The 144,179-nt window shown below is 39.3% G+C and overlaps 5 protein-coding genes, 1 long non-coding RNA gene and 1 other non-coding gene across 10 annotated transcripts; 3 read left to right on the top strand and 4 right to left on the bottom strand.

The window, feature by feature from the left end:
- Window positions 1-5,478: 5,478 nt before the first annotated feature.
- On the top strand, window positions 5,479-5,977 carry LOC149932385 (uncharacterized). Its single transcript, XR_016472930.1, has 3 exons — window positions 5,479-5,550; window positions 5,621-5,734; window positions 5,801-5,977. It is a non-coding gene; the product is annotated as an uncharacterized LOC149932385 (long non-coding RNA).
- Window positions 5,978-63,462: 57,485 nt separating this feature from the next.
- On the top strand, window positions 63,463-67,025 carry mr (anaphase promoting complex subunit morula). Its single transcript, XM_090155182.1, has 10 exons — window positions 63,463-63,635; window positions 63,813-64,278; window positions 64,502-64,607; window positions 64,672-64,804; window positions 64,870-64,965; window positions 65,029-65,536; window positions 65,602-65,888; window positions 65,952-66,210; window positions 66,444-66,700; window positions 66,763-67,025. The coding sequence occupies exons 1-10, from the start codon at window positions 63,558-63,560 to the stop codon at window positions 66,964-66,966; spliced, it is 2,394 nt and encodes a 797-aa protein (XP_090011308.1). The 5' UTR covers window positions 63,463-63,557; the 3' UTR covers window positions 66,967-67,025.
- LOC149932382 (putative ATP-dependent RNA helicase DDX10) lies at window positions 66,999-70,798 on the bottom strand. Its single transcript, XM_090155183.1, has 14 exons — window positions 70,574-70,798; window positions 70,331-70,391; window positions 70,082-70,212; window positions 69,857-70,015; window positions 69,672-69,792; window positions 69,258-69,469; window positions 69,098-69,202; window positions 68,867-69,029; window positions 68,622-68,808; window positions 68,462-68,549; window positions 68,310-68,398; window positions 67,675-68,242; window positions 67,252-67,469; window positions 66,999-67,184 (listed from the first exon to the last, which is right to left on the bottom strand). The coding sequence occupies exons 1-14, from the start codon at window positions 70,766-70,768 to the stop codon at window positions 67,094-67,096; spliced, it is 2,388 nt and encodes a 795-aa protein (XP_090011309.1). The 5' UTR covers window positions 70,769-70,798; the 3' UTR covers window positions 66,999-67,093.
- LOC149932383 (small nucleolar RNA SNORA16B/SNORA16A family) lies at window positions 67,520-67,653 on the bottom strand. Its single transcript, XR_016473523.1, has one exon. It is a non-coding gene; the product is annotated as a small nucleolar RNA SNORA16B/SNORA16A family (small nucleolar RNA).
- An 11,212-nt stretch (window positions 70,799-82,010) lies between the features above and the next one.
- On the bottom strand, window positions 82,011-83,332 carry asf1 (histone chaperone asf1). Of its 2 annotated transcripts, none has more exons than XM_090155611.1 (4): window positions 83,166-83,332; window positions 82,930-83,097; window positions 82,579-82,871; window positions 82,011-82,519 (listed from the first exon to the last, which is right to left on the bottom strand). In XM_090155611.1, exons 2-4 carry the CDS (start codon window positions 83,036-83,038, stop codon window positions 82,280-82,282), a joined length of 642 nt encoding a protein of 213 aa, XP_090011737.1. In that variant the 5' UTR covers window positions 83,039-83,097; window positions 83,166-83,332; the 3' UTR covers window positions 82,011-82,279. The 2 variants fall into 2 exon arrangements, with proteins under 2 accessions (XP_090011737.1, XP_090011738.1); XM_090155612.1 differs by having other exon boundaries at window positions 83,162-83,319.
- A 1,243-nt stretch (window positions 83,333-84,575) lies between these two features.
- Window positions 84,576-89,269, bottom strand: LOC149932380 (putative flavin-containing monoamine oxidase A). The gene is made up of 12 exons (XM_090156728.1): window positions 89,157-89,269; window positions 88,967-89,093; window positions 88,820-88,907; window positions 88,585-88,759; window positions 88,253-88,528; window positions 88,099-88,188; window positions 87,942-88,032; window positions 87,786-87,886; window positions 87,536-87,707; window positions 87,386-87,468; window positions 87,229-87,326; window positions 84,576-84,974 (listed from the first exon to the last, which is right to left on the bottom strand). Exons 2-12 carry the CDS (start codon window positions 89,091-89,093, stop codon window positions 84,695-84,697), a joined length of 1,581 nt encoding a protein of 526 aa, XP_090012854.1. The 5' UTR covers window positions 89,157-89,269; the 3' UTR covers window positions 84,576-84,694.
- Window positions 89,270-89,646: 377 nt separating this feature from the next.
- Window positions 89,647-130,948, top strand: LOC149932379 (glutamate receptor ionotropic, kainate 2-like). Of its 3 annotated transcripts, none has more exons than XM_090155641.1 (15): window positions 89,647-90,266; window positions 99,160-99,321; window positions 100,188-100,439; window positions 102,865-103,040; window positions 104,354-104,407; window positions 108,653-108,817; window positions 112,922-113,074; window positions 120,691-120,792; window positions 121,275-121,376; window positions 122,660-122,866; window positions 125,047-125,389; window positions 125,453-125,670; window positions 126,942-127,164; window positions 127,751-128,016; window positions 130,284-130,948. In XM_090155641.1, the coding sequence occupies exons 1-15, from the start codon at window positions 90,137-90,139 to the stop codon at window positions 130,494-130,496; spliced, it is 2,766 nt and encodes a 921-aa protein (XP_090011767.1). In that variant the 5' UTR covers window positions 89,647-90,136; the 3' UTR covers window positions 130,497-130,948. The 3 variants fall into 3 exon arrangements, with proteins under 3 accessions (XP_090011767.1, XP_090011766.1, XP_090011765.1); XM_090155640.1 differs by having other exon boundaries at window positions 130,260-130,948; XM_090155639.1 differs by having other exon boundaries at window positions 127,751-128,022; window positions 130,260-130,948.
- Window positions 130,949-144,179: the final 13,231 nt, after the last annotated feature.

Raw genomic sequence — 144,179 nt, 5'->3', positions numbered from 1 at the left:
GGTTTTGGTAGAATGATAGGGAATTTGCTTAAATAATTCGTCCCAAAAATCGTTGAAGCGCCTGTTTATCTTTGGGAGGTGGCATATCTGTGATAGTCTTTACTTTGCAATTATCCACTCGAATGCCGTCGGCAATAACTGTGTGACCAAGATAAGTGATTTCAGGAACCGCGAGTTGTAGTTTCCGTGTGCTAAAACGAAGACCCTCTTCCCTGACTCGTAGAAGTACCTGTCGTAGAATCGAAGCGTGATGTGGGGCACCAGGGGTGGCGAGTAGCAGATCGTCCATAGACGAATGTGTACGCGGAATATTTTTGAAACTTTCACGCATCGCCAGCTGAAAAATTTCCGGTGCCGAAGCGATGCCATATGGTAATCGAAGAAAGCGGAATCTGCCGTAAGGAGTGGCGAAAGTACATAATTTGGAACTGTCTTCAGTCAACCGATATATGCCAGAAGGCGGAAGTAGCGTCGAGAACGGTAAAAACAGTGCTAAAGATTTCTTCGTTGGTGGTAATTTTATAGTGTTCGCGTTTTATAGATGGATTCAAGTAGCGTGGATCGAGACATACAAGGTAGTGCCATCAGGATTCGGAGCGATCACCACGGGGTGCACCCAATCTGTGGGCTCTGTCAATCATCCAACGCAATTCAGCCTGGAGAGGTTCCTGCAGGGCAAGGGGGACCTTTCTTGGAGAGGTAATGACTGGTTGAACATTATGCTTCAACGTAATTGAATGTTCACCTAGAAGGCAGCACACAGCGCCTAAGCAATCGCTAAACTCCTCCATCAGGAGACGAATAGCAGTAGTGGGCTAAATATATTCTGGTAATGAGACCCATATCCTCGGACGCTTGGGTGCCTAAAATCGGCATTGTATTCTGTTCGGTCACGTAGAAACATAATTTTTGTGTCGTGAAAGGAGAATGGCTCACCGCTTGTATAACACCCAACATGGGTATAGAGTGTCCTGAATATGACATGACACGTAACTGGCGTCGGTTGAATTGTAGGGTGACTTTGAAGACTTTCATATGTCTGTGTATTAAGCACATTCACTTGTGAGCCGGTATCAAGTTTGAAAGTAACCGGTTGGCCATCGACTTTGAGTGTTGCAACCCAGTCTCGGTGTGAAGACTCCAGCGTCTTCAACGAGAGCCAATTAATGGTAAAACTGTAAAAAGTTTCGTTAGAGCGTTTAATTCCTGGTGTTGGGCTGAAGAAGCATAGTGTGTCATCTGATGTGAGGAACCAGTGGTCTGTATGAACTGTGGCGTAGCCCTAGTGATATTGAGGTGCTGGCAATGAAAAAACTGGAAAATGTCCAGTCTGTGAGAATGTGTGATAACCAGTGTGTTGGTACTGGGCCTGTTGGGGCGAATAATTTGGAGGGTACACCTCTGTCATTACAAATGCATGGCGGCAAGCTTTAGACCAATGATTCTGTTTATGGCATTTGTGGCATTCAGCACCCCACGCCGGGCAAGGATGATTAGGGTGGTGTTCGGCGCAATAATCGCACAGCGCTGTGGATTGCGAAACGGAAGTGAAGCTCGTGGAAGAAGACTCTCATCGGCGCGGAAATGAGCAATGACGTCCTCTAAAGCTAGAGCTGGGATTTTAAAAAAGTATCTGCGGACAGTTTCATCTCGGATACCAAGCACAATAAGGGAGCGCAACAAAGAGTCGTGTAGAACCCCAAAATCACAGGAAATGGCTTTTATCCTCAAATCGGTGACAAAGTCATCAAATGATTGATGAGGAAGCTGGCGGGTCAGCAAAAAAACATGATGGGCTCCCGTTATGTTTTTGTAGGGCTTTTAACGCATCGAGAATATCATCAAGAGTAACGGGAGGGTTCGGTATCGCCGTAGTAAGCGCTAGTCCCGGTGTTACGTTGCTATCAAGTGAATGACATGAGGTAGTCGTACAGCACCGTGGTGCGTGGCACCCTCTTACAATATTCACATACAATACCCCCTTAAAAATTAAAATTACCCTGGTGGGTCATTCCATGACCGATGGGCACACCATATAGACCCTACCAGTGGTGGGCGCACTCTACTCATTTTAGTCAGTGTCAGAGCGTTTGGAGTCGGAATGAGTCACAGGGCGTGAGGGCGTGCCAACGTTTTTACGAGAGCGGGGGAAAAAACAAAATTATAAGCACATACCTTGTTAAATAGGCTGCGTCCGGAAAAAATGACGAGAGATAGAAAACTAACCAAAAGGGTGTCGTATGTTTAGTTGGCCTGTCAGGTTGGAAAATAAGAATCCTGAGTGAACTACACCTCTGCCCAAAGTCTGCCCCGGGAAAAAGTAGCGAGGGCAGCACCCATGGTTGGCATGCCCCTAAATTATATGAGTGCTAAATTTCAAATAATTGAGAGGAGATGAGCGGATCTGTCTCTACATTTAGTTCTTAATGAGCGAATCGATCAAGAGACTAAATTTTAGCTTGATTAAATGAGTGGAAGAGACGAGTGTCTGTTTCGGCTGGAAGGTGAGCGGGTTTTCGTGTTAAAAAGCCTTTTGTGTAGTTTAATTACAGTTTCTTCCATTATTTTTGAAGCTTCAGAAACCAGATTTATAGCTTCATTCGTTTTCGAGGCACCAGAAAGCAGATCATCCACATATAAGTCATTCATAGAAGCTTTGCTCGCTCTTGGATATTTCTTCACGTAGTATTTTATTGTATCCGATAGCGAGAATGTTCTTGTAGTTACCCCAAATGGGCTCTCGTTAAACAGTAGGCCTTTAACAGCTCCTTCAAAGAATCTTTTAGATCTTGTTCCCACAAAAGTCGGACAGCGCGTCTGTCATCTTCGTTTAGTAAAATTTTATGCAAAAGGCGTTCTACGTCGGTCCTAATAGCAATTCTGTCACATTTATGTGACCTCTAAATCGTAGTAGTACCTCAAACAGCTCTCGAATTAAACTAGGTCCAGTCTCAAGACAATCATTGAGCGACAGTTCTCCTTTCGCGTGTGACGAGGGGTCATAGACAATGCGTAGTTTCGCAGTGAGACTCGATTTCGCGAACTGCAGCTCGATTACATTTATTAGACTCACTTTCTCATTTTCATTAACTCCTTCCACTATACCCAATTCTATTTGCTCCAGTATAATGCCATGATATTTGGATAGCAGTTCTTCATTCGATTTCAGCTTCGGTATTAAATTGAGAGTTCGTCTCTTAGCCACTTCGTAGTTGTCCACCAGTTTATCTTTATTATTTTTCCACGGCAGCGAAACAACATACCAACCGTCTTCGTATCTGATTGTGTTTTCAAACTCTTGCACAATCTTATTTTACAAGGTCGTTTCCTTGGCCGATATTTGGTTAATACCGATGGAATGTAGTTCCCAGAAAGCACGCATCTTTTTCTTCGGCCGCTATTCTCAAACAGGCTACAGAGTTGATTCCCACAGTTGCAACGTTAACTGGCGTTGTTCGTTGTGAAGTCCATCCCAAGACGGTATCAAAAGCGTCGAGGGCATTGCCCAATCTTTCAACCTTGCTAAAAAAAATATCCTTGAATTTATTTTTCAAACCTAAAATTTCTTAATTTTTGTGGAAAATCCAAACAAATTTTCGGTAAATTTAAACAATCTGGTATTTATATGAGTAAATGTGGGTAAATATAAGTACTTTTCAGGAAATGCGATAAATTCCCATGTAGCGCAGCACTGTCGGTTTATAGTCGGTTAAAGTTCTAAAAGTCGGATAACAGACTGCAATCCGACGTATAAAATATATGAACATGATATTCCAATTGAGAACTTGCAAAATCTACACAGGAGTTGTTCCGAGTTTTCCACAAGCTGGAATCGAACCCGGCTCCTTTTGCTGCGAGGCGAAAGTGCTAACCACTCCGCCTTGTATGCGGCGACTGTTTTCCAGCGTTTTACATTTAGAATAACAACCTTGGTTACAGAAATATAATAATTTTTAGTCCAATTTTCGAATCTTTGCCGTCAAAACAGTCTAAATGCTAATGAATAAAATAAAAATACAATAAAATATTAAAATTGGCATTAGTTGTTTAGATTACATTGCAGAAATTGAATGAAATGGGTAAACTTGATAAATGATGCATATTCAAAGTTTAATTTTGATTAAATTAATAATTAAACGTGAATAAACCAAAATTATATAAGCATTGACCAAATTTTACCAAACTTTGATGGATCTTAAGTAACTTCCTTTAATTTTATCGAAAATGCTTGAAATATTCGCAATTTAAATGAATTTGTTTAATTATCCTTGTATAAACCGAATAAACCGAAATGTACCTAATTTAACTTTATTTTAACCCGAAATTGTTAACTTTTCCAAATTTCACCCAATGTCCCAACTTTTTCTGTTTTCCCTAATTTTATCCAATGTATTCAATATATTCAATATTCCACATTAAGCTGTATTTTTTTATCGAGCATTACAGAAATGTTCCTTAAATTACTTATATTTACCCAGTTTAACTCACATTTATCCAATTTTACTTAAATGTACCCAAATATTTATGAATTTGAAGATTAGTTTAAAAATAAATTAATTTTCAAATATTTTTATTAAAATCTGTGAAATTTCAATGCTATTTTAAATCGGAAAATTATCATTCTTAGTGTTGAAAAATATTTTCGGTTCCCATGGAAAATGAAAGCCCATTGTAACTTTCCCTTTAAGCGAGTTTCAAGTTACATGAAGGTCTACCAACCCACCGAATTTGAGCCAAATCGGAGATCAACACCTCGGGTAGTTTTTTGTTAGGACATTCAACTGTTCATTTTGTACATTCGTAGATGTGATATGACGAGTCTTAGAAGACGACGCACTGCTTAACTACGCTAGCGCCCAAAGAATCGGCCGTCAGTATAGTAGGTTTTTGGTTCTGCCAGCTGTACTCAATGCCATTTATTCCCAGTGGACCTCCGACCTTGACGGTTTTCCCCGAGGGGTCGGACATTCAAAGAAATCTCGTACATTTTGCAAGAAATCCGAAATTCAGCCTGGATTTCTTCAAAATCCGGAGATCCAGCAAGAAATCCAGAAAACTGACGAGACATCTAGAAATTGCAAAATTGCGAAATCCGACGTTAAATCTTGAAATCCGACAAAAAATTGAGAAATCCAGCGAGAAATCGAGAAATCCAAACAAAAATCGAGCAATCCCGAAATCCGGGACCAACAGTCGAATAAATGATTCATTCGGTCTACAAACTCAGCAGTGTGACATGCTTCTAACGGCAATTCCGCTGTACCAATTGCAGCTTCCATGCTATTCGCAACACTTTTACATGTACTAAATACTTGTGCAGCTAGAGATACTTTCATCTTTGAAAATGCTGATAAATCCAAATGTTTTTTCTTTAACTTGTAGGCAGCTCGAAATTTACCTAATTTAACATCAATGTCATAAAATTTTCGAAGGTAATACCATTCGACTGGAACACCATCAATTATGAAAATATATCGCTGCAAGTTATTTCGTACACTCTTGAGCAAATGGGGCACGTCAAAGAAAAAGAAAATATTTTCTCCTTCAATGGTAAGAAATGGTTGTTTGGAGCTAATTCCAAAATTTTTGAACAAGGCTTGATTGTTTGGTCCTTGATCAGAGACAATTGCTTTAACTATAAGGCCAGCATTTTTCGAGTGGGCTAGGCATTCTTCAAGTAAAAGCTTTAAATTTTCAGCCGGACAGGAATCTTTCGTCAAAACAAAACCTACAGGTTGTTTCCATTTGCTTTTCAAACCCTTCACCGTGAAAACTAACGCTTGGTTTGCATATTCATTAGTGCGACCTATTGGGCCAAAATCTACAAAACCATCTACTTGATCATCTTTGACGTTATACATTAGTCCTTCTGTGCAGTGGCGCCGATCGCTTTTTTTCCCAATGGGGGCTGAAGCTCACTAATAAACTTGGAATGAGGCTGCTGGCAACACTTTCTTGCTACGGATGCTTAAAAGTAAATGGCCTTTAACATCGGTGGTTTTACCAATGGGGGCAGAGCCCCCATTCATTTTTCTGTGAGACTCATTTCATCAAATGCTACTAAGCATAACCTTTCACTTGCAGGTTTGTTTTCAAATCTAGCTTTTATAGCATGAATCACGTTAACATCAAACCCTGGCTTAATCTCACTCTTAGATAACAATTTTTGTAAGGTTCTCTTCGTTGGTAGGCACAGAACATTTTGCCATTGATGATAAGCCTGAGGGCTATGATAGTACAAGGATAACGCCCAACTTTTTATTTTACTTGTGTATCGCCTGCATCTTGCTTTTCTAGATTTTAACTTAAGCTCAGAGTCAAAAATGTCTTTAGCAATGTCTGAAAGGAAATTTGTAGCTATGTTTTGACCCATGTGTACGTTACTTGCCAACTTTTCGTTTAGTTTTTTTAATTTTCAATTGCAACCTTTTTATTTTAGATTTCTGTTTGCTTATAGTTCTTAAATGTGATGTTTCCTTTTTTGTCTTATATCCAGCGGCTTGAACCTTTTTGTTTTCGTATGTTTTGCTATCTTCTGTTTGATTATTTTTGTTTGCATAGGTTTTCAAATCCGCAACTTGAACCATTTTGTTTGCGGTTGTTTTATTTGACTTTGTCTCGATATTAGGTTTAGCAGCCTGCTGAATTTCAATTGTAGGAATTTCCACTGATAAAGAAAATCATGTTAAAATATAATAGAGTTGTTTCGAATGAAACTGTTTACAATCCTGTTCTGTAGCTATAGTTCCGCTGGAACTTGCTGCAATTGAAACACAGGTCCTTTTTGTAGGTCTATTGTTGGGCTCTTCCACCATTTCTACAGACCGTTTACTAGATTCTATTTGAAAATTGAGTTTTAACTTATGACCCCATTACTAATGTATAAATTTCATCGTACCAGTTGTTTTATGACAGTCCTTGATATAATGTTCTACTAAGTTCTCCGGAACCTTTACGTTTGAGCAACTAGCTAAAGTATCATTCCCTTGGGAAATATGTTTCATTTAAATAACCTTTAAAAAAAACAATACTTAAAACTCAATTTTTACTTGTTGGCTTAAATTCATTTGAAAATATTGTTGGAATAGCGTTTGATGTCAGTCTGTTTTTTGTTTTACAATTCATAAAACAAGAATCCTCAAAATGTAGGGCGCATATTTTATTATGTATCGCATCTTTCAAATAAAGATCGCTTCTTCCCACATTTATCAGCCATTTCTCAGAGCTAAGTTTATTTAAAAACCACATATTAAAGATAGGCCTAACAAAAGCTATTAATTAAAGGGGCTCCAAAGTTCGGTGGAAAAATGTGCGTAGAGTCAGTAAAGTGCGAAATTTACGGTTGACTCTGCCCGCCTCTGCCAAGGCCGAGTGAGGGGTTGGGGGGAATGAAAAGCATGCTCAATTTTCTTTTTTTTGCCACCGAACTTTGGAGCCCCTTTAATTTTTCCCACCGTTCTTTCTCTTTTGGAAACTTAAACAAGGAGATCCTTTGCTTTTCTTTGTACAAATTTTACAGAACAGTAACTTCCAGGCATATTTCTTTATTGATACAAACCCTCAAGATGATAATATCTAAGAAATCCGCTGTTTGTGATTTCGAAAAATGCGCTTTCTCCCGGCCGTTAGGCGTCACTCCGCTCAGGATTTTTTTAAAATCTCGGGGGTCGCTTTTCAGGCGGAGTTTCATACCTCTATATTGTCAGTATCTCTGGTTATAGGGAGAAGCACGTAGCGCCACCACACCGTTCTGGAGGAACTAGAAATCGTCGCCTGAAAGCAAAATCCACGTAACTATATACGCAAGTCTTAAGAAGTTACGTGAATTTTGCTTTTAGGCAACGAAATAGGCGTGAGAAACTAACTACAGCTTTTGAAAGCCAAACTTTTTCGGCTCTAAGGAAGTTTCAGTTTGTAATAGGCTTTATTATCATAAATAAAGTAAATTTTTTTGAAGTTTGAAATATTACTTGTTTTTCATACAATTTTGAATGAATTATAATAATTTAATTAGAGTACTTATGTAATTTAAATAAATCAGAAAATAGTTGAAGCTTGTGAAGTTCCAAATTGTATTTTCCCTTGAGATTCAACAAAACTGGGAGAAAAGTATACAATTTAAAGGGATTAATAATATTATTGATATCGGTATATACAAAAACAACTTTATAGCAGACTTACAGCTAACAATGATTTGGTCAGTTCGGAGACACTCGAGATTAATAGGCAAAATTGAACTACGGCGGCCTCATGTAATTTTGCTTTTTTTTTTGGAGGTGAATGTAGCACTTGACGCGTAGATTACGAAACTATTTTTTTGGGCCCCCAAATGATTATTTTTTAATTAACTTAATTTTAAAAAAGTAGTAATTTTAGGGGATTACTGTTTTTTTGCGGATAATGTAGCGCTTGACGCGTAGATTACGTAGTTATTTTTTTGGGCCGCAAATGATAATTTTTTTCATTAACTTTTAAAAAATAGTCATTTTAGGGGATTAGTAACGTTTTTTAAAAAAATAGTTTCGTCGTGTATCCGTCGACACAACTTTTCAGACGCGCCCCAGCCCCATTCCGAGCATTAACGGTGGCCCTTCTGTAATCGTACCTAGTGGCATCGTAATTAGTGAAATCGTATCAACTTAAATAGTAACTCCCCGTATTGGCGCCTGACGCCCTTTGAGATACCGCGTATTGGCGCCTGACGGTGCCGCGCACTCACTTCGCTCAAGCGCTGGGGGCGCGCGGCGCCTCCCCAACCCCATACTAAAAAAGCGATGGGCCATCTATAACGCGACCTAGAGGACAGTACCAAGCCTTACGCATCAAGTATATACTTTTAATATCAACCTGAAATAATCATTTGTGGCCCAAAAATACAAAACACCTAGAAAATGAACAAAACCTGTAATTGATTTTATAAAGTACGGGAATATCACTTTGTGGCCCAAAAATACAAAACACCTAGAAAATGAACAAAAACTGTAATTGATTTTATAAAGTACGGGAATATCGGTAATATAACGTGGAAATTATTAGGACAGCGAAACTGTGGTGTCGGCGAACACACGACGGAAATAAGTACAACGAAACACGTGAAAATGCCCAAAAATGTGAAATTTTTAAAATTACATTAAAAAATTAAATAATCATTTACGGCCAAAATAAAAATACCCTCGGCATCTACGTGACAAGGTCTATCAGGCGCAACCAAAATTAATATAAAATTCAATTAAAATTAGAAATATTTAAAATTAAAAAATTAAATTTAAAAATTAAATAATCATTTGCGGCCAAAATAAAAAATACCCTCGGCATCTACGTGACAAGGTCTATCAGGCGCAACCAAACTTAATATGAAATTCAATGAGGCCGCTGTAGTTCACTTCACCCGATTAATAATATACATCTAGCACCTACTGTTGCACGGAAGCATTGAAACTCCCAAAACGTTTTTGGATGTCCAATATGAAACATTCTATGATCTCGACACTCCCGAGTTAGAAGTGTCATTCTCAGATAAAGAATATACAGAAGAAAATAGTTGCCCTAATAATTAATATTCCGCGATTTACCTTATTTAAAATTTGTAGTCAGTATGGATGGATTTTGAATCTACTGAAATCGACGAGATTGAAGATGATTCATCTTTAAAAAACTCTTCATGAAATGAGAAAACTAAAGCTTTTATTGAATTTAGACGAAAGATTTGTTCCAACTTCAATAGAACTGTTTAAATTTTTACACCAAACTGGATTGAAGAATAAAAACTCAGCAATACCCTCGGTTACTACGAAGCTTTGCCATGACAGTTCATTTTTATTCTCCGAAAGCATACGATTTCTTGAGAAAACACCTTTGTTTACCACATCCCAGCCCTCTACAAGAATGGAAAAACAAAATCGTTTTAACTACATTAAAAATGTGAGTGACAAATCAGATAATTAACTTTTAATAGCATTATCTATTGATGAAACGTCAATCAAGAAACATACTGAATGGACAGGAAATGAATTTTCCGGATTCGTAAACTCAAGACACATCAGCCCTTGTATTTATGGCTGTGGCTATCAACAGCCATTGGAAAGTCCCCATAGGATACTTGTAAATATAAGATTAAGAAAAATCAGCAGATACACAATAATTATAAATGTTTAATTTCTGATCCATGGTAAATTTTAAACTTATAAAATAAAAATATTAAAGGAACTGCTACTTCATGGTTAAAAATATGTATTTATTTTCTTGGAGCTTTCGGACCGAGGTCCTTCGTCAGCCGTTCAACTCGTTACTAATCATTACATTAGTAACGAGTTAACGGCTGACGAAGGACCTCGATCCGAAAGCTCCAAGAAAATAAATAAATATTTTTAACCATGAAGTAGCAGTTCCTTTAATATTTTTATTTTATAAGATACACAATAATATAGTCAAAAGAAGCAGTTCGAAGAAAACTTACCACTATAATCCTTTTCCAAGGAAAATTTTGTATGCAATGCCAGTCTATCAGAAATATATTATTATGATTGATAATTGTATTTAATCAAGGATACTGTATTTTAAAATACAGTATCCTGGTTTTTTCTCTCGAAGTATCGACGTTGTTTACATTCTGCAATGACGTCGTAGAGCCCAGCTGCAGGGTTGCCACAAAGGGAGTTTAGTTTCTTAGATGGCCGTTTGTGGCGCCACGTTTTTCTTCCCTATAACGCATAGCTCGTGAAGGGGGATAGCAACGCGGAACAAACCCTCAGATTTCATTGGGCCTCTACTTATTTTCTATCTCTATGACTTTGCTATTCTAGAAAATTCCATAACAAAAGAGAACACACGAGTAATCTAGCCAATAGGCCGAGGGGTCCGACACTCGTCTAAAATACGTACGAAATTTGAAAATCTTCAAATCTTTTCCTCCAGATTTGAAGATTTGACCGAAATTTCATAAATTTACAAAATTTGCCGAATTTCCAAATTTTATATGTGTTTTGCAAATTTCAATGAGATTTGATAGGGATTTGCTAATTTTAACGAGATTTGATAAGGATTTGGAAATTTTCATGAGATTTGATCGTGATCGTCATTTTAATATTTCATTAATTTGACTGTTTTTCGAAAATCTATAGCTCTTTCGAGCTCGGTTCACATTTCTTTGAGAACCGTTTTTGATCGTTTTGAGAAATCAAAATTAATTTTGAAAAGTATAATTTCATTTTTCAACGATCACTCTATCGAAGTGGCTAAAAAAAATCAAGTTCACCATTCCAAAACGGTCGAAAACGGTTCTCAAAGGCTAGTGTGAACCGCGTTAATTATCTTCACACCGTTTCAAAGGGCTTCGAAATCGTTTTCGTGACGTAACACCGTCCTTCCAAAGTGGTCCAAAACCGTTTCGAAATCGATTCCAACGTGTGACCAAAGCTTATGAGAAACGCAAATTAAGATTGTAATTAGGAAACTTACTGCAGTTAGATATTTAAGCTTTTGAATTTCCAAAGGTGTGATAATAATTGCGTTTTAATGTGAAGACGCCAATTTTATTGAATTTACTTAACTAATCAATCTAAAAGTGTGTATTACTCGGTTTATTATGACTAAAGGGTAGTACATCAACATTTCGATATTACCAACATGTCCGGATTGTAACGTAATATTCAGGTAGTATTTTTTCGATAGACAAGAGTGTAACAGTACTTTTTAATTTGTAAATTCGACGGAATATCGTTAATTCTGGACCGAGCGAGAAACAACAAGACGTACGACGGTCAGAATACACACAATCCTTCTAATGTGTTAAGTTTGTTTGAGCTATTCACAGCAATTACCTGCAACGCCGGTATCACAACCAATATATTTCCACGGTCACACATAATTGTATTTACACTTATTTGTTACTTCTAGTCATACTTTGAAAACATCGAAGATTCTTTCGATCAGTGTCACTCTTATGTTTTACTTCTGATCACACTTATTTGTTACTACTAGTCAGCCGTTGAGTGTCACACTTATTTCTTCTGGTTATACGACAAAGACTAGTTCGATCAGTTTCATACTTATTTGTTACTTCTGATCACACTTATTTGTTACGTTGAGTGTCACACTTAATACTTCTGGTCATACGCCGAAAACTAGGTCGATAAGTGTCATACTTAATTGTTACTTCTGGCCATACGTTGAAAGCGCGGCGCACTCTGAACGGCCTTGAAAAACGATAGAGGGAAACGGGCGCGTAGACAAACACGCGGATTTACAATGTTGGAAATTGTGGGGGTCCGTATACGCTGAACAAAAAAACTTTACTTCGAAATAAAATTAAGGAACGTATTTGCAACTCTAGGTTATATGTAAACTACAGCTATTTAAAAATATAACGGTAAAATGGAACAATAGCCCCGCCATCCCCTTTGCCCCCCTTTCTCGACCCCCCTTAAAGTACTTTTTAAGGAGATTCCATTGGTGCGAAAATTATTCCCCGCAAAGAATTATTTAAAAAGTTAATTAAAAAATGCCCAAAGACAATACCTTGGCGGCTGACGGCGCCGCGCACTCGTGTTGGATGAGGTAGGACTGATGACGTGGACGATTCTTTAAATTCCTAGATTTTTATACTTTTTGGATAACGTAGGACTGATGACGAAAAAGAAGAAGGCTGAAATGCCAAACAGTACTAACTTTTAAGGGTTCGGATTTTTCATCGTATTTCAACGCATTTAAGGCTTTTTTAATCATACTATGTCATATTATATGTCTTCTGTGTGATGTTGACTTATACAACGTCGAATGTATTCTAAGTAATGGCGCCTGACGGCGCCGCGCACTCACTTCGCTCGAGCGCTGGGGGCACGCGGCGCCTCCCCAACCCCATACTAAAAAAAGCTATGAGCCATCTATAACGCTAACCTAAAAATATAAATAACCTAACCTATTTTCCCCACCAAAAATCCCTAAAATTCGTTGAAATACCGCGAAAATACCGAAAATAGTAAGTTAGTAATGTTTTGCATGTCCACATTTTTCTTTTTCGTCATCAGCCCCACGTTATCCAAAACGCATTAAAATCTAGGAATTTAAAGAATCGTTGAATACAGTTTGGGAAATGTTTCTTTCCTACCTATATAGTAGCCCGCCGTCATTTTAATCCTTTAACAAAAGCTTTGTGCCGGGAGTAGTGGCTCACTCCTGTAATCCCAGGCGTCCGGGAGGCAGAGTTTATGGATGGCCGTGTGAGGACGACCACCATCCCCCAACGGGTGGTCGGAATACTTCCGCCACGGGTGTCCCCATCCCTGTCCCCACGTATCCCCCTGTTGGCGTGGCCGTTACACATATCCAGAGATGGGCGAAACTCTGAGGGAGAGTGTAAAGAGTAAACGAATGCGTCCCTCTTTCCCTCTCCCTCTCGCATATACCACTCTCTGCGAAGAGGGGATTTTTCCCCTCTTTCGACGCTCTCCCCACTCTCCCTCTTTCGAAAGAGTGGCATTCTCGGAACTCTGAGTATTCCACTCTTATTGTTCTTCTGGCGCGCTAAAAAAGGCGCGAAATTTGAATTTCAATATTTTTTCCAGGTCTTTAAAGGGCGGGAATTTTGAATTACAATATTTTTATATATCTTTAATGAGCCGGGAAATTCCAATCTTCGCTTTATTCTTATTTTTAGAGTGCTTGAAATATTTTAGTGATTTTAAATTCAATAATTAAATAGGTATAAAATGATAATGCCAAAGACAGTTAAATTTATACCTAGCGCACTCATTACACTGACCACAGAAAATTAAATACGCTAAGCAATTCTGGAAATACGTTTTATCATAAGTGAGCTAACAACAATAAGTATGACAATGTTTCACATTTTTCAGCAAATTTTCTTACCGAACCTTCCAATTCAAATGAATTGTAAATAATAGGCCATTTTATAAAACATCGTAAAGGAAACCACCAAGAAGTAATATTTCCGAAAGCCAGGAAACTGTTGTTGCATACCGTACAGGTTTTCATTATTGCAAGCTAAATGGTACGTTAACGTCGAAATTTCGAATTCGCAAGGGTATAAGGCTGGTATTCCTTGTCCTCGTACTTCTTCAATTAGTCAGCAGAATCCCTTTTGTGTCATGGAAGGATTGTAGAAGCTGGTGGGTACAAGAACGTCCCTGACGGAATCCTAATTGCGAGGCAGGTATAACGGAATTAACAACTAGGAACGTATTAAAAGCTTCTTGGAAACTATGGATTCCGGTAACTTGCCAATGATAGACGTCGAAAGATCAATACGCTTTCCAGACCCTTTAGAGACTGGAATGACATTAGTAAGCTTCCAACTCGAGAAAACGAAGACGAGGAGTTATACCATCTAGTCCGCAGGCTGAGCCGTTCTTTAATCGCTGTTAGGCCAAAGGTACATCTGTTGCGTCAACTGAGGAAAACGAGAAAACATTATCCGAAGGTGTAAGGAAAGGTAGAGTTAAGTCAGGCTCCAACTTGTAAAACTACGGTAAATGAAATCTCCAAAGGACATGACAATTGACAATTCTGTACTTCAAATGACGAAGCCGTTAGTATCTTGGATTTTGAGCGGATATGGTAATAATCCAGGGGGGACGCTTTGTCCAGCCAAAATTACCAAGTCTCATCAACATTACTTGAAGTAAAAACCATATCCCATGGAGCATAGGACACAGTCTCAACAACATCTCCCTCAGACAGATCCTTCTAGTTGAGTATAGTACCAAGGGTGCCAGAAATAATGAAATGATCACTAGGTAGGTTGGCTTTACTGTCAATCTCTTTGAGGAAACAATGGTAGTTGATAAAAACCAAGTCTAGTGTACTTCTTTCATGAGTTGGAAATGCCACAATCCGATCACAGTATCGAAAAAAATATACCATTGCAGGACTAGAAGACGGATTCGTTCAGTCAACATGCAGGTTGAAGTCTCCCATGCATCAGGAAGAAAACCTCATGAGGTGGAATAGTTTCATGTAAGTAGCCAAGAATGTCACAAAGTCTGTAAACGTATTCCATGGAAGAACTACGCGAGATGTAGACTCAACTATAGCCACAACTGTTCGGGTACCACATGTTAAAGTCAAGAAAATTGCGTCTACGACAATGCCGTTATCTGTTTCCTGTAATTCATCTGCCACTTCCACTGAAAGAAGATGAAGGGAGTCAAGAATAGCAATAAGGGCACCACCTCCATGCACGCGTAGGACAGTCGCAACGAAAATAACATAGTCTGGATGAAATATTTCCGAGCCCAGAACCGAGGGGTCCATCCACGTCATAGTGGGACCAATAACATCGTAATGTTCCAAATTTAAAAGAGTTAAGTAACTGATCTTTTTACGTACGCTACACACGTTAGAGAGAAGAAATGTGACATTTCTGGAACGTTTCGATGGCTTTGAAATTGACTGGCCAGTACCAAAACGTGTTGAAGAGTCACCAACAGCGAAAAACGAATCATTGAACGCGGTTAAGGTGAATGTCGGATAAATGTAACGTTCAATTGCGGAGCCAATACGGCGGTATTCTTCACGAGTCATATTGACGCATTTGGTATGAAACCACCTTTGACAAAGAGCTACAACACGGAAGAGATCAATTTGGTCCAGGGTTGCTTTCAACATATCCGCAACATGCAAGGTCAATAAACCGAACGGCTATCAAAGATTCAAAGGCGAAATTGTATAGTCAACGTTAACAATATAGTTGATGGGAGCGAACCGAAACGGCACTCGAGGTCAAATGATTTGTCATGGTGAACCGGAGAGTAATCCAACGAAGTAACACAGCAACAAGTAGCATCCACATCTAGCAAGCCGTAGCAGTTAACCCTGGTTTCGCCGAAACGTATAGAGTCATTTAGAGCAGTCATAATGGAGAACATCCAGGAAAATCGCACGGATGTTAACTCTCTTTACTTTATATCTTTAAAGGCCACTTTGTTGCTTATGCTTCAAGTTACTATGGTAACGCGCGCTTATGAGAAAAGTCTCTTAGATTCAGTTTTCAACATTACAACATATAAGATTGTTCTAGTATTTTATCGCCATTAAACTCTTTGATCTAAAGTTAATTGTTAAATTCGTTCATCGCCAAGTCCTTCTAACGAAGCTAACCAACGAAGAGGTCACTCTAAAATTTCAGAAGTGGAATATTTATCCAAAATAGCAATGGGTTTATGAGGAGAAAAGCAACCAGGCTTAATAGATGGCAAAAAAGACCTATTTGAGGCAACTATTCATTAACTCTTCACACGGATAAACAGCACGAATAAAAACGCGCAATTTAAAAAGTAAGTGACGAAAAATAAATACTTTAACTCTAAAAAAGAAAACACAGGCGACTAGACGAAAAGAATCGCCCTTCACTGCCGGATTCCAACTATACAAAACCCGAAAACCAAATTCTCAGCTTAAAAAACCATTCTACCGAAAACACACTATCAATGTAACTGCCTACGCACTCATTGTGCACCACGATATTTTTAATAATAATCCGCTACAACAACGAAGGTATTCTCGACGATAACGCAGATTATTTTCACGAAGCGGTTGACAGTCCAACGAATTTTAACGACAAAATGCTAAATTCAGACGACTGTCAGGCTGATGACAACGATTCCATCTCTAATCAGAGCTCAACCATCGAACGCAACCTGGAAGATCCACTATACAGGCCTAGTTGTTAAACGCAAAAACCACTTACACATATTCGAAGAGCGTCCTAATGAAAAAGAATGCGACTTCTTAATTTGGACATAACATCGTTACCAGAACCAAAAATAAATCTGTGGGCTAAAGAAGCTACGGTTATTCCACCGAATTATATTCGTAGAATTGATATCACGCGAGCCGGGATTTCATAACTATGAGCTGTACATTGAAACACACGTTAGAATGAAACTTGGAAGTGAATATTGCATACCAGTACGAATCTATCTGCTCGATTGGTAGCGAAAGAGAAACGTATCTGATCACGAAATAAAAGATTAAGGCTGATCAGAAGATAGCGCGCTGACAAATTTACGTCCAGGAATCTGAGATTAACATGGAGATTGTACACGAACTGATGTTTCCAACGACACAGGCGCATAGGAACGTTTTGGATTTAGGGTGGTACAGTTGGAATATGGAATTTGGCGTCCCTTTTAAACGTTATAAAAATACACTTTTAGCGCCCCTTTCCAATTTTAAATGGGGTACATCGTTCCCCTGTAACCCTATGTGCTACGCCACTGCAACGATAGTTATGACACCCGTACGCTCTTAAAAAGGTTGGGTCAAATGGTACCCAAAATGGGTAAAATTTTACCCAAAACTATTTGTCCACCATTGCACCTATCCAAGAAATTGAGCAAACCTTGAAATACCCAAATTGGGCAAAAAGTATTACCCAAATGTCGGTCAATCTAAAATTACCCAAAATTTTGGGTAATAAAATACTTAATAAAATATTAACCCAAAAAATGGGTTGTATTCAAAATAGCCCAAATTTAAAGGTTAAATTGTTAATTTAACCCAAATATCTTGGTAGTTTATTATAAGGGTTGATTGAAAAAGTGCCCAATTAAAAGAGCCAAATATATATTTGACCCAAAGAACTGGATTACTCCATCAGAAATTTGATATATAGTCACTCGTGAAGGTACTTATTCCACCATTCCCACTGTTACTAACCATTATACACCTAGGGTGCCCTATATGTGCATTTTGCAGCGAAGTTATTCACCTTCTATTGCATGACGGTCGCTATACAGCAGACAGCTTTTTGGCTCGAGGTTCTATTTGAAACTCCAAGGTTAAGAAATATGTCCAGAGTCAAAACTTCAGTCAGAGATTAAAACCGCAGACCGGTTCCCCATTTGAGGGCTAATCAGCACAGTGTAGAACTCCGTCTTTACTCGGAAGAAGCTGCCGATACCATTAAACTAATGTACATCCAGAGTTCCCTAAATGTGAGTAGTCCATTGAAATTTATAGTGAAGTTATTCACCTATTATTGCAAGGCGGTCGCTATACTGCAGACAACGTTTATGCTCGGGTTTCCGTTTGAAAATCTAACGTTAAGAACTATATCAAAAATCCAAATTTCAGCCAGAGATTCCAACACTAGACCGGTTCGCCCTTTTCTCTGAAAGAAATTTTGACATTTAATATAATTTTTAACGTTGGATTTTCAAACGGAAGCCCTAGTATAATTGTTGTCTGCTGTATAGCGACCGCCGTGCAATAATAGGTGAATAACCTCACTATAAATTGCAATGGACTGCTCAAATATAGGGCACCCTGGATGTATATTAGCTTCTTCCGAGTAAAGACGGAATTCCTACACAGTACTGATTAGACCCAAATGAGTGAAACCGGTCTTGTTTGAATCTTTGCTTGAAATTTTGACTTTTGATACCAATCATGCCTTCAAGAAAATACCAAATATGGTATTCCGCTCATTGACGCTCTAACGATCTCGCTCACCCCGCCGTGAACCTTCATGGGCTAGTGAATGTTTCAGCGTTCACTTAGGAATTACTCAGTGGGGCTTCCTCGCTGACAGTGAGTGAAACACGATGATTTTCAAACTGATATAAGTGCGCGCTCATTGTGGGAGTTTTTCAAAAAAGCAAGCGCTTTCCACTTTTGTTCGCCTCTGATGTACCATGCTAACTTAACAAACGTGTTTTATAAAAATCAACGTTACGTCAATTTAGATTAAGAAGAATAATAGTACTTATTGCTTTAACAAAGCAACCAGTTCAAAGACCCAAATCGTAGACTTTTTAAGAGCTATTGCTTATTAGAACAGTCTGGAAAGCTTATGGTGAAGAGGTGGAAACTTGTCAGTTGACAGCCTAGATCTATGCAAATTAAGCCTAATATTAAACAATTAATAAGTCGGATCTAATTCTAAACGCAATCTTAAGTACGATAAATTAATTTACCCTTAAGCAAAATCCTTCCAACGTCTGTCGCCAGTTTGTGAGGTGGGAAACGAATATTCGAAAAAGTGGCCAATCACTTTTATTTTATGAACCAGAAAGTTGAAAAGACGACCAAATTTCTTTTACTACTTTGTGGGCAGAAAATAACACAAGTTGGGCTGGTGCTATAATCCATAAATAACCCAAAAGCCTTGGGGAAACCCAGCTACCCAAAAAAGTTGTAATAACCCGAATTGGGCCAAAAGGGACTAAAAATGGGTCAAAAAATATTTTACCGAATAATTTTTACCCAACCATTTTTAGAGTGAGGGTCACCACCAGCCGGGGCTGCCCTCAAGGGGGGCTGTGGTGCCTGGTTGTGGACGATCTCTTGGTGAGGCTAAACAGGGATGGTTGTTGCGGCTTTGATTACGCTGACGATGTCGCAATGATTATTACTGCGAGGTTCCCAGAAACCATTTCGGCTATATGAAAAAAGCTCTCATCTCTGTGGAATGCTGGCGTAGGGATTTTGGCCTCACCGTCAATTCTGACAAGACGAGCAGTAGCGGCGCCAGGATTTTTGGGGAGGTAGGCCAAACATTTGGAGGCCACCCAAAATTATGGAGGCACCCCCCCACCACCACAATTTTTTCAAATCCGTCCGCGTGAACTATTTAATTTTTTTAAGCAGGTGGTGAAAATTTTGGGTAAAATGGGTACGCGACGAAACAATTAGAATTAATTATGAATTTAAACATTACTAAAAACAGAGTGTGTGTTGATCCTTTTTTGTGTACCGATAACACTTAACAAATGAGTGGTTATTTACTTATTTCTACCAATTTACATTAATTCCTTCGGTACTTCGCATGTACGTCCCATATATCAGAACTTACAACTTTACGAAAATGAATGTACGTAGGTACACTAACGTCGTAAGTAAAGTAAGTTTATGAACCATTTATTTGTAATGATAAAATTAAAGATACAATTTGGATAAAGTAGCGCTCGCGAAATATTAAAACTAAAAAATAAACTACTGCCAAAAAAAAGTGACTCGTACCTTTGAAAGGAATAAAAACAGCAGTGTCGTTAAGCGAATCACTCGCGTTGAATATTGAAAAATTAATAAATAATAAAATTATTTCGCAAATAAATTACAGAATTTTCTGATATTAAATAATTTGGAGGACCCATTTTGGAGGCCCCTTAAAACGACTTTTGGAGGCCCCTATCAAAATTTCAAGTAGGCCCAAGCCTACCCCGGGCTGTTGCTGGCGCCGCTACTGAAGACGAGCCTGGTTCCTTTCACTCGGAGGGTGGTACAGGCTCGTTTAACGATTTTTCTTTCTTTGGGAAAGACCCAAGCGTTTCTTTAGAGGTGCTCCTAAATATTCTAACGCTCCATCTTTATATAGAGGAGGTTGCAATTATATGAGTCCCTACCGCATAATGGTTGGTGGAGGTCTGCTTATTGGGAATGCAGCCACACCAAATTGTTTCGGCAATATTCTGGTCATTTACCGATCTTATTGATGGGTTCTGACAAGATAGCTGCAAAGTTACAATTTGAAAAGCAGTTTAGTGTTTACTTTCCAAGTCGCCTAGACTGGACTGGCGACACAGTTTTTGGAGCCAAAGGTGAAACTGTTTGGTTCACGGATGGCTCCAAGACTCACTCAGGGGTGGGAGATGGAGTTTACCGTCGGACTAGGAAGTTGGGCTTCTCTGAGAGCCTTGGCGTTTTTACTACGGTTTTCATGCTGAGATTTCTGCAATCTGCTTCTGTGTAGACTTCTGTTCTTACGAAGAAGTATCGGGGCAAGACTGTTCAGATTTTTTCGGACAGTCTGGCTGCCCTTAAGGCTCTTAATCAGTTTAGTATCACTTCCAAGCTCATTCTTAGCTGTCTGGATCTCTTTCTGAACTGGGCACCCATAATAAATTTCAAGCACTAAAAGTAACACTAAATTGAAGAATCGAATTTCCCGCCCCGTTAAAGGCAAACCAAAGTATTGAAATTACAAAATCCCTCCCGTTAAGTAGAATATCGCCCCCTTTTTTAGCGCGCTAGAAAAACCAAAAGAGTGCTTACGTTAAAATAGTTGAATAAGATTACGGTTTAAAAGGCGAATAAGATTGGGATTTAATAGGTAAATAAGTATATTTCGAAATTACATTTTATCAGAAGTATATAAAATACTCTTATTTTAGTGGTTTAAAGTCTATAAAATCAATTTCTAATTGATTAGTACTTTTTCGAAAATAATAACTCCATTACTGCTACAAACATAATTTGAATTAGATTTACCGTTTAGATTTTGAGCCTAAATGTTAAATGACCGGGTTTTTACTCTTTGGGTATTCTTTGAAAACAACCAAGATGGAAAACACCAGGTTTTTGTAACTATTATTAACGAAAAAATCTTAAAAAATCTCGATTGAAAATGTACCATTTAAATTTAGACCCCAGTGGATTCCCGGGCTTTACGACTACGACGGGGGATTTGCGCAGCAACCGCTTCCTTTGTGTCTGCGCTAGCGACGCCAACGACTGGGTACCCCGCTGTTTCTAGGAGAGACTGACGAGATACGCGCCGTGCAATACTCAGCGGCCGTGGTTTCGAAGGGCCTTTCCCCTTTTTTTAGGCCCCTCTAAGAGTGGGGAGAGCATTTCAAGGTCTTTCCAACCGAACGATCACGATGATATCATGGGCGTTTTTCGCAATAGGGGGCAATAGTGGTCGGGTGTTAGTGCTGTTGGACGGATTTTTCGCAGAGTGATGTCCTGGATTTATCATTTTTTGGCCCATGATGATATTAAAGAACTTTTGAGTTAAAAACAGATGATATTGATTCGATGGTTCCGTTTTCGCTCTTAATCCGGATAAAAATACATTTAATGCGAAAGGAAGGCGTTTAACATAAAGATTATCTTCGTACGAAATCATTACCTTTTATGGGACAAATTCTTAAGGACTCAAATTCAGGGGCGCCCGCAGAAAGTTTACAAAGGTGGGGAAATCTGCATACCTAATCAAAAGGGGGAAGGAACTTCATACCTTTATTTTTGCATTTATAGCTCATAAAAGGGGGGAAATTGCCCGTTACCCCACCCCGCGCGGGCGCCCACGCTCAAATTAAATAATCCTGATAAACTGAAGTATAATAGTTGATTTTATAAAATGTCTTTACGCTTGCCCAACTTGTTGAAATGTTGCCCTGGAATAGTTCAGCCAAAGCCTAAGAATGAGTTCATAAACTCTTTAGTGCGAGAGAAAACGGATCCACAGCTGAAGCGGGGAGGCAACATTTCAACAAGATGGCCAAGGTTATTTTATAAAAAGAACTATTCCATCTCAAAAGAAAGAAATGAAAAGTATTTTTGACGATAAGAGAGCCCATCCACCATCCTTCAAATATTGAAGTTCCGCTTGTGACGCTCACTTTTCTAAAACCGTGGCAAAATTCTCACTATGACTATTTTAATATTATATCGTAATCTTATTCACCTATTTTGAAGTAATCTTATCCACCTATTATATCGTAATCTTATTCACCTATTTGGACGTTATCTTATTCACCTAATATATCGTAATCTTATTCAACAATTTTGACGTAAATTTCAGACACGGTTTTAACCTTGTTTAATATTTTATGGTCAGCGTACTCAGTGAGCGAAGAATAAATTTAACAGCTATTTAAATATTGAATCACTGACTATTTCAAGCACTCTAAAAGTAAAACTAAATAGAAGATTGGAATTTCCCGCCCCGTTAAAGGCAAACCAAAGAATTGAAATTCCACAATCCCGCCCTTTAAGAAGAACATCGCGCCCTTACTTAGCGCGCTAGAAAAACCAAAAGAGCGAATTATCAGCGTCCCGAGAGTGGCACGCTTCCGAAAGGGGGAGAACTTCGAAAAAGGGGGAACCAGTTTTACCAAGAGTGAATTAATGTTAACTGAGAACATGCAGGCGCAACTGTAGTCCCCGCTTTGATGTTGTAACGGCGATATTCTTAGTGTCAAGTTTTCTTTTATTTTTCAAAATTAGCTGAGTGGTATGGTTTTTTTTTAAAATGTGGCAACGCATTAAATTCCAGTTCCAGGTTTAGTTATCCCATGTTAGAGTAACCTCTTCGTTGGTTCGCTTCGTTTGAAAGCCCAGGGCCGGCGTTAGCGGGGCAAAAGTACCCCGGGCCCGGGCCTCCGAAAGGGGCCCGTCGGCCCGGGTGCCTAACTAAAATTTTCGAACTATTTCCAAAAAACCCTCACATATCTGAACTTGTTGATTTCTTGAAGAGTGACCGACGGCTCAGACTGTTTTTGACTTGTACAATAATACAGGGTGTCCACTAAAAAATTAACCAGGGCGAATATTTCAAAATTTGTTTTAGGTACGAAATTGAAATTTGCATGTCGCATAGAGTGTGCAGGGGAACCCTACTGCGAAAATTTCTATGACCTTGAACCATGTCTTCAAGGTCATCCAAAAACTAACTCGAGACCCGTAAGTGTGACAAAGTTGGTTCCAATTAGAAACGTGTTCCACGTTACTTTTTATTTACAAATAGCTTTGAGTTGATCGGATTTGACCAATAGGAAGCCGATAAATGCTAGATGAAAAACAAGTAGGTCGTTAAGTTGATAACGTGTCGAAAGCGAGGTTCGGGAGCTGATAACTCTAAAGATACCCGTGTTAGAGTACTGAAATTTGCTACACATCCTCATCAGGATTGAGGGTCTTTAGCTTAAAAAATTAAATGACCTTGAACCATGTCTTCAAGGTCATCCAAAAAACAAACGCGAGAACCGTAAGTGTTAGAAAGTTGTGACGGTTACTCATCCCTGTTTAAATTGATTTTTTTCGGAAAAAAAAATTTAAACAAAGAAATTTACTAGTTAATATTTCGGAAAATGATTAAAAAACATGTATTATTCGTAAAATTTGAGCTTTTTGTCGAAAAAAACGTCGTTTTTCCGATTAGTCTTACAAATTTATCAAAAAATTAATCGGATAATACAGAAATATAAATTACTTGATCAAAACGTTTTACGAATAATTTCGAATAAAAGTTGACCATCCTCGACCTCTAGAAAGTTGGTTCCAATTAGAAAAGTGTTCCACGTCTTCAAGGTCATCCAATTTTACAAACTTGAAAATCTCCCACCATAATAAGTTTGTCTAGCAAATTTCGATGTAACACGAATTGGTTTCGAGTTATGGTCGTTTTCTTTCAAGTTTCTTTTTAACGACCTTTGTGATTTTGAAAAACAGTTCCTAGATTTCCTATTGGTTAAATTCGATCGAATTAAAGCTAATTAGACCTACAAAGTGACGTGAAACACTTTTCTAATTGGAACCAACATTGTAACACTTACGGTTCTCGAGTTTGTTTTTGGATGACCTTGAAGACATGGTTCAAGGTCATCGACATTTTCGCAGTAGGTTTCCCCCTACATCTTGTAAACGACTTGAGAATTTCAAAATCGTACCTAAAACAGATTTTGAGATATTCGCCCTGGTTCATTTTTTAGTGGACACCCTGTATAAGCGGTCACTCAAGCTGTCAATCAATTTATCATATTTGTCAGTTAAGCTGTCACAGTCACTCGTCAAAACATCGAGTACAGGATTAGAGGGGTAGCAATTCGCCCTGCTCTCGGTCTTTAACATAATTCATTCTCGGTTTTTCTAACCCACCAAAACATTTTAACGTAACCGCGAGGTCTTACTTTTAAGTTTTATAAGCGTACAAAGTTCAAATTTTTTTCCTTTCACGAGTGTTACAAACAACAACAAAAATTTGGGGAAAAAACATTAAAGCACTCAGCTCGGAATACGATTCGCGTATATCGCGAGTGTAAAAAGCTTGTCGCGTGGAACTAAATATCATGCCAGTATTCGCTTCAATTTATAAAAATTTCTAGTCCTCTTGAGACTCGAAATTGCATTTTCACACCATTTATCTTGTCGTATTCAAGCGTTGTAATATATAAAACCAGAAGTTAAAATGGTATCTATTACGTGATAAGTTACCATTTGCGACATTAATGGTAGACACTCACCTTCGCAGGGTCGAGGCAATATATATTGGGCGCGAACTTGCCGTCAAATCGCGGATGTGTACATAACATCACGTGATAGAATTTACCGCGAGCAATGCTGAGTTTATCGATGTAAAACGTGGAAATTACACGGCGTAGGGATATTTAGCGCTTTATACACCTTATTTTCCCGACGTAATAGCTATATAAAGTTTAAATACGATGCATTTGACCCGGCACTATTTTTTTTTTCCCGAATTTCGATATTGAATAATCATCCAGAGCCTGCGTATAAGATTAGCAATATAGGAAGATGGATACTTCTCTCGTAAAAGTATAATATATACTTCTGATAAAACGTATTTTCAGAAACGTTTAACCCTTTTAATTTTTTATGGTCAGTATAATGAGTGAACTAGAAAAACTACTACTTTTGCGTAGTTTGAAAGTTATCTCCCCCCCCCCCCCTTGTTAAAGGGGTTTTCCCTGGTGTTCTTCGGTTTCCCCTTTCAATAAAATTTTTATAGGTTTAATAATAGTCAGTGTAGGGAGCTGTTGGCTCGCGTGGAAGGAAGGGCTTACTACCACCCTCCTACGCATTGTAACCCGGCCACCTGATTAAAGGCATTATAAGTCGCTGATTTCTTGGGTATTAGAATAGCTGATTATTATTATTATCATAAATTTCTAAAAGGAAAACCTCGAGTAATATTTTTAACGAATCGGGTTTATCGAGTACTTGATTAAGCGGAAACTTTCTCTTGTTCGAGTCGAGTAACTAAAAGGAAAACCTCGAGTAATATTTTTAACGAATCGGGTTATCGAGTACTTGATTAAGCGGAAACTTTCTCTTGTTCGAGTCGAGTAACTAAAAGGAAAACCTCGAGTAATATTTTTAACGAATCGGGTTATCGCGTACTTGATTAAGTTGAAACTTTATCTTGTTCGGGTATAGAAAAAACAAATACTCAACAAGTTTCGAGAGCAGCTTATTCGAGTAATCGGGTACCCAAATATGCAATTTTTTGGTACTCCGTAATCGACGAGTATTCTCCAATTACTTATTCGAGGTCGAGTTCGAGTACTCGCACAGCCCTACTATTTTGTCGGTTTATTTCATTGACTATGCAATGAGTTTAAAACTTCAATAGGTTATGGGCCCAGTACGCTTCCACTGCGCCACTGATATCACCGTCCACACCACGAAACGACTGAGTGAGTATCCGGAAATAAATAAGTTCCTGATCTTTCCTGATCACGATGGATGGGCTTCCTCGACACGACATTGAGAAACTGACTGGACCAGAAAACGGGAGGAGCTTGAAACGGGAGGTCATTGTCATTCTCACGATCTGAGATATTTTCGACGTCGTCACTGGTGACCGAATGGAACCGTCATCAAAAAGAAGTTCCGAGTGGCCTTCAGTAGCGCTCGAACCCTTATCTGGTCATAACTGTCAAGGAAGGTTCAGAACATGATCACCGTAAGGAACCGAAGGAGATGTGGGACAAACTGCGAGAGATCACAGACCGAAGTGCTATAATTGCAACAAATACGGTCAAATCTCCAGAAACTGTCCTAACCCGAAGAGACCGTGGAAGGATGAAGGCGACGGGAGAGGTGGCCATACACGAGGTAGCAGTGGAAAGACACACGATTCAACACCCCAGCTAATGTCCAGGTCGGAAATAAAGCCCAGATGTCTGCAGACGGTGAAGGTGGCCTTGCAGTAGTAATCCGCATCGGAAAGGAGTTACATTGAGAGGTCATTCACAATGTCTAGCGTATCAAAGATTTCGCTTGTATGTTTTTTCGTTGAAAAGTGCAGTTACGAGAACAATGGCTTGGAATTTAGAGCTACGGCAAAGTCACGCGGCCTGTACGAAAATGGCGAGGGAACCCAAAAAATGCGTCTACCTGGGAAGGTCGATCACCTATTCCGTCTGGACATCACGCTAGAAAGGTCGAGAAAATCCGTACATCTGGCAGCTGATCCAAAGAATGAAAGAAAGGCAGATCTCCAAGTCTGGCACGAACGCTTTGGTCATTAAGATAAGCGTCACGTTGCAGCTACGCTAAAGAGACTCTGCTATGAAGTGGTTGAGTCGAAGATTGACAAGCGCTGAAAAGCCTGTATGTACAGCAAAAAGACCAGATACCGTTTAAGCACTCGTCTGGACAAGGCGGAAAGACCTGGAGATCGGATTCAATCTAATCTCTGGGGACTATCGCCAACACCATTTATGAAGGGCAAGATATACTACCTACTTCTTAAGTATGAATACTCTGGCTTGAGGGTCACGCATTTTCTGGCGAAGAAATCTGATGTGGTCGACCGTTTTAGAGACTTTATTGCTCTTTTTACAACCCACGGGTACACTGTTCTAGAGTTGGTAACCGACAACGGTACTGAGAACGTACACGACGACTTTCACCAGATGAAATCGCGAGTCAATACCATACACCCCAGATCGGAACGAGGTAGCCAAGCGAGATAACCAAACGATTATGGAGTCCGTCCGAGCGATGTTAGTGTACATGTTAATTCAGATCTCCCACCCAATCTGTGGGGCCTAGGCGGTTAATACCACGACGTATGTATTAAACTGAACGGCTCCGACTCGTATTGCCGGGAAGACACCGTATGAGCTATCGACTGGGAAGACTAATCCGTCCTATGATTTTTCGGAACAAAATGCTTGGTTCACAGTCCAAAGGTGACGAGAAAGAAACTGGGGAAGAAAGCCTATAAAGGTGTGATCGCCGGCTACGAAGAAAATTCCAACGAATAACGAGTCTACGTTCCTGAGCTCAAATGTCTTACGGTCTCGGGACGGTCGGTTCAGTCCCGAGAAATTCGTTGTGGATTTCTGGTTCGGAAGATGCCTTTAGCCAGAGTGAGCAGTCGACGAACTCTCATGATGCAACATCGGAATCAGATGAGAGTGGGGATGACGCGACTACCAGATCCGTCAAGTCAAGAGATGACTTGACTACCAGATACGTCGAGGAACGAGAAGATGCCTTACCCGTCGAACTACCCAAAATATGTCCAGCCGGAGCTGACGGCCCTGTCCTGAGGGATCGCTCGAAGCTGAGGAAGCCATCATGTAGTGTCTGCTCTCCTCCTGCGGATAAAGTGTTTCTTATACGCGACGCTTTGCCAAAAACAGTTGAAGAAGCTCATTCCAATCTTGATTCCACCGAGTGGAAAAGGGCGATAAACAAACACGGAGTCTACGACTTGATCACTCCTCCACGGTGAACGTTAAATAATTGGGAACAAATGGTTTTTCCGTGTGTAAACAGATGAAAGTGGAACAATCACGAAACACAAGGCTAGCGTTCGACAGTACAACGTAAGAGAGTGTGTTCAGCAAAGGATTCATTAATATAGCCTACGTTCCGAGTCAAGATATCTTCGCGAAACTATTACCTTCAGAGCCTTTCACTCGTTACGCCGGAGTTAAATCTACACGCGTATGACAAGGTCTTCATCGAGGGCCAGTGTTGAAGGAAAAAAACAATCGATATTGACTTTGTTCAAATTACGCGTTACCGTTTCTTCATGTATCTTCGGTGTTTGTAAACAAGATAACGTTTTACTGATAATAACCTAGTTTGTTTTCTAATATGTTGCATATATATCGAACCAGTAGAGTTTTAACCTAGTTCAGTACAGTATACAGTCTGGTTCTCTAGTACTTCTTTACTTTACAAATAATGTCGTCTTAAAAAATAATACTTCAGATTTACTTATTACTTGGTTTATTTCAATAACTGCCGGGACAAGTAGCATAGTCTTGTAATACAAAGCATTTTGGAGACCGAATGTGGACGGCCTTGTGAGAAAAAACAACAATCTACAAACGGGTGGTTGTTATACTTCCGTTACGGGTGTCCCATCCATATTCCCAAGTATCACCCCGTTGGCGTGGCCGTAACACAAATCGCACCCTTGATTAATTCTAATCACTAATAAAAAAATATTTACTATGCTATGCGTTTAAGACTTCATTACATTTAAATATTTAATTTAAAATCACTAAACTATTTCAAGCACTCTAAAAATAAGAATAAAGTGAAAATTGGAATTTCCCGGCTCATTAAAGATATATAAAAATATTGAAATTCAAAATTCCCGCCCTTTAAAGACCTGGAAAAAATATTGAAATTCAAATTTCGCGCCCTTTTTTAGCGCGCCAGAAGAACAATAAGAGTGGAATACTCAGAGTTCCGAGAATGCCACTCTTTCGAAAGAGGGAGAGTGGTAAGAGCGGGAAGAGTGTCGAAAGAGGGGGAAAATCCCCTCTTTCGACGATCACTCGCACTCTAGAGGGAGAGTGCTACGATTGAGAGTGTTTACAGTTTCGCCCATCTCTGCACATATCTCGCCCTGATTAATCAGTTATTGTGCGCTGGTGTCTAAGGCCTTGGGTCGACACCGATGTGTGGAGGTCAAAAATAAAAAAAAGCTTTGTTTCGGGCACCGTCATTTTAATCCTTAGACCCCACGTCTACTACAGCAGCATATTTCGCGTATATTGTGGTCCTACTGGCTCCATTACCACTCCCAATAAAGAAAGGCTGATTTTCAACCGGGAAAAAACGGCGCGACGGCCAGCTCTCTTCGCCGCGGAGTGAATTCTACGCCCCGAACCGTTCGGTTCGTACATCTTTAAATTAGAATATCTTTAAAATTAATTATTTGCGGCTTATAATTTTTGCACCATTAGATTCCCCTTAATAAGTACGTTGGTATGGTGTAACTAAAAAGTGGAAACTAGGTGGCGGGGCTATTGTTCAAAATAGCCAATATAACTTTCATGAAAATCGGACTTAAATTAATAGTTGAAAAGATATGCGCGACACGGCGGCATTGGCATCGGCTATACTGTACGTGAGAATAATACACACAAATCCTTAGGATTGTGTGTAAAAACGAGCGAACAACTGAGACAAAAACCAAAACGGGGCAAAATTCAAGGTCGATGTATAGGTGGGTGAAGTAGAACTACGATTTATACAAAAACAATGTTAGATTAAGTTGAGCGTTCGAAGTTGAGGGTAGAAATCCCATTTGATTTACAAATATATAGTATGTGAACGAACACTCAGCAAACCCTATGGTAGATCCGAGGGCTGGCCCCATCGACCCACCCTCGGACCCACCCTATAAAGCCGAGCTCGGATATTGCCTCGGATACCTTAGCGAGGGCGAAGAAAATTTCGCAGTGATTTTTGCAAATTTGTAAATTTTGAAGATTTCTTAAATTTCCCGTAGAAATTTATGAATTTTCTCAAGATTTTCTAAAATTTCAATTCAAATTTACAAATATTTGCAAGATTTCATAAAAATTTGCGGAAAACCATAAAATTTCATAAGATTGATTAAATTTGAGAAATTTGTCGGAATCGATTAAAATTTGAAAATTTGCCCAAACATTTGAAAAATTTTCTCAAATTTAATCAGAAATTTGAAATTTGGAAATTTTCAAATCACTGGCGTGTACGAAATTTTAAAGAGTGTCGGACCCCTCGCAATAGGCGCTAGAATACATAGCTTCTGTCCATTGAGTTGGGAATAAATAGAGGTACAACTAAATCTGGCTGGCGCGGGACCAATTTCGTTCAATAATGAGACTATCAACTTTATCGTTCTACCGTGGCGGCATCTGTCTCTAGTGGTGGTAACTATATTTCAATTGAATTTTTTCGCGAATCTGATGCGAAATTGAAATGTATGATTACTCGTAACAAACAAACCTTTGAATTTGTTTAAAAATAATTTTATTCTGTCAACACGATCCTTTTCAACTCAAGTTACGGTGAGTTAGCTAATAATTATTTATTTTTAGCCATATAACTTTACAAAATATAGATGGCGCTACCATCTATAATTATAAAGATGAATTTCGTACAGTCTTATCAGAACAGGTCCCGCGTAACCATGGCAACCGAAATCGTAATTGTAATTCTAGCAGTATTATTCCCAATTCAATGCTTCTGCCTTTCGCTAAGAAGTTTTAATACAAACGGTATGGATAACGGACGTGCAAGCTACTCTTTATATGGTCCTTGGCGCTGCGGCCTAAAGAGAGGTGCCAGAAATAAGGACTAGTTCGGAAATTTCACTACGCTCTCCTGGGATGGCCTTGATCTTCAACAAATTAAAAAAGACCCGCGGTTATTCGACCAGTTTGCAAACTATTTGAAAATACCAAATACCTTTTCCCTATCTTTTCGAATATTCGACTATTTGATAAAAAAATTCGATTATTCGCGAACTTTTCCAAGCGCTATTCGATTCGACGAATCGAATATTCGATTTGGTATTCGATCAAATTATTTGGTCTGACCAAATATTTTGCACACCCCTACCCAGCACGTTATAATCTTCGTCCAAGAGTCTTTCGACCGAGTTACAAGATCTCTTAAATTCGCCTTGTATTGTAAAAAGTTCACCTTGTATTGTAAAAAGTTCATCTTGTATTGTATATAAATTAACTACAATAAATTGTATTGTACAAATTAAATCCGGTCGTTTCAATATGCGAGTTGCACTTCGTATCGATTCACTTTGAGGAGCATTCTCTGTAATCAGGAAGATGTATCAGCGCTTGAGTGCTTGAAAATCACGATCTATGTTTTAATCCCATACCCACGCAGCACCTTTTCATGATAATTCAGTTGTGTATTTCGCTTGATATGTAACCATAACAAGGAATTGCAGGAGGGAGGTCTTCTTGGTTTTATTTTGGTTGCCAGTATATGGGGTACGCTCAACAACTTTCTGATTTATTGCCGATTATACCGTAAAAGTTGTTGAACTATTTTTGCTTCTTCCAGTTGTGACGTCACTATAGGTATCGGAATGTTACCAAATTAACCCCTTCCACAAGCAGTTTTTTCTTATATGTTTAATAAACATATGGTTGTGGAACGCGTACGTAGAATATTTTTCTTAGTCGCCATTTTGATTTTAAAATAACAATCACGATGCACTAAATATAGTCTATTTTTTGAAAGCGTGTGTTTTAGGGCCTAGCACTACCACATGTTATTGCAAATGACGTCCACTAGAGACAGTCTCCTATTGGCTGCCCAACTTCAATCGCCTACCGTTCCGATTCGAAGTCTGGAGCTTCGCTAACCAAAATCGTGTCAGCTAGGTGGCGCTTTCACATTACCTGACTTGTCCGCCCGACAAAAATCGCGCGGCTTGTCAGCTGACTAACGTTGGATTGTGTGAATGGGCCTATAAAAGGAGAATGAACTAAATGCAAAAATCGTCTGTTAACACGTGCTACGACTTTTTTTAACATAACTAGCAGCAAACACCTCAGGATTCTAGCTGTTATGCCTGCTGGCAGAAATTTTAAACTCGTTGATCTACCATAAGTATGATACTTCCTTTAAGTATAACAAATACAATTAAATTTATTTCCGACTTAATTTTCATTTACGTGTCAGCTAATTTTTCACTGCCCGGCTGCGCATAACTGAAACTGCGCTTAGCGGGTTGCGTAAGATACCATTTATTAATAAATAAATAATATTATAATTAGATATATATTATTAATTAATGTGGTAATAACATAAAGCACCAATAAATACTATCATAACATATAACACACTTTAAACAAATGATTGGTCATTAATAAGAATTGTTTTTTATGTAAGAATTAAATGCCTAGTGCATGATATTTAAATAGCATTACGATCGCGATCTGTTTTAAATTTCAGTTCGGTACTTCGCACTAGGCGATATTATGAAGTAACGAGGTTCTCAACAAAATCTCATCCCAAGGCTTTAACTTAACTTTTTCAAGCAAAGATACCATAAGTGTATAATATTGTTACATAAGTGTGACACTTCCTATTCTTTAGATGCAAAAGTTTTACTGAGAGCTATTCACAACACAGACTGCATTACGCGCTTCGTTGCCGTTTTGCGTCGGCTTGCTAACGCGTCACACATAGCCGTTGACAGCGCCACGCTAGGGCGAGATTTTCTTCTAGTGTTGACGTCACTCCTTTACTAGCTCCCAGAAAAATATTCCCCAATGTGACAAACGTATGGAACAATATTGTAGACTTATGAATAGTTATTTTTTATCAAGTATAACGTAAATTAATCCTTAGTGCTGGGTGATGTCATCGACTCATCGCAAGCTTAGTCAGTTTAAGAACACCCATCTGAGATACCATACTCTCTAGCTCTGAGCGTCGTTGATACCAATATGTGTTTGAACCTCGTATCTTCGATTCAAAATACATAAATCTTTTGATAAGGCTTGGATCAGTCTGCACCAGAGATTTTAAAGATTGTGCTGTCCAATTAAACTTACTTAAATTAGCATAAACAGAGCCTTGAGTAACGAAAACGTGGGTCTCAAGGGATTCTTCCATTTTTGTAACTCATTAAAAGGAATGTAACTTGACAGTTTATGCTCCTATCATTAAATCCGGGGAAGAGGGGAGGAAATGCTTCAACAAAATATCCCGCATCTCGTTCACTGCATTCTGGTTACATAGTCGGCAATTTATCTGTTTTCGAAGTAGATTTTGTTGATTCCTAGGTTCCGACCATTGAATTGGGAATAATACTGCTAGAATTACAATTACGATTTCGGTTGCCATGGTTACGCGGGACCTGTTCTGATACGACTGTACGAAATTCATCTTTATAATTAGGTGGTAGCGCCATCTAAATTTTGTAAAGTTATATGGCTAAAAATAAATAATTATTAGCTAACTCACCGTAACTTGAGTTAAAAAGGATCGTGTTGACAAAATAAAATTATTTTTAAACAACTTCAAAGGTTTGTTTGTTACGATAAATCATACATTTCAATTTCGCATCAGATTCGCGAAAAAATTCAATTTCAATATAGTTACCAGATGCCGCCACGGTAGAACGATAAAGTTGATATAGTCTCCTTATTGAACGAAATTGGTCCCGCGCCAGCCAAATTTAGTTGTACCTCTATTTATTCCCAACTCAATGGTTCCGACATTGGTAGACCATTTTGCGTGAGGTGGTCTTCATCTAGTGGATTTTTTGGAAATTTCTCCTTCTTCAAGATATTGCTATCAAGCGGCAGTGAGAAATTACATCGTTGGTAATTGACAGATCTCGGTAAAACGAATTTTATTGAAATAGCCAAGCAAGATCGTCATGCACTTTTCTTCGTCCTACACCTAAGTCTCGATAACCATTAACTCCAGCACTTCGAACCAAACACGATATTCAAATCTCTTGGTAGCCGCAGAAGTCGGGTAATTGTTGGCTAAATATTAAGGGCTTGCCACCACCCTCCTATGCAACTTAACCCGGCCACCTGTTTAAGGTATTAAAAGTCGCTAGATGACTTGGGCCTAAGGTGGTGCTTAGGGTATTAGCCTAGCTGATTATTATTATTATTATATCTCGTTCGACGTTGATGATATTACCCTTGTAGCGGTACTGACAATTTTCGCCACGCGCTAACTAATATAGGCTAAGAATTAGTTGCTATCAGCATTTGCTCAACTGGTGTCGATTCAGCGAACTCGGCGGAATATTTTTTTTCATACAAGTACCGCAGAAAGTGTCGCCTTCTAGTTTTAAACTGTATTTTTCTATATTTATCTATTTTTTTTAAAGATTCAATAAACTGTTTATGAAGGGAACAACCGAATGTAATTTGATTCCCGGGAAGCTGAGTTTTAGGGACGGAACCAAGTTGACGACAAAATCGACGCTTTCGCGTTGGTGGTTCAGGCCTATTAATCACGAACTGCGGATTAACAGATCTTTCTTCAAATATCGGGCAAATTCATAACCTTTAATGCGAATCAATCAATCTATCACCATTTTGAACATTTTGCCTCTATAGGGGCTTCCCGAGAGGATTGCTTATTTTCGTTGTAAGTATTGTTACAATATTATTGTCAATTGCTTTTATTATTTTTGTGTCAATAAAAAGATATTTATTTAAAAAAAAGGAACCCATAATTTAATATTCATTCTGGTTTGCTATTAAAAATCATTGGAATGGTTTTATCTATGTAATAAATATATGTTAAAAATGTTATTCGAGACTATCAAGAATCAGCCCTCGGAATTAAAAAATAGCACCGTCTAAACCTTAACCGTTTCTTTCTATAAAATTATTTCAACCTTTCGTAAAAAAATGGGTATTTATTATTGTTCCCATTAACTTTATATTGCATGATATTTTACCTTAAATAATAAGTTTAGGGTCTAAACTCAAAAATCGGGCTAAGTCACGTCACGTATCGGGTTCATTGAATTGGGAATAATACTGCACTCAATGATCGGGCTTGTATCTACCGAACAAAGAAGAGATTTCTGAAATCGGTTGAGTAGTCATCGAGAAATCGTTTCATATTTTAAAGGGACTTTCAAGAGACGCTTTAGTCAATTTAAAATACGTCATTCGGTCACCGTTCGTTACGAACGATTGACGTATTTCAAATCGACTAGGTCTTTCTTGAAAGTCCCTTTAAGTTCAGTGAAGCCAACAGCAAGAAAGCTTCGCTCGCTTCCCTTCAATGAAGTGTACCCGGACTAACGAGTAAAGATTTCCATTTCGCTAGATTTATACTCAAAATTCGATGAAATTGAACTGACGACGAGTATAATAAGAGCGTAAAGTTAACAATTTTTAAAGTAATGGGACTGTGATGTCCTAGTACGGCACTGACGCACAAAATATTATGATGACAACTATTTATTTTATAGATAAATATTAATTAATAGCAGCTGAGGTATCCAGTAATTCCCGGGGAATTTTAACTATTTGTATAACTAAAGACCCAATACTTATGGCGAATCTCCGACACATTCCACGTGGTACCCATTACAGTGGCGTCACCAGGATTTCCAAACTGGTGGCGCTTAAGCCATAAGCACTGGCCAGGGGCTCCTAGTGAGTAATATGGGGGAGGGGGGGGGGCTTCCCAAAAGGTTTTTAAAGCTGAAACATTGAGGCCGACTAGGAAAAATGAAATTTTTGATGCCCATTTTTAAGTTCGAAGAAACTTTTCGACAAGTGAATTGGAAAAATTTTGAATTTTAGGAGGCGCTTTTCGGAAATTTTAGGTGGCGCTTCAGAAATTTTATAGGTGGCTCAAGCGCCACCTAAAACACCCTAGCGACGCCACTGACCCATTATAACCAACTGGTTAATGACAATATTAACCAATTATACGTTGATTTCATGATAATTTTCCTAATATTATACGGCAGTGGCGTAACCAGGGGGGGGGGCACATGCCTCCCCCGAAACGTATGGTCGTACGTACAAATATTTTTATTTTTTTACTTTTTTTCAATGGCGTGCCCCCCCCCTGGCTACGCCACTTTTATACGGCCTAGTGTCTATAGCAGGAGGCTTTTAAAAAAATTGCAATAATTTCAGCCTTTTTCGTGTGTATGCCTAAAGAATTAAGAAACTCGGTCTTTTGGCTAAGATCAAAGTGTAGTATCTTGTATAAAGCGGATATACCTAATTATTAAATTAATTTAATTAATTAAAGTCGTTTTGCCGACCGTAATCGTCGAAAACAACAGTCAGAATACCAGTATACCAAATGTGGTCAACCTAAGTTAAAACCTATAGAATTCCTATAGCCGACAAACAAACAAACACTCATATTTATATATTAGATAATTTATACCCCATTTCCTATAGATAAAGAATATGCGACCAAAATGGTGGCCACAGTCAAATCTACGGAGTGCTACTACTATATTGTATACCAGGAAAATAGCAATGATGACGTAAAGGAAGCCTTTCAATGAAATGGTGACCATTCCCCTTAATGGATAGTTTATCTGTATGAGTTTACTTCCGGGTCTGTTGCGGGTGTCTAACAGGCGGAAAAGGTTTCCCGTGACATTTTATATTTAATCTATTTCAACTTATTAGTTCGAAGGTTTGTAACTATTGTGTTAGTAATGTACAATAACTCTTACTTAGGGCCGTGAAGAAGGGGCAGACGGCGAGTCTAGGGCTCTAGGCTAGGCTCGGGTTAAAGGGGAAAGTACGCGCCTGTAAGGTATCTGTTGGGGTCATGTTTGACATTGAGAATGGTTCGCGCCACTTATCAGACAAAATCTGCCTCCGAAGATCGGTCGCAGTCTAACTTCTTACCTCGCGGCGGCGGTACCTCGCCGACAAGAAGTCATGCGATTGTAAACAGGTTGTATTTCTTATGTTCAATTAAATTGCAGTTAAGGAATTTCAGTTATGTTATTTGTTAGAAAACAAACTTAACAGTATCTTCTCTACTTTCAAATTCCGGTTATAGAGAAAGGTCTAAATAAATTTCAGAGCCAAAAAACCTAGAACCCTCAAAATCCAATATTCCATTTGTAGATTTAGAACAGTGACGGAAATACGCCGATACCACGCCGAAATTAAAAAAAAATAGCGTTGAACCCGACGTGGTCTGCGACCTGAGCAGCCGAGAGTGGGCCCCGGCCCATAGAGAGCCATTACTATGGGAGATAGCTATCCTTTTTCGGAGTGAAACCAGTGAAAAGTATGCCTCATTTGTACCAGCTTCCTCCCTCTCGGGCCTGCCTGGGGCTGAAATGTTTTTACCGGCCAATTGAAATAAAATACCGTGCAAATCCGCGGTGTTTGCAACTCTGCATGGGTCTATACCCCGAAGTGAATATGGGTAATTAATAATATTATGATTGAGGTATTATTGAACGACTGTTAGCTCCGACTGTTAGGCTTGTCTATATTTTCTGAATTGGTACCTCGACAGGTGGCGCTACCTCGCTGTGGAAACAAAGCTGAAAAGAAGAAGAATAATTTTTCCTCTTCTTTGTTCTGGTGCTAAGTCCTTTTATGTAATTTTGGAGTGTGTGGTGCGAAGACCCCGCTGTCATAGGCACCAAATAAATATCTTTCTTATTTTGAAAAAAAAAATCAGGGTGTGTATGGTGCGAAGACCTAGTTGTCATGTGCACCAAAATAAAGTTTATTATTTTTGAAAAAAAAAAAGAAGAAGAATCGCTTGAAGCCAATTATCAATGAGGGTGAACCGAGAGGTCCTTCACTTCAAGGAATCATGTACAGGCCCTGATTCCCTTATTCCGAATCACAGGAATCTGGGCGGGAATCTTAACTTTTTCCGGAATTGAAGAATCATTTTCGGATCTGGAATCATAACCGAATCATGGAATCTTACAGGGTTTCAAATTCGAATCATTGAATCATCTCAGGAATCTGGAATCATACCAGAATTGTGGAATCACTTCGGGAATCAAACTCCAGGGATGGAATCTTTTTCGATTAATGAATCAGAATAGCGCCGCTCGATCGCGCCACTGAATCTTTGCTTCTTCGTCTATTTTTTCTTTTGTTTGCTACTTTAGTTTGGTTAAGCCTTCCAAGGCCGGTGGGGATGGTGGAGGGCGCGTATGTCTTCGGAGAGAGGTGAAGTTTGACCCCACGTTTTCTTTTAGGTAGTATATCATTTTAAAGTGATGTGCAACCTAATTTGCAGAAAAATGGTAAAAGATGAGTGAAGTGGGAATACGTAGCGAACGTTGATCATTATCAGACTGATAATTTCAAATGCTGTAACGTAGGTTGCGGACCCCTTGAAATGCAAAATATAACATTTCCTGTTCCCTTTTAATATAAACGAAGATATAACCTTAATCAGAGTATGAGGCATCAATTAGGATATACGGAATTTACGTAAAATTGTGATTATTTGGAATCTCAGCAGAATCTTGAAATCAAGCAGAATCAACGGTTTTTTGAAGGAATCCACGGAATAAATAAAATAAAAAAATTATTCATCGAGCGACTTTTAAAGCCTTAAATTCAGGTGGCCGGGCTGAAGGTGAAATCAGAAAAATCAATTTGAATTACGAAATAATCAGAATGAAATCATGTAATTAAGGCGGAATCCGTCGCATACTAGAGCGATACATTTAGCCCCTGTTTTGTGTATTTTGAATAGTCACTCTGTTACGAGATTTTTCAACATAGAGCTAGGGGTACTTGGACAAGGAAGTATCTTATGGATACTTTCCAATGGTCGTTGATAGCCACAGCCTAAATACAAGGGCTGATGTTACGATTTCGTCAGTGTCTTGAGTATCGGGGTCCAATCCCAAGTTTATGTATCCGGAAAATATCTGTCCTGTCCATTCAGTATGTTTCTTGATTGACATTTCATCGATCGATTTTGTTTGTCCATTCTCGTAGACTGTTGGGATGTGGTAAACAAAGGTGTTTTCTCAAGAAATCGTATAAAAATGAACAGCCATTGCAAAGCTTCGGAGTTACAACGCTAACCTCTTCATTCATTGAATCTTCAAGCACTTCTATTGTATATCATCTTCAATCTCGTCCATTTCAGTAGATTCAAATTCCATCCGTACTGACTACAAATTTCAAATATCATTAAAAACAGAATATTAATTATTATTTACTTCCGCTTATTCATTATCTGAGGATGACACTACAAACTCAAGAGTGTCGAGACCATAGAACGTTTCATCTTGGACATCCACAGACGTCGTTTGTAGTTTTCATGTTTCCACGCTTAAGGTGCTAGATGGTATATTATTAATATCGAGTGTCTCCGAACTGACCAAATCATCATGTTTGCTGTAGGTTTGCTATAAAACCGTATTCGTATAAACCGATATCACGAATATTTTTAAACGCCTATAATTGTTTACTTTGTCCGGGTTTTGTTAAATCTCAAGGGAAAATCCAATTTTTCTGTTTCTACTGTCAACGAAGGAATTGCATCTCCGTTTAGTACTTTACGCGTTAGATTTTTCCCAACACAATAGTCCAGTGGCGTCGCTAGGGTGTTTTAGGCGGCGCTGTAGCCACCTGAAAAATTTCTGAAGCGCCACCTAAAATTTCCGAAAAGCGCCTCCTAAAATTCTGAATTTTTCCAATTCATTTAGCGAAAAGTTTCTTCAAACTTAAAATGGGAATCAAAATTTTTCCTAGTTGGCCTCAATGTTTCAACTTAACAAACCGTTTTGGGAGACCCCCTACCCCATATCACTTAATGAGACGCCCTGACCAGTGCTTATGGCTTGCGCCCCCAGTTTTGAAATCCTGGTGACAACACTGCAATAGTCACTTCCGTTAAGGTGTTTTCCACTGACAAAATTGTTAGGTCCCGGTTTCAAATTTGACCGATTTATGGCTTTAAGCCATTTTGAACGCCAAATTAGGTTAACTTGAGGAAATCTTTAGCATAATCTAGGAATATGAAAACTCGGTACCCTGGAATAGAAAAGTGTATTCCCCCACTACGAGCTCCCCTCTCTCTCTACGGCAACACAGCGCGAGCCAGAATCGCGGACATACGAGTTTAGCGCCACGTTTTCGAATATTAAAATTCATTCTCTATTCCTACTAAAAACACGGGACTAGAAATACGCGAATAGAAAAACAAGCAGACGAAAAGCCGATTAAAAGTGTAAAGGTTCTACGATAGATGGCGATACTTGTTATGTCCGTGAATTTTTTACTGCCCCGCCTAAAACGGGAGACGACCACTCCAGGTTTACTTGAATCCTTTTAGGCATAATAATGAAAGAGTATAAAAATCATTTTAATGGTAATTATCGATTGAAATAATACTTGTGAAATTATATTTGGTCTTTTGGTGATTGGCCTTTGCAGTTTTTAACTTCATAAGTTTTAACCATTATCAGATTTATTTAAAATTACATAATTACTTAAGTTGGAATTATTATAATTCATTCAAAATTGTATGTAAAAAAACGTAATATTTCCAACTTCAAAATATTTCACTTTATTTATGATAATAAAGGGCGATAAAAGGCCTATTATAAGTTAACCTAGCCCCCCAATTAATATTTGATGTAATGCTATAGGGATAAGGTTGCGTAATGATTCGACTGTGGTGCATAATGGTGCGTAATGGGTGCGTTTGAATGGCACTATTTTCGATGCCAATGATGAATGGGGGGCTGGGGTTAACCAAGCCCCCCAATTAATATTTGATGTAATGCTATAGGGATAAGGGTGCGTAATGATTCGAATGTGGTGCATAATGGTGCGTAATGGGTGAGTTTGAAAGGCACCATTTTCGATGCCAATGGTGAATGGGGGGGGGGCTGGGGTTAACCTAGCCCCCACTTTTTTAATTCGAAAATTTGGAGTCCAAAATTGTCAAATTAAGTTATTTCCTTAACCAGTGTGGTGCGTTATCATTCGACTGTGGTGCCTAATGGTGTGTAATGGGTGCGTTTGAATGGCACAATTTTCGTTGCTAATGGTGAAAGGGGGGCTGGGGTTAACCTAGCCCCCCTCCAATTAATATTTGATGTAATGCTATAGGGATAAGGGTGCGTAATGATTTGACTGTGGTGCATAATGGTGTGTAATGGGTGAGTTTGAAAGGCACTATTTTCGAAGCCAATGGTGAATGGGGGGGGGGCTAGGGTTAACCAAGCCCCCCCCCCCAATTAATATTTGATGTAATGCTATAGGGATAAGAGTGCGTAATGATTCGACTGTGGTGCGTAATGGGTGCGTTTGAATCGCACCATTTTCGATGCCAATGGTGAATGGGGGGAGGGGGGCTGGGGTTAACCTAGCCTTCACTTTTTTAATTCAAAAATTTGAAAGTCTAAAATTGTAAAATTAAGTTATTTCCTTAACCAGTATGGTGCGTAATCATTCGAATGTGGTGACTAATGGTGCGTAATGGGTGCGTTTGAATGTCACCATTTTCGATGCTGGGGTTAACCTAGCCCCCCCCCAATTAATATTTTATGAAATGCTATAGGGATAAGGGTGCGTAATGATTTGACTGTGGTGCATAATGGTGTGTAATGGGTGCGTTTGAATGGCACAATTTTCGATGCCAATGGTGAATGGGGGGGGGGGCTGGGGCTAACCTTGCCCCCCCTTTTTTAATTCGAAAATTTAAAAGGTCCAAAAATGAAAATTAAAGTTATTTCCTTAACTAAGATGGTGCGTAATGATTCGACTGTGGTGCATAATGGTGCGTAATGGGTGCGTTTGAAAGGCACTATTTTTGAAGCCAATGGTGAATGGGGGGCTGGGGTTAAACTACCCCCCTCCCAATTAATATTTGATGTAATGCTATTATCGTGAACAGCGAAATAAAAGACGCGAACTTTTCCGACATAAAAACCGGTAAACCTTTTTCCTCTTATTTCAAAACAGAACTGGCCGTTAATTTATTTTTACACGCGCAAAATAACACCTTTTTTAACAGCAACCAAAAACTCACTTTCACGCGCGCGTGCGCTATATAAACATTTGAAAACGAATATAGGTACATGTACTATACAAAATTACGATGTGTACAACCGAACATTCCGCCCGCCTTGAAATAACGAATTTCAAATGAGATAGTAAAAGTCCGAAAAGTTACATTTGCATACATGAATAACCCTTAGTAAACAGTTTGAATACAATTAAAATCAGTCTAGTGGTAACTGGCATAATTTAACTACGGGTCTTTTCAGTGATTTGTCAGAGGTTCTGACAGTTACGACGCGAACTTGATTGTCTTGTCCTGGATGAAGTTCAGTGATTCTTGCCATTCTCCACTTGGTTGGAGGTAAATCTTCATCTTTGAGCAAGACCAAGTCGCCGACTCGTAGATTCGGTTTTGGTGTAGTCCACTTTGGACGTTGTTGAAGGCGAGAGAGGAATTCATTTCGCCAACGGTTCCAAAAGTGCTGCAGTACTTGTTGGCCCAATTGCCAACGTGACAGGCGGTTGACGTTTTCAGAAGTGAGATCGGGTTCGGGTATTGCGGTGAGCGCATCTCCGATTAGGAAATGTCCAGGTGTCAACGCATTGAAGTCGTTTGGATCCGAGCTTAACGCCGTTAAAGGACGTGAATTTAAGCAAGCTTCGATTTGGCAAAGAAGCGTTTGCATTTCTTCAAAGTTTAGAACCATGGTGCCAAGAACTCGTTTCAGATGATACTTGACGGACTTCACCCCGGCTTCCCAGAGGCCTCCAAAATGTGGCGCTGCAGGCGGGTTGAAGTGGCAATTAATTCCTTCGTCTGCGAGCCATCGTGACACTTGATCGTTGTTGTTTGTAGAGACTATGAATTTGATGAATGTTTTCATCTCTCGATCGGCTCCTGTAAAGTTGGTTCCACAGTCGCTGTAAATGTCGGCGCATTTTCCTCGTCGAGCAACAAAGCGTTTCAATGCTGCCAGAAATGCTTCGGTGGTCATGTCACTGACAAGTTCAAGATGAATTGATCTTGTGGTAAAGCAAGCGAAGACGGCAATGTATCCCTTAAACCTGAGGTGACTTCGTCCCTTCATTAGTTTAAGGGTAAATGGTCCTGCGTAGTCGACTCCACACTTCAAAAATGGCCGAGCAGGATTTACTCTCGCTGGTGGTAAATCGCCCATAAGTTGCTTTACAGTGACTGCCTGCTGTCGTACACATGAAACACATCTTCTGATATGGAAACGTATGGCATCACGAAGACCGACGATCCAATAACGTTTCTGTAAGACAGAAGTTAGTAGTTGAGCACCTCCGTGAAAATGTTTTTCGTGCTCGTGTTGTATTAGAAGTTCTGTTAATTTGCTCTGTCTCGGTAACAGTGCCGGATGCCTTTGTTCGTATGGTAAGTTGGAGTGGCAAAGTCTGCCACCAACTCTAAGAATCCCATCTTGATCGATGTACGGACGCATCGAAAGGATTTTACTTTTCCGTGGTAATTCCTTGTTTTGTTTAAGGCAAGCTATCTCTTCATTAAAACTGTTGTTTTGGACGACCCGAATCCAATGGGATAGCGCCTTTTCGTTCTCTTCCTTCGATAAAGGTCCAGTAATCCTCAATTCTGTCGCATTTCGCGAATTGAAGACAAAACGTAGAATGTAGGCGGTGATATGAATGAGTTTTTTAAGCGCTGAAAATTTGGAAAGGAGCGTGAAATCCATTTGATGATGTGTTACTAACGAAATAATTCGTCTTTCCTCGGATAAACATTCATTTGGCTCTGAGAGTTCATGTAGTTCTTGCGTTGTTGAGGCGAAAATAAGGCACTGCGGTCCATGCCACCAGAGACCATGATTTCCCAGTTCGCTAGCGGATATTCCTCGAGAAGCGCAATCTGCAGGGTTGCTATCTCCTGAAATGTGATGCCATTGCGCTCTCGGTAGTTTCTCGTGGATTTCTGACACTCGATTGGCTACGAACGTTTTCCAACGTTGCGGTGGAGCTTTCAACCAAGCTAGGACGATTGTTGAGTCCGACCAGCAATGAACATCAGCTATATCCAATCTCAATGACTCCCTGATCAGTTGAATCAGAGAAGCCAAAAGTAATGCACCAGATAATTCCAGTCTCGGAAGTGTGATTTGTTTGAGCGGAGCGACTCTTGTTTTCGCAGCGATCAGTTGTATTTTGATTTGTCCGTTGTTATTCACCGTCTTCAGGTATACGGCAGCTGCGTACGCTTTCTCCGATGCGTCACAAAATCCATGCAGGCTAATGTCTGTAGCATTAGCTTGCGAAATGTGCCGTTGAACCGTAATGTTTTCAATTTCTGGTAAATCGGTTCGAAACGACCTCCATTTAGCTTGAAGTGGTTGGGGAAGTTGCTCATCCCAAATCAATTTTAGCTGCCACATTTCCTGTAACATCAGTTTCGCTCGAACGGTTACTGGTGCCAACAGTCCCAGAGGATCGAATATCCTTGCTGTATCCGAAAGAATCGTACGTTTAGTGATTGAACTTCTTGACGCTGGAGAAGTAACCATAAACGAGAAATTATCAGCCGAAGGAGTCCAATATAGGCCGAGAGTCTTGACTGATTCGTCGTTCTCGATGCATAGTGGCTTTTGTAAATCCTTCATGTTGGCTGGTAGTGTATCCAATAATGCAGCTTCATTCGACGCCCATTTCCTTATTTCAAATCCTGCTTGAGATGTAGCTTGAATGATTTCTGACTGAAGTCTTAAAACGTTCTCAATCGTTTCGTCTCCTGTCATTAGATCGTCCATGTAGAAGTCATTTTGTAAAGCCGAAGATGCCAACGGAAGTGTCTCTTTCACGTCATGGCCGAGTTGCTTCAAGACTTTAGTTGCTTGGTATGGCGCTGATGCGGTTCCATATGTAACCGTTAGCAAACGGTATTCGAGCAAGGGTTCGTGTGAGTTGTTTCGCCAAACAATTCTTTGAAGATCGGAGTCGTCTGGATGTACTCTAATTTGACGAAACATTTTGGCAAGGTCTGCTTTCATTACAATGCGATGTTGACGAAAGCGAATAAGGAGGTTGACCAAATCATCTTGAAGTTTTGGCCCCACTAGCAGATGATCGTTTAGGGAAACTCCAGTTGTAGATTTGGCAGAGGCGTCGAACACCACACGAACTCTCGTGGTGGTACTGTCTTCTTTGAATACCGCATGATGAGGCACGTAGTAAGATGGATTGGTTTCGATTTTTATTTCATTCGAGGGAATGAGTTCCATATGTCCAAGGGCAATGTATTCCCCCATGAACTTGCGGTACTCCTCATAGAGATTCGGGTTAACACGTAGACGTCGTTCTAAGTGAGAGAATCGACGGATTGCCATTTGTTTAGAATCTCCAAGTTTTGGTGCATCGTTTATCTTTGGTAATCGTACAGTGAATCTTCCTGTAGAGTCACGTGTATGTGATTCTTCAAAGTTCTTTTCACATTGAATTTCTGTTGGAGATAGTATTCTTCGAAGCTGGATGTCTTCTAGCTCCCAAAGATGTTTCAAATCTGCTTCCAATGTACAATGGTGGACCTTTATTTTCGAACTTCTTCCGGCCATCAGCAATGGACCGGAAACTGCCCATCCGAAAAGAGTATTAAAGGCACCTGGAAGACCTTCTTTCCCCTTGCAAATGCCATCTTGTAAGAGCTCTAGATACACGTCAGCACCTAGTAAAATATCCACTTGTCCAGGGCTATGAAAAGTTGGATCAGCAAGTGTTAAGCCTTTCAAGTGTAGACAATTTCCAGGATCGAACGGACTGTTAGGTAAATAATCCGTGACCTTTTTCAGGACGATTGCCTCGACGATGACCTCCGACGTGTTAATGATATTTGACTGAATATTCACCATGACACTGCCTTGAGAGGTGTTCATTCCGGTTGCTCCAATTCCGTCAACTGAGACGTTGAAACGTGTTCGCTTCAATCTTAGTTTCCTCGTGAATTGTTCCGTGATGAAACTGGCTTGAGAACCCGAGTCCAGAAGCGCTCGGGCTGGATAAAGTTGCTCGTCAAGTCCCTTGACTTGGACCATTGCGGTTGCCAAGATAACTTGGGTTGATCCAATTATTTCACGAGATGGGCATGAAACTACACCGGAGGTTGCCTTCGTCTTCGTTAATTCCTTCTCTTGATGTAGAAGTGTGTTATGTCGTGCGTTGCATTTCCTACAATGACCAGATTTGCAGTCATTGCTTTGATGACCGGTTCGTAAGCAATTGAAACACATGGCACTCCTCTTGACCATGTTCCAACGCTCGTCCGAAGATGCATTCAGAAAATTGGTACATTTGTATACAGAGTGTGTTTCGTTGCAAAAGTGACACGTCTCGCTCAGAGCACCATGATGAGCCTTTGTACTCGGTCTCTGATGTAATGGAGGCTTCGACTTGATTGCAGTAGTTGTAGGCGGAGCTGCTGCTAAGGCTCTGGCCCGTTGTTCAAGAAATGTAACGAGATCCTCGAAAGTTGGTCTTTTGGTCCCCCTCAGGGAAAGTTCCCATTGTCGGCGAGATTCTGAATCCAGTTTTTCCTTTACAAGATGAAGTAGTATGGAGTCCCAATGTTGTACTGGTTCTTTGAGAACCTTGAGCGCCCTTATGCATTCGGCGGTGGTATCGATGAGCGTTCGTAAAGCGGATGAAGATTCTTGGATGACGTTAGTTTGACTGAAGAGACGTTTTACGTGTGCATCGATGATTTCCCGGGTATTGTTGAACCGATTGTTTAAGATATCCCAAGCTTCCAGATAATTAGCGTCAGTTACCGGAATAGATTGAACTAGGAGCGCTGCTTCGTTTCGTAACGATGACTTCAAATACTGAAACTTCTGAGCTCCGGTGAGCGATTCGTTGTTGTGTACGGTGGCCGTGAAGAAATCATGAAATGGAAGCCAATCGACGTAACCACCGCTGAATGATGGAAGTTCCAGCTTAGGTAAACGTACATCACTAGCTGGTCTGACTTGTCTCACTGGAATGTTTGCTGCTCTTTCATTTGATTCAGTGACGAGTAGGATTGTCAGATCTTCGAGTCGAGCGACTAGAGGGTTGTATTCATCTTCGTGATCCGCGAAGTCGTCGTCGTCGGGATCGATATTTGCAACTACGGCATCGTGAACCTCATCCAAGTCTTTCGATAGTTTTTCCACCTTGTCTACATACAGCTTCAAGGCGACGTCAGATAGATTCGTTGCTGTTTGACCCACCGCATTTTCAATCCTGGTGATCTGTCCCTTGATAGCTGCTCTTCTTCTCACCAGAACATCCATGATGACTTATGTTGATTCGTTTACGATCGGGATATGATCGATGGTTTAAACGGTTTCCAACGGAGAATCCACGCTAATTTTCACTGTCTCTCACGGAAAGATAGCCGATTCGATGATTAGTTGAGGAACATAATCAAGTTGACGAATGTATCCGGCTCGACGGACCAAAAAATGTCGTGAACAGCGAAATAAAAGACGCGAACTTTTCCGACATAAAAACCGGTAAACCTTTTTCCTCTTATTTCAAAACAGAACTGGCCGTTAATTTATTTTTACACGCGCAAAATAACACCTTTTTTAACAGCAACCAAAAACTCACTTTCACGCGCGCGTGCGCTATATAAACATTTGAAAACGAATATAGGTACATGTACTATACAAAATTACGATGTGTACAACCGAACAGCTATATAGGGATGCAACGGTTCCACTTTTTTGGACTATCTCGGTTCCAGTTCCGGTTCCGGTTCCGGTTCCTAAATTTTTGCTTTATCGGTTCCGGTTACGGTTCCGGTTCTTAAAATTTTAATTTATCGGTTCCGGTTTCGGTTCCGGTTCTCAAAATTTAGAACCGATCGGTTCCGGTTCCTAAACGGTTCCTATACGGTTCCAGTGTGTTTAGTATTAATTAAAGTTAAATACACAAGCAATTCAAATGAAGTTAAAGAGAAATAATATCCACCACATTTATTTATTTAGAATATAAAATTTGTTTTTGATAAATTATATTTTAAAAATAGTAGCTTTCTCAGTGACGTAGCTATGGGTTCGGGGTCTTCCCGCGAAACTGTTTTTGGGGTCCCTTATAATCATTAGGGCCGAGTCGCGATTATCGCCATCCAGAGTTAGGGCTAACATGTATCGCCTTCTACAATTAGATTTCACACGTACTTGCTTGTTAAATATATAAAACGCTTAAAAATGGCTTTAAGCCCTAAGTGAAACGATTAAGAAGAAGTCTGGAGTTCAGACCCCCAAGTTCAACCATAATCACGATCTAGATGACTTAATTTAAAATAATTAAAAAAATTATTGCTACTATTCTCTGGTAGGGAACTCATGTAAGCGTGTTATTTGTTTATTCAATAAAGTAGGGTAAAAATTAAATATTCTGTTTGAAAATTCCCACGGTTTCATCGTTTCAAGATGGAGGGGGGGGGGAATTATGTACTTTCAAGTTTTGGGGAGACATTGCCTTCCCTTCCGCTCCTCATTTCAGGGGCGTAGGAACTTTTTAGAAGTTGGAGGGAGCAAAGAAAAACGTAACGGGGGTCTAGGAGCTTAGCCCCCGATGTAGAGTGAGTAATCGGTCGCGAATGTCATTAAGGCATTAACAGTAACAACAGTTATCATACGAAGTGTATTTTAATCTTTAGAGTCGTTTATGAATTTAAGATACACAAATCCACAATAATAAAATGAGAATGGTTTTGAATTTTTATTGGAGTGTAACTTCACCAAATGCAAGTGTTACTGTTTGACTACTATGTAAATTGGCGGGAAAAGACACAGTTTAGCTTCTATAAGCTTTATATGCTTTTAAATTGAGAATTTGAGATTTTGAAGATTTCAACTGACCAAAAAGTAGAAGGGGTAATAATATTAGTTGCCCCTCCCAGCAAAACTCTAGGGAGGGGCATTGCCCACCTGGTCCCTACGCTCCTGCCTCATTTCATTGAAAAATATAAAGACAGGATTTCTAAGACTCGTTTTGATTTCAGTTGAGTATATCGTTCTAAATGGAGTCCATATTATTTCGTTCAATAAGCATTGTCATTTGTGAAATGTAAGCAAATGCATAAGTTGAAATTTTAGATTTTCTAGACAAAAACTACCCAGGCCACTGAGGCCAGCGATTATATTATGCAAATGAATTAGCCTTACCTTAAAAACTTTAAATTCAGAAACACAACTTAGTCATTAATTTACAAGGTTTAACGATCTGCTATAAAACACGTGTCTCGATACTTTTCAAACTTCGGTGTGCTACTTTCATTATGTGCGTTGTTTGGATATTTATGTGACGGTTATTGTAGTTGTATTTATAAAGTTTTGGGAGCGCCTGTTGAAACATAAAAAAATATTTGAAGCAAGAAAAACATTAACTTGAGCTGACAGGAGAAAGAACTAGACGAGTCCTCGCGCGGTTGGACTGTACACAGTCCCATAGGCAATTTGGGGGCTCCTCGATGGAAGCCCCCCCCCCCCCGCATTGCGGAGTCTTCCGGGGCGTTATTTACGCCACTGGCTTTTCTGCTGTTTCTCTTCTAAGTTGGTTGCGAAGGGATCAAAAATTACGCTTGCCCATTGCCCCACTAAAAAATTGCTCGGAAGGCACACTAGTAGCAGTAGACGATAAATATTTTATGTGGCCTTTGCTACATTTGGGAAATTGTGTCAAGTTTTCCGACTGAAGAATATAAAACTAAAACTATCGCGGATTTCCGGATTATGCCAGTTTTTAAAGCAAACATTTGGAGGACGAGCCCATATTAATTGAGAATACGTAAGTGTGTGTCAGTTGACAGTTACGTAGAAACCCACATAGAGTTATCTGAGATTGGATAAAGATGAGCTTATATTAAAAACTAATAGTAAATTAGGAAGTTTAATTACTAAATTTCAACATGCGCTAAATGTTGGTAAATAAAGTTGTAGAACCGTTTAAAAACCGTTTAAAACAATGAAAAACTCGGTTCCGGTCCCGGTTTCGGTTATCATTTTTTTTACAAATATCGGTTCCGGTTCCGGATACGGTTATCAAATTTTTATATTATCGGTTCCGGTTTCGGTTCCGGTTCCTAGAATATACTCGGTTCTTCCGGTTATCCGTTGCATCCCTAATGCTATAGCATATGTAACATAATTACTCATAAGTATGCCACTGTACCTTTATTCCATTCAAAAATCTTCACAACGGTCTGTTTCTCCACGACCCAGTAAAAAGGTGGACTACGTTAGATTTTAACTTTTTTATTCATCCTAGTAATTTTGGGAGTCACACTATTGGCTACTAACATATTTATTTAAGCCAATGGAAAACCTCTAAATTGAGAAGGAATTTTTTGCGTCGGAATTTTAGTCAGCCCAATGTAGCTTTATTGAAATTTATAAACTCGCTCGGTTTCTGCGGATGAAGTTAAATAATGAGTAGTTTAGAAAAAGAAAAGGTTGGGGAAAATGAACAATACGGTTCGGTTCAGAGATCACTTTCCGAAAATGGAACAAGTCGTCGAAGTGGGATATTCCACCAGCGTTTTTAAAACCCATACCAAGCCTAGAAGAGTTAGGCCTAGGCTCAAAAGAATATGCAAAGACTCCAAACGTGTAAAGTTGTAGATGCCCCAGAAAAGCTCAACTTGAATTTCAACTATTTTTTCAATAAACCTACTTCTTTTATTTGGCAATTCAAATTTATTTTAGTCCCTGAGTCTCCGAAAACTTTATTAATTGCATTATTAGCACTTGACAGTATATAGTAGTTCATTTTAGCTCCTAAGTCTTGGTTGTTCAAACCGGTTTGTTTACTAAAATAATGGCCGTCGGTTTATCAGAAGTAGAGCTAATTGAGCGACGGCATTATCGGCATTTGAGATTCGATGACGTCAAATATTACATCAAATATGACGTCAAATATTACGTAGGGTACGGATGACGCAATAACTGTGAAACAAACCGTTACCGCTGTAGCAAATTAGAGTCGGGCCGACGTCGGCAAAAGGTACTAAACATTAAGGTCGGCCGACCTTTGAATTGAGGGTCGAAATGTCCTAAGGGTAAAAGGGTCGGCCGACCGTCGGCCGACTTCAAAACGTCGACTCTTTACCGCCTTTTAATAGACCTAAGAACCGACTCCGAAACGACGTTATCCCGACTTAGCATGTACTGTATTATTACGTCGAAACGACTTACTTTTTGATATTTTAAGTGACTGAAAATAAACGTAAATATAGCTATATACATGTATGCAGTTGGTCAAGTCCCATGAACGGGAGTGAAACAATGAATTTATTTCCGCCAACGAAAAGCTCTTGATTCTAGAGTACAGAGTTCTAGAGTTTCTTGGGGCTTAGAAAAAGTAACGAATAAATCTTCATTAATAATATCTTAGCCTAACATATTTAGCTATACGAATGTAACCTACTTGAGCTGAGAGATTTATAATAAGGAAGCATTCTCAGATTGAATATATAATCTTTTTCGAAAAAATATAATACAGAAAGGAAGTTATTTGAAAAATATTTCAATTTGTTTTATTAAATCGCCAAAGTTTCACAGTTTTGAGCGATTAATTGGCAAAGCACGACCTTAAATCGACTCTTTGTGCTACAGGGGTAATAATTAAATGTAAGGTCTATTTTAAGTCGGATAATGGTCGGCATACCGACCATAAATAGTCCCAAAAAAGGATTTACGGTTTTAGTGTCGAAACACGTTCGGACGTTTTTAGGTCGGCATTTGGTCGTCGACTATAAAGCGACTTTTCGACCGTAGCCCGACCCTAAAAGGCTAAAACGACTTCATGTGCTACAGGGGTAGTGAAGAAATAGAGCTAGTGGCATACTTATGAGTAATTATGTTACATATGGCTATAGGGATAAGGGTGCGTAATGATTTGACTGTGGTGCGTAATGATTTGACTGTGGTGCATAATCAGAGATACTGACAATATAGAGATATGAAACTCCGCCTGAAAAGCGACCCCCGGAATTTTAAAAAAATCCTGAGCGGAGCGACGCCTAACGGCCGGGAGAAAGCGTATTTTTCGAAATCCCAAACAGCGGATTTCAGACGCAAAAATTTATATACTCGTTTTGTCTTAGAAATTATCATCTTGAGGGATTGTATCAATAAAGAAATATGCCTGGAAGTAATTGCTCTGTAAAATTTTGTAACAGTTCCAAAGAAAAGCAAAGGATCTCCTTGTTTAAGTTTCCAAAAGAGAAAGAACGGTGGGAAAAATTAATTAATAGCTTTTGTTAGGCCTGTCTTTAATATGTGGTTTTCAATAATCTTAGCTCTGAGAAATGGCTGATAATGTCGGAAGAAGCTATCTTTATTTGAAAGATGCGATACATTTACATCATAATAAAATATGCGCCCTACATTTTGAGGATTCTCGTTTTATGAATAGTAAAACCAAAAACAGACTGACATCAAACGCTATTCCAACAATATTTTCAAATGAATTTAAGCCAACAAGTAAAAATTGAGTTTTAAGTATTGTTTATTTATAAGTTCCGGAGAACTTAGTAGAAAATGATATCAAGGACTATCATAAAACAACTGGTACGATGAAATTTATACATTGGTAACGGGGTCATAAGTTAAAACTCAATTTTCAAATAGAATCTAGTAAACGGGGCAAGGGGGGCAATGCCCCTCCCTAGAATTTTACTGGGAGGGGCAACTAATGTTATTGCCCCCTCCAACATTTTTGTCAGTTGAAATCTTCGCAAGGCTCAAATTATCATTTAAAAGCATATAAAGCTTATAGAACCTCAACTGTGTTTAAATTTCAGTCTTTTCCCGCCAATGTATATAGTAGAAAAATGTACAAATGCATTTGGAAAAGCTACACTCCATTAAAAATTCAAAACCATTCTCCAGACTCCTTTTGGTTTCACTTTGCCCCCTCCAACTTCTAGAACGTTCCTACGCCCCTGAAGAGCGCAACAATAGACCTACAAAAAGGACCTGTTTCAGTTGCAGCAAGTTCCAGCGAAACTATATCTACAGAACAGGATTTTAAACAGTTTCATTCAAAACAATTCTATTAAATTTTAACATGATTTTCTTTATCAGTGGAAATTCCTACAATTGAAATTCAGCAGGCTACTAAACCTAATATCGAGACAAATTCCTTCTTAACATTGACTTATATAAGACCCATATAATAATTCCAGATGATTATGATGAAAGTCTTCCATCAGCAAATAATTATTATCCCAGGGCATGTTCGGAGGAAGACATTCAAATTTGTAAAAGTTCACTTGAAAGCCAAGGGCCTGGAAAACAAAACACACTATCTTACATTTCAGGATACGTCTTATCTCATTGTAATAAAAACCACAATTGTGAATCATGCAAAACCAAACTTGTAGATGAAAAACAAACATTCAACCAGTCAAATATATTAGCATCATTTAAGTCCCGTGATACATCAACATTCAGTGGCTTGACAATACCAACTGAAAGATTCCAGAGCTACGTATCTGAGATCAAGGACAAGTTTGATAAACTTTTCCCAATGGTTTATACAAATGAATAAAGTCAAAGAGAGGATTACCAGAATTATTTCAAGAACAATCGATCAATCTTGGTTTATTTCAAAAGATGAGATGCATCAGCATGTTCCATGTGTTGATTACTTGAAAGAAATAATCAATTTTTTTGTACAACTTTCCATTCGTAGTACATTGGAAAAACATAATTTAAACCACAAGTATGACAAAGCCCAGAAACATCTAGATCGCAAATTACTTAAGGTTCAACATTAACAAATACTTACCTAACATTTTAGTCGTTAACCATTTCGATAACATATACTTGGATTAATAATATTCCAATTATTTAACCCAGAAATACCCTTGGATTAATGATCATTAATTTAACCTCTGGCCCTGATTCAAGTAACAAAGGTCTAAAATAACAGAAAAAATAGTTAATCTATGAACTTTCTTAAAATAATTAAATATAATTAATAAAAACTTAGGGTCAGTCCCCCTATTATCGGTCGCTCCTATTATCGGACAGAATTCTTTTTAATATTATACAAAAAAATCCCGCTAAAGAAAACCCAAACAAAATACATTTTTCTATAGGTTGTATATCCATTTATATTTCAGAATAGTTAACAGGGGCGCCGGCCCCTGTAGCAAGAAGAAAGCTGCATCGAACCAGGTCACTAAGTTTTCTTTGTTTTAAATTAAGAAGGGGGAGAGGAAATTACTTTCCCTCCGGTTTTTGGATATTATTTTCAAGTTATTTAGTAGTTGTTAATTATACATTCTTGGTATCAATGAAAAGACTGAATATTTCACTATAAATTTTTATAGTAAAAATGGTTTTGCGTTTTCTTATTGCAAAGAAACAATTCGATTACGTATTGTAATTAAAACCTTATTATCGGACACGTCTTACACTAATTTTCGGATTGCCTGTCAGACATCTATCATGAATATTAGTTCAGGGAAATAAGGATTTAACGTAAAAAAAATTATAAACAAGGGAAAATAAACGGGAATCGATTCATTAAATAAAGTTAAATAAGGGGGGAGGACATTTTCCGACGTCAGAGGGGTGAAACCCCCCAGATAACGACCGCCCTCTAGAATATTTGGTCTTTGTTTAACTTTAGGACACTACCACGAGAGATATTGAAATTCACCAAAAACCTAAACTCTCGCTTAGGGGGTCACTGAACAACGAAAATACAATGACCTTGAACCAAGTCGTCACGGTCATTAAAAATTATTATTAGAACGATTAGATTAGTTACAACTGAGAAGTGTGAACCAGATCATTTTACATCGAAATACCTGTAATCCGAAGTGAATTATCGAGGCTCGATGATGTCTAGGGGCCAAAATATAGGACCAATGCCTTCTAGAGCCCGTAACGAGGTTAATTGATATCTGGGGTTGGTAATTAGCTTTTATGCTATCTGGGGCCCGTAATGAGGTTTGATGCTATCTGGGGCCCTTAACGATTTAATTGATATCTGGGGCACGATAACAAGGTTCGATAAAATCTGGGGCCTGTAACGATGCTCAAAGCTTTCTAGGGCCCGTAGCGAGGTTTGATGATATCAGGGGCCCATAAAAAGTTCCGCTGATACCGGGGCTCGTAACGAGTTCCCATGATATCGGTATGAAGAGCTATTATTAATAGGGCCCGCAGCGAAGCCCGATGTTGTACAGGGCCTTAAAGAAGCTCATTTATTAAGAGGGCCCGCAATGAAACCCGGTGATGTCTAGGACCAGTATCGAAGCTCTATTATTAACAGGGCCCGAAACACGCTAGATGTAGTCAGAACCAGTGGAAATGTAGATAATGTCCGGTCCTAAGGGCCCTTTGTCCGGTTGAAAGGCACCGGTGTCCGAAACTTAAGTTCATGTGTCCGGTTCTTAGCTCCTAGTGTCCGAACCAAACGTACATCGTCCGATAAAAGGACCAGTGGTGTCCGATTCATTATCCAAATGTCCGATAATAGGTACTCGTACTAGCCAATTAATTTTTCAATTTAGCACTAATTTACATATTTTTTTAAAAACAATTTCAAAAGCATCTAGTCAATAATGTTCCATATTCCATAGTTCTGAGGTTTAAAAAAGGCTCTCTGCTGTTTACCTTAGTTTAAAAATGAATTTTCTATAAGTTGTCCGATAATAGGGGGACTGACCCTACTTTTTATCTTATTTTAATAAATTATATTGAAAATCCTCTAAGCAAACGTATTTCTTTATTAAAACTGCACATATGATTCATTGAATTTCATTCAAAACGTAAACCTATGTTACCCCTTTGGCGCCATATGGCGAGATAAAAAATAACTATTTATCTAACCACATAAGTAAACAAGAAAAAGTAAGCCTATAATTAAAATTAAAAAATGAAACTAGTAAATCTAATAAATAAAACAAGTTGGCAAGCCAAAATATACCTCCCTAGTGGTATTAATTTCTCGAGATAACCCTTAAAGATATATCTCCGCAATTTAGAGTTATTTGTTAAAAATATTAACCCATTTCTATCCCGCCCGGTATAAAATTTTAATTATAATTAAAATAATTGAGACGAAACGACCAATTTTAATTTATTCAGAATATCATAAGTTAAGTAGTTACAACAGTAAGTTAGACGTACTATAACAATGCACAATTGAATTAAACCCTTTTACAGAACAAGTTTATCAGTTAAATATAATACGAAGCAAATTTTAATGAAAGAAATATCTACAGAGGCTTTTTGGAATTACTCGCTTACGAAATACTTGCCGCATCTTTAACGCTCATTTTATTTCAACACTCGCCCTTGATGAAGATACCGTAGATATCTGGTAGTGGACGACTCGTTCACTTCCTGTTGACGTTGTGACGCATACCACATGAAAAAGACCAATGCCGTCCAATTTCCAATATCATATAATGACTCGCACACCCAAGAAATCATTGACTGCGTTAGAAATCGTAGATATCCAAATATCCACACCAAATGTATTTACAAGAAGCAAAAACCTTACCATCAACAAAGCACAGAGAGCCACTTGACTAACCGCCAGCTTTTAAAGCAATTAACGTTAAATTATCTCCTTTGAATTAACAGAACTATATATAGGTCGTTAAGAAAATGGACCACCCACAGGGTCTACCCTTTAACCCTCTAATCTCGGCTGACTGCGCTAAAACAAGATTTAACCTTTAAAAAATACCAGATTAGGCCTTCATAAATTCATTAATAAAAAAAGACTTTATTACCTATTATGCTTACGATGCCTGTCTTAATTTCAGTGAATCTAAGCAGCTATCGGTGGTTCTGTGGTAGAGCGCTCGACTGCCAAGCCGAATGGTCTGGGTTCGAAACCTGGGTGGCGCATTTGTTTTTAATCAATAGAGAAACGCTAAATTAGAATTTCTTCGATGCAATAATTTCAATTTCAATTCTATTTCAATTAAACCAAAATTTCCTACTCTATTAAATACGCTTCCGATAAAGCTGAAGGTCTAATTTTCAATAAGGCGTAACAAGTGTCGGTGGTTCTGTGGTAGAACGTCCGCCTGTCAAGCAGGAGGTCTCGGGTTCAAATCCCGCCCGATGCGATCGCAAATTGATACTAAGACGAATACCGTGTACAACTGGTGGAAACCCTGCCATTGGACGTTGAGAGGTAGCATTACACTCAGCACTCGGTCCGTCCCAAAGTCATTAAGAAGAAGTTGGAGAGAAAACGCCCATATAAACACAACAGACTCAACATGCACAACCATCAGAACACAAACACAACAAATTCAACACTCACAACCTACGCATAAACATTACAAAAACGTAATACACCAAACCGTCACGACGGTGAGCGAAAAAACACCATCCAAACCAAACCGCAAATGCATCCGTTAACGCTCACCGTCACACGGTGGTTTTGCCAACCCTTTGAGAAACTGCGTACGCAGTGATTACACTTTGCACCGAAAATGCGAACGCGTTCGCAGTCCTGACAGACAGACAGACCCACCCACAGACCCACCCACGGACCCACCCACGGACCCACCCACGGACCCACCCACAGACCCACCCACAGACCCACCCACAGACCCACAGACAGACACGGTCGTTGTATAACCCCTCCTAGGGGACTTTGTCCCCTCGGAGAGGTAATAGACAATTTAAAACCCATATTAAATTAAATCTATAAGATCATTGTCATAAATATTGTTTGTTCATTTATTAATGTTTTGTGTTGTGTATCCCATTTATGAATGTTAATGGAAATAAGACTGTTTTTCGTTTTGTGTGCCCCATACTCCTATATTTGATAAATTTCCCATAGTCTACCAAAGTTTAATAAAAAATCCCCGATTACTAAAAAGCCTTTAATACACTTAATTAACCCCTACGATACTTGGTATGTCATGAATGGTATGGTTGGAAAGCCCCAGAAAAATCCCAGAAAATAGATATAATTTTAAACTTCTAAATATTAAAATTAAATTAAAAAACCCCATAAACGGAAAAGTTTATTTTAAACCCGTAATTTAGCGAATCTATTCTATTCATTGTCCCACCTTAGTGTTACTTTCCCCAAGATAGACAATCCGGCGCCCAGAAAAATAGAAAATCCACCCAGAAGGTCAAATTGCACCATGAGTCGACAGTTCGAACAAGAAAGCTAAAGAGCGTCCGAACTTTCCCCCCTTTTTCCATGCAAACTATGTAGCGGCCGACCTAACCCCTGCCTTACAGTGTGAAAGGTCATATTCGGCTCTGGAAAAATCCCTCAAATTTAGTTGCCAAGGACGAAAAATACAAAGTCATCCAAAAGGGGTAGAAACAGAGACCCCTCCGATATAATAACCACGCCTTCCAAACCCCGAGAAACCATAACTGCAAGTAAAATCCAGTACCAAGCCTACACTTCCGACACCCGACTTTTCCAACCACTCTAGACGGAAGAACAACAAAACCAGAGAACGCAAAAGAAACAAAAAGAGATTCTAACAGGAAGAGCATGGAAGAGTTCCGGAACTAGAAGAGATCCCCAACCCAGTCCGGGCTTAGGCCGCGATATCCCAAGAACGTAGTCCCCGATGTCCCAATAAAATATGCATAATGCACAACCCAAAAGAGGCGAAAGGCCCATCGCGTTTAATTTCAAATGAATCCCAAAATCCAAGAACGTTTTTTCCCGTGATGGAAAAACTATCCGCAGATCGAGTCAACTAAAGGCACCCCTCCAATCCTCCGTTGTCGAAGTATCATCCCACTGGCAAAGGACATTCCTGGGTTCCATTCCCCTTCTTTAGAAGCGAGTGTGCGTGTGTCTTGCGTAATCCGGAAGCTCCCGGCATCCGGAATCCCGTAAGCGAAGAGCAGCCACAAAGAAATAAAGTCGTCCACGTTGCTTTGCAGTAATCAGATATTCGAGACATCAAGAAACAGAGCCAGCGAGAAGAAGACAAAATCTCAAGACAGCGAAACCGTAACGTTGAAAATTTCCTTGAAACCCCCCCCCCCTTACTGTTCCCTAAGACGAAAAAACTACGTTTAGGAATATACGCTAATCCCCGACAGGTTAAAAGATTGAGTCTAGAGCCCCTAAAACCCTGTTCAATCAATACTCCCCCATGATTCCTTCAATACTAAGTTAGAGTGTTTTGTTAATATCCTGTTCCAAGAACGAGAAAAGCCCCGTGTCGAGAGCCCCAAACAATACCCCTTTATTCCAACCCGTATAAAAACCAAGCCCCCAACCCAAAAAAGTATTTTAACAGATTTTTACCTTGCCACACCAGTATAGTTTTGAGATCTCCCCAATAATTTTATTAAATCTTAGTAATAGTAAATTTAAGCGCTTAACGCAAGTTTCTCTCTCTATTTTATTTAATCGCCCCCATTGTTAAGCGTTATTACCACAATCATGGCTACCAGGTATCCCGAGGATACACCAGATTAGAGTAAGAAGAGATCCCATTTTTAACTTTTTGTTCATTTTTTGCAATTTTTGTGTTATTTTTATCTGTCAATAAAAGCATTTCAATCGAGAATTTCATTGAGTATACTAATTACTGTCCGATATCATCATCTATCTTTTACTTATTGCCATCGACGCACTGCTACGTATCGTAAATATTAATCGATATAGGCGCGGGGCGAAGGGGTAATACCTACTACAAATAAACCCGGGAAGAAAAAGCTTTCTCCCGGCTGATAGATGGCGCCGACGTTAACGAAAAAAAAGGGGTCGTAGCGACGTATAGGGAGTTTCATATCTCTATATTGTCAGTATCTCTGGCATAGAATAGAATAGAATTTATTGAACTGGAGTATATACAAGCATAATGGTGCGTAATGGGTGCGTTTGATTGGTTATCAAATTTTAGGGAAATAAAGTTGCCCCCCCCCCCCTTTAAAATTGCAATTTCTTACTGAACACCATGGGTACGTAATGGGTTACTGATGGTGCATAATGGGTGCCTTTCAATCAACTTTTTAGTTTTTGATCACAGCGTTTGGGGGGGGGGGGGCAAGTTAACTGAGCCGAAGAGGACTCCAATAACATGTAAGCTTGCCGAAATTCTGACTCTAGCAACCGACAATGGACGCTTCAATAAATGATACTAGGTTTCTACTCCCCTCTCCAAATTCATCTGGGAAGGAGCTATTTCCCGTCGGTCGGTTAAACGGTTAGAATGGCTAGCCAAAAAGTCATATTTCAGCCAACTGGAGCCGCGTTTTTGCCTTCATGAGAATTTTGTGTCAGATAAGAAACGCGTCGGCTCACGTGTATAAGGAACATACTAATGTTAATTTTCGATAATATATTTTAAGGTAAAATATATAATGTTACTAAAAGTAAGTATAAGAAGATGATATTATTATTATTATCATCCTCTTATGGTATAAATAATTAAAATAATATGTAATATTTTTATAATTCATTCATTTCGTATAAAATTATCTTTTGGAAAAAGATGAAAACTCATTCCTTTAGAACTAAACATATTACTTTTGCTACGGTATGCAACAAGTGTTTCCTTTTAACCAGGTAACTTTTTTGGCATGTTAAGGCTTAGCAAAAAACCGATGTTTTGTTCGAGAAAGTTTCCAGCTTTCTAATATTTCAACAAGCACTATATAAATAATACCTTATGAGTCCTGTCTGTCGGAAATATTAGTTCTTGGCAATTTCTGGGAAGATGTTTTATTTAAGCGCCTATTCCCTGCTAGATCACGATCGCCAATGGAACACACGAATCTCGGCGAGACCAGCTCTCGATTTCCAAGTGGAACGTGAAATCAAAAATCAAGTTCTAGTTATACGTACTTCTTCCCTATAGGTCTCGTGTGTAGTTTAAATTTTGGTCATAATTAAGTATCGCCGCCTGCTGACCGAGTTTTAAATGGAATATTTGAAAGCTGTCTGCTCGTTCAAAATTATCTCTGTACAACAGCTGAAAGTGTAACCGAAAATCACAAAAATTCAAAAGTCGTCTGCTAGTTCTTCACATACTATTATTTCTCCATACTCTTTGATTTAGTTGTCGTATATTAAGGCAGATGGCGCTATATTTTTTTAATTCGAAGCCTAAAACGCATGCCACCGGGAACGGGGGGGGGGGGGGATTTCTACAACAGAAAGAAGCATGCTTTTCCCCAGGCTGGGCCTCTACTTATTTTGCATCTCTAATCTCGCTTGAAAAAATCGAGGCCCGAAAAAGGGCTAAAATAGGGGGAACTCACACCACGGACGGTCAGACACTATTCTCACCCGATTTGAATAATGCGTTAAGAACAGGCCATAACATAATAGACACGGCCTATTTAGAAGGCCACGGCCAAGGTTCCGAAGTTCGTAAAAACGGGTTGCCTCGACCGCATGGTTTTTTTATCAAAATATTACGGCTTTTGCGTTGATATGTAAAAACATCTTCTTGAACGAGACCCCCTTGGGCCACGGCCATAGAAATCTCATAGGTAACTAGAATGCTTCCGCCTACGGCCGAGCTTGTCGCCAGTTCGTTTTGAACCTTCAGCCAAGGAGAGGCCGTAGAGTGGTTCCGCCAAGGAGGATAATAATCCTCCTTGGTTCCGCTACTATCGCGGGAGCTAGGTGACGTCATTCTCTCTGGTGACATTAAATTCTTAACAGAACCACTCTTTGAGCTCTGATTGGCTGAGATCTGGCTATCGTCTACCACGGCGTTTGGTCCAGTTGCCAGTTACACGGCAGCATTCTAGTTACCTATGAGATTTCTATGGTCACGGCCCCTTACCTTGCACGAGGTGCGTTCTGATCTCGGCTGCGTTCAACAACTATCAACGGAGAAAAACCGTTGAGTTATCGTTGAATTCTTTTAATCAACGATATGTCAAAAAATCTAAAAGTTGTTGTACGATTTATAGTTCGCTGACTTTACGAACAAAATATCGTCTGCTACCCCTCCTTTAACTTTGTCGAATGACGTCACGACACCGATGAGCAATGGAAAAACCATCTCGCTCAGCCTATGTTTCGCCGCTGAGTCTCCGATGATCAACGTGACGTCAAACCGGAAGTCAAAAAACCCGTTCATCAAAAAACCGCTGACCGTTGAGCTCAGCACTGAACTTTTTTAGAGTTGTTGAACCCAAGATAATTTAAACTCGTACCCTAGATTCGAAATCACTCTCTCGTGCGTTGCCGTTAGCGTTTACCCACTTCCCGCTGGAACTCAGAAAAAATTCGCTTCATGGTTTGCGCCTTACCGCAACCGATGGAGCCCGATTTTTCTGAGGTCACGTGCCGGAAAAGGGTAAACGCTTCGTAACAAAACCGCCAATGGGAAAGCTCTCAGTATTCGAATCTAGGGTACGAGTTTAATTATCTTTGGTTGAACGCAGCCCGTGACACGGAGCAAGCGCGTGCAGGCTGCTCTAGTAACAAAGAACGAAAAACGGCAACGTTGGCCGGGAGTAGTGGCGTACTCCTGTAATCCCAAGCGTCTGGGAGGCAGAGTTTGTGGATGGCCGTTTGAGGAAGACCACCAATCCCCCAACGGGTGGTCGGATTACTTCCGCCACGGGTGTCCTCACCCCTGTCCCCACGTATCCCCCCGTTGGCGTGGCCTTTACACGTATCTCGCCCTGATTAATCAAATGGACGGGAGGACTGAATTGTCCCACACGTCACAATCGACTAAAAATAAAATAAAAATGGAAACGTTGTTAAAAGTAGTCTGCTCCTCCATCCGAGCAGTGTTGCCAGATGGTGGGAAATTTCCCATATTGTGGGAATTTTTTGGGTTGGCTCTGTGGGAAAAGGTAATATTTTTGCAAAAACGTTGATTTTGTGGGAATTTTCATGTCCGCGGGTATTTATCCTATGTTTTTTTTTAATTTGACTATCAACAGAAAGCCCAAAATTATCTAGAGCTGTGTATTTTCGTGAATCTTGTGATTTTATAAATAATATAAAGGAGGTGCCTCCTAATACTGCAATCAATCAATGCACAAGCCTAACAACCAAAATGTTTAAACATTGTAATTTCATTAAAATTTAATTTTAAAAAGTTATTTTTCAATAATTTGAAAATTATGGCATGTTTTCCGTTATGTTTTCCTTGGGGGAGGGGCTAAATATGGGTGTGGGAATTTGTGGGAAATTTACTACCCAGCAATGGGAATTTCAACTTTCAAACATTGGCAACACTGCATCCGAGTCCATCGAAGCTAAATACAAAACCGCGCTTGATGTCAATTTGTTATTATTGTACAGGAACAAACGAGTAACAGTCAATATAAATAGACACAAATATATATTGTGGGAATTGTAATGGAAAACCAAGAGAAAATTAATTTATCGTTTTTAAAGTATTGCCAGTCATTTCCCAATTACAATGTCAGTACTGTTGTAAGTATATTATTTCTAATTGTTAAGTTAGGTTTTTGCAGGCGCTTTTAATTCATCTTTTCAAAGGCTCTATAGCGAACTTACATGCAATTAATTATCACCAGCCTTTTATGAATTTTTAAGCGCCTATGAAAATATGGTTCTTTAGTCATTTACCTAAGTTTTTAAAACTTTTAGGAAAAGTTAAATCAACTTGATATTAGTGTCTCTGTGCAAAAGGATTTCACTGATGCAGTTACATGTCTTAATTCAAATGGGCTTTCTCAACTTGTAACTGACTGGTTTATCTACACCTATCTTGAAGATATGCGGGAGAACATTGTTACTACTTTTTGGGGCTATTTTGAAACTAAAAATTTAGATGAAGATATAGCCTTTAAAAACTTTGAAAAGGCAGTTATAAATCTTAATAATAATATTATATGGTACAAAGAATGTGCTTCGCTCATTGAGAATCTCGGTGTTAAGATGGTTCCTACAGAAGATATCGAGTCCTATCAATTTAAGGGCATTCAAGAAGCCATTTTAAAACATTTAAAGGGGTGCCTAATGTTAAAAATACCCTTACATTTCCACAAAGAAGCAATAATATTTTATAGCTATGCTTTCAAAGCATACAATTCAAAATTCAATGATTTTCAAGGTATTTTTAAAACCAAGAATGTATTCACTTCTACCGTAAGTGTTGAACGTCTTAGTTAGTCTCTCCTCATTCCCAAAAATAGGAGGTACTTTGTTTCTATAATATTGGTCCAGAATTGCAACATAAACATGGTTTTGTTGAGCAATTTGGTAGAAATGAATATGTTCATGGTAAAATAAAATTTTGTAATGTATTTAAAATAATTTACATTTTCCTTAAAAAGAAAATGATGATGAAGTATTATTCACTTGTTGTGGATGTAACAAAGTAATAGATGAGTGTAATTGCCAAGCTATACTTTCATCTGTACTTACGGTTAATTCTAATTTGTACGTAAAAAGCAAGTTTTTTTAATTAATAATGCATTCACAACTATATCCTTTTTTTATTAAGGAGTGGCTTGGGTTTACTAGAAGCTTTAATTGGTGATGCTGCTTTGACAGCAGCAAGGTACCATATAGAGGATTATGTAAATCAAAACTGTAAAGGAAACTTTGATATCCTTTATAAAACTATTCTGGAAGATGTAAGATGCATTTCATAATTAAATTACACATTCAGTCTGGATAATTTTTTATTACTATGTTACAGTGGCTTGTTAAAGCTGTTTTTGGGTGGCTGGAATCAGTGTTTTGTGTTACCAAAACTGAAGATACTAATGGCAATAAAACGTTTCTAAATTATAAGGTAATGTTTATACCTTTTGCAAATACCTAATATAGATGATAACTAAGTTTCATTATTGTTTAGGAACTATTATCTTACTATTTGATTGAAACTTACGCCACAACAAGAATGGAACAACTTTTTAACATAATTATTGAATTTCCTGAATCGCAAGCAGCCTTGGAAGATTTAAGAGACTGCCTTGAAAAAACTAATTTAAGAACTAAATTAATCACGTCTTTAAAGCTGTCTCTGGAAACTAGGCTTCTTCATCCGGGTGTTAGTACAGAAGACATTTTAACAGCATATATATCAGCTATTAAAGCTTTGAGGGTTTTAGACCCTACTGGCGTTATTTTACAATTAGCTTCTCAACCTGTTTGCAAATACTTAAGATCGCGAGAAGACACTGTTCGGTGTATCGTTTCCAGTTTAACCGATGACAGTAATAGTGAACTGATGAATGAATTGATGAGAGGAGCACCTTTAGTGTTGGATGATGGTTACGGATGTAATAGTGATGATGACGATGATGCCATAGTTACTGGAGATTGGGAAAGTTGGATGCCAGACCCTATTGATGCAGATCCTGGTAATTAAACTTCCCTTTGAAGATTAGACCAGTACTTAACATGTGAAAAACATTGTTTCTTGCAGCTAAAGCTCCAAAAAGTCATCGTTCATCAGATATAATTAGTATCTTAGTGAATATCTACGGAACAAAGGAACTTTTTGTTAAAGAGTATCAAACATTGCTCGCAGATCGCCTCTTGACATCTTTCTGCTTTGACACTGAGCGAGAAATTAGATATTTGGAATTATTGAAGTTGAGATTTGGAGAGTCTCATCTTAATTACTGCGAAGTAATGCTGAAAGATGTGGCAGATTCCAAGAGGATTAATTCTCATATCAATAGTGCTGAAAATATAGCTGGAAGAAATGATGTATTAAGCTTTTTACAAAAGCCACATTTAAGTACAACACTGATTTTATTCCACTTTACATAGGATTTCATGTTGGATGCCATGATTGTATCAGCTCAGTTTTGGCCACAGCTAAGGGAAGATCGGATGGAACTGCCTCCAGTGATTAAAAAAGCTGTGGAGCTTTATAAGAAAGCTTTTGAAGCTCTTAAAGGGAATAGGACACTTTCTTGGAAACCATCCTTGGGTTTAGTGAATTTGGAAATCGAACTCAAAGACAGAACCCTGTCTCTTCAAGTATTACCAATACAAGCTGCCATTATACTTCATTTTGAAGAAAAACGTAAATCAGCAGCTGCATTGTCATACTAAAACTCAGTGGCGTAGGAACGGGGGGGGGGGGGGTACAATGTACCCTTCTTGAAATTGGAAAGGGGCGTCAAATTGTTTTAGAAAGGGCGCAAAAAGCTTGCCTAGGGGGCGCCAAATTTAGCATCCAAGCTGTACCACCCTAATCCAAAACGTTCCTACGCGCCTGCTAAAACTATCCTTATACATTTGATCTCTTGCATGCAGCTCAGTGGACCATTGAAGAATTAAGCCAAGCCATGGGTTCTTCTACTTCAGTTATAAGACGGAAAATAACTTTGTGGCAAAGTCATGGAGTGTTGAGAGAAGAGGCAAATGATACTTTCATCCTCGTTGAAGAGAGTCAAGGTGGAGAAGTAGGTGGGCACCAGTCTGTTTCTTTGCTAGATGGACCAATTATGGAAGAGGAAGAAGGGGATGCAGTCACTTCATCAACTAAGGAACAAAAAGAGGAAGAACTCCAGGTTGTTACATTGCCATTCTCATTCATTGTAATACATGTCTCAATAATGACTATGTTGGTTAGATGTTCTGGTCCTTTATTGTTGGAATGTTGACTAATCTGGATTCACTGCCATTGGAACAAATACACAACATGCTGAAAATGTTTGCTATGCAAGGACCAAATGCGACTGAATGGAGCATCCATGAGCTAAGGCAATTCTTAACTGTGAAAGTTAGAGAAGAAAAGCTAGTCTATACAAATGGGGTGTACAAATTAATAACCTAAGACTAATAATTTAAAATTAAACTGTTACTTGCATACTCACAAATGTCTGTTTATTTCCAAGGCTAATTTACCTTAATTTTGAACATAAATAATGTAAATGAACTGTTAAAACTTAAGCTGGCAAGATTTATTGTAGCAAATGTAATGCTAGATCTTCAAAAGCATCAAAGGATTCCACCTTTATCTTCTTCTTTTTAATCTCTTTCATTTTTATTTTCCTTCAAGATTTAAAAGTAAATTATCATATGCTAGTATATACATGTAAGCTTGATATCAGTAGAGTACCTTTTCTTATTATCTATGGTTGCTTCCTCCATTTCTTTATCTAAATCGGATTGGATTGGATTGTAAATTTTATCTGGGTCTGGTAAAGCATCAATAATATCGTCCATTTCTTCATCTTCACTACTGCTTCCACTATAAGCTTTAGCTTCACTGGAATCTTCAGGTTTTGGGCCACCTCTTTCGGTCAATCTTTGCGCTTTGAGTTTCCTTTTTTGTTCCTGTTAAATAGTTATAGCTACAGTTTCCTGGCTCGTTTAATTTATAATAAAAGTGTTTCTTCTCTGGGTAATGCCAGAATTAAACAATTAAAACCAACGACCAAAGAGAAGAAATTTAATTTAAGGCCAAGTTTGACTAAACTAAGAAATTGAAAATTCTTAGGTAGCTTCGATATGGCCTATTAATAAAAAAGGGGAAAATTACTTTGTGTGCTGCTTTAATTTTTTTATTGAATAACTTTTTGTCAATTTTGTCTTCTTCTTCCATAATCTGTTTTGCAATCTCGATATCTATTCCACCACCAACTACTCCCGATTCTTTTAATTTAACTTCCATTTTCTGCCTTAATTCTTGGGCAGCATCAGATTTTACATCAACAACCTCGCCTTCATTGTCAAACAGAATTTTCTTATTTGGTTTTATATTCTTCTTCAGCAATTTTTTGGCTACAGCAGCTTTCGTTTGGGGCTTTGACATTTTCTTTATAGCTTTGTTAGATAAAATCACATTTTCTTCATCATCAACATCAATGACAGGATTATCTTTATCCTCAACATTTACTTTTTTCTTAACCAAGAAACTATCAACATTATCATCAGATGATTCTCCCTCTTCGTCGTCATCATCATAAAATGAATAATTTTCAAAATTAGGTAGATTTTCCTCTTTAGTAGGCTCTCCTTTCCTTTTTGATAATTGCAATTGCTTTTCTCTTGCCTTTTCATGATTTTTCAAAAATCTGATACGTGGAGGTATAGCTAGACCTAACGACCTACCCAGCCAAAATAAGGAGTTAAAATACATGTTACTTTTTTTTAAAGAATTCAAGATATAAATACCTTGAGTAAGAATCAGTATCAAGTTTATACACATCAAAAACAGATTTGTCTTTCATTAAGAAAACACTTTTTACATAAGCTACAAAAGCCTGGAAATATAATATTAATATTATTAATAACAATTAATAAAATAAGTTTTGTTGTTTAAATACCCTTTGTGCACTTTGTTTTAAATTTACATCTCTGGCACAAATAGCTTCCATTTTACGTTGAATTGTCATAATTCTCATGGAGTTTAAACTAAAATCAAAAAGAATTGTGTAAGTAAAGAAAATTACCCCAATCATCTAAGAGTTGGAGAAACCAACACACTGTATTTTGTTGAGTGGAATTTTTCGGTCGAGCAATTGCTTTACCATTGATTCTTCTTCAGATGGTAATAAAACTAAGAGAGCTTGTCCATCTTTCTCATATCTGGCAGTGCGTCCTGCTCTATGTATATAGGTGTTAGTATCTTCCGGACAATCCAGTTGTACCACCCAATGTACTGAAGGGAAATCTTCAGAAAAAAAATGTATTAAAATTTGAGCAAATAAATTAAAATTTCTTTGCCTTACCAAGGCCTCTAGCTGCAATATCTGTAGCTAATAATATGGCAGATTCTTTTTTGCAAAACTCATCATATATTGCCATTCTACGAAGTTGGTGTAATGAACCATATAGAGACAAAACAGTCGTACCAGGTCTCATACGACAGAAGACTTCATATGTGTATTTAACCTATTGAAAGCATCAAATAAAACATCCTAAGTTAGAAAATAATCAAATATTAATGATGGTATTCATACCTGTTTGCAGCTAGAAAGAAAAACAAGTATTTTTTGTTTCTTGTGAGATTTCAGAAATGACCATAGCATGTCCATCTTTTCATGCAGTTCACATTTAACGTAACTCTAGTAATAAACAAAAATAATTTCCATACTCAATTTATGTGGATTTTTTTTATACCTGACTCAATGATTCAGGAGTGCTATATTTGGAATGTTCATGAACAGAAATATATTCAGGCTCTTGTAAGCTAAGTCTAGCTAAATCTTTGACGGATTTAGTTTGGGTTGCAGAAAATAGAAGCGTTTGACGTTTGGGAGGAAGATTATCTAAAATAGCATTCATGGCCTTTTCAAAACCCAAATCCAAAATCCTATCTGCTTCATCTAAAACTGAAAACAAAATAAATATGTTATTATTGTAACAAGAATACAGCTGCCATTTCAAGTTTGTATCTTCCTTGGGTAATGCTTATGTTTAAAAATAAACAAAGCGACCAATAGTAAAGATTTTAATCTTGGCACTAATTTGACCAATTCTTAAATAATTTAAAGAGCTGGCTTCGATAAATGCCACCAAAGAGTAAAACTATACCTAATATTTGTAAATTTGTACAATCAAATAGAGGATTTTCATCCATATGTTGTAAAACTCGACCAGGAGTGCAAATTACGATATTACATTTATCCATTCTTTCTCGTTCAAATTTTAAATCCTGAAAATAAAACGAAATAAACTTGTTACTATAAAAATTTAGTACTGAAGATGATATAACACACTTTTCCTCCGATAATTAATCCAGCAGAGAAATCGTGGCTACAGCCAACCTTCTTCAGGACTTCATAAATCTGATATGCCAGCTCTCTAGTTGGAGTTATTATTAATGCTCCCAAACCATCTAAATATGTCCATCGTTCTTGAAAAAGCTTTTCCAAAACCTATATAACGTTACAATGTCTTCAGATTAAGTAAAATAATATGCACACCACATAAACTGAACCTACAGGAATAAGAAAAGCCAACGTTTTCCCAGAGCCAGTTTTCGCAGCTCCCAAAACATCATGCCCTTGCAAACTAAGTAAAATAGAACGTTTCTGAATTTCAGTTGCAGTGAAATAACCAGCTTTTTTTAGACCTAAACAATTACAAGATAAAACATTTTTTTAACTAGCAAATGATAGAATATTGCTACAAAAGAGCTACTAGCTCAGTTCAAACATAATAATAATCCGTGATATTACAAACGCATTTACCTTGTTGGGTTTTCTGGCTTAGCGGTAAATCTGTGAACCTTTCAACTTCATCTACTTTAACCTAAGTGAAAAGGAACAACAACATACTCTATCAATTTTTGAATGAAACATGCTTTGTGCATAGCACCTTGGGTTAATAATAGAACCTAACGCTTCGATTATTAAACCAAGATAGCACGCATGGGTGTGAACACTAATACTTAGTAATGGCCTAGGCCTATGCTTAGTGCAGCCTTGGCTTACCTCTTTATAAGAATTCAAAAGCTCTTTAAGTTCAGTGTCTTCTAATGCCTTTACGCTGACTTTATTGTTATAAAACTTGACTTTTTGACCGGCTTTATTCTTCTTTGGGTTAAATTTCTTTTTTTCACCCGAAAACTCAGTACTTTTCTTTTTAGTAGTCCTAATGTCTGAACTACCACGTTGATGCATGGTCATACACTTCCACGTGTGAGGGGGGTCACGGGGTGTACTGTAATCATAGAAAATTAGAGATATCTCTATGACTGTAATGGAAAGAGAGCTGCCAGATATAATTTTACCTTTACCGCCCAACAGCTCTTCAAAGGAGCCCAATTTCCAGCCCAATTATGAATAGGCCATATTTTGTAAACAAGCCCAAATTCTAGCCCAATTTGGCGAAAGTTTATTTTTTAAAAGGCGCGCTTTTCAAAATATTGGTGTTTGCGTGACAAATTAATCGAATTTTTGAAGAAAAACTGTACATATATTGAGAGTAATATATTTCGGAGTGCTTTAAAGCGTATTCATTTGAAAGAAATCGGTATCCTACCGATTTTAGTGTATATTATCGAAAACCTCTGAAAGTAGCCCAAAAAACAGCCCAACAGCCCAATTCATTTTTTCCCGCAGGTAGACATAAAAAGAAGCCCAATTGGGCTGTAAAAGAGCCCAACTGGCAAAAACATTTTAAGGAATCATCTAATCAGCGTTGCCAGGTCCTGAAGACAAAATTACTAATTTATTTACCGATTTATATAAACCGATAGGTTCACTATTTATTTTTACCCTCGACTCCTGCCTTCTACAAGCCCCCCGTTCTACAACGCAATCTGTTCCGGATCGCCTGGCTTTGGTCTATGCTGAAACCGTAAGCCCCGAAATTTCGACTGAGATTCTTTTCTAACATGCATTGCTTGTTATTTTTATTAAAGTTTACTGTTTATTAAAGTAATTACTGTTAATTCTTACCCTCGACTCCCTGCCTTCTACAACGCAATCTGTTCCGGATCTATGCTGAAACCGTAAACCAGTAGCGGCGCTAAGGTTTTTTCACAGGTGGGCTAAGTATTTTGTGGCCCTTAGCGGGAACCTTGGATTAACCATATTTCGCAAAAGTGGTGTAACCGAAAAAAACGAAAATTTTCCAGGAAGCGAGAAGAGCAAGCAGCTCTCGTCACCTTTACTGGACCCCCTACTGACCTTATATCCGATCTGGAGGGGACACGAGCATGTCTGGGGTTTTTCCCTAAGTTCCCCTTTTCTTTTCTTTCTATTGTCCATTCAACTTTCTCTCAATAGGACCTTGGCAGCATGACGTCACGCCGTACCTTTGGCCATGGCCGCCATGCTGGTATACCTTTTTTCCAATTGGAAAAAGCATGTGTGACGTATTATCTACGTCATGCTGCCCAGTCCCTATTTCTGCTCCCTTCCTCCCGAATCTATCTCTTTATGGTCTACTATCTTCTTGAGTAAACGAATTGATTTTGGAAGATTTTTGTCCAGAAAAACGTTTCTTGGCAATAAATCCAATTTCTAGAGATAAAGAAAATTCATAAATGCAAATATGTGGCCTCTTAATTATAAATATGTGGCCCTTTTAATATAAATAAGTGGCCCCTCTCTGAAATGCAGGGGGGCTAAAGCCCACTTCAGCCCACCCTTAGCGCCGCTACTGCCGTAAACCCCGAAATTTCGACTGAGATGCATTGCTTGTTATTTTTATATCTCTAAAATTATTTGTCCTCGGCGAAATTTAAAACCACCACTGGATTCCTGACGACGGAAACTTGAGCCTTTTATATGTTTCGATTTAATTGGGTTTTTTAAGTGCATAATCATTAGTTTAAAGCAATTCGATTTTTTTGGCGACGCTCTTAGCAAATTCCCGTTTCGAGGTACCGGCTACTTGGGGATCGGCAACGGGGTAAAGGGGGAAACGGAGACGGTCCATTCTCAGAGAAGGGAGAGAGGGAATACGAGACGGGAAAGGCACCGGGGCACAGCGGAGAGAACAAATACAGCAATTCCAAAATTCTTGGTAATTTTTTTGTAACGAGATGGCGTTGGGAGCGCAAAATGAATTACAATGACAAGATAATTAATTCGAGGAATTTAAGTAATATAAAATATGTGATATCATATGTAACATAATTCCTCATAAGTATGCCTCTGTATCATATTTCCATTGAAAAAAATTCAATGAGACCTTGTTTCACACGGAACATACATTGAGCGGACCCAAAAATGCAAAAATGCTTATAATCCTTGCGCTATTGAAAAGGTTACCATGGAAATGAAATCATGTGATAGCGAGGCATGAGCTAAACTCGACATGGGCAATGCCAGAAACGCGCGAATAATTCTCACTAACTTCCGTTAGCCATAAGTAAAGTTGATGACGCATATTTCGTCACGGAGTTGTAAGTGACGCAATTTACGTCATATCCCGTGAACAAGGTTTCATTAACGAAAATGCTTTTATGGCATACTTATGAGTGATTATGTTACATATGGTGATATAAAATATTTGATATGAAAAGCAGATAAAATGTTCAACTAGATTTCTTCGCTGTTCTAAACAGTGTTTTCATATGAAACCAATTTGGTTTCACCTAAATAAATATCATTACGTTCCATTTAATCTTTTTTCTCCTCCTGAAAAAGGGACATGCATTATACAAAAACCAGTTCTGTATACGAACTGAAAAAACCGTGTTAATTCTTGTAAGTGTTACGGCTAAGAAGGGACAGCCATTAAAATAAATTTAGAATTCATGTTTTTACGAGATATCATAACAAAACAAGTTGGCAAGCCAAAATATACCTCTCCTCGGAAGAATTGTCCCTAGTGGTATTAATTTCTCGAGACGTCCCTTAAAGATATTTACTAAAAACGTAATCCCGGTGAAATCCCGCCCGGTATAAAATTTTAATTTTAATTTAAATAATTGAGACGAAACAACCGAGTTTAATTTATTCAGAATAATATAAATTAAGTAGTTACAACAGCGAGTTAGACGTACTAAAACAATGCACAATTGAATTTATCCCTATTTACAGTACATGTTTATCAGTTGAATATAATACTAAGCAAATTTTAATGAAAGAAATATCTACAGATGGTAATTGTATTTTTCTCGCTTACGAAATACTTGCCGCATCTTTAACGCTCATTTTATTTCAACGCTCGTAGACTTCCAGTTGACGTTGTGACACATACCGCATGAAAAAGACCAATGCCGTCCAATTTCCAATATCATATAATGACTCGCACACCCAGGAAATCATTGACTGCGTTAGAAATCGTAGATATCCAAATATCCACACCAAATATATTTACAAGAAGCAAAAACCTTACCATCAACAAAGCACAGAGAGCCACTTGACTAACCGCCAGCTCTTAAAGCAATTAACGTTAAATTATCTCCTTTGAATTAACACAACTATATATAGGTCGTTAAGAATACCCGTAAATAAATAACAAAAAAACTAACAAAGTGGACCACCCACAGGGTCTACCCTTTAACCCTCTAATCTCGGCTGACTGCGCTAAAACAAGATTTAACCTTTAAAATTTCATTCGTAAAAAAACCAGATTAGGCCTTCATAAATTCATTAATAAAAAAAGACTTTATTACCTATTATGCTTACGATGCGTGTCTTAATTTCAGTGAACCTAAGCAGCTATCCGTGGTTCTGTGGTAGAGCGCTCGACTGCCTGGGTTCGAAACCTGGGTGGCGCATTTGTTTTTAATCAATAGAGAAACGCTAAATTAGAATTTCTTCGATGCAATAATTTCAATTTCAATTCTATTTCACAGTGGCGGCGCTAGGGGGTAGGCCAGGTAGGCCACTGCCTACCTTAAAATTTTGAGAGGCCCCAAAATCACCCTATAAGGGGCCCCAAATTGATCTAGAAAGGGTCTCAAAATTGTCCCAAGAGATAAAATTATTTATAAATAACAATTAAACAATTGTCGATAATGTATTTAGAAATTTTTTAGGTATCTCCTAGTAAATAAAACCAGTTCTGTTATATTTGGACTCGTTTTACTGTTGTTAGAACTTTTTTGTTCGTTTAAGCATTTCGTTGAGAAAAGGGGGGTCCCGGGTCGGGGCCCATTTATTTGGTTTGCCTACCCTCGCGAAAATTCCTGGCGCCGCCATTGCTATTTCAATTAAACCAAAATTTCGTACTGTATTAAATACGCTTCCGATAAAGCTGAAGGTCTAATTTTCAATAAGGCGTAACAAGTGTCTGTGGTTCTGTGGTAGAACGTCCGCCTGTCAAGCAGGAGGTCTCGGGTTCAAATCCCGCCCGATGCGATCGCAAATTGATACTAAGACGAATACCGTGTACAACTGGTGGAAACATTGCCATTGGACGTTGAGAGGTAGAATTACACTCAGCACTCGGTCCGTCCCAAAGTCATTAAGAAGAAGTTGGAGAGAAAACGCCCATATAAACACAACAGACTCAACACGCACAACCATCAGAACACAAACACAACAAATTAAACACTCACAACCTACGCATAAACATTACAAAAACGTAATACACCAAACCGTCACGACGGTGAGCGAAAAAACACCATCCAAGCCAAACCGCAAATGAATCCGTTAACGTTCACCGTCACACGGTGGTTTTGCCAACCCTTCGAGAAACTGCGTATGCAGTGATTACACTTTGCACCGAAAATGCGAACGCGTTCGCAGGCCTGACAGACAGACATGGTGGTTGTATAACCCCTCCTAGGGGACCCTCGGAGAGGTAAAAATATAATCTTATTGGCAAAGTGTTACTTAGTTCATTAAATACTTAACTATGATAATATCATAGCAGTTGTGGTAATTTCAATACACTATGTGTCGTGAACAGCGAAATAAAAGACGCAAACTTTTCCGACATAAAAACCGGTAAACCTTTTTCCTCTTATTTCAAAACAGAACTGGCCGTTAATTTATTTTTACACGCGAAAAATAACACCTTTTTTAACAGCAACCAAAAACTCACTTTCACGCGCGCGTGCGGTATATAAACATTTGAAAACGAATATAGGTAGATGTACTATACAAAATTACGATGTGTACAACCGAACATTCCGCCCGCCTTGAAATAACGAATTTCAAATGAGATAGTAAAAGTCCGAAAAGTTACATTTGCATACATAAATAACCCTTAGTAAACAGTTTGAATACAATTAAAATCAGTCTAGTGGTAACTGGCATAATTTAACTACGGGTCTTTTCAGTGATTTGTCAGAGGTTCTGACAGTTACGACGCGAACTTGATTGTCTTGTCCTGGATGAAGTTCAGTGATTCTTGCCATTCTCCACTTGGTTGGAGGTAAATCTTCATCTTTGAGCAAGACCAAGTCGCCGACTCGTAGATTCGGTTTTGGTGTAGTCCACTTTGGACGTTGTTGAAGGCGAGAGAGGAATTCATTTCGCCAACGGTTCCAAAAGTGCTGCAGTACTTGTTGGCCCAATTGCCAACGTGACAGGCGGTTGACGTTTTCAGAAGTGAGATCTGGTTCGGGTATTGCGGTGAGCGCATCTCCGATTAGGAAATGTCCAGGTGTCAACGCATTGAAGTCGTTTGGATCCGAGCTTAACGCCGTTAACGGACGTGAATTTAAGCAAGCTTCGATTTGGCAAAGAAGCGTTTGCATTTCTTCAAAGTTTAGAACCATGGTGCCAAGAACTCGTTTCAGATGATACTTGACGGACTTCACCCCGGCTTCCCAGAGGCCTCCAAAATGTGGCGCTGCAGGCGGGTTGAAGTGCCAATTAATTCCTTCGTCTGCAAGCCATCGTGACACATGATCGTTGTTGTTTGTAGAGACTATGAATTTGATGAATGTTTTCATCTCTCGATCGGCTCCTGTAAAGTTGGTTCCACAGTCGCTGTAAATGTCGGCGCATTTTCCTCGTCGAGCAACAAAGCGTTTCAATGCTGCCAGAAATGCTTCGGTGGTCATGTCACTGACAAGTTCAAGATGAATTGATCTTGTGGTAAAGCAAGCGAAGACGGCAATGTATCCCTTAAACCTGAGGTGAATTCGTCCCTTCATTAGTTTAAGGGTAAATGGTCCTGCGTAGTCGACTCCACACTTCAAAAATGGCCGAGCAGGATTTACTCTCGCTGGTGGTAAATCGCCCATAAGTTGCTTTACAGTGACTGCCTGCTGTCGTACACATGAAACACATCTTCTGATATGGAAACGTATGGCATCACGAAGACCGACGATCCAATAACGTTTCTGTAAGACAGAAGTTAGTAGTTGAGCACCTCCGTGAAAATGTTTTTCGTGCTCGTGTTGTATTAGAAGTTCTGTTAATTTGCTCTGTCTCGGTAACAGTGCCGGATGCCTTTGTTCGTATGGTAAGTTGGAGTGGCAAAGTCTGCCACCAACTCTAAGAATCCCATCTTGATCGATGTACGGACGCATCGAAAGGATTTTACTTTTCCGTGGTAATTCCTTGTTTTGTTTAAGGCAAGCTATCTCTTCGTTAAAACTGTTGCTTTGGACGACCCGAATCCAATGGGATAGCGCCTTTTCGTTCTCTTCCTTCGATAAAGGTCCAGTAATCCTCAATTCTGTCGCATTTCGCGAATTGAAGACAAAACGTAGAATGTAGGCGGTGATATGAATGAGTTTTTTAAGCGCTGAAAATTTGGAAAGGAGCGTGAAATCCATTTGATGATGTGTTACTAACGAAATAATTCGTCTTTCCTCGGATAAACATTCATTTGGCTCTGAGAGTTCATGTAGTTCTTGCGTTGTTGCGGCGAAAATAATGCACTGCGGTCCATGCCACCAGAGACCATGATTTCCCAGTTCGCTAGCGGATATTCCTCGAGAAGCGCAATCTGCAGGGTTGCTGTCTCCTGAAATGTGATGCCATTGCGCTCTCGGTAGTTTCTCGTGGATTTCTGACACTCGATTGGCTAAGAACGTTTTCCAACGTTGCGGTGGAGCTTTCAACCAAGCTAGGACGATTGTTGAGTCCGACCAGCAATGAACATCAGCTATATCCAATCTCAATGACTCCCTGATCAGTTGAATCAGAGAAGCCAAAAGTAATGCACCAGATAATTCCAGTCTCGGAAGTGTGATTTGTTTGAGCGGAGCGACTCTTGTTTTCGCAGCGATCAGTTGTATTTTGATTTGTCCGTTGTTATTCACCGTCTTCAGGTATACGGCAGCTGCGTACGCTTTCTCCGATGCGTCACAAAATCCATGCAGGCTAATGTCTGTAGCATTAGCTTGCGAAATGTGCCGTTGAACCGTAATGTTTTCAATTTCTGGTAAATCGGTTCGAAACGACCTCCATTTAGCTTGAAGTGGTTGGGGAAGTTGCTCATCCCAATTCAATTTTAGCTGCCACATTTCCTGTAACATCAGTTTCGCTCGAACGGTTACTGGTGCCAACAGTCCCAGAGGATCGAATATCCTTGCTGTATCCGAAAGAATCGTACGTTTAGTGATTGAACTTCTTGACGCTGGAGAAGTAACCATAAACGAGAAATTATCAGCCGAAGGAGTCCAATATAGGCCGAGAGTCTTGACTGATTCGTCGTTCTCGATGCATAGTGGCTTTTGTAAATCCTTCATGTTGGCTGGTAGTGTATCCAATAATGCAGCTTCATTCGACGCCCAATTCCTTATTTCAAATCCTGCTTGAGATGTAGCTTGAATGATTTCTGACTGAAGTCTTAAAACGTTCTCAATCGTTTCGTCGCCTGTCATTAGATCGTCCATGTAGAAGTCATTTTGTAAAGCCGAAGATGCCAACGGAAGTGTCTCTTTCACGTCATGGCCGAGTTGCTTCAAGACTTTAGTTGCTAGGTATGGCGCTGATGCGGTTCCATATGTAACCGTTAGCAAACGGTATTCGAGCAAGGGTTCGTGTGAGTTGTTTCGCCAAACAATTCTTTGAAGATCGGAGTCGTCTGGATGTACTCTAATTTGACGAAACATTTTGGCAAGGTCTGCTTTCATTACAATGCGATGTTGACGAAAGCGAATAAGGAGGTTGACCAAATCATCTTGAAGTTTTGGCCCCACTAGCAGATGATCGTTTAGGGAAACTCCAGTTGTAGATTTGGCAGAGGCGTCGAACACCACACGAACTCTCGTGGTGGTACTGTCTTCTTTGAATACCGCATGATGAGGCACGTAGTAAGATGGATTGGTTTCGATTTTTATTTCATTCGAGGGAATGAGTTCCATATGTCCAAGGGCAATGTATTCCCCCATGAACTTGCGGTACTCCTCATAGAGATTCGGGTTAACACGTAGACGTCGTTCTAAGTGAGAGAATCGACGGATTGCCATTTGTTTAGAATCTCCAAGTTTTGGTGCATCGTTTATCTTTGGTAATCGTACAGTGAATCTTCCTGTAGAGTCACGTGTATGTGATTCTTCAAAGTTCTTTTCACATTGAATTTCTGTTGGAGATAGTATTCTTCGAGGCTGGATGTCTTCTAGCTCCCAAAGATGTTTCAAATCTGCTTCCAATGTACAATGGTGGACCTTTATTTTCGAACTTCTTCCGGACATCAGCAATGGACCGGAAACTGCCCATCCGAAAAGAGTATTAAAGGCACCTGGAAGACCTTCTTTCCCCTTGCAAATGCCATCTTGTAAGAGCTCTAGATACACGTCAGCACCTAGTAAAATATCCACTTGTCCAGGGCTATGAAAAGTTGGATCAGCAAGTGTTAAGCCTTTCAAGTGTAGACAATTTCCAGGATCGAACGGACTGTTAGGTAAATAATCCGTGACCTTTTTCAGGACGATTGCCTCGACGATGACCTCCGACGTGTTAATGATATTTGACTGAATATTCACCATGACACTGCCTTGAGAGGTGTTCATTCCGGTTGCTCCAATTCCGTCAACTGAGACGTTGAAACGTGTTCGCTTCAATCTTAGTTTCCTCGTGAATTGTTCCGTGATGAAACTGGCTTGAGAACCCGAGTCCAGAAGCGCTCGGGCTGGATAAAGTTGCTCGTCAAGTCCCTTGACTTGGATCATTGCGGTTGCCAAGATAACTTGGGTTGATCCAATTATTTCACGAGATGGGCATGAAACTACACCGGAGGTTGCCTTCGTCTTCGTTAATTCCTTCTCTTGATGTAGAAGTGTGTTATGTCGTGCGTTGCATTTCCTACAATGACCAGATTTGCAGTCATTGCTTTGATGACCGGTTCGTAAGCAATTGAAACACATGGCACTCCTCTTGACCATGTTCCAACGCTTGTCCGAAGATGCATTCAGAAAATTGGTACATTTGTATACAGAGTGTGTTTCGTTGCAAAAGTGACACGTCTCGCTCAGAGCACCATGATGAGCCTTTGTACTCGGTCTCTGATGTAATGGAGGCTTCGACTTGATTGCAGTAGTTGTAGGCGGAGCTGCTGCTAAGGCTCTGGCCCGTTGTTCAAGAAATGTAACGAGATCCTCGAAAGTTGGTCTTTCGGTCCCCCTCAGGGAAAGTTCCCATTGTCGGCGAGATTCTGAATCCAGTTTTTCCTTTACAAGATGAAGTAGTATGGAGTCCCAATGTTGTACTGGTTCTTTGAGAACCTTGAGCGCCCTTATGCATTCGGCGGTGGTATCGATGAGCGTTCGTAAAGCGGATGAAGATTCTTGGATGACGTTAGTTTGACTGAAGAGACGTTTTACGTGTGCATCGATGATTTCCCGGGTATTGTTGAACCGATTGTTTAAGATATCCCAAGCTTCCAGATAGTTAGCGTCAGTTACCGGAATAGATTGAACGAGGAGCGCTGCTTCGTTTCGTAATGATGACTTCAAATACTGAAACTTCTGAGCTCCGGTGAGCGATTCGTTGTTGTGTACGGTGCCCGTGAAGAGATCGTGAAATGGAAGCCAATCGACGTAACCACCGCTGAATGATGGAAGTTCCAGCTTCGGTAAACGTACATCACTAGCTGGTCTGACTTGTCTCACTGGAATGTTTGCTGCTCTTTCATTCGATTCAGTGACGAGTAGGATTGTCAGATCTTCGAGTCGAGCGATTAGGGGGTTGTATTCATCTTCGTGATCCGCGAAATCGTCGTCGTCGGGATCGATATTTGCAACTACGGCATCGTGAACCTCATCCAAGTCTTTCGATAGTTTTTCCACCTTGTCTACATACAGCTTCAAGGCGACGTCAGATAGATTCGTTGCTGTTTGACCCACCGCATTTTCAATCCTGGTGATCTGTCCCTTGATAGCTGCTCTTCTTCTCACCAGAACATCCATGATGACTTATGTTGATTCGTTTACGATCGGGATATGATCGATGGTTTAAACGGTTTCCAACGGAGAATCCACGCTAATTTTCACTGTCTCTCACGGAAAGATAGCCGATTCGATGATTAGTTGAGGAACATAATCAAGTTGACGAATGTATCCGGCTCGACGGACCAAAAAATGTCGTGAACAGCGAAATAAAAGACGCGAACTTTTCCGACATAAAAACCGGTAAACCTTTTTCCTCTTATTTCAAAACAGAACTGGCCGTTAATTTATTTTTACACGCGAAAAATAACACCTTTTTTAACAGCAACCAAAAACTCACTTTCACGCGCGCGTGCGGTATATAAACATTTGAAAACGAATATAGGTAGATGTACTATACAAAATTACGATGTGTACAACCGAACACTATGCAATGTTTAATTCCTGTGTGAGTACGAAAACCACGTAACATGAAAAACATGTTGTGATCTTATACTGGGGTTTCTCGACAAGTGCACAAATAGCGTAAATGTGTTGATATAAAACCAATTTGAAATACTGTAAAAATGCAATTGAAACTAATAACCACCTCCAATTGGAACCACTATAAACCTCTACACTATAAAACACAGTGTAAAATTACAATAAAATGCAAATTTTCCACAGCAACCAATAGAGGGCGTATCAATAGGTTTCAGTCACAAATTATATGGTGCTACTGAAAAGGTTACCATTGAAACAAAATACTGTGATCGCCATACACGAGCTGGACTATGTGTTGTCAAAGCCAAGAATGCACAAAATCTGTGCATTCCCAAAATCCACTTCCCTAACTTGCTTTGATCATGAGCTTTTCAACACAGTGTAATGGGAGATAATATCAATTATATCCCATGAACAAGGTTTCATTAAAATACCTTCATGATAAACATGAGATAATTATACATAATAATTCTGGGCATATTGCAGGTTTTGTAGATGTAGTATGGGTAGGATCTAAATTTGGAGTTTTAATGTCAATTACTATCAATTTAAAATAATTTGCCATGGGCACCTAATCCCTTTATGGATACTTAAAACATGCATGATTACTATTTCAACATTGAATCCCCTAAGTAGACAATTTAACAACCATTTAACACTTTTAATACAAAATTGGAAATTCTTTACAAGAATTGAGTACCTACATGAAATTATTTACAGAATGAATTGTGTTAAAAAAACCAGCAGGAAACTAAAAGATTTGAACACAAAAAAAAGCATCTTTAAACGTCAAAACTACTCTGATAAATTAAAATTAAGGCTAATATTTTAGAACAATTCATTAGAAAAGAACTTTCAAATAGCAATAAAAAAAATTATTTTATATTATAACTCAAAGAAATATAGGGTTGATTTGATGGGTGTGAAAAATACACATGAGCCAAAAAATAATATAAAAATTCTATGATACCTCCATACTTTGATTACTATTGTCTCTCATAACTCCTTGCATTTGTTTCAAACCCTTTTCAAGACTTTCCTCTCCGTTTAAAATTTGACTTTCATTACTGTAACCATTTTGGTACGAACAAGACATGCCACAATTTGTACTAGCAGCTGCTAAATCATTTGAAGGGTTATCATCCCATTCTATTTTAAATCTTGTAACACGTGGATTTGTTGCCAAAATATTTCTTTGAAGCTAAAATAAAAAGCATAATTGTTATTGAAAATAATTAAAACTAGATTGATTAGATCAACCTTGTCAAATTGAGGTACTGCCGGAGGATTCTCTTTTAACTCTGGATCTGTGTATTCATTGTTAACGTAATAGCCAACACGAATAAATTCCTTTCCTCTATACGAACATGTGAGTAGTACCACTGTTACACCAACTGCGTCTTGAACTGGTATTTTTGACGGATCAGGCGCATCTGCTTGAAAAACAAACATGTGCCTTCCTTCTGGAACAGGACCCACATAGACAGTGTCCAATATTTGATCATAATCTTCACTTTCTGCAGATCCAACATATATGATTTTCCACTCTAGATCTTTAGATTAAATATATTTAGAATTAATCAATTCCATTGTTAAATAAATTTAATTTACCTTCTTTTAAATCTTCATTACATTCAAACGTAATTTCAAATTGAAACGGATTTACAAAAAGGGATGGGTTGTCCAAGACCATCACATTACATACGTGAACTTTAGACATTTTATTTTAGTCTCTTTGGAAGTTCGTACGCGCAAAGGCTCGGTTGACAGATGTCAATACTAGAAAAATTACTTTATTTTTATTATAATTATCTTTTCATTACTAACTTTAAAAGATAAATACCAACTTCACAACGTTTCACAAATAACGAAACACTTTAGGAGTAGAGAGTTAAAGTTTCTACAGTAAATGGCAGAAATATAAGACCAAACTACAATGAATTCGGCGCAAGTAAAAAATGGTATTCCCGCGAAAAAGCAAACCTTTCTTGTTTTTAAAAATAGCTTATGGTGTCAGTCAAAGTCGAAGGCCTTAATCACCAACAATCAAAATGGAGTTCAAATTATTTTAAAACCTCCTCAAAATCCAGCAAAAAAAGTATTAAAACAAAGTGTTGCAAAATATTAAAAAACTATAAAATATAAAATGACCAAACTAAAACCCAGGAAGAGCCCCAGTACAATATATAAAAATAGCATATACGCCAAAAAAGACGTCCCACGGGAAAAGAGCCAATTAACATTTAACAACAAGATATACCTAGATTCCCAGACTACAACGCACCGCGGGAACCAAATGTGGGACAAAACGGTTCCAGGACCATACAACGTAAATTGCTCAAGACAGGCCAGATACCTTAAACTCTAATGTCATTCTGACTCCAGGAAACGAATGAAACGAGTTCACAATTCATACAAAAACACCAAGTCTGAAAATCCACGCACAAAAGGTACCACATTTTAGTACTAGCAGTCTAGCACCAGTCTCACCAGAATACATGTCTTTTCCGACGGCTGAGAGAAGCCGACAGAGCAGTTTGTGCCCAAAGGAACGAAGTCCATAATAAAAGAAAGAAAACATTTCAGGAAGTATTTGGAATAATTATTGGATTTGTAGATCCGCCGAGGAAACGTCAGCCTAAGTACGTAGGTTCGCGAGATAATCAGAGCACACGATTAGAGAGAGAATCTCATGATTCATTCAAGACATGGGGGATAAACAAAAAATAGTCGAAAATCAGCGGCAAATGTAAAAATGTAACCTTTTCCAAACTTCTTGACTTGCAATCCGAACAGTGGCGGCTTAAGAAGGCTGGGTCCCCGGCAGTGTTTTGTGACACCCCCCAGGACCGTACAGAAGTTTTCACGGGTTCGTCTTCTTCAAGTTTAATCGTTCTGATTTCCACCCCCCCCCCCCCCCCTCGAGCTTCTCCGATGGCACCCCTGGCTACCCGGGGCGCCCCCCCCCCCTTACGCCGCCACTGAATCAGAAACCAATAACCAGCAAATCAGGGGACAGAACACCACAGTCAGAGGCATATAGTTAAAGTAGCAATAGAAGGTAGAAGCCAACCGCATGGGAGTGAACATTTGAGAATGCACCAGTCAGGGGAATTCCCAAAGCTGCAGGTTCTTCGAGATACTATATAGTGATTAGCGCTTAAGCAACAATTTAAAAAAATCTAATATTGTGGTCTGTCAATAGACAAAGGTTAACAAGTAAATAGAATAAGAGTTAATGAAATATATTTTAATCATGAAATGAAAAATCTTTATTTAAAACACCCAACAATTAAAATAGTAGTTACAAAAATATACATATTAAGTCACCTTCGAAATTCTAAAACATAATTAAAGAGCAAAAATTCAATATAAATCAAAGAGCAATACGAAAATACATTTTCTTCAAGACAACAATCCCAACAGCTAGAAGTGCTAAACCAATTGTGTATCTAAAAACCCTGTGACTAGGTCTTAGAACCTGGCTTTTCCTCCTAGCGAATGGGGGTCTCATAAAGGCTCTTCTTTCTTCTGCTGTGAGCAAATCTGGATGCAAAGCATTTAGAATCTCTCTAGCAGCTCTTTTCCCAGCTTCAACCGCACCCTCCATATATCCTATCCAAACTGAAGCAGTTTCTGTGCCAGCCCAATACAAACTGAACAAAATTCAAGAATTAATCGCAAATGTATTAAGGAAAAAGTAGCCATGTGCATTTCTTGATTGTGGCGGTTTGAGTGGAGTCTCTAGTTTTAAAAATTTCCATTATGGAGTTTTATTTTTTTTTCGAATTTTCCAAGTAATTAGGATTAGATTAAAAAAGGGTGTCCAATACTCGGAACTAACTAGTTAGGCTTAGCTCTCAAGTACTTGAATAGTTAGAGCTACTGATATTTGAATCTGATGAACTTTAACTTAGAAGCAACAAACACAAGGAGAATGCAGCTAGCCTTTAAACACGTTTAAGGCAGTGCTGTGTACAAATTTCATTGGACGAGGCTTTACGCTGAATTTTCCCCTTCCGACGGCAGCAGGCGCTAAAGCGTCTAACTAATGAAAATTGTACACAAGAAAATCCACGACTTTTGACGGCTTGCGTTCTCCTTGTGTGGGGTGCTGTGTTTGTTGCTCCTAGCTGCAATAGACCCCAAAAGAAATTATTTGCTTGAAGGGTTTTTAAATTTAAACGCGTGAGCCTCAATGATATCGCGATTTTTTTCGTCGCACATGTAATTATTTACATGATCAAAAAATCGAATCATGCGTGCTTAGCAATATTTATCGGCATTTGTCTTAGCCAATAAGATTATCCCTTCGGAACGAGCGCGCGCCTATCCAAAATGTAACCGTTGAAGTTTTTCAAATCAATTTCTTTTAGGATCTATTTGAACTTGGCTTTGAAATTTCCTCTTAAAAAAAACTGTGTCGTTTCTTAGAAGCCATTTCGCGGTATCACGAATGTTAAACAATAATTATGCTCCGAAGCCTTTGTGTGTTTCGAGGCACTCCACCCCTGTAAGCCCCCTGCCCCTTTACCCAATGCCAGAATTACCGGGGTACCATTCCCCCCCCCCGGAAAATAACATAAAAACTCGTCTTTCTCTCCCTTCCCAACCCCCTTTTTCCCTCGCGATAATTTCCGTGGTACCCTTTTCCCCATAGTCGAACCACCCCCTTTTTCCCTCCCAAAAATAACTTAAAAAACTCGCCTTTCTTTCTCGTCCCAAACCCCCCAGTAAAGCACCCTTCCCCCTTTTCCCCATGCGATAATTACCGTGGTAACCTTTTCCCCTCAAAAATTAATCAAAAACTCGCCTTTCTCTCTCTTACAAAACACCCTGTACTGTTGCAAACTCCCTGTATCCAATGGCAGATTTTCTCCCCACTCATGACGAACAGAAACAAAATAATACGCTCGTCCCTGAGCCCCGATTCCCCTCTGCCCTGCGCTGTTTATAGTCGAACCTTAGACGATGAAAGACGTGACCGCCAGTAGCAAATTAAAATTGAATCACCTAGGACTTTAGCGACATCGAGCGAGAAACGTAAGAAATACACAGCCGCAACGAAGCTTTAGGCGCGTAATCGCGAATGTGCTACGTCCCTGTCTTTCATCATCCTTGGTCGAACCCCCTCAGTAACGAAGCGAAAGGCAGTCACGGTTTCCCTATTATCCGCGGAAGCGTGGGGGGGGGGGGGGGGGGGGAGACGTCGCTGGTGCCTCGCTATCTCTGCCTAATAGGGTAGTCGAACCACCACCAGTAACAAAGTGAAAGGCAGTCCCGGTCTCTCTGCCCCGTGCCGCCTGTGTCTCGCCCGGTTCGCCGCCCCGCCTTTGGTACCCTTACTGACTAAGCAAAAACACAAAAACGGCTATAGTTGCGCCACTAACGAAGCGAAAGGCTGCAGCTTCTCTCGCCGCCCGGCGCTGGCTTTCTCTTCGCCGCCCCGCCTTTGGCTTCATGACAGACTAGGCAACATTCCAGAAAGCTCGGACATAGGACGACGACAGACGTACCAAGCGCTCCTTATAATATAGATGCTTCACACCTGAGGAAACTTAACAAAAGACAAACTGAGCTCAAAAACGGGCACGCCACACACTATGAGTCAGGTTTCATTTTTATACAGCGTATGCTTAAAAAATCATATCCAATCAAGACGAATCCTTTCTACTCAACGTCATTGGAACCTAGGAGCAAAAAACACAGAACCCCTAGTTGGAACAAACCAAAATGCTGTTGTTTGGCGGGTTTTTCAAAACTCTGAAGTAGTGCCTTTGACAAAATAGACGTATGGAGTACTCGAAAAAATAAGCGTCGGCCTAAAATGAGTACTCATTTTTTTGAGTATCGAGTCAAGTCGATTGAGTACTCGCACATGGCTAGAATTTTTTTTTTTGGTTGTTTTACTTTCCAAACTTGGATTTCAAATGCTGATAATTATCCATAATCCCAGGTCCACAAATGGATGATGGGCAGCCACCATTATAAGGTTCGTAATACCAATTCTAAATACAATTATAAAATGTGAAATACTCTTTTTAATGTACAGTGACTCTTATCATACCTTTTCACAGAAACTGATTGGTGATAGTGCTTCATTTCCAAAGTATTTAGCTAAACATTCGAGAATAGATTGTCTCCTTCTAGCTGGCTATTGTAAGAAAAAATTAATTTATATAGCCCAGTAAGACAAAAGTATTGAAAAAAAAAAAACCTGCCTCAACATCGCTCCACCACAGTCCTCGTTGCGCTGATAAGAAACCAACTAAAGCTGGATTTCCATTACTGCTAGTTCCATCAAAAACACAATCTAAAGCTTCAAATTCATTTTCAGTTTTTCCTTCATTTACAATTTCTCCAGAAAATCCCTTTTCCCTCCAAAAAGCCTATAAATAATGCCAACTTTTAATCATTTAAGTTCATTGAATTGTTTGAACGTTAAAAAAACACTGTCGGAGGTTTACTTTTTCATAAACAACAACAAACTTCAAAAGATTACCAATTGGCATATTTCTAATAAGAAGAACTTTACTAGTGGGTAGGGCAGGTACAAACTCAATGAACGCTGAAAAAAATATTTTTACTTATAATTGGAAAATTATTGGAAAATGGTATTTTACCATTTTGAGGAATGGGAATGGCTAAAACAACTTTCTTGCAGCTATAAACATTTGAGTTTTTATCAGTAACTAACACTCTATCATCAGTTACCTTAATTAAATACATAAATTAATTAATAATTACAAAAATGAGGAAATTATTAAAAACTAAACCAACCTGTTCAATTTTTGTAACCACAGATGACAGTTTTATATTTTCCTTACCTATTCTGTCAGCTAATAAATAACTAATTTGTTGAGTTCCACCCTTAAAAAATTGTGATATATTTAATTGGATTATTATAGATTTGAAGAAATATTAAAACTTTTACTTTAATCCTAAGTTCTTGAGCCGCTCCTTTGGTGGTTTCTATTAGGTTTTTAAAACTTCCACCAGCTGAAGCAGTATATGTTAGAAAATAAAGAGCTGACATTTGTCTGGGAGATGCTCCAAAGACAGTTTCAACAGCTATATCAACTAATTTGCAAGCAGTTTCTGTCCACAGAATTTTATCACAAAACTTCTCCACGGTCATACTATCCAAATCATTGGCATTGCTATGCTCAAATGGATTTGCTACATTTATTTGCTTACTGATCTTTCCCATCTGAAAGTTTGTATTATTTATTATCTGTATCATGACTTTTACAGGGTCAAACTTACTTTCACCATGCAATTTTCCAAATCTAAAAGAGCTGGTAGGGAAATATCAGGGATACTTCCGGTATAACTTTTAACTGGCTCATTAGTAAGCTGTATTAATTTCTTTCCAGCAGTATACTGAGGAAAGACTTCTAAATTCAATTCGAGCAATAACTCCATAATATTTCTATGAGCACTACAAATTTAAAAGTCATTAGAGAATTTTCAAAATACATTTGTACAGAGATATACTTACGTAGAAACCCACTGCCCACCTAAATCCCAAGAATCTTTGCCATGAGCTGTTGGTAGTTCTTCAGTCAATGTACGCCCACCAAGTCTATCTGATAGTGAGATACAACTATTTACCACATTCTAATTACACAACTTACAATAATTCAACCTTTCGCTTCTAATACTAAGATTTTCAATTCTGGACATCTCTTTTTAAGCTCCCAACTTGTTGACAAACCAGACAGGCCACCTCCAATAACTATCAAATCCAAGTCACCCATTTTGTAATAGCGCATCTAAAATAGGCACGAAGTCATAACTTATAGGTAATGTTATAACCAACTACAAGAACTTATTACCTATCAAAACCCAAAAACCTTAGTTTTATAGGAATCACAATACTGAACAGAAGTGCAACATCATAGTAACAAATTAGCAATAAAGGATGGAAAATCCCACACCAATGATTGATCTTTCGATCTTTGCCACAAAAGCGCTAAATATTAGAGCGGCATGAGATGGAACTAATTTCAAACCAGAGCGCGAATATTTGAATGGCAGCAATTTCGCGATGGAACCAAATCCGAAAAGATATGAATTTTGAGAATCTTCCTAAGCAAACACGTCTTTTTCATTCGTGGAAAATACACTATCGACAACAAATACGTTTCGCAATAAGAAAAGGTAGTTGGTATACAACAAATTCGTTACGATGAGCGGGTATTCCCTTGGATTTCGTTGCCATGGAGACTAAGATGGAGAGAGAGTGAGAGAGAGAGAGAAGGCGGAGCCGCTGCCGCCGCTGTGCGAGTGAGAGGGGGGATTTCGTTCCTTCGACTACCGGAAAACACACAGTCGATGACCGGTTGCTGGATGGGAGTAGGCGCTGAATCTCGTAGGGGATCGAGTTCTTTCGAAGTCGAAACCCGAAACGGGTCATGACCCGCTTGAACGACGAGGAATCGGGCCGCAGCAGATTGGCGCAGCTCGGGACTGTCGGGGATCACAGCGAGTAAACGGGCGACTTCGGCAGACAAACAAGGGGCGAGAAACATGGTTTTTCACTTTCCGATTGATACGTTAGTCGTCCCGGTATCCATCCTCGACGGTTCACCACCGATTCCACCGGCGGCTTCCACGCGCGAAGTTTCCGGCTACGACATTATCAGCCCTCATTGGCAACTATTACCTTAATAATCAAGAAGTGTTACCTAGTCTAGTATTTATTTGTCTATCCGTCTAAAAATAACCGTAGAGTCACTATATCTATATTTTTAAAAAAAATAACATAAGCGAACGTTTTTTAAGTTCGGGACTGTAGGCGCGTTCGGCGCCCGGGATGCTGACACGATCCAGCGATGCTTTCTTCCGTCAGCGCTTTCTGGGCTCTTGTTGTTGGCTTTTGCTCGGAGTGTTTCTTCGTCCCGAGGGCTGCTCCGCATCTTCCATCGCCACCCAGGTTAAAATCGGTAAGTCTACGTTCTCTAATGTTAAAACCATCAATCCAATTTGCTTTCTCTCTACTTCGCCATTCATTCAGATTATCCTTACATTTTGGTTTGGCTCTTTTGTTCATTTAGATGAAAATCAGATAATAAAAACCATTGTATTCAACACTATCCACGCGATTTGTAGAGAGACCCAAAGAACCCTAAATATATTTCAACTTTACAATTTTACTCTACCTAAAAACCGGAAAGATTGCCCGTATGGTACTAAAAGAAGCGGATAGAACTATTTGGAAAATACCAACTTTTATTCCAAGAAATCTTATTAAGTATTTTAGTACGTACACGTTTCAGGTTTCTAAGCAACCTCGAACATAATCAGCATGATGATACATCCATACGGAATACGCCCGCTGAATCGTGGGTATCAAATGTTATCTAGATTGGACGATAAATTTAGGATTAGAAGACAGCGCGAGAAGATGCTATTAAAATAAGAGGAAGCGTGGACTGAAGTGCTTTCTAAGAACTATAAATTCTGGCACGAAAAATGATTAATCGTGGAAATAAAAATTCGTTTCATTAAAACGTAAAAAAAAAGACCGAAACCTATAAATTTTTAGCGTAAGGTTATTAAAGCGGGTGCTAACTCCAACCCCTCTGCGACCAACGAATAATAGCCGGGGGGTGGGGGGCACCGTTTCCATTATTTCGTAAACGGGCAGGCGAGGCGTGGAGGGTGAAAGCGCGGCGATTGAAAGATGCTTTCCAGGGGCCATAATATCAAAAGTTGAAAACTACTCCGTTCGTCGTGGGAGTCATTTCCTCGAATCTACGGAGCGGAGAGAGTCTTAAGCCGTATATAAGACTCCTCATCGCTGGTACGATCATGTTCCTCTTCCTTTCTCAACAGATAAAAAAGAAAAAAAGAAAAGGGGTAACGGCTAGCTAATGCTAGAAACCGAAAAAAGGGGTGCCAAGAGCCGCTCGCTCCAGTAAGAAGATACTGGAGTTGGGGCGGGGGGGGGGGGGGGAGGACTGCCTATAGTATTAGGACAGAACGGACTAGAGTGCTTTCTGCCGGAGATTTATCCTTGATGAAGTCGAACTAGCCGAGAGCGAGATTAAATTTTAGACGCTCACCTTTTCCCTTCGACTGTCCTGGCCTCTTTACTCGTTTCCATGGGGATGTCGCCAATCTAGAAGAGCAATTGGATTCGCCGAAACAAAAACAGCGTCCTAACAGAACGAACCCCGCAAAAGCAATTCGAATATTTTAAGACATTAAATTGATTAAAGTAATGCTTGTTTGTATTTACAAATACAAATCGTAATACCTCAATAAAAACATGGGAAAGTGATTTTTTAGGGATCCATTAGTTTTATTAGACCTGGTTAAATTCAATACTTCTATACACATGTGGAAATTTTATATTTAAAAATTTCTCTTACTACGGTCGAAGTTAAAATTTGAATTCATGACTGAAAACTATCGCTACGCCCCCTTTCGTTCGCCACCGAAAGCTAGATAAGTAGCGGACGCTATAGGTTTTTTCTCATCTTTAATCAAAAATTTGACGTTATAAATAATGATACTCGCATTTTTATATAATTTTTGCATCGTTTGATTATATTTTTATGGATTTTGTTTTAGAAAAAACTTGACTTTTTAGTTTGTCTGTAGCAGACGCTCGATCGGAGAAGCTAGCGCCCTTGGGCCACCTATAGTCTCGTTTCGGTCGCGAATATATTTTAATTAAATTAATATTCATAATTAACTAAACGAAAACGAAAATTGTACATTAAAAGGCAACCAAAGTGGCGCAGTGAACCGGGTGAGGCAACTAAATGGCAGAAATTGTTCAAACTGCACAGTGATTCTGTGGAAAGGAGAAAATTGTGGCATGATCTAGTTCAAAGAAAGTCCGCCAGTGTTCAAAGCCTAAGGTTTTAGCTTCAGTCTCACGGTGCAGTTTGAGTTCTGCCACGTAGTTTTCACCATGCCACTTTTGTTACCATATAACTATCAGTTTGTAATCTATAAAAAGTGAAGAATCTTACAGTGGCGTAGCTGGTGGGGGGGGGGGGGGGGCGGTGGCACCCCTGGTTCCACCCATTTGGGTGTCACACCCGACCGTGAAAAAAAAACTTACTAGTCTCTAGTTTCTGTAAGTAGCATACTATGATATCCGGCCCGGGTGTCACCACATGCTAGCTACGCCACTGGGATAATACAGCCCTTTCGGTTAAGACTTTTAAAACCCTGAAAATGATTTAAAATAGTATATACACTGAGATCCAAAATGTGTTCAGGTACCTAAGAATGTGGAAGAATAGCGTTAGCATAATTATGGTACCATCCTGGCAAATTTCATCTAGGAAGTTCGTCTGTCCCCCCCCCGCATGTACCATTGACTATGGTAAGTGTCACGAAATAAAAAAAAACATCTCTTATTCTATAGGTATACTTGATTTCATTCTGTCTGAAATACAAATGTGAGACAGCTATGGTTTAGAAATTCCAGTTTTATATAATTTGTCCGCGTAGGGTATTAGAAACCATAGTTCTTCAAAACAGCCGAAAACAAGTCTGAAGGTTGGGCCTTGACGACAGGACGAAATCCCGCCGAGTAGCCTTAGATATCTGGTTACGCCACTGTTTGTCGGGACATTTTAGGCAATTATAATACTATCTCGAACATCGAAGAAACCAGCTCATATAGCCAACTAATTGACGTCCCGAAGGTTATACAATGGCGGTATATCTAAGGCGAATAGCGCGGTATTAAATGAAAAGTAGTCGAGCAATAAATTTGGGATAGAGCCGATTAATCGTTAGAAGTCCAATTAAGCGTATCGAGCGGAGAAGAGGCAATGAATGCGTTTCAAAAATAAGGGATATTTTTCATCGCCGGCCGAATTATGAGGAACAAAGGAAATTCAATTAGCCCCGCTACAGAAGCGCCACCTATAGCCCAAGCTCGTTATCGTTCTTCCGTAAATTAGCCGAGGTCCAAATCATCGCCAACCTAATTTTGATTACACTGGCGTGTTTCTCAGTTCACCTTCCATACGCGCCTCCGTAATATCTCTTCGGCTTAATTAGCCTGTTTTAACAAGATACGACGCGACTTAAGGCCCCGTCGACGCTCCCTCCCCCGTTCATAATCACGCGTTTCCGGATTACTAATATCCGAAACGGGCTAAATCGTTATTACCCGATCTTTACAACTAGACTTAACTTTATTCCATTTTCCAATTATATTGGATACCTATAAGGCGCGCGAGAAGAGCGTCCAATTTCCTATTTAGTCTTACAACGACGTCTAATTGCCCTAGGAATAAAAAGCTTAATACTGTTGGAAAGAATCCTCAATGAAAGTCTTAGCACGGGATTTGACGCGGTGTCGGATTACGAAAGGTCAAAATGATGGCCGCCTCCTTTTCTAAATCCCCGGATAAAAGCCAGGGTTCTACACCGAACAAAGCTACTTTGTAATGATCAACAACTCTTACTTGGCCCTAAAACTGGTGTTCTAAAACCAAATTACACCCGCGACCGAAAACTATCGCTACGCCCCCTTTGGTTCGCCATTGAAACCTAGATAGGTAGCGGCTAAAGCAGACGCTATTAGTTTTTCCTCATTTTTATTCGTAAATTTGACTTTATAAATAATGATACTTGCATTTTAATATAATTTTTGTATCGTTTGCTTGTATTTTGATAAGATGATTTAAGAAAATTCGTTCTTATGACTTTTTAATTTGTCTGTAGCAGACGCTAGATCATAGACTCCACCTATAGGTGCTATAATAAGATTACGTATCTTCTAATTTCCAATGAATGTAGATGAGGGCTTGTTATTGTCTAATTTCCGACTTACCTCGAAAATAAAAACGGATCGTAAATATGAGTAAGTATTCTTACCAAGCCCAATTTTTAACATATAGTTTAACTAATATTTTGGTTTTAAAATAATGTAATATAAATATTGAGATTTATAAAAAAATACTTAAGCATGAGTTTTATTTTTTAAACGCGGTCCTACGAAGCTGCGATGCAGCCACTACCGGCCGTAGCCTACGTGATTGCCAACCGTACTATAATTATAGTACATTTCAATAATATTAGTTTTCGATTTCCTCCGTACTATAATTTCAATCGCGTACTATATAGTACGCTTTTTGCGATAATTTTACTATATTTCCGATATTTGTGCGATAATTAAAGAAATTTTAGAAAGTATATCTCTGTTAACTTAAGAACACTGTTTCTAGTCTGTCATATTACTCCTATAGTAGACTAAGAATGGAAATATTATACTCCTTGGAGTGTTAGGTTTGTACCTTCTTATAGCAGCAAATACAGCCGACTAATCAAGCGTGTTGTAAGAACGAAATAGGCAATGGAACTATATATATGTGAGTGCCAACTATGATCATGTGCTACCATGGTATAGCGAGTAATCAAAGTTGGCCGTACTTATATACTAATTTTTTTAGTAAATTCGATTATTTTTTAGTTTTGATAGTATAATTTCAGTTTTGGGACCAGACAACGCTGACTATGGCCTATGCTATAGACATGGCCTGAGCAGTAGATTCTACGTACATGCGCACCTAGCGGGAATTTGCGGCGAATTCGAAAGACCAGTAAATGTATTTTTTCCCGAGCATGCACGGGCCTTGATTAATTACGTAAGTAGTGGTCAGGCAAAGTAGTAGGTTTCGAGTTTGAAAAACGTGACATCTGGATTGATACCTGTTAATTGAATGTGTGAGGAAACAGCAGACGGCGTCTAGATTCAATTGATTCTAGGTTTATACTTTCAGGAGATTGTGGAATTAACAGAAAGCTTTCACTCATTCTTTTTAAAACTCTGTTGGCACGAGGAAATTCTTCTGACTAAAATATAAACTACGCACCAAGCCTATACAAGCTGTAAATTTGCTTCCATCAAAAACTGCCTCGAACCGGTGACTTTCATAAGAAATATATATGATATTCTTCTGGTTTTATCGGGATATGAAATAATCATAAGAAATATATCATATCGAGATAAAACCAGCAGTATATATCAAATAAGAAAAAGTCCATGTTAAAAGGGAATATTTTACTTAAAAAATATAAAAATGTAAGTTCGGTTTGAACCGGGAAGGGAATTCATCTTGTAGATAGAAAGAGATGACTGCGTGAGAACTATATACATGTATTCAGATTAAAGGGAAAAAAAGCTAGTTTCGGCGCTCGTCGTCATCATTTCGTTCACGCCGAACGATCTTCATCAAAGAAAATATGGGAAAGCTCGCCTTGAACTCTCCGGAAAATAAGACATCCTTAAAAAACATTATTTTCCCCCTCCATCTCTTTTTTCGTGATAACTCTCTCTCTATCTCTCTCTCTCTCTCTCTCTCTCTCTCTCTCTCTCTCTCTCTCTCTCTCTCTCTCTCTCTCTCTCTCCGTAGTTATACAGGGGGCTCTGGATAAGTTCTGAAACTCATTTACCGTAAAATAATTTTGAACGGCGTACGCGATGGCTCTTATGGCCACCATCTACTCGAGTTCCTATAATCACAAAACTCCATAAATGTGTTTTACGAGCAACGACGGCTCGGATTACCAACTACAAAAACTTCCATTTTATTTGATAAACTAAGATTTCGACCAAGCCCTACATTTTTCAAGAGAAAATTGAGTACTTTTCTAGCTAGTAGATTTAAAAAAGGCAGGTGTTTGGGGAGAAGTTAAATTACTGGGTTTAGCCTACTCAACAATGATACGTGAATTCCGATAATTAAATTGATTTCGGTTAAGTAGACGGGTGAGAGTAAACAGAAGGGCCTGGTATTAAAGTTTTAAGTAATATAATTACCAAGAAAAAAAATTGTAATTATAGCTCGGAATAGAAGCTGAAAACCAAAATTCGCGCCGTAAGACGTTATTCCGAGACGTTAATTAGATTAACCATTACGGAGAACTGCGCCTTTCGTCGTCGTAATTAGACGGTTTGTCTCTTAGGATGGAATGGATCAGATAGCATTACGAAGGACGCGAATGTTTTCGGTAAAGAAAAATGAGCCGCCAAATTCAGACGTCTCGAGCCGGAAGAATTGTCGCCAGAAAAGCTATTTGCTGACAGGAACTTTATGTCACTTCCGCAATCTCAACCAACCAAATTTATCGCGTTGGGGACAGAAGTAAAATAAATTTTAATATATAAAACGGCCTTTTTGTAATACATTTTATAAGAAATCCGTATTAAAAGGCGTTCATAAATTTCGGCTCCGAATCAGAGGCAACCAAATTATATCGAACTGATAGTGGAATTTCTCCTATATATAACACGCCAAATAGCTAATTTTTCCGGGTAAACAAAATCCCCTCGCTTCGAGTTAATTAAAAATACCGAAACTGTTTTGTGTTAGCGAGATTCTTAGGGCTCCTAGATTTTTATAGGTATTCCCAAGGAGAGATTTAAACCGAGATCCATCGTGGTATTTTTATAGAGGAGGTAAAAATGTCTGAGAGAAAAGAACAAAGGTCAAATTAAATTCTAGGCAATTAAGGAAATTGCCAATTATAGATTCTTGAACGAAGAATAAGCCGCGCCACTGAAATTTCAGAAGAAGAAGGGAGGGGGGGGGGGGTGCGCGAATCAGCGCTTCTATTGTCCTTGATACCTTCCTCCCCCGCCGGGTAATTATTTGGAAAGAGAGAGTCTAGTTTCGCTGAGGCTCCTTTAAGAGGTGTGTTGCGAGTATTAGAAGCCCCTGGAGATAGGGGTGCCCCCGAAGTAGGATCGAGCTAAAGAGAGCAAAGGGCCCCGATTAGCGGCCGCCAATCGCGACTGAGGAACGTATGGCCGCTAGCCTTCCGCGGGTAGCGGACAACCTTGGTTTGGAGAGCTGGGGGTCAATACGTTCCGGCGAAGGAATAGTCGACGGCGGGGTTCACATTAGCCGCTACACGAGGAAGGAGAAAGTATTACGGTTGACGAGGGTGCAGCTGCTCGTGAAACCCTCTTAAAGCCAAACCGATAATTAATGAACTCCCTAAAGACTCGATCGTAATTATTACGAGCAACGAAAACTCTTTCTTCCACTATACGCGCCGACTGACCCCCCTCGCGATTTCTTTCTCCTTTTCACTCGCGAAGACTCGAGACAGGTGACGGCTCTCCTTGATGGGCAACGAAGAGCCGGGAATTTCAAAGGGAGGAGCTCCCAATCTCAGTCTCTTAAAAACGAGCCTCTCCTACGCACGCTCTCTTTCTTCGTCTTGCCGTCGATATTTTTTGTCGTCGAAAATTTTTTGTCTTCGTAAGTTTTGGCAAACTCATCTCGAGAAAGATTTAAGCCAAAGAGGAAGAGTTTGTAGGATGACAAAGAAAAAGAATAATCCGTTTTTTTCCTTCGCTGATCAAACCGAAGAAAGTGGCGAGTTAAGAGGAAAGAGATCGGGTGGGTTCTGTAGGCTTTTTTTAATTCCTTCCGTACCATATCGTATATCCTTAATCGGTTTTTTCCCGTCGACCCTGTCTTTTCTACGAGTCCACCCATCGGACACTTTTAGTCTTCCCTTTAATAAGGTCATCGCCCACTTTGTTCAAAGGCCTTTTTAAAAGCCAGAGGGGAAATAGGTTGAAAAGTGAAAAGTTTTTCACCCAAACAAAAACAAAGACCATTGAAAACTTTCTGTTGGTTTTAAAAATGTCTGTTTTGGGAATACCATTCCGCTTTAGCGATGCTTTTCTATCTAAGAAAAACAATTCACGGTCCACGAGTTAATTATTTCATTTTTATACCGCGATAAATATAGTTGTATAGTCCCCATCTAACGACACCACTAACTGAATTATAGGTTTTCCCTTTCTAATGTTTTTTTAAGTGTGTGTTTTTTTTTAAAACTTTTTGGACTTATTTCGGTCTCGCATTTTTATATTATTTATAGTCAATCGCTTTTTTTTTCAAATGACATCATTGGTATAAAAAGAGACCACCCATAATGTATTTCGTGAACTCTTGTAACGGCTCTGCTAGCTTGCATTGTAACCCGGCCACCTGTTTAAAGGCATTAAAAGTCGCAATTGAAACCATACCATTATTTCGCTTTGAAGTAATTTTTCGCAGAAAGTGTTGAGACCCGGGTTGAAAGTGTTAAATTAATAAAAACCAAGAATGGACTATAATGCAGCTAAATTACGCGAAAATATAGAAAAGTCCATTATAAAACGGGGGCAAAAAAAAAGCTAAACCCTAACCAATTTAAAGTAATGATAAAACTGACGAAATACTCGAACCGATAGGTTTTCGAGAATAAAATTAAAACGCGAAACTCGGACCAAATAGATCTTCGAGTCAAAAGCAGATTAAAATGGAATTTAAATAGCCAGAATTTCTAGCAGTAGACCGGTTCCGCCCAAGTTGGAGCTCATCTGTACCGCGCAGGGAATTAACTAAACTGAATAGAGAAGCTAACCCTAAACATTAAAAACTTCAAAACGTGTTGCGTAGAAACGGAAAGCCAAATAGGGGGATATGCGTTATGGAGAAAGAAATGTAAGATAAGTTAAAGCATAAGTGTATAATATTGTTACATAAGTGTGACACTTACTATTCTTCACAAATTACTGAGAGCTATTCACAAGACAGACTGCATTACGGGCTTCATCGCAGTTTTGCGTCCGCTTGCTAACGCGTCACACGTAGTCTTTGACAGCGCCTCGCTCGGGGGAGATTTTCAGTAAAATTTTCCCCAAAGTGACAAACTTATGAAACAATATTGTAGACTTATGGTTAAAGTTTATCAACTAAAGTTGAAGGTGTAAAACAACTGCCAAACTCGCGTATAATTTGTGAACGATGATTATCTCTGAAATATGACAATCTGTTTTTATTTCCCGTCGCGGCTTAGGTGCTCTCTTTACGGAAGATCAGCGGGACAGTCCCATCGAGTTGGCCTTCAGATACGCCATCGTTCGAATTAACAAAGACAGGACCGTCCTCCCGAACTCCTCTCTCAGCTACGACGTACAGTACGTTCCAAGAGACGACAGCTTCCACGCAGCCAAAAGAGGTGAGACGACAGCTCTCGGACAATCGGACAATAACCAGTTGACCGCGTACGTCCATCGAGTATTTCCATCACCGAAATAGGGGTAGACTGGAAAAGACGTTAATTTGATTAGTTTCTCGAATAAACTAGCGGAACGGCGATTTACAAAAGGCTTAACGATATTTCACGCGGAATTAAGCGAAATTAACGCTGTTTAAAAGTCATTGTAGGATGCCAGCCGAACGTATTTCAGAATCAAGCGAGAGTTTTTGGGGCCTGTACTTCGAATTCCGAAGGACTAGGTAATCTAATCAAGGTTCCCTTCTTAATTAGAGAGGTAACTGGCGGTGAAAGGCGGAAGGCGAGTACGTGAAACGCGGAGAGTGCGTCTCCTTTCTTCTCATCGCGGCGGTTCTTCTATACGGCTTGTTAGGATGAAAAAGAACCGAGTTTTGAGGAACGTTATCGGAATCTCGAAACGTCCCCGACACACATTCTCGGAAAAACCAACAGAGCGGTTCATTTAATTCGATAAAACGGTTCGCTCCTCCCTTTCTTTCCAAACCTATTTTTTTTAGTGGCAGTTCTAAATTCCTTTAGACGTTTAGAATAGAACAAAATGTCATTCCCTTAAAGGGAAATTCGTGAGCGGGCATTTGGAAACGTTCTAATCAAAGACGCGCGAATACTATGGAACCTTTTTCCTTCGAATTTTTCGATTTTCAGTCGCTCTTAAAACTTTCTTCGCGCGAAACTTTTAATTAATTTTTTCTCGTTAATTCTTTCCTTTCGTCCCTCCCCTTAAAAAGTCTTTTCTTTAGGCGCTATTTTAAAGGTTTTTTCCCGATTATTTGTCTTCTTTTTTTGGCGTCTACGCGAATGCGAAGCATGTTATCAAATCAGTACTGGTGTGAGCGCCATTTTCGGCCCCCAAGATTCGTTGCTAGGCAACCATATTCAGTCCCTGTGCGACGCCTTGGATATTCCTCACATTGAGATGAGGCTGGACTCGGAACCGGAAGTGAAGGAGTTCTCCATTAATCTTCATCCGAGTCCGCGACTCCTCGGCAACGCGCTGATGGATCTGATCATGTACCTGAACTGGACGCACGTCGCTGTCATGTACCAAGATGATATGTGTGAGCGAAACTTTTCCCCTTCTCTCTCTCTCTCTCTCTCCCTCCCTCTCTCACTCTAGACATATTCCCACGCCAAAAACTATCTTTCATCTTCCTCCTTTTTCTATCCGTTTATATTTACATTCAAAGTCCTAATAAAATCGATGAGCGTCTGCCTTTTTATGACGAATACGCGGAAATGGATGATAATTCGTTTTATTTTTGTCACCTCTTTCTTATTCATATAGGTCTAATTTCCATATTTGGGTCGAAACAATTTTATATTGCAAATAGCATTAGGCTAACAGAAGAAAATGAACCGAAGTTATCGAAATAGCACTCAGAATCGGAAGGCGTTTTCCTTATGAAAATGAGGATAGAATCGAGTCGAATAAAATCTTATTTCCATCCTGGCCTTTTGACGCGATAAATTGCACTTGGGAAAAACTTTTTTTCAACCTAGGAGCGCGCAAAATTTCAAATAGTAGGTCAAAATGTAACTTCATAAGCGAAACACCTCCAACATGAGGAGTATAGCAGTCTGATAACTTCGGTTCATTTACTTTTGGCATTACCAAATATAAGATTTCGAAATTAGGAAAATAATTTTACTCTTGACAGTTATGGCACAGAGCGTTGACTTTTCAAAGTGCTCTCCCCACTGGTTAAAAAGGGTTTTTCAGTGAGTTCCCCGGTTTCATCTTTTCATAAAAACTTGTTGAGTTTAACGGTAATAGCGAGTTTAGGGAGCTGTTGACTCGAGTAGCACTATCATCTTCCGCGGTATAAACCAGCCACCTAGAATAATGGTATTGAAAGTCGCTCGCTGACTTAGGCAGAATGCGGTGCTTTGGGTATTACCCGAGCTCATTTTTAAAGATTTTATGGGTTTCGTTGTATCTCTTTTGTTTAGAAAGACACTTGTTGAAAATTTCAGACTTACGCGAATCATGGGCCAAATAATGATAAATCCAGGACATGACTCTGGTACCTTCACGCGTACTAAATCGGCCGTCCACTAAAAGACACAGGCGGCCATTTTAGTAGGGGGGAAAAGGAGGAAAAAATAAAAAAAATTGGGGGCAAAATCAAGCAAGTTTCCGGTTTCCCGAACGCCATCTAGTGATGACTGAGTCGGAATTCGGAAATAAGTGGCGGTTGTAATTCGAAAATCCTGCCATATTTGGCCCCTCATTTTTTGATAAATTTTAACGATTCTAGGAAAGTATATGTTTAATATTAAATAATTATATATATTATACTAATTATGAACTTAGTACGTATAAAAATAAGTACTTCCTTTAATAACCACACTATATATGATAACTGTGAATAAATATTCCAGGATATTTACTACGACGACCACGTGTATTATTTTTGAAAACTGTCCCTAAAAAATTTGCTCCCAAAATGACGTAGGTCCGCGATCGCGCGTTTTTCCCAATAGGGGGCAATAGTGATCGGGTGTTAGCGCTGTTGGACGGGTTTTTCGCATAGAGTCATGTCCTGGATTTATCATTATTTGGCCCATGCGCGAATTAAACCTAACGGTTGCTTAAATCTGTTTAAATAGGTCTTCAAACAAAATATACATCGGGTTTAAGTCCTCGTACCAAAATCGCTCGTATTTTAATGTCAGTGAGAAGCCTGTAGTTTAAAATTCTTTCTCGCGCGTACAAGAAAGTCATCAATAATCTCGAGCGAAATTTGTTGGGTCGGGGGGAAAGAGAAAAGGCAATGGCAGATCGCGATCGAAGCGGAGAGCTCAAATAAGAAAAACCTTCGAGGATAAAAAATGCCCAGGCTATCTATAAAATTGTCGCGCTTCGAAAAGCCAATGAAATAAAAGTTTTCTTTCTCGATATACATAAGGGCGAATCTCTCCCTACCCCGGGGTACTTTTACGGAATCCGGCTCTCCAACTGCGGGGATGATGGGTCTGATCCGAAGCGAAAGAGAAAGATGGTGGAAATCCGTAAAATATGATCTTTATCCCTCGGAAACCGTGCCCTCCATTCAATTTTTAGGAGAGCGTAAATTTAATTTTAGACTCCATATATTGCCGAAGTGCTTTACGGCGTGGATTCGTAGAGTCATATTTCATAGGTGGCCAATCGGCTTGTCGAACGTCAGAGGCGAGAGCGAGAAACCCTTAACGACTAAATGATAGCTTCTCATCATTTATTAAGGGGGGAAACGACTATCTTCCGTTGAGTTCTGGTTTTAATTACCTTATATATATATATATGTATTCGGAAAATATATATGTATAATTTATTAGATCTATAGTGATAATTACCCACTGGATCCATTATTTTGAGATTAGTATACTTAAGGCAAATGATCAATTCTGGGAATACCTTTCTCCTAAACGTCAACACCAAACTGCATCTCTTATTTTTTAAATTCTTTATATAATTTGTTACGTGTATTTTTGTCGGTGCAGCTCTAGTGAACCTACAGGAATTGGTGAAACCACCCATGCCAAGAAATGTACAATTTATTTTTCGCAAAACTACCAAAGACTCATTCCACGATATTTTAAAAGACATCAAAAGCAGAGGAATTTATAGCATCATTCTTGATATCCGCCCAGAAGATTTAGGAACTTTGCTCTCTGCGGTAAGTCTCAAGTTGTTTCGCCCATACATTAATTAGTTATACCAGAAGTATATAATGTATATCTTACAAGATAAACATTTATCTTCCTATCCTGTTGACCTTATGCGTTTGAAACACGTAACTTCGCAGGCTCTCTGTGATGTTTGAAAATGGTTTTGTGGGAAGAAAACATAGTTCATCATATAGCGAGTTTGTAAAACTATTACAGAGGGAAAATGATTTATTAATTAGTTCATATTCTTATGTATTGTCATTTTAATATTTTACCTGGTTAGGAAAAGTAATTAGCGTGGTAAACTTTTAGCCGTGATATGTGGTTTGGCGGGAAATTCATGCTTAATGAAATGTTTCATTTTATGGCGTAGATGGATATTTCTGTCTTACTTTATAATCTTCCGCTTATACTAAGTTCTTGGTTATACCGTAAGAAACATTTAGTTAACAGGGTTAGCACAATTTTGCCAAAAAACCGCGTTTATTTCTAGGAAAAAACTAGATTTTTCCGCGGTTATTTCCACCTATTGTTTTCCTGTTAAAAACTGTGTGGAAAATCGTACTTCCAGGGTTTTTTCCACCTCTAGTGGCAAAATTCAATAAAAAAATATATAATAAAAGCAGTATATTCTTCTATTCTATTTACTCTTCTTCTTACCTTTTTTATCTCTCCTATTGCAATGACCAAATTAGTCACTTTATAGATATATCAATGATTAATTTACCACGAAAAGAGTTTTTCCCACTTTTTCCGGTCCAACCCTGATTTAGTATGACACTTTTTAAAGAAAGTATGGCAGTAATTTTGCCAACAAAGAAACTCCACACAAAAATTCATTGTAATAAATATATATTTTATGATTCTTATGGTTATACTTTATTATAAACATTTTAAGCGTTAGTCCAAAAAATTGACATAGTTCTATAAAAGATTTTATGGGGTGGCGGAGTGGTTAGCACTTTCGCAAGAGGAGCCGGTTTGGATCCCAGCTTGTGGCACTGGGTGAAAACTCGGAACTACTCCTTGCGCTTTGAAATTGCCAGGTTTCTCCTCATTGGTTATAGGCGTTTTCCCGCGAGTCCTCCGTTTTCCAATTTCCAAAGGGTCTTGTTGAGGCTAACGTTAATAGTGAGTGTAGGGAGTTGCTGGCTCGCGTGGTATGAAATGCTTGCTACCACCTTCCGGCCACCTAGGATAAAGGTATTAAAAGTCGCTAGATGACTTGGACATAGCCTAGCTGATTATTATATACTAAATTTGAAAGTGGATTGCCTTTAAATGCCGCCATAATGATAAATTATACATTATTTATTTGCAGATTCTACAAGTTCAAATGAACGATTACAAATATTACTATCATTTTACTACTTTTGTAAGTATACTGACACTTTTTCTAACCTCCTGTAAATATCACGTTCTTTCAATATAAGCTCCAAGTAGAGAGCCAAAAAGCAATTTGGATAAATAAATTTCAGTCATAGGGGAAAGCTAATTTCATCTAATTTGTTTTTCTTTGTAAGAAAAAAAAAAGGTTTTGTTCGTAACAATGAAATAATTGCCAAAAAAGGGAAAGCTAGTATGAAAAGCAAATTGAAAAAAAAGCTGCTCCATTTCCTGAGCGGATGAAAGTCTCGATTTTGGCAAAACTATCTCTTATCGGCAATCAATATTTGCACTTTTTTTCTTACATTTCCTCTTTTTTGTTTTTACCAAACTTTTTTCGCGCCAATTTTTGGAAGGGAATTTTAAAGATGAATAAATTCCAGAGTGTTGGAAGCAAATCCGACTCGAAAAAAGGAGGATTACCCAGAAAAAGCAAACATAATTATTTGCGGATAGAGACATACATTCTCGCCTTTTTCTCTCTATCTTTCGCAAACTTTGAAATATAAGTCTTTCAAATATTTGTTAGTTTTCTATATTAAAGTTTTTTATTTTCGTTTTCGTTTGGAAAAGCAAGGTTTCAACTGAGAGCCGTAACCCCCCCCCCCCCCGGTATTATTATATCACCGGTTGTCCGCTGCAGCAAAAATGATTAAATTTGAAGTCACTCTTTTGTCGAGGCAAATATAACTTCGGAATGACAATTCTACAGGTTTTGGTAATATTGTTTAAGTAACTTTGCCCTCCCAACGTAAACTTATCGCACAAGTTAATTTGCCTCATATTATCACACGAGTTAATTTGCCTCATTTTATAACACGAGTTAATTTGCCTCATATTATCACACAAATTAATTGGTCTCATATTATCACACGAGTTAATTGGCCTCATATTATCACACAAATTAATTGGCCTCATATTATCACACGAGTTAATTTGCCTCATTTTATCACACGAGTTAATTTGCCTCATTTTATCACACGAGTTAATTTGCCTCATATTATCACACAAATTAATTTGGCTCATATTATCACACAAGTTAATTGGCCTCATATTATCACACAAGTTCATTGGCGTCATATTATCACACGAGTTAATTGGCCTCATATTATCACACAAATTAATTTGCCTCATATTATCACACAAGTTAATTGGCCTCATATTATCACGCAAGTTAATTGGCCTCATATTATCACGCAAGTTAATTGGCCTCATATTATCACACAAGTTAATTGGCCTCATATTATCGCACAAGTTAATTTGCCTCATATTATCACACGAGTTAATTTGCCTCATTTTATAACACGAGTTAATTTGCCTCATATTATCACACAAATTAATTGGTCTCATATTATCACACGAGTTAATTGGCCTCATATTATCACACAAATTAATTGGCCTCATATTATCACACGAGTTAATTTGCCTCATTTTATCACACGAGTTAATTTGCCTCATTTTATCACACGAGTTAATTTGCCTCATATTATCACACAAATTAATTTGGCTCATATTATCACACAAGTTAATTGGCCTCATATTATCACACAAGTTCATTGGCGTCATATTATCACACGAGTTAATTGGCCTCATATTATCACACAAATTAATTTGCCTCATATTATCACACAAGTTAATTGGCCTCATATTATCACGCAAGTTAATTGGCCTCATATTATCACGCAAGTTAATTGGCCTCATATTATCACACAAGTTAATTGGCCTCATATTATCGCACAAGTTAATTTGCCTCATTTTATCACACGAGTTAATTTGCCTCATATTATCACACAAATTAATTTGCCTCATATTATCACACAAGTTAATTGGCCTCATATTATCACGCAAGTTAATTGGCCTCATATTATCACACAAGTTCATTGGCCTCATATTATCACACGAGTTAATTGGCCTCATATTATCACGCAAGTTAATTGGCCTCATATTATCACGCAAGTTAATTGGCCTCATATTATCACACAAGTTCATTGGCCTCATATTATCACACGAGTTAATTTGCCTCATTTTAGCGACTAGTGCACATTGTGTTATGTTATATTACTGACTACTACTTGGCGGATCAAACTTTTCGAACCCTTATTGCTCTAATTCCACTGATTAACCCCAAAAGATTGAAACCGGTCTTCTGTTAGATTTTCTTTTGTCTTTTAGTGACTTATAGTACTTAATTAATTTAAAACAAATTTGAAGCTTTTTTCATTTGGTACCGTATACAACATGTGTTATTTAAGTGGAAAATCATTGATATCTGGTAGTACACTTCTCCCTGTACACCGATGCAAAACGAGTAGAACACTTCTACAGGCGCTTAATCTATTTTTCACCTACAACTATGGCAGTAGTCCCGGAACTTAGGAGTTCAAATAAGTCCAATATAATAAATTTTCTAGCTAATAAAACCAAGGCTTAAAAAATGCATCGTAATTATATTGAAAGAAATCCTTTGGTGGAATACAAAGAGGAGCGGAAGATGAAAGCCTTTTAAGACTTTCGCGAATCACGGCCATAATCACTCCCCCGCGACGTTAAATACAATCAAGAATTCGTTCTCGGCACTTTTAGAAAAACTTTCGCCGTTTTGTTTTTGGGTCTCACAGAGTGCCAGTGAATTGAAAGTTCCGCGGCGAAAACCCAGGAATGTTTACAAACACGAAGGTTGAGTCCGCTTTGGCGTAAATGCCGCCATTAACTTTAAAACGCAAAGTCTTTGAATAGAAGCCGTAAAACAAATCGATTCTCCCTCCTCGCGAGCGAACAAAACCAGTTTCATGACGGAAATGACAAAGAGCAATGACTAGAACTATAGGGGGGGGGGACGCGTTAAATCTTTTAATACAGCGACTACGAAAGCTCCCTTGTTAGGACCGAGAAGAGGCTTAAAAAGGTTCGAGAGGGAAGGCTAACTTCGTCCCGAATAAACCGCACCCGCTCGCAGTCTCCAAAGCGAACAACGAGGTTAGGCGTTCGTTAGGCCTCCTATAGGAATCGGAAGCGGGAGTTCGCGGCGAGAGAAAAGGATTCTCTCGGATGAAGAGAGAGCGGAGAGTTTTCCCATTTGCATGACCATATAACATTCCCAAATAGAGCGGGCCCAGCCAGATAGTTCGTTCGCGGAATCCGCCTATCTCGTCGGTTCGCTCCTACTTTAGCGGCATTTGTATGGAGGAAACGAAGTTCCGCGACGGATACGGGACAAATGAAGGGGCGGTGGTCCCGATAAGAGGGCGGAGGGGCCGACGCGATTCTCAGAAATAAAGTCATCGAACGCCTAAAAGGGAAAAACGCATCACCGCTACCTAATGACTCTTCAGCGACTTTCAGCGGCGGAGGACTCTTTCATTCCACAGTTATATTCCCTTCCTTTTCTCTCACTCACTCACTCACTCACTCACTCTTTTAACTGTTTTTTCTTCTGCCGTGGTTGGAAGGGATGGTCGGGGAGCCCGAACATCTTTTTTAACATCCTCTTAGCGAATATCCGATTGGATTGAGCTATATATTCTTTAGAGACCTATAATAATAATGGATTGGCCCAATTCATTTCCCGTAATAGAATAAAATACGAGTTTTCCAATAACGCTATTCCACGAACAAAGGAAGAAATCTATAATTTAATGGAATGATCAAGTCCGTATTTGTCCCATTCTTTTCTATTGTTTGTCGTATTTCTACAGAAAGTGTGTCAAGGAGTAATCAGAAATATACGAGTTATAGCTGTAACCTTGATATCTGTAACTGTTAAATTTAACAAAATGATATAGAACCCTAGTGTAAGTCAACCCTTACGAAAATGGTGGAATAAATTTGATTCCAAAATTATTTCCATAAGATGGCGGATCAAAATCGAAAATCCAATCAAACATTTTTTATATATCATCCAATTTTACATTTGAATTTATTCCGATGTGATTTGATCAAAAAATAATTGGATTCTAACTGGATGTCTTTCGATCCAAGTTGGATCCCAATTTGGACATTCGATCAAGTTATTTTGGTAAATTAAAACTTATACAGGGTGTTTCAAAAGGTTTTGCAAATATTTTAAGGAGTTGTAGGGGGTGATTTGAGAAGTATGCCTGTTTTCCCCATTTTCCTACGATGAGTTAAAAGAGCGCCAGAGAGTTTCAAAGTGTGGCCTACTAGCCCCTGGAAGTAGGCTAGCCCAACACTCGCATTTTAAGCAAATAATAACTTTTTTTCGTTTCTTTGGCAGGATATAGAGGCGTACAGTTTAGAAGATTTTAAGTACAATTTCGTGAACATGACCGCCTATCGGATGGTTGACTCTGAAAACGCAACCGTCAAGAAGGTCCTCAAGGACATGGAGAAATTTCAACCCGTCGGGCACCCTATTCTCAGCAGAGCCAACGTTATTAAGGTTGATATCTATATAAAACTTTTATCTTACAGTATGACCATCTATAAAAGTTTCGAGCAATTTATCTCCCATAATAAGAATCCGATCGTTAAAGGTAAAGCCTTTTCTTCCAAGGCTACGGATATCGCTCCGAAATGATCGTACAAATCGAGATCCGAAGGTCTTTGGCTTCGGGCCGCTATTAGATCTTTATCCCGAGGATCTTATCTCGACCAAGGATTCGCGGTGAAAAAATGCCCTCCTGACCCCTTATCTCTTCTACCCTCTTCCGCGTACGGACTTTTCCCTTTAAAATAAAAAGCCATTTTCGAAATACTCCATTCGTCCTGCGCGGAACAACCTGTCATTACCGCTTAGCGGGGCCTGAGAAGGAAGGTTTGGTCGCTTCCTCGGATCGTATCCGGACAAAGATGCCAATCTCGGAAACCGAGAACGAAAGAAAAAGGAGACGTTTTTAAAGAATAGATCCAAAAGATAAAGAACGGGGAGGGGGAGGGGGGTAAAGTGGGTTCGTGCACTATCGGGCGGCGAATTTTGCTTCTTGGGTCCTCCGGGATCCCCCTGACGTGCAAAGACAAACAGCGAGCGGTGATGAACCAGGGATCAGAGTCCGCTACGCGTCCCCCTTCTCAAACCGATACAAACCGCTCAACCACGGACTAATGGTTCAACGGAACTTATAGACGGTTTCCGAAAGCTCCAATATCCCACCATTCCCGCGGCCGAAATTCCCGAACGTACGCCATCGAACCTCGCTAAAACGAATAAACTAGAAGGCCGTAAGTTTCGCGAGTATAACGCGCTATTTTCGTGACGTAGATTGCGTGTATCGGAAAATGAGAGTAAAATGCGGAGGGGATGATCTGGGCGGGCGTTGTCGCTACTAATGGAAAGAACTGCGAGGCGGTATTTACCCTTACTCCAATAGAGGTCATCATTCAATCTGGCAGCGTATAAAAACCTTTAAGGTCTATCTAGACAGCGACGCTTGGAAGGCTTTCGCGGGTCCGTAGAGACTTCGATGAGAGCTCGCTTTAAGCAACCGTATAAGTATAAGAAAGAGGGTAAGAGAGCGGCTCCATTTGGATAACCGAAAGCCATTGTCGCGAGCCTTTGGAGCGTTCCTCCGCGCCTCTCAAAGATCCATTTTCTTATTTTCAAAGTGATTTGAATGTGTGTGTATATTGATATATACTCCGCAAATCTCCGCCAATATTGGTTCTTTTCTTCGAGGGGGATCTGAAAAGATGATTTGAAAATCAAACCCCATTCAAAAAGTAAATTGAGAAAGGTTATATACCTTTACTTTTCTTACCTCATCAGTTATCCCTTTAAGAAAGTCTCATCTTCCGAAGAGTAAATGACACGGAAGAATAATTTCTTTATTTACCCCAATTCTCTCTATATATTACGATAGACGATGGGTAATTTAAAAAAAGAGCTAAAATAAATTTAATGAAAGGAAATGATTTACCTTTTTATCTCCATTCTACCCGAAAACGGTATTATAATACTAACTGCTTTTGGAAAAATATGGCGGCGCTTCCTAGTAGCAAAACCGGTGGAGAACAATATTTTTACTCTTGTAAATTATAAATATAACCACCAGTAACCTAATAATCTAAAGTACTTTCCTAAAAGAAAAGGTTTTCAAATGGCATGAAGGGCTTGTCAATTTCTTCCTACGCATTGTAACCCGGCCACCTAAATTAATGGCTTTAAATGTCGTTTGATGACTTGCGCCTAAGGTGGTGCCTTGGGTATTAGCCTAGCTGATTATTATATTAAGGGAATTTGAAAAAACACTCTTTAGGGTCTCAAATATAAAAGTGTATAAAGGGTGATATATTACACCGTAAATAGATTGATTTAACACCGGTTAGGGTGTAGCTCCCTTAAGGAAGTAGTTCAGTACCCTAAAGGGAGTAAAGAATCCCGAAGGAAGTAGTTTTATACCACAAACGGTGTAATAAAGTAACCAAAACAGAGGCCAAAAGCACCTCAAACAGTGTAAATAAACACCCTAAAAGGAAAAATAGTATTTACGGTGTAGAATGGCACTTTAAAATAAAAAATGCTATTTACGGTGTAGAATAACTTGTATTAACCTGTTAGTGCTAAGGTGTTAAATATGTGGCAAGAAAAAATTGAATATAAACGTATTCTTTTAAGAATGTATGGTACTTTCGATTGTTTTAATGTTTCTTACCAAAGCTGTTTAGGACACTGACGATTTTGGCCCCGCTTCGACTTGGATTTATAATCGAACTGACCCGAGGTGTTTATTGCCGAGTTTTTCAAAGTCGGGCGTAATGTAGACCTATATGAGGTATGAAATTCCCAAAAGGAGACCTTGCACTACCCGTTCGATTTGCCATGGCAACCGAAAATGTTTTTTACCATTCAAAACAAAAATAAGATTTTTTTCTTATTTTACCCAAACATTTTTACATTTATACACCAAAAAATGTTCAAATTTACCCAAACTTGATGAAATTTACCTAAATGTGGTCAAAATTACCCATTTCGTGATTTTCAAATTAAAAAAAAATCCCATGCTTTTTTAAATGGAGATTTTTTTGTTTTAAGTAGTCAAAACTATTTTCGGTTGCCATGGGTAGCGCAACGTCTCCTTTTGGGGAATTTCATATCTCATATAGGTCTACATTACGCCCGATTTTGAACAAAATCAGAAATAAACACCTCGGGTACTCTCCTTGTGAGTAGTATATTATCGTCCTTGAGAGCTATATTTAGATATTTGGGGTCTTTGTCGAATTCAACCTTGATAACGCAATTGATCGGTGGAAATTTTTGCTAAAGTTTCATACTAATTGTTAATACGTAACTTATGATATAACGCGTAAAATTTAATTATATATTTTTAATAACAAAAAGCAATTCATTTTTATGGATGAATGGACGAATACGCTTCATCGAGAGTGTTGGCCATATTTATAAGCCAATTTGTCTCGAGAAGGACGGCTTTCGCAATAATAAGTAGTAATAAAATAAGGTCGGGACCAAGGGATATAAAAAGTTATTTCTGTGTTCACGAGGGCAGGGACAAGGCGTTCTACGGGGACGTCGGCGCCGCTGAAGAGCTCCGAGAAAACGTGCCCAGATTACTAGACGACCCTTTACTAGAGACAGAGAGGGAATAAGCGGATCACTAGGAGGCGCCAAGAGCTTCACGCCGCCGGAACAACAAAATTGTTCGCGATGAAAATGGCGGGATCAACTCGCGAAGCTGTTGGAATAATAAAATTTTCCAACGCCGCCGAAACCGTAAAGCGGTATAAGGATCGCCGTAAGACCGACAATTTCTATAAATGGTACAAAATCGTCCGGAGTACGGACAATCAGCTTATCAACTCCGGTTTCGAGATCATGTTCTGGAATATCGCGCCACGTAATCCAAGCCGCGAAGGAAATTCGATTAGTCTAAACGTTTCTTCATTTTCAAATAATTGAAGTGACAAAACGAATGATATATAAATACGCTTAATTGAAGTATAAACAATATTTTCGGAAAACTATACGTCGTTAGGACGGAGAAAAGGGTTCAGCTCGGAGGCTGGTTTCATTCCGACAGAGGCGCGACTGAAAATTCGCGATAAGCTAAAACCCTTATTCTTCCTCTTCCCGGCGCGGAATAAAATATTGAAAGGCCAGCGCATAACGCGCGATAAATAAGAGAGAGAAAACTCTTATCTTTCATTTTCGAAAATCCCCTTTGATACACACCGGCGAAGGTGTCGCCGCTCTCTTTTATTATTGTATAGCGACAGTGGAGAATGGGCCCGTGTCTATGTCCCGACAACGAAGGGATTACTATTAATAATAAAAATACGATTGGTCCCTCTGACTCTACTCCAACCCCCGATTTACGGTCCGAAGGCTTTTCCACAACGCTCGTCGGCACGCGAGTGGGCCCGCGCTTACAAATATAATCCCCGGGGGCCCGGGCGACTCAAATAAGATATTCCGAGTATTACGGCTTAGTTGTTCCTATAATACCGGTCAAGATAATATTCTAACGCTCTTTCCTTCTCCATATTTCTCTTTCCCTCCTTTCTCTCTCTTATATAACTTGGATCGCAGACGGAGCCTGCTCTGATGTACGACTCCGTGTACGCTCTGGCGAGAGGACTTCACGCCATGGAAAGGGGGACCTCGTTAAGGCCGGCGAATGTGTCTTGCGAAGAGGAAGTTCCTTGGAACGACGGAAGCAGTCTTTTCAACTACATAAATTCCGTAAGCCAGAACCTTCACTCGGCGGTCTAAGCGCCGCTCCCTAACGCGTACCCAACCTCCTCCCGCCGTACGCCGAAAAAGAACGCCGGAAGACGGGACGGTTACGTCACGAAGTCGCGAGGACGGATCTTATCCTAACTTGGCCGGGCCCTCCCTTTCATTTTCTCACATTGTTTTCCGAGGCATCTCGGCTGTACGCGTGTCGCTTTAATTTATTTTGCCACCAAAGATCGGTAGGCTTTTGTTTATGACACGGTGCCCGCGCAGTCCCGTCGCTCGCTAAATTGCTCCGTCCATCCGTAAGCCCCCGCCCGACTGAGGCTTCTATAATATTTATTCCGACCAAACTAACTGATAGCGAGCGCGTCCTCTATATTTCATATTTATTGTTTATTTATTGTTTGCAGCCCCCGAAATAGGTTCTGTCGCGTCACGCTGAAAATTAATTTCGGCCAAGGATAGAGCGAAGGGAATGGGACGACGCAAACATTAGATTACGTCGCGTACGATGCCAAAGGACGTTCTCTGTTTAGAGAGTCTTTGGAAAGTGAGGAGAGGCCCGTTGAAATGCTCCGGATATTTGGTGTTCTATTAATTATAATCGTCGCTGAAAGGGCATTAAATGGCCAGCCTTGTCTAAATCTAAGCGCCCCCCCCCCACCCCTATATACTGGACTGAAGCTATACAGGGTGTAAACAAACAACGATCCAGTTCTAATAAGGCAAAATTTAATTTTAGTACGGATTTGAAAATTTTAGGTCACGTAGCTCATTTGAAACGTAACATTTTAAAATTTTGGCCGTCAAAGATATTTTTAAATTTAGAAAAGTAATTTTGAATCAGCAGCGATCAAAAATAAGTTTTCGAATCTTTTCTAGTTACGTTTAATTTTGTTTATACAACTTTGTTTTTGGTTTTACCAGTTCTTACCCGCTTTTGGAATGTTGAAATAAATAATAAATCTGATAAAAATAATAGAAAGTTCGTTGACGGTTGCATTCCTACAGGTTCAGGGCCAAAATAAATGGTCTCACACGTCAGTGATATACAGGGTGTAAACAAACAACGATCCAATTCTAATAAGGCAAAATTTAATTTTAGTACGGATTTGAAATTTTCAGGTCACGTAGCTCGTGAAGGGGGGCATTTGAAACGTAAAATTTTAATGACCTTGAACCGTGTCTTCAAGGTCATTTAAAATTTATCTCCAGAACCATTAGAGATACAAAATTGGTTTCCATTGGAAAAGTGTTCCTCGTCACATTTTAAGACAAAATAGCTTTCAGCATACCTATTTTGACCAATAACAAGTCGAGGGATTTTAGACAAAACCAGAAGGTTGTGATGAAAATAATGTTACTAGAGACCAGGTTGAAGGGCTAATAATTCGAAAAGTACTCATGCTCGAGTATCAAAATTTGCTAGATATTCTCATCTGCTAAGGGTCTTTAAAATTTGCAAACTTGGATAACCTTTCACGCATGGATCAAGGTCATATAAAGTTTATCTCGAGAACCAATGATTTAGAGAAATGTTTTCAATTTAAAAGGGTTTAAATTAAAATTTTAAGTCTTAATGTCTTTAACCCAATGCAAACCACCATGATAAAAACTTTTCAAATTGGAACCATTTCTCTAAATCTATTGGTTCACAGGATAAACTTTGAATGACCTTGAACCACGAGCTTAAGATCATCAGAGTTTGCAAATTCTAAAGACCCTCTACCAGACGAGTATGTCTAGCAAATTTTTATGGTCTAAAATGAATACATTTCGGGTTATTAGCCCTTCAACCTGGCCTCTAGTAACATTATTTTCATCACAACCTTCTTGTTTTGTCTAAAATCCCTCGACTAGTTATTGGTAAAATTAGGTATTGTCAAAGCTATTTAGTCTTAAAATTTGACGGGGACCACTTTTCTAATCGAAAACAATTTTGTATCTCTAATGGTTCTGGAGAAAAATTTTAAATGACCTTGAAGACACGGTTCAAGGTCATTAAAATTTTACGTTTCAAACGTCCCCCTTCACGAGCTACGTGACCTGAAAATTTCAAATCCATACTAAAATTAAATTTGGACCTAATACCGCTGGATCGTGTTCTCGTTTACACCCTGTATATCAATGACGTGTGAGACCATTTATTTTGGCCCTGAACCTGTAGGAATGCAACCGTCAACGAACTTTCTATTATTTTTATCAGATTTATTATTTATTTCAACATTAAACAAGTTGGCAAGCCAAAATATACCTCTCCTCGGAAGAATTGTCCCTAGCGGTATTAATTTTTCGAGATGACTCTTAACGATATATCTCCGCAATTCTGAGTTATTTACTAAAAACGTAATCCCGGTTCAATCCCGCCCGGTATAAAATTTTAATTATAATTAAAATAATTGAGATGAAACAACCGAGTATAATTTATTCAGAATATTATAAATTAAGTAGTTACAACAGCGAGTTAGACGTACTAAAACAATGCACAATTGAATTTAACCCTATTTACGGTACAAGTTTATCAGTTAAATATAATACGAAGCCAATTTTAATGAAAGAAATAACTACAGAGGGTATTTGTATTTTTCTCGCTTACGAAATACTTGCCGCATCTTTAACGCTCATTTTATTTCAAATTAAACATCTTAATCAGTCGAGAAAACGTTTAAAATGAATTACGAAGTGATGACGACCCAGTTAAAAATCAGACCAACATAAGTGTAAGCGCACGATGTATACAACTCGATAAACATATACGACTGAAAAAACGAAATAAAATACAAATAAAACGAAAGATATTTAAAATTAAAAAAACTGATCCTAATAAAACGTGAAAATACCCTCCACGTCACGCACATTCGAAATACGCAGAAGTAACGTTATACTATATCCAGTTTAAAATATTAGAGTATCAAAAAATAAATATAACGAATAGAAAAATACACAATAACAACCCAATCAATCAGACTTCAGAAACAAAACTCATAGAAAAATATTATAACGCAGTCAAGCAATCAGACTTCAGAATCCAAATAATTCATAGAAATATATTATAACGCAGTCAAGCAATAAATTAGTTCAAATACTTAGAAATCAAGCAATAGAAAATATAATATCAAGAAGCGCAACACCTTACCATTCACAAATACGATTTTTCACGTTATTATAATGAAACCGGATAAGCTTTTGGGCATGATTTACGCTCTTAAAGGTTCCTCTAAGACTGGACGATTTTGCGGGAAAAAGGAAATAAACTTAAAAAATAGTAGATACAAATATAAGACAGAAAAAACCAACAATACCAAAGATTAGACAAAAAAGAACGTAATCTCGATCAGTTAAAAAACACAACAAAGAAGATTAAATCAACATAATTTCATTCGTAAAAAAAAAACAGATTAGGCCTTCATAAATTCATTCATAAAAAAATTCAAGACTTTATTACCTATTATGCATACGATGAGTGTCTTATTTTCAGTGAAGCTGAGCAGCTATCGGTGGTTCTGTGATAGAGCGCTCGACTGCTAAGCCGAATGGCCTGGGTTCGAAACCTGGGTGGCGCATTTGTTTTTAATCAATAGAGAAAACGCTAAATTAGAATTTCTTCGATGCAATAATTTCAATTTCAATTTTATTTCAATTAAACCAAAATTTCGTACTCTATTAAATACGCTTCCGATAAAGCTGAAGGTCTAATTTTCAATGAACCGTAACAAGTGTCGGTGGTTCTGTGGTAGAACGTCCGCCTGTCAAGCAGGAGGTCTCGGGTTCAAAGTCCCCTCGTAGAGGTAAAAAGCGGGTAAAAACTGGTACAAAGTTGTATAAACCAAATTAAACGTAACTATAAAAGATTCGAAAACTAATTTTTGATCGCTGCTGATTTAAAATTACTTTTCTAAATTTAAAAATATCTTTGACGGCCAAAAACGTTATCGATCGGACTAATAAGCTCACATGTACTATGCAAGTAAATGCAGATAGTCCAATAACTTCAGTCAAAATTTTGGCCAAACCTCGGAAAATTGCTGAATTTTTGCTGGCACCTTCATTTAATCATAAAATATAAAATGACCAAAGTCCTAATCTTTTTTTTTGTGAGCAGAGTTTAAAAAAATGGGTTTTGGCTAATATCACAGTTTTTATTGTATTTACGGCTATAAACCCAATTACGAAAATTAGAGCGTAGTTATCTTTTACAAAAATGGTTCTGCGAGTTATTTCGGTACGAACTATCGTTTTTGGCGCCTACTTTGACTAAAAACGCGGCCGCAGCTTTCCTTCGCATTCGCCTGAATTTACGTCACGTTTTTATCCATGTAGCCACGATTAAAATGGATAACCTCACCAGGGCCTTGCAGAGACGTTTCGGGCCCCGGGACAAATTATATAATTGCGGGCCCTTCTAATTTCTAAATAAGATTTTAAAGATGGGGTGCTAGTGAAGAGCTAGTCGATGGTCCTCTATCGTACAGGGCCTCCAAAAAGGGACGTTTGTGGGCGCTTTTCTGCCGGGTCCAGGGAATTTTAACCCTTTTCCCCGTCACTGCATGACCCTGAACTCGGCTAGCTATTGTTTTTCTGTAATAAAACGGTTAAGAATGAAGCTAGTGTGGCGGTTAAGCGTGGATTGAATACTCCGATAGAAGCTAGTATTGAGAGGAACGATGGGAAAATCTAATTAATGGGCAATATAACTTTAATTATAGTTTATATAAAGTGCCGTAAGGATTACATCCGCAAGACTAGCAATAATGCTTTAATAAGGAAACTCAATATTGAGCAAAAACGTGGCAAACAGACTCCAGTGCGTCCTAACAAATTCACGCAATTGCGAAGCAGAGCGGCGCCCTCGTTTTTAGTCAAGGAAGGCGTCAATTTGTAAAACGCGTTTCGGGTACAACGTTCAAACGTCGATTACGCAAAAACCATGGCTTGTACCGAAATATTCCATAGAACCGTTTTTGTAGAAAATAGGGGGCCCTAATTTTTGTAATTTTATAGCCGTAAATACAATAAGAACGGAGATATTAGCCAAAACACATTTTTGTGCGCCTATTTCCCGCCATAAAATATTGTGCGCACAACCAAAATTTTTTTTTGAGATACACAAATCGGTGTCGACCTGAGGCCTTAGACACCAGCACACAATAACTGATTAATCAGGGTGAGATAAGTGTAACGGCCACGCAAACGGGGGGATACGTGGGGACAAGGGTGGGGACACCCGTGGTGGAAGTATTCCGACCATCCGTTGGGGGATTGGTGGTCTTCCTCACACGGCCATGCGCACAATCAATTGATGGGGGACATTTTATATATTATGACAAAATGAATGTGCCTGCCAAAATTCAGCAATTTTTGCGAAATGAAATTCTAAAGTTACTGAACTAAGTGTTTACTTTCCAGTAAAACATGTCGAAGAATTTCTCTCTTTTTTGTTCGATACCAACCATTATTGAAAAGACGATTTCATAATTAAAACCGACCAAATTATTTGACCAAATTATGAAATCAGTACATGAAATTTTATATAAAAAAGCATTTATGCCATCATAGTAACCTGGTAGTCATTCTGACAACTAAAATTAAACTACTAGCTCGTTATGGATATATGTATTTATTTATACTCTGGGACTATGTTGAGATGATGGGCTGCTTTGATTTGAGCTCGCTCTTCGAGCATGGGAGGGATAAGAGAAGCATCTAACTCGCCCAAAATCGTGAAACGTCTCGTTTTCGAAATAGAGGTATTCGGAAGGATACAGATTTGTTAAGGCGATATGTGGCCAGAAAATATAGTCCTCGATATATTCATACCGAGGGGCTTCAGGTGTACAAATCAGCAGTGAAATCACTTGAAATCACGTAAATATAGTAGCTTTAATAACTTTAATCCATTAAATATTCAAATCACTTGAAATCTGAAATCAGATGTACAAAATTTCTAACATTGGAATGATCATAGAAATCTCATAGGTAACTAGAATGCTGCCGCCTACGGCCGAGCTTGACGCCAGTTCGCCTTGAACCTTCAGCCAATGAGAGGCCGTAGAGTGGTTTCACCAAGGAGGATAATAATCCTCCTTGGTTCCGCTACTATCGCGGTAGATAGGTGACGTCATTCTCTCTGGTGACATTAAATTCTTGGCAGAACCACTCTTTGAGCTCTGATTGGCTGAGATCAGGCTATCGTCTGCCACGGCGTTTGGCCCATTTGCCAGTTACACGGCAGCATTCTAGTTACCTATGAGATTTCTATGGGAATGATTGGATACCCTTTCGATTCAAACGCGAGCAGTAGCCATAGATATAGGAAACGTATATAAAGGTCTAGATAAAATATTTCAAAGGGAGTGAATATGGAGGTGACAGCTAGCAGAAACGCGTAATTTCTGCAGGCTATCCTTATAGGGCGCTATCTATCGGTAAGAAAGCTCGTGCTATCGTCGCGAGAGCCATTGTCTCCTGCTTAAAAATTATTCTAAAAGTCACCAACAGATGGTGTCTAAAGACTACAGCCTGCGGAAAGGTCAAGCACTTAGTACTAAAATGCTAAGAGAGCTCGCGCTCTTGGTCACGTGCCTTCCTTGGTGTCTGCTAGGTGTCAATTCCGTATTTTATGTTAGGCTTAGACGCCCCGAAATTTATGCAGACGATTCTTTACATTTTAGCTCGTAGAATTCCCATAGGATTTTGCTGGTTATTTTAAATTTTGAGAGACTCGCCTCGTTTTGATTGAACTTGGTAATTTCTACTTTATAAAGGTAATAAATGTTAAAACTATTATTTGCTATTATAAATATACATACTAATGAAGAATAATCGTGATTCTGAAGGCGATATCTCCGTATAATTTTCTCAATACGCTTTGAAAAACCTTAAACCTTGCCCGCCTTTCGCGTTTAAAGTTTTAAACCAAGGATGATCTATACCTACGTTTCAGGTTTGCCAAACGACGTTTTGGAGAGCAAGCTACTTTTTCGCTACAAAGAATAAATATAGCGCTCACTAGATTCGCTAGTCCTAGGCCGCGTTCATTTCTTCTTTGCCCCGTGTCGAAAATAAGTCGTTTCAAAAGTTTTACGTTGGCTTCTCTTATTATCGGCTTCGGGTATAAATAAATACACCCTTGGTTTAGTATAGAAAGTTTAAAACGCCTTTTAAATAATATAGAAATGGTTGTACTCAGGCTTCGACATAAGTCAGCCTGACTAGTGAGCCTCCTACCTTAATTTATTTTAAGTCACTGAGTAGGGGGGTGGGGGGGGGGGGGAACAAGGAGGACAGGCAAAATTTGGCTTTACTCTCAGAATTTAAAATAAAAGAAGTTTAATATAACTTGAGTTACTTGATGTGTTTTTTTTAAATAAAATGGAATTGATGAATGATGAATTTACGATACGCCATATTGGCCATTATTTATAAATATTTATGTAACTTTTTCACCAGTTAAATTGACTAGTGAGCCCCCAGATTTCGATTAATTTGAGTAGTCAAATGCCGTGACAAATGCCTTATGTCCAAGACTGGTTGTACTCCGTATTTACTTAGTCCATGCTTGTACGGAAACATAGCCAAAGAAAGCGATTGAAGGCAAATTATTTTCGTTTAATTTATAGGTCGAGTTTCGTGGTCTAACAGGCAAGATTCAATTCAAAGAAGGACGAAGAAATAACTTAAAACTTGACGTTCTAAAACTTCGACAGGGAAAAATGGAGAAGGTAAAGGATTATTATCCAATTCCGTTGGGAGGGAGAAAGGTCTCGAAACCGAAATCGGCGGAACCATCTTTCACGCTAACCAAAGACAGTTTATCTTGCCTAATGAAACTAGCGCCAAAACGGCTTTATCCACCAAATATTTTTCATCAAGTTCCCGAAGTCCTAATAGTGTTATAGCTGTACGGGTAACGCGAGATTGTGTACGTGAGAGTTTTAAGAAAATAGGACTATTTATTTCCATTAAACTGGGAAGTTATCCGTATAAGGTAGAGAGGCTGAAATATCCGGTTGTTTTCGTTCCTTTAAACGGGGAGGGTTTTTTCGGGGTGACATCTTGATAGATGCGGACCCCGTTCCGAAGCGCAGTCGTCAGGGCGCCGACAAAATGAGCTCTCCTTAAGTTAAACGGATTGCTTTTTGACGAGATCTTCCGCGCGCCATCCTTCTTCATTTTTCTTTCTCTTTGCAAACACCGCGCGCAGGTCGGTGAATGGTCGACCACCTCCAGACTCAATATAACTGATCATGTGGCTTTCCACGAATTCGGTACTACTAATATCACCCTGCGAGTCACCACAATCCTCGTGAGTTCGATTTTTTCTTACCCTACCATTCTGGTGTGGCAAGTATGCATTCAGGTACCTAAGAATAGGAGGCAATAGCATTACCACCCTCGCGTACTTCTATCGATAAATCATTAGATTTTTAATCGCAAAATGGTAATAGTGAGTGTAGGAAGCTGGTGTGCTAGCGTGGCATGAAGGGCGGACCACCACCCTCCTACCATCCTACGCATTATAACTCAGCCACCTGAATTAATGGCTTTAAAAGTCGCTTGAGGACTTAGGCCTTGGGTATTAGCCTAGCTGATTATTATTATTAGTATCATCATTATTTTTATTAAATTGCGTAGAAGGGTGGTGGAAAGCCCTTCTTGCCACGCGAGTCAGCAGCTCCCTACACTTACTATTACCGTTAACTTCAAAAAGGTTTTATGGAAAGGGGAAACCTCTTTAACCAGTGGGGAGAGAGCTTGGAACTCCACGCGGAAGGAGTTGTTCCGGGTTGGACCCCGTGCCACACGTGCCACAAGCGATTATCTGCGTGAAAGAGTACCGAAAACTGAAAAGTAGATGAACGCTCTCTACACTCTTAAAAAAAGGGTGTTTTAATGGTATATTAAGGGTGGAATATCTGTAAAAAACACTCTTTAATGTTAATTTAAACGCCCTAAAGGGATTTTTATTGTCCCAAATTAAAAACCTGAAAAGGTGTATAAAGGGTGTTATATTACCCCGTAAATTGAGTGATTTAACACCTGGTAAGGGTGTAGCTCCCTTAAGGCAGTAGTTTAGTACCATAAAAGGAGTATTTTAACACTTTAAAAGGAGTATTGTAGCACCCTTAAGGCAGTAGTTTAGAACCTTAAAGGGAGTAGTGATAAAACTTTAATGGGAGTATTCTAGAACCCTGAAGGGGGTAGTCTAACACCCTGAAGGGAGTCGTTTGGTACCCTAAAAGGAGTAGTCTTGTACCCTAGAGGGAGTAGATAATAACTCTGAAGGGAATAGTTTTATACCACGAACTGTTAACAAAGGAACCAAAACGGAGGACATAAGCACCCCAAACAGTGTAAATAAACACCCTAGCAGGAAAACTGCTTTTTAAGGTGTAGAATAACATCCTTTATAAACCTGTTAAGGTGTTAAATATGGGACAAGAAAACACCCTTAAAGGTTTGAAAAGAAACCCTTTTTTTTTAAGAGTGTAGGAAATACGCCGTCCTATATTCTTGGCTAGCTGAATGCATTCTTGGTGATAGTAGTTCAAATGTTGATATACCGCGGGTTCCATGGTTATTTGTCAGTCGACTCCGTACGTGATGATGAAACCAGACCAGAACCAATCTAGCAACGAAATAAGGCTCGAAGGGTTTTGCATCGATCTGCTGAAAACAATTGCCGAAATGTTGGGCTTCAAGTACGAGCTGTATCTGGTACCCGACCGGAAATTCGGAGCGGAGAACACGTCGACTGGAGAGTGGAGCGGACTCGTCAAGGAGATTATAGAAAAGGTAACTCTCCCTCCTTCCTCTTGCGCGTAAGATATCTCGACAGTATCTCAAAACGCGTCCAGGGCTTTAAAACTAGATAAAAAGTAACATTTCCGCTATCTCCGTGGCCCGAGGATATTGCCACTGGTTTTGAGATCTCTGGCCCTTTTCTATCTTGGTTGACGGTAGCTAGTTGATGAAAGATTCGGATTCTGGGGATAAAATGATATATTCCCCCTACAGATAACTCCTACTCGCAACAATTTTAATTACATTTCGTAATATCTAATTAACCGAATGAAAAATCCAAATTTAATCAAAATATATTATCAGAAAATATATTTATTAGACAATAAACATTTTGTAGATAAACAAACAAAGTAGGTTGAGTGAGAATACGCTGCAAACTAACATTCCCGGCCCAAAAAATCGTTGTCAAAGCGGTTTAACCGCTCAGTTGAGATAACCAAATACAACTTCTATAAAGTCAGAATATCGAAGGATTCTCTAGAAATACATTCTTTCTATACAATAAGGATGCCCTATCTGTTTAGAGCCAGATTATCGATCCCAGTATAGAAATATCCTCGTCGCACTCCCCGAGCGAGCGACGGAGAAGGGCTACAACGAAAAACCTCCTTTTTAAGCGGAACATCTAACTGGGGACTGGGATAAGAACTTTTGGCCAGGTCGTATATATATATATATATATATTTTATAAATTACAAGCCGCGCTTGGCATCCTCGGGGTGAATATGTTTCCGAATAATATTAAGCAGATATCAGAGTGGCACCTCGCGGGACTCGATACTTCTTTAAACCCGACAGTGGCCCTTATACTTTCTACAAAAGAATTCCGATAACGAAAAACGGCGAAATACGCCAGGCCACCTCTCGAGCATTATCGCTTAAAAAAACCCTTATACCGGTTCGGTATTATCGCATTAGGACGAGATTGTTTCAAAAAAGGAGAAAAAAACCCAACTTTTTCCTTCTTTCTTCATAAGCGAACTGGGGATATCTTTTTAAAAGACAAGTCCCCTTTTACAGATAGAATAAGGAAGGCGGTGTGGATGTCTGCCAAATTTGCTGTCTACGTATCTCAATTACAGGTCTCTCCTTTTATCGGATTTATGGGGGGTCACGGAGGAAGATAAAAAGAAAGAAAGTCAGCCTAACGATTTTTTCTACAATTCTTATTTCTTTTGGGGTTTTTTCGTTGGGAAGTCTGCCCTTAGCTAGATGTCCAACCGCAACTGTCCTTGGCTTCTCCGGCCGAGAATCACGAGCTTCGTATACGGCTAAGGAAAGCCAAGACTCTTTTCCGCACTTTCAGTGTGTTTTTATTTTCTGCTTTTCCGTTTCGGGCGTTCTTATCACCAGAAAATTCTGATTCCTACAGCGAGCGTACCTCTGTCGTTCCCAACACCGCCGGAATGTTACATTTTCCGGAAGCTAGACCCCCCCCCTTCCTTTGCCGTCAAAAGAAAAAGGCTTATTCCGTCTACTCCTCCATTTTGGCCATTTTGGGGTAGATACGAAGTGGAGCATTTATTCCTCTTTATAAAAAAGATATAAATATCAAGAAACGGCTCTCCTTGACCTTTATAGCAATCGAATCGAACTGAGATATCGGGCCTTCGCGTTCGTAGATTATCTAAGAAACCTTTTCGACGTTACGCTATTTAATCGATAGAAAGAGTCTTTCACCCCGAAATGTTTACTTCAACCCGAGCAGCGACGCGCCGCGATTAGAACGCTTTTACAGGCGCTAGTAGGCCAAAAATAGAGTTAAGATTATCGGGGAATATTTGACTTCCTAATTTGATTACGATTATAATATCGCGGGCAAAACAAATTCGTAAATTACGTAATATCGGAATGTCAAATTAATACGCGTTGGTTAATTGGATTTTACGAATAGGGAATATTTTGAGGAAATAAAGTCTTTGTTAAGACTACGACGTACGCGAGTAATATATAATAGAAACGGGGTGAATTCGAGAGAAAAGGCGAAAGCGGCGGAGCGACGCTAATTAGAGCCCCATATTTAGGTTGACAACAACCGGGGAGGCCTTATACCGCGGGGAAGCGAATTATTAATGTAGAGTTGTTGATATTTTGAAGTTCACCGTTATATTAAGATAACAGCGTATGGTGTTTGTGTGTTTCTTTGTTTGGCGTCGACGCTGGCTGCGAAGAACGCCGATTTGGCCGTGGCTCCCATGACCATCACGTACGCGAGAGAGCGCGTGGTTGACTTTACGAAGCCTTTCATGACTTTGGGGATCGGGATTCTCTTCAAGCTGCCCAAAAGCATGCCCGTTCGGTTGTTCGCTTTTATGAGCCCGTTGGCAGTGGACATCTGGTTGTACATATTAGCCGCCTATATTCTAGTCAGCTTCACCATGTTCATCGTGGCGCGCTTCAGCCCTTACGAATGGACGAACCCGCATCCTTGCGTTCGCGACAACGACATCATGGAGAACCAGTTCAGTCTCGCCAACAGCTTCTGGTTCTTGATCGTGACGCTCATGCATCAAGGTAAGTATCGCCCCCCCCCGACCATCCGAAGCGCCACCGTCCTCGTAATCGTTTCTTTGTCAGGTTGCGATATCAACCCGAAGGCCACTTCCACTCGCATCATAGGAGCCATGTGGTGGTTTTTCACGCTTATCATGATCTCTTCATACACGGCCAACTTGGCCGCCTTTCTGACCGTAGAACGCATGATTACGCCGATCGAAAGCGTCGAGGATCTCGCCAAGCAGAATAAGATCTCTTACGGCACGTTGGACGGGGGATCCACTATGACGTTCTTTCGGGTAAGTGATTCCCAGCCTCGTTATATGTCGCAAATTCGCTTAATGGAAACGAGAGAACAAACCAACCTTTCTCCCGAAGGATACCCCTTCCGAAACGCCTTGTCGCCCGCGGCAACCTGTCGATAGATATGGAGCGCTGATACGAGCGGCTAGTAAGAAAATAGTCTATAATTTAGGTTTTGAGGAAACGCGGCAACGTTTAACGTAATCGATATAAGGCGGATTAAACATTCGGGTGACCGAGAACCCGAGGAGTAGCGGTATCGACCGTCAATCGAGGTGTAAATTACATCCATTACGGCTTTTAGCGACGAAAATAAAATTTAAAGTTCCCTTCTTTTTAGGCCACGGGTCATTTTCCCTCGATCTAGGCTTCCCGAGTTCTCCGGAGTTGGGCGAATTGAGTGGTGTAGGATGGCGGAACGTAGCTTTAAAACTTCTAAAAGCCGTGAAAGGTTCGAGAAACTCGAGCCAGAACATCGAGGGAGACTTTCCTGTCAAACACCCCGTCGCTAAAACGTTCGGCCGGCTCACGGCGGACCGAAATCCCCAGCCGCGTCCACCCCTTCCCCTTCTCTATCCTAGATCCTTTAAAGGAAGCGCGTTCACTCGCTTTATATACCGAGTCTCCTCCTCCCCCCGGGATTCTATGTTAAGAGAGTGTCATTTTATCAGATCCTTGATAAAAAGTGTTTCCACGCGAAGATGGGATCCAAGACTAGGGACTAGAAAAAATGTCCTAAACCGCTCCGGAGTCTGAGAAATCCCGCCACTTAGTCTCCCTTTTTTCGAGCCCCGCGTACGAGAAAATCTCGGTGGGGAACGTAACGGTCTCTTTAAAGGTGTCCATTCCGCTTCTGAGAAGATGGAAATGGGGGAACCAGCTGTTTCTCCGTTTTTGTCGTCTATATTCGAAAGACGCGATTTCTTAGCATTGTCTTTCCCGAAGAGAAAAACGCCACTCTAACGCCATATATCAGACGAGAACTAAATCTGTCAAATTGATTCTTCTTTTTTTTCCGTTATTAGCTTAGTCCCCGCGCGGAAAAGATTTAGCCTTAGGGTGTAAGGAGATGGCTCGACAAACGCGACGGACATTTTCGCGAGTTGTCCTTCCGGCTCTCGGAGAGTGAGAGGGCGGAAATTAAACGCTTTGCACGCTTACGCGTGAGACGCTTTAGGTGTTGGTCGTGTCACTTTCTTTTCCGAACTCTTTCGTTTTAATATTATTTATATTTCTGTGGGGGTGGGATACGGTTATTTTTTCGCAGGATTCCAAGATTGAGATTTACCAAAAAATGTGGCGTTACATGGAAAGCAGGCCAGCTGTATTCGTTAGCTCGTACGAGCAAGGGGTAGCCAGAGTCCTGTCGCAGAATTACGCTTTTCTTATGGAGTCAACTATGTTGGATTTCATGGTGCAACGCGATTGCAACCTGACGCAAGTCGGAGGGTTGCTTGATTCGAAAGGATACGGAATCGCGACGCCCAAAGGCGAGTACTCTCTCTCTCTCTCTTAAAGGGCTGGAAAGTGGGGTTTTGAAAAACGTCATCCGTGACGTCATTAACGAAATATGGTGCGTAGAACTACTTTTTCTCAAGTTCGCGAAGACGTAAACAAGCACCACTGTGTGGTCTTGGTTAGTGTTAGCTGAGCTCGTCAGAAGTTTTAAAATTTCATTAATCTTTATTGAGATTTAGTTTAGTGAACAACAAATGTTTAACGACAAATTTATTTGAGCGATAAGGTTCTTTTGATAGTAGTGTGTTCGTAAATTTTTTAAATTATTATTCGCGAGTTTCATCGAATTTTGTGAAAAAACGCCAGATGAGTCACTAGTCTCTCTCTCTCTCTCTCGGGTCGCTCTTCACTATTTTCGAAATATCTCCGTCAGAGCCAAATTCCCCAAGCGGGGAAAAAAGGAAATAAAGCAGGGTCCGGATTTTTTTTGGAGATAGCACGTCACTAGACGAATTCAAAACCCCACTTTCCAGCCCCTTTAAGTCCACGCGGGGCGGCGACTGGCCGATTAAAGGGAATCCGTATAACGACGCGTGCCTTCTCTACGCGTGTATGCAGGCTCACCATGGAGAGACAAACTCTCGTTGACAATCCTAGACCTCCAAGAGAAGGGAGTAATTCAACACCTATACAACAAATGGTGGAAGAGCCCCGGACTGACGTGCACGAGGGACGACAAGAGCAAAGACGGGAAAGCTAATGCTTTGGGAGTCGATAATATCGGCGGAGTATTCGTAGTTTTGCTGTGTGGATTGGCTCTCGCCATCCTAACAGCCATGCTGGAATTCTGCTGGAACTCCAAGAGAAACGCTCAAAGCAATCGGGTAATTGTGAGTGAACGATTCCTTTCGTCAAACTCAATTCAAATACCACCAGTACCTCTAATTACCTCCGACGTTTGACGAATCTAGGATATACGTTGCACCATTTTTTACCTTTCACTTTCGTTCGCATTTTTACGCACGTTTTGTCGCGGGATGCTTTTCTGTCGCACGCCTGTCCTCTTATCAAACTTTATATCAGTCAAGATATAAACCTTACGATTGGTCCTGGGTTTGACGGAAAAGACGTACGTTTATTAATTAACTAATTCGCTAAAAGGACGTGCCTTTCTTGGTAGATTTCTACACTGAGTTAGCGTTGGTTATTTGTTTCGCAATTCCCCTTCCATCCCCATGGTAACACTCAACATGGCGGAAGTGGATTTAAGGTGATATCTCTGTTCGTAACCATGGTGATGGTTTTATTCGCTACAGTAAAGAACCTATTCCGATAGGTGGTATTCGGAATACGAATCTAACAGGTTTTATAGGTACATTTTTTAGCGTTTCATCGAATATTTTACGGATCAAACCATTATCATATTGCTTTAATTAAAATTTTTCAAATATTTCATTATTCAACTCATGATAGAAATATATAAAATTATTAAAATTATTATAACAATAGAAAAATGTAATCTAAAATATTAAAAATGACTACAACTCTAGTTGATCATGTTTAGCTCGTGCCTTTGTACTTAAGAATTATAAGGAAAACCAAAGGAAAGTAAACTATTAACTTGGTTTAAAATTATTAAGCACACGATGAACAAGGGTTGTAATTAATATAGCATTTTGCGTGGGGTGCTACTTATACAAAAGAGTATATAAAACTATTTTTATCGGATATGATTATATTTAAAACTAAAATGAAACTTGTGCGATTTTAAAAAATGTTTTGACAACTAAATAATAATTAGTTGTTTTATATACTAGCGCTTGCCGTTTATAACAGAAAAAACAGCAACAACGTGTGGTAAATTTTACGCATTTTTGAAGTAAAACGTCAACCACGGTTTCATATTGTTAATTTTAATATAACTGTCATTTTAAAAACAGTACGAATATGAATTTTTACAGTCGCTACTGTTTTCTTCAAAATACAGCGGAAAGCTGTAAATTTTACGACAAACTGCAATTAACCCACTTCAACTACACCTTGCTGTAAATTATAAACCGTATTTGCTGTTTTTTCAACAGTAAGTTTTGAGTGTGTCCGCGTTTCATATTACATTCACGCAACGCGGCGCTGCGTTGGCATCTTCCGTCAAACCCCGTGACTGCATCAATGATAGGGTAGTAGGGCTGTACGAGTACTCGAACGTCATCGATTACTCGGCATTTTTTGAGGTAGAGTACTGGAACTCGAAATTAAATAAGTAATTGGAAAATACTCGTCGATTATCGAATACCAAAAAATTGCATAGTCTGGTACCCGATTACTTGAATAAGCTGCTCTAAGTTCAAAGAGGATTTTTTGTAACTTTTTGGGGTGGAAATAATAAACGGTACCTACAAGACGTACGAACAACCAATGCTTCGAATAACTTTGGGGCTGGATCACGGTTTTTTATACGTAGTGCGTCTGCGCGGTTTTTCTCCAAACAATATTATTAAGTTTTGGTTTGGATTGTCACTTTGATGTCTCTTCACGAGTTCGGATGTCAGCCGGCGTTAGAACTCAGGAGTCTTACCTTCCTAAGCAATATACGGACAGACGGTAGATTAATAATTTAACGAAATGTATATTGTATGGTTATTTTACTATTAATTAATATAATTAGGCTAGTAGCCTAGTATACTAATCTTTTATATCCCACTAGTCACTATAAGGTTACTAAAGTTGAGGAAACTGTGGTTCATTTAAATTAAAGGAAAATTTTTAATCATTGAAAGTTAGTTTATACTCCTTTTAAATTTAATTTCCAAATTACTTGAATAAAACCAGCACCTAATCAAGTACTCGATAACAGGACTCGTTAAAAATATTACTCGACATTTTTTCTGAATTACTTGACTCGAATAAGAGAAAATTCCCCCTTAATCAAGTACTCGATTACTCGACTCGACTTCAATATTACTCGACTCGAATGCTCGATTAAAAAATTTCGTACTTGATACCCGACTCGATTGCCTAAAAGCGCTACCCGCGCAGCCCTATGGGTTAGACATCCCAGCATGTTAGTTCTAGTTAGATTTAGATTTAGTCGCGTGAGTAAACAGAGCTGCTGCATCATAAAACGTAGAACATTATCTTTTGTACCACTCAGCAATCCCTGTGCTCCGAGATGGCGGAGGAGCTTCGCTTCGCCGCTCGATGTCGCTCCTCCCGCCAGCGGCCGGCTTTACGACGACATTGCTCAAAGTGCATCCCAGGCACGACCTACGTACCCGCCGCCATGGAACTACCGCAAGAAAACGGGATCTTGCAAATGATGGAATTCCGGAAATCGCCGATCTACGCGGAAAGTGCCGACTCTTAGCCGAAGTTTGACCGAAACTTCCCGACGAATGGAAGAGAGTTTTAAAGCCGAACTTCGCCAAATGCAGCGACACTCGCCCGAAACCATTTCATTCATCCTTTTATTCCTCCTTGTTGTGGAAATTCTTGGAAAAAAAAAGGAACATTTGTTTTCGCTGCCAGATTTGATAACGGCGAATGTTAGCGCGAGAAGTCATATACGAAATAATATTAAAGAAAACACGAAATCGAATAATCGAAAAATAGATAATATATTTGGTGAATTTCGACGCCAACTACTCTGTCGGCTATACGGAAAAGAACGATTTACAAAAATTATTATAAGAAAATACGACCGTTATATAAAATATATTAAAGTAAACGAGAAAGGGCAAAATAATTCGTTGAAAATAAATATTAAATGTTTCTTTTAATTAATTGTTTCCTTTTTCGCTATTGTTTGTTTGAGGAAGTTAACCGAATGAATAAAATAAAAAAAATGTTGTTTAATCGATTTTATTTCCACTCGAATTTCGATCAACTTCTTTCCCTTACGTGGGCTTTTTGACTGCGCTTTCTTTTTCATTATTTTCCCGATTTATAGCGCCGATTCGATTTGTTTCGCGTGAGAGGGAAAGGAGGGCCAATGAAGGGGCGCCTAAAAGTCCAAAAAACAATCGACAAAATGAAGGAGACGCGCCATTCGAAATTTCTATTTCATTTTTTTTACTCTCGCCATTCACTACGTATAGTAGGAAGGCTTTAGGGGGGGGTCACCACGCTACCCCTCGCCATCCCTCTCCTCATCTCGAGAACCCCAATGTTTTGAAAAGCCCAATTTCGTCCGTGTCAAAATGTCAAAATTTCGCCGACCTCGGCTCCATCAGTTTTTCGGGGAGAAATACGGCACGAAAGATTTCAACTTCCGACGGAGAGCGACGCCACGCGATACAACGAAATAAATAATATTTTATTTGCACCCCTCACATTAAGGGCTGGTTTTCACTAGGACAAAAACGCCACGACGACGAGGGCGGACGCAAACATATTGTATTAGGCCTAACGGGAATTTATTTTTCGTCGAAGCTCACCGTCGTGGCGTTTTTAGCTATAGTGAAAACTAGACCTAAAGCTGGTAGGTCTTGGAATATTTATCTTAAAAATATTAAAAACATTTAAGCCGTTGAAGGTTGGGTAACGTGCCTTCGGAGGCCTTGGAGCGAGCTACACAATAAATTATAACTCTCGAACCAGACATAGGCTTAAGAGACAATAGAAAATAATACGATACTTGTGGTATACAAAGGTGTCGTTCCTGCCAGTTGGTGAGGATGTAGCCATTAGACACACAATTCAACTCCTACTACCGACTAACTCGAGACTAAAACAGAGACTCGGAAAGAAAATATTTCGTGGGATAGGTTTTTTTTGTTACGAAAAAGAAGGCCCATGATTTCGTTTGTTTGTTTTTTCTAAATTGGTATGGTATATTTGCTAGTTATTTTCACGACAATAGAGCAGTGTTTAGCAAATAACCAGTTTAATTCAGTATTTAATTTAATCACTTTCATAATTTATATAGTTATATGAATATATTATTATATTATGTATAATTTAATTATTTTTTCTGAGTTTTGGAAAATTATAGAGCAAAATATGATTTATTTATGTGGTACCCCTGTACCGCACCCCTTTTCCGCCACCATGCACTGATTGACAGTTTTCAGCTTCAAAGTGAACTTAAGGTATGACTTATAAAATGAACGCAATCGTAATTCAGCGAGCCAATCCGAAACCCATCTCGTCCAACGGTTGGACTTCACTATGTAGAGTCATTCCGTAGTGTTATTTATGATTCTATCAAAGTACGGCGTATCTTGGAAAACCGCGGTTTTTGATAAGCAATTTACCACGACAAAGACGCGCCGACTATATATATTTCCAATTTTAGGATGTATATAAAAATAAAGTAGAAAAGTAGGCGACCGTATCGAAATCGATCCCTTTTTGTCTTTTCCCGATTGGAGTCGGACGACATCATTTATAACAATTTGGTTTCCTCCTCTCCATCTATCACCGAAAAGACTCCGTTTCCTTTAAAGTTTCCTAAACTCATTTTCTCCGAGTTTGATGTTTGAAGAGAGCAAAGAGAAAATGGATCAATATTTAAGTCTGAATCGAAAAGGCCGTCGTCCACGCACTTTCGAAAACCTGCCACTATAGGCCGGCAGAAATTAGAAATTAATGGACGACTAACCATTTATAATGCAGCGGGGTTGTTGACTACAATTAATCGGGCCAGATCAATATGACCCGTCTCTTATTAACCATCCTTATCCCCCCTCGAACAAGCTTCTCGAAATCAATCTGTTTAGTATTATGCAAGCTCGAATATTTCGTGTTAGAAAGCAATGGGAAAAGGGCAACTTACTGAGCAGTTAAGGGATCGACCCTTAACTCTTCGCGTTCGGTTCAGCTCGAATTCGCGGAATCACCGGGCTTAGCCTTAGGTTTAGCCCTAGAAAGCTAAGGATTTGGCGGCGGTTGCGCTCGTGCACGGAGAAGCGCTTAAAAAAAGGTCCGAGATAGATAGGTGACTAATCTGCGAGGGAATCCCGTCTTCGCTTTCCCACTACGAGGGCAAATCCAATTTCTAATTCAAACTATCTGGTATACGAGGTATACAATACGCGTTTATCGGCCTTAGTCGCTATGACAAATTATATCCGCAGGGAGTTTTCAATGGCCGGCTGATCTCGGCCGAGTTTCGCTACCGAAACGGGTCAATGCAAATCGGGAGAGATATAAACCAAACGCTTCCTTCGGTCAGAAACCAATCGCGTCTCCACATCCTCCGATTCAATAACGGAAACTGTCTCGAAAATGATTCGCGGGTCGCGGTTCCGCTCCGGTGCGAGGTTAACGACAATATGAACTAGGGTTACGTCGCCCATCTCACGAACCTATAGTATCGGGAAACTTCGAGTTGTTGTTGTTAGTAGAAGTACGTGATGGGAAAGGGGGGAGTTCACGTACGAACGTAAACCAGGCTATTATACGACAACCCTTTGTTTCCATTTACAATCGCTTCCAAAACTGATTTGCATATTTAAAGTGCTTCCGAGAACGCTCTATTTCGAAATTCCACGATGCCTACATAGGTCGATTATCGAAGCTCCGTCTCTCTAATATCGTGTATACAAAATCGAGCGATATTTAATGAAATTTAATCCACTTCGATCAAAAGCGTAGTGGTTCCCGTATCTAACTGTTGAGGAATATGTGGATCTGCTTCTCATCCTCTTGTTGCATTAACTTGCATAAGGATAACGTTGTGGAGGAAACACGTTCACCTCTCTTTATCTTATCTTATCTTATCAGATAAAATATGTTAGCCTTATCTGAATTTCTTCACTGATTAGCTTTTTACTTTAAAAATCCAGTAATCCGCTACAAGATCTAGAATAATTTTATTCCGCCTTTTTAGTAAATATTAAAAAAAAATTGGAAAAGGTTTTAAATGATAGGCTCACGTGACGTTTACTTTCTGATTTGATATCTCGGATAAAAAAAAAACAGATTATAAATGGGGTTAGTGTTGTGTTTTTATTTAGATTACTGTTATCTGCCGGTGGTAAAAATTATTGGTTAATACGATTTTGATACTGTTGACAATGTCTAGGAGTTAGAAGCATTACCTTTATTAAAATACCATAATAAAACAGATTATTAGTTAAATTTATTTATCGCGGGAAAAACATCAAGGGAATATAACTTGCAAGACAATTTTTTTGGAAGACCCCTAACAATTTGAACGAGAATTGGCTAACTAGCGCCAGAAATATCTAAAGCCACATAATGGAGAGATAAATATTTTAGGTGTTGGTGTTCTACACCAAATATCAGCGGCTCGATTCCCTTTAAGTATTAAAATTAAAGTGCTAAAAATCCGTAATCATAATTTTTTTCAATTTCAATTTCATTTATTTGTCATGCATTGTATTGGGTACATATATATTTTTTTGTTTTAAAGGGCCAAGTCATCTTGCGACTTATAGGCCCTATATCTATAATTCAGCAAAAGAAAAGTTTCAAGTCAAACTTTAAGAAACAACATATCATTATAATAAAAGCAGAAAAAATACGCGGATACTAGCATTTCTATCTAGCTTATATAAAGTGATTTCACCAGGCGAAAAAATGAAATACAAAATTCTAGCCTTAATTTTAACAAGATACGGAATAAGAAAATATACGAATCTTGGGCTCACGTTGGGCCTTTAAGCCGGACGCGACTCTCGATAGGGACTAGAGTAGAGTGGAGACGACTATCGCGGTACGCGTTTCTTCTCCGTCGTCTACGATCGATATGAAGAAACAGCCACTCCAGAGATATATTTTTCCATTAGCGTTAGATAGACGCGAGCTCTCGTTGATCGATATTCTTTCACGCTTTCGCTATTTCGTTTCGTTCGCTAATGTATTCTTTCTCTTCCTCCGCTTCTTATAAATAAGGCAAAAAGACTCCGTGTTATAATGGAGAATAGAACGCGAGCTTGTCGGGGGTGGTCTCCTCCGTTCGCCGCTGGCAAAATGGAAATCGGCTCAGTAAGGAGCGGCTGAGTGTTGGCGGAAATCAAGAGAGACACGATTTCTCTTAGTCACCCAAAGAGAGAAAACAAGATTTTAAGCAAATTTTATCCATTAGAAGCGACGTTTTCTCTCCCAAAAGAAAACGTATAAGCGCTCAACGGGTTATTAGGGTGGCCGCTTTGCCCTCTCAACGTACTCGCGACTTCGAAACGCCTCCGAAGATGGTAGAAATTGAGAGCCTTCTTTAGGTAAGATGGACGTTCCGACGTTGACGGAAACTGCGGCGATAGTCGGACCTTTCGTACCCTTATATTCGAAGGGGAAATCTTTCTATCTCGTTCTCTAATTGTTCCTTTCTTCCGGAGAAATGGGATAGTCTCTTCACGCGTTCGTACCCTTCGAACATAAATCTTCAGCCGGCTTTTAGTATAGTTCTATTTTCTAAGCCTCGGTCACCATTTTCACAGTCGTTTTTCCTTTCACGCGTATATATGTTACCAAACCGAATCAAGTATCAAAGAGAAAGACGCTATATACTTTTTATCCCTTGATAATACCCCTACATATCCATAATACATTTCGGCCCATTAAGTATACCACCGTGTAGTAGTACGCCAGATCACCAGATCCTAAAATCAGCTAGAGTCACTGGCGAATGTATACTAGGTTTAATCTTTGGTAACCATGAAAAATAAAAATAAAAAATTTCCCAGCAACAAAGAGGAAAGCAGAAGTTTCTCCCTTTTATTATTTCATACTTCCGCCAATCTCTTCTTTACTTTGAAATATTCTATTCGCTCGTATCCCCGTAAAGGCTTCGTGCTTCGCTTTATACAAAAAGAACACATTTGAGTTTTCAAAAGCGAGCCCTAGTTCAGTTCGGCCTCAAAAACTAAAAAAAAATAACAAAATAGCGACTTTACTTTTTAAAGAAATCCTTCCTGAAAACACGAAATCTCCTAGATGAGGAGAGACGCTGGGAAGATGTTGAAACGGGGTTGAAGAAAATAAAGAAACGCACGAGATTCGCGGGCTCGCTATCTCGAATCGAAGCCGATCGAGTGGTCACGCGCTACAATAAACTTCGCCGCATCTCGGCTACACGTAGTTTATTCTTACAGGTAAGCCGCGCTGACCAACGGTCTACGAACCAAAGAAAATGTACCAAAGAAAGTATAAGAAAAGAAATTTTACTCTCCCTGATTTCGAACTTCGGGGAAAAACCACGGTACGACTCTTGGCGTTTGCTATATATAAGAAGCAGCTAGAGATTCTTTTTTTTTGCGTTCTATGTAGCTCCCAGCATATCAACACCTTTCCATTTTGGGTCACTTCACCTGCCAAAAGTAGAGCTCCGCTGGTAATTGGAGAGCGCGTTCATCTCTTCTCCGATAAGCGAGGATGGGGATTCTGCTCTTGACAGCTTTCTTCGTTTGGCAATAACCCTTTGATACGTTGTAGGGGGTGGGTTACGAGGTGGAAAGCCCACTCAAGTATATTCGCGCCTTACACCGATACGGCATTTTCATGTCGGCTGATTTCTACACTTGCCGCTTGGGGGAGCAAAAACTAGATATTGACTGGAAGACTGACGCTAATCGAAAACGAGCTAAGAAGAAGATGGACAGACTTATATAAGAGCCTCCTTTGACATCCAATCTTCTAAACAAAGAGGTTCGACTTATACCGAATATATTCGCTCTAAGTATCGGACGATGTAATTTAGTTATTGTTTTTCTCGTAACTTTAAAATTTTTAAAAACTATCGAAATATTTGGTTTGGATTGTTGGGGGTTTGCCATAAAACCGAGAACTGGCTACGGTTATTGATGCTGGAAAAGTTTTATAACAACTCGCTGTAACCCAAATTAAATTTTTAGTGAAAAGACGTAGAATTGTGGGTATTTCGTGGCTTGTTTCGCAATTCGGTTCTTTTGATTTAATTTTAAAATATTTTTAAAGTAACTAGATTCTACAAAGTGCTTTTACGGGTACCACGCGATACAAGAATAACAGTATGAAACAACTAGGCCAATTTCAAATGGCCCTACGCAACGCGGAAGATGCTGGAAAGTTATACAGTCAAAGCTACGCGAAATTCAACCAATGGTCGGATGAATATTAAATAGAGGAACGTATAATTGCAAAGGGTTTTCGAGACAAATGGAAGTTCCCAGATAAGATCAATTATGCCCGATCCTTTTATACCTAGTTTACGTTCGAGAGAGTCGGCTAATCTCGGGGGAGAAAAAAATGTGATACTCCCGAACGCGAACGTCTCCGTTTCCGCAAAGGCTGCTTATAAAAGGGGTCACTAATACGATACAAAGTTTCATCGAACGCGCGAAATTAAGCTCATCAGAATGAAGACTGTCGCGTTAATGGGTCCAAAGGCTTCGAAGGGCTCTTTCGATCAAAGTTTACGGGGGGCAATATCCTCTTCGCTTTTTCAGGGGAGGGGAATCGAAAGGAGGAAAAACGTCGTTTAAGGAAAAGACGACCTCGAGGGGGTTTCGCTGATTCTGACTCGAAGAACGAGAGATGGAAAATGAGCTGGAGAGTTATACTTTGCCCAGTTCGGATTATGTCGGTAAGGCAGAGCTCTGCGAAGGAGGAATCCGCGCCAATGAATCATCCTGTTCCCGTTGTCCTTTTTCGTGGGTTGGCTTCGTCATCGATTTTAGCGAGCAGCCTCCGCCGGAAAGTTTCAAATAAAGCCCCCGCTCTCCTCTCGTCGTTGAGTTGGCCACTATTTCCGTTTCTCGTCCACGCGACAAAATCCTTGGGTCCACATTCATTTTTAATCCGAGTTCCAAAGTTTTGGAGTAATATCCTCCGCGACGCCAAATTTATAAAGAATTTCGAAAAGCCCACTTCGAACGAACGGGGTTTAATCTTAATGAACACGTCGAGACGGTGTTCGCTACTAATCAAAAATTTAAAAGCGAGTGTAATATGGATACTGCAACGCGCGATTAAAATTTATACGCGAAACCGTTCGAGATAATATTTTAAACGATGATTCTTATTCGGGGTGGGTTTAAAATCTCCTACGGGTTTAAAACTAATTATAAAGGCTGGTTTTCACCATAGAAATAGAAATGAGACTACAAGCATGATCGGATTGGGGGGAGATGTACCAGCTAGATGGCCGCCATCTAATAAAAATAATTTAAACTAAATATGATCACGTGGCATAACGTCTTACGCAACGTCGTCTGGTTTGTTTGTGTTTTTCAATCGGTTTTCGACATTGTTGAGTTGTAAAAAAGACAGATTTATTATTTCAACGACAATATAGAAGTTATTTAAACAAATATGAAATTCATTACGTTCACAAGAATCTACATTACCGTAAATTACAGTTTTATAAATGTTTTAAATTTATTGGCCTTGAAATAAAATAGGCTTAGAAAACTTATGTATAATTGCTTTCCCTTTCATTTCCAGGTTTTTGTCTCTTGAAAAATAATTCTTATAATATTACATACTTATAAAATGAGCATTTTATTTCCGAAGCAAAAAAATGAATTTTTTTACCATTTTTAATTGACCGATTTCCAAATTAAGTTTTTGGCCGTGACAGTACCTTTACATTGTGAGGTATAGCAGGCTTATTTACCCGCTTTTATACTCTTAGATGGCGGCGTATTTTCACGTGCAAAATGAATTTTAAGATCCTCCAATTATCCGAGGTTATGCTTATAGACGCAAAAAACGCAAACACAAAAGTACCGTCACTGCGCACAACGTGATGCGCAGTGGCTAACCGGCTTCAAAATTTCCTCCGTAACCATGGCGACAATGTTTAACCCTATTCCACTCTAATGGCGGCTTTCTAGCTTGCCCGTTTCCCTTGGGATTGGCGCAAAGCGCAATGGTTCTAGTCTCATTTCTATTTCTATGGTTTTCACTAGGGCAAAAACGCCACGAGAGTTAGGCCTAATACAATATTTTTCTCACCGTCGTAGCGTAGCAATCTTTTGTAATAATAAACTATGTTAATATCCTGCATTGAAACAAGCCTGAGGCCCTTTACCAGCGATACAGGTGAATATAAACCACGTGGGACGGTTGAGGATAGCCTGGTCACATATTACTAATAGCGTCCCTACACTAGCTATTGTTTTAAGACTTCCGCGAGTTTTTACGGAAAGAGGAAACCGAAGAGCTCGGAGGAAAACCCTTTTACAGACAGGGAGAGCATTCGAAAACTCAACGTGGAAGGAAATGTTCGGAGTTTTCACCATGCAGTGCCACAAGCTAGGATCTAATCCAGGCTCCTTTTGCTGCGAGGCGAAAGTCGTAACCACTTCGCCACTCTGGAAAACAAAAAATAACGTTAGTATAGACTAGGCGCGTTTATCCTTCTATAAATAAATCGTACGGTTAAAGAGGTTTTTTACGGGAAATATTAGACTGATTTACTTCTCCGTCCTTTTTATCCGGCTTAACTTTGATCCAATCCTTCTCTATCGCCCAGAAACATACAGCTATATAACGGAACCGAAAAAAGAACTTTATCCCTGTCAGGCGTCTCCTTGACTCTCGATTTATAGACACAGAGAGAGAAAGAAGAGGGATGATGCACCTTTTATCGAGTAGAGTAACGTGTTTATCGAAGAAGCGCGTTTCTTTTAAGATGGCCTGCCTCTTCTCGTAAAAATCTGGTAAATATAAGTGCCGTAAAGCCCACGAGAACCCATCTAGTCGGCGGAATTGGAGATGAACCGTGGTTTAATAATACGTCCGAGGGACACGTATCGATTTTTCTCGACAGAAATACAGGCCCCTTGTAAGACCTCGGGTAAATATATTTTATAAATTCGAGCCAGACACTCTCGCGTGTCAGGCGCGGATGACGGTACGCCAGGACTAAAGAAGCAACAAGTTAAGGATCCCGGGAGTTTAGCTGCGAGGAAAAGAAATTCACGGAACCCGGGAAAAGTTGCAAGAAAGTCGCGTGGCCGAATACGTGCAATTTAATAACCCGAAGCAGCGCCAAAAATAAGAAGGCGACCCGAAAACAGAAATGAGCTCTGGGACATGGTACGCGGAGGATGTCGTAAAAAGATATAGACCGTCTACAGCCTCCATTACGCGGCCCCCGAATGAAAAAAATGGGCCGCGGAAGACGTACGAAGTAACCGAGACTCGGGCGCTCATGCAGAAATTTTACAGAGTCAAGTCGTAGGTAACGCAATTTCTCACAAAGCGCGGGACCAACAAATAAATTTCCGCGCCGTACAGACTCCATTCCTTTGCCATACAGCTTTCGGACGAAAGAATCAACGACGACTCGGATAGAAACCCTCGATAGATACAGACTTCACCGTCCACCCCGGCTGGGGTCCAATCGCCTCCTTCTCGTCCGCGCGATGGAGACCCCTGGCGGCTGTATTTTCCGCTTCGCCTTTCATTCTGGATATTTCCTTTCATTTCGATGAATATTTTCTCCGTGCGCAGGCGCGAGTCCGAATGAAAACAAAAATCTTTTCACGGGAAGCCTAAATTTTCCGAGAGTCGAGATATCGGGCTGCTGTTACGCGATAAATCGAGAATTAATCGGGCCCCCGTATCGTCTGAGCCCCTATTTTCGCGTAAGATTAAAATGTTTAAGCTGAAATATTTAGCATTTCCCACAAATGCCGCGGAACAAATTAAGCTTTAATGAAAAAGGGGGTGGGACAAGGGCTCTCTGGTCGTAAATGATCGGCAGCTTAAAAGCGGGGATTGGCGGCCCAGTTGACGTTTATGGACTAAACAGACGGACTATGCGGTAATTGGGAGCGTATCCCGGAGATCCCGGGCTGATGCGACAAACGCGAGTCGATGCCTGCGCTTGAATATTTGATTATAGGCGCGCGCTTCCATTGTGGGGCCACCCGCCACGACCAGGGATTAGCGCTGCGGGCCGCAGAATATACGGACAATTCCGAGGTTCCCGCAACACGCTAATACGCTTTCAAACTCGTAACATTATACGTTTCATACATATTTAGTATAAGGACGGGTATAATAGCGAGAGGCTATTCATGTTCGAATACATTTTCCTTATACATTTTGTTCATTTACAATGCAGAGTTGGAAATCAAAATACAGGGTGTTTCAAAAGGTTATGCAAAAATTCTAAGGAGTTGTAGTTTGTGAGTTGAGATATATGCCTGTTTTTCCCCATTTTCCTACGATGAGTCAAAAGAGCGCCAGAGAGTTTCAAAGTGTGGCCTACTAGCAACAAGCGCAAAATCAAGCAGCAAGGACTTCAAATACTGTTTAAATTTACTTTATTACGCTGGTAACCTCGATTTGTTTACAAAGTACTTTTTAACTATCACACGAACCCAAACCTTAATGTTCGCATTTTCCCGCTGCTTGGTTTTGCTCTTGTTGCAGCCTTCTTCCAGGGGCTAGCAGGCCACACTTTGAAGCTCTCTGGCGCTCTTTTAACTCATCGTAGGAAAATGGGGAAAAAACAGGCATAACTTCTCAACTCACCCACTACAACTCCTTCAAATTTGTGCATAACCTTTGGAAACACCCTGTATACGCGAGAGTGAAAATATAAAATATAGAGTTTATACAATAAATTATCACTCTGATTAGTACTTTATATAATGTTTATTACTTGTTTCGATAAAGTGCTTAGAAAAAAAAACTAGAATTTTTATTTCATTTTTATCACCCGAATTTACTTAATGGTAGAACATTTTTTATAAGATAATATTAAGGGTACTTAAATAATATTCCAGATGATACCTTGGGTTTCTGTAAAGGACACTCTACTCAGTATCGAGATATTTATCGTTTTCAGAGACTTATCAGTCGATGCCTAACGTTTACGGAAAAAGCGGGATGAAAGTAAATCTTTCCGGGACGACGCGAAACCGAATTTAAAATCAGCGATGATAAAGAAAAATGTATACGCATCATTCTATTATCCGTATCCGTACTTGAAAACGGCATTCTCCTTTAAAACGATGGGAAGGGCCATTGTCACGAGAATTATAAATTATCCAGTGGGACGACGAAACTGATAAAAAATTCTCTATCGTATAATTCGAACATTTAGAGCGGTTGGAATTTCTCGAGGAGGAGATAAAAATTTCAATATAGGTATAAAAAATATGAGACGAAGAACGAAAGGAGGGTCCTGAGTCTTAACTATGAAAAGATGGGCTCCACCGCGATGGATCACGCCGAGAAGAACAAGAGGAGTAGGAGGCGAAATAACGTCCACGGGTCTCCGCTAAGAGGCGATAATCGCGACGAATTTCGACGTTGCCAATGGATAAAGAAAGGAAATGCGCACCAAGCAGTCAGTCTGCGAGACCGAGAGAGGTCGAAATCCGGCGCATCAATACGCAGTCACATTTCGAGATTCCGTCGGCGCTGCACGCGGACATGGTTGAGGCAAAGTCACTCGTTGGACCATCAAACACCACCAGTCACGAAAAGAAAAGGAGAAACCTACCCCTCGCGACTTTGTAACTTATCCATTCCATACGTCCTCGAGGATTGGTCCTTTTTACTCGAGCGTAAGGTGGTAGAAGGTAGGGTAGGTTTCGTCAAGGAGTAGCTGCTGGATTGTGGAATTTTTTTCTTTCGTTCTCGAAGGGAATAGCTCGATCGGGCCGTTCTTCCTTCCTCGATTTCCCAGCAGCGTATCCGCCATTCTTCTTGATTAGCTCCATAAGCGCGGAGGCCCATCGATATTGATGCTTCGGCTCGGACCATCTATCAAAGAGGGCCCCGCGCGTTCTTCCCCCGTATTATACCGGTAATCTCATTGAGAAATACCTCGACTCATATAGCCTCCTTTATCTCTCTTTTTACATTGCACGGTGGAGCGGGCCAATGGCGCTGTCTCTATAAAGTGGGGCTCGTGTCGCCGATCTTTTATGGTAGAAGGTCGTAGACGCTCGCCGGCTCAGACGGTAAAGGGGAAGTGATGCCGCCGAGGGCGACCGAGAGATAAAGGGGGGGGGGGTAACTAATAATTCAGAATCGTGACCGGCCTCCAATAAAGGAGATTTATGCGAAGAAACACGGTTATTAGACTTTTCCCAACACCCGCGGAAACCGCGAAAGCGCATTTAGAGGAAGGATAAATCTCTCTTCGGGAAAGGATCGAGGGAACTCTCTCTTCGCTCCTTAGATAGGATGTACGTGTACGATGACTCGGAGCCTGGTACGTTCGTGACTGCTAACCCGGGAGGAAAGATGCCAAGTCTTATGATTGATCCTGACTAATAGACGCGTCTTAATATGTATGGTCGCGGCGGATGACCCCGGCCCGCGTGATATCGTGAGGTCATTCGTACTCGTATAACGGAGGTTGACACCCCTTTTCCGTTTAGAGGGCTCACCTTTTATTAGGTGAGTAAACTGTTGAGACAGTTTGCGTAACGGTAAACACCATACGCGTTTTCTCCCAAGCGTAAATAACCCGAGGATAGATTAGGATTCCGAAAACATTATTCAGTTTCGGGACTGTTGGAGTTTTATTGAACGCGACAAACTTTTCGAGGATGAAATTTCCAGTTGCTTGCCATTTTCATAAAACGCGCCATTCTCAAGGTCACAATTAGTAAACCTATTTTAGAAGTATACTATGTATGGCGTTTGGAGGTACTCTGAAGTCCAGCGAAGGTCCGATGGACTAGCAGTTCCACTTAAACCTAAATTAGGTATGAAGATAAAATTTATGCGTATAAAATAACCCGTTTTCGTTTTTCCGAAATTACTAGATTTTCGTTACTTACCAAAGGCAGAAGTTAATGATAATCTGTTATATATTTTCATAAATGATAATCTAGATTAAAAAAATTAACACTATTAAATAGCCCAACCGAATACATTTTTAGATAGGTCATATTTTCAAATTAAAAAAAAAAACTATATTTGGGAGAAGGGTGATCGAAAGGGCGTAGTAAAAATATCCGAAAATAGAGGGGTTAAGGTTGGGGTTGGGGTCGGTTGGGGTGGGTTTGGAAGCGAGTGACGGAACAAAATGAAAAATGGTGTTGGCTTACCGCGACTTCATGCGTGGGATAATCGGGAAGACATTTCCAGCCTTCGATACGACATCGCGCTCCTCCCCGCATAGAGTCAT

Source organism: Leiobunum rupestre, chromosome 8 (assembly GCF_980474605.1).
Source record: "Leiobunum rupestre chromosome 8, qqLeiRupe1.1.hap1, whole genome shotgun sequence".
Classification (NCBI taxonomy): domain Eukaryota; kingdom Metazoa; phylum Arthropoda; class Arachnida; order Opiliones; family Sclerosomatidae; genus Leiobunum; species Leiobunum rupestre.
Note: the sequence above shows the minus strand (reverse complement) of the source record. Positions and strands in the feature narration are given on the sequence as shown.

Bases quoted from the DNA above. Each gene is read 5' to 3' on its own strand.
- mr (XM_090155182.1), top strand. From the start codon at position 63,558: ATGGAAAACCAAGAGAAAATTAATTTATCGTTTTTAAAGTATTGCCAG. The intron at 64,608-64,671 runs GTACGTAAAAAG...TTTTTTATTAAG, and splicing joins CTTACGGTTAATTCTAATTT to GAGTGGCTTGGGTTTACTAG. The intron at 64,805-64,869 runs GTAAGATGCATT...ACTATGTTACAG, and splicing joins ATAAAACTATTCTGGAAGAT to TGGCTTGTTAAAGCTGTTTT.
- LOC149932382 (XM_090155183.1), bottom strand. From the start codon at position 70,768: ATGACCATGCATCAACGTGGTAGTTCAGACATTAGGACTACTAAAAAG. The intron at 69,203-69,257 runs GTATAAAAAAAA...GTTTATTACTAG, and splicing joins CTCCTGAATCATTGAGTCAG to AGTTACGTTAAATGTGAACT. The intron at 68,550-68,621 runs GTGTGTTGGTTT...TTTTGATTTTAG, and splicing joins ATTCCACTCAACAAAATACA to TTTAAACTCCATGAGAATTA.
- asf1 (XM_090155611.1), bottom strand. From the start codon at position 83,038: ATGTCTAAAGTTCACGTATGTAATGTGATGGTCTTGGACAACCCATCC. The intron at 82,872-82,929 runs GTAAATTAAATT...TTTAATCTAAAG, and splicing joins TAATGAAGATTTAAAAGAAG to ATCTAGAGTGGAAAATCATA. The intron at 82,520-82,578 runs GTTGATCTAATC...TTTTTATTTTAG, and splicing joins CAGTACCTCAATTTGACAAG to CTTCAAAGAAATATTTTGGC.
- LOC149932380 (XM_090156728.1), bottom strand. From the start codon at position 89,093: ATGCGCTATTACAAAATGGGTGACTTGGATTTGATAGTTATTGGAGGT. The intron at 88,908-88,966 runs GTTGAATTATTG...TCTCACTATCAG, and splicing joins CTTAGTATTAGAAGCGAAAG to ATAGACTTGGTGGGCGTACA. The intron at 87,327-87,385 runs GTATGATAAGAG...AATTGTATTTAG, and splicing joins CAATCAGTTTCTGTGAAAAG to AATTGGTATTACGAACCTTA.
- LOC149932379 (XM_090155639.1), top strand. From the start codon at position 90,137: ATGCTGACACGATCCAGCGATGCTTTCTTCCGTCAGCGCTTTCTGGGC. The intron at 113,075-120,690 runs GTAAGCCAGAAC...TTTAATTTATAG, and splicing joins TTTTCAACTACATAAATTCC to GTCGAGTTTCGTGGTCTAAC. The intron at 121,377-122,659 runs GTGAGTTCGATT...GTTATTTGTCAG, and splicing joins TGCGAGTCACCACAATCCTC to TCGACTCCGTACGTGATGAT.